This window comes from Rattus norvegicus, chromosome 4 (assembly GCF_036323735.1).
Source record: "Rattus norvegicus strain BN/NHsdMcwi chromosome 4, GRCr8, whole genome shotgun sequence".
NCBI classification, from domain to species: Eukaryota; Metazoa; Chordata; class Mammalia; order Rodentia; family Muridae; genus Rattus; species Rattus norvegicus.
The window spans coordinates 83,565,075-83,709,253 of NC_086022.1; the positions used below are offsets into that span (position 1 = coordinate 83,565,075).

Below are 144,179 nucleotides of genomic sequence, written 5' to 3' on the forward strand. Positions count from 1 at the left end.
GTCATGTGATATGACACAGTGGGCACTGCTGGAAATACATTAGATTCATCACATGTTTAATCGTAATGAGTTTTTGGTCATTGTATGGTCATTTGTGCTGCTGTCATCAAATTCCTCAACTCCCACACTCTGTTATGTGATCATGTGTGGCACTGTAACATATAGTTTATGCTGGGCTCTCGGGGAGCTTGAGAAAGGCTCAGCAGTCAAATGCACTCGCTGCCGAGGGCCTGGGTTTGGTTCCGAGAACCCATTTGGAGTCTATAACTCCAGTTCCATAGGATCCAGCATTCTCTTCTGGCCTCTGCAGACACGTATGAGTCATGCATGAAGAACACTTACATATGTATAAACAAAACACTTGTATACATAAAAATGAATCTTCAGCTAGGCCCCAGATAAATTTCGAGACAGGGTTGTTATGAGCAGTTTGACAAACATGGCTGGGAAAAGTGTGTCTTGACTTCCATTTCAGACTGAAATTATCAATCTCCATTGATAAAGTAAAGGGAAAGCAGCCCCGCTTTCAGAAGTGGAAAGGGTTGGACAGCAAGATGCCGACCTGATGGGCCGAGCAGAAGCAGGGCTCACTTTGGAGTGCTATCTTGGCAGGGTTGTTCTACAAATCATTTGCTCCCCAGGGAGTTGGCAAACACTTACCCCAGGAGAGGGAGCACAGGGAGTCCAGTGTCCGTGGGCTGGTACAGGTAGCACAGGGTGGGGCTGGAGGCTTAAGATTCTGTATCTATAGTTCTCTTGGCATTGTTTCAGATCAAATGGCCCAAGTGTGGATAGACATTGATGTCTGACTGGATTCTGATGGACTGTGTTGTTGGTGGTAGAAGCTGGGTTTTCCTGAAGGTCAAGGCTTTTTAAATGCCAGCCACCTGGCAGAAGAAACTTTTGGAGGGCAAAGTCTTTAGCATAGCATTGCCTGAGGCTGGAGCTCCGAGACAGTGTCATGAGCATACTGTTAAAAGCATAGAAAAAAACTCATTTGTGTTTCCACAAAGTCAAAATGTATTGAGTAAGAATGAACTCATAAAACATGGCAGCTTCATTGGTAGCATTTTGCCAAATATTCCCACTTGCTATGATAGCCTGGGGTAGGGCAAGTGTAGATTCTTATATTCCTATCTCAATTATTAAGGTAACTTTCAGAGTACATATTTTACAACAGTCACTAAATATACGTGTGTGTATGTATATGTGCATATATGTGTATGTGCATGTACATGTATATGCTTATGCATACATACATGCATACATATATGTATATGAATATATGTAGGTTACAGAATGGTTTAAAAGGATTAGAAAGCCACAATGGAGCTAAAAGTTTTCAGAAGTATTGAGAAGCAGGAAATGGATCAAAATTAAAATACAGTCTCTCCCTGTGTGTATGTGTATACACACACATTTGTTTGCATGTGTGTACATGTGTGTGCATATGTGTGCACACATGTGAAATAACTAATCATGCCAAGTTGTCAAGGAAGCTATTATAAATACTAAAGAGTCAAGCTGCAGGGTCAGAGATCATAGCTGAGCTGCAGAATTAAGTGCAGCTGCAGGGGAGATGGGTCAGGACTGAGTCCAAACGAACAAATGAGCAGGCAGGTTGGCAGTAGGCTAAAACAGCAGAGAAGAGGCTTAGCAGGCAGCAGGTAAGCTGTGTCAACTGCAGGGACTGATAGAAACAATAGGGGATTCTCGGCCTGTTAGTATTACTGATGCCTATACTGGGTGGTCAGAGGGCAGACCAACATGAATAGTTGCCATTCTAATGCTAGGACTTCACCTCCTTATTGAGTCCAGGTAAAAGAGTTGCACACTTTCCTTAGCCTGACCTAATAAATTCTTGGGCTTGGCTTTCCTGATATGATTTTAATATAGAGCTCTTATGGTACCAGCTTATCACAATGCATGTATAGTATGGTAGCCTTCCTGCTTTTTGGAGTTAAGTCATTTATTGGTGTGTGCTGCATGGGTGGGGCTGGACCAGTGGTGATGCTCACATCTCCATCCAGGTGCAGACGCTCAATCTGCATCTTCCATGCTCAAGACTGAGTCAAAAGCTGTTAGTAAATGAAGCGTCTCAGGATGAGGCTCAGTCTGAAAGCCCACTATTTACACAAGATAGAGAAACTTAAGGCAAGTCACATCCTGAGCTCTGTAGTCAGGAAGTGGGACCTGAGCTGCTCTTGTTGGCTGATTCAAATTGGATCAAAATGGCATTAGCTAGCAAGCCACACTCCTCTGGATGAGTTCATCATCACTCTGGGAGGTCTATCAGGAGTCACATCCAGCTTGTATAAAGGTCTTTGCCATTGTTTGGTCCTTCGGTTGTCTCTTTCTGCTCCTTGCGATGCTTTAGTGAAGACCAGCCATGTTGGACAGAGCTTTGATTTCCCACGGGTAAACACCTGTCTCCTTGTAGGACACACCATGAGTTTAAAAGAGAAGCATCTTGGCTCTGTGGGGTTCCTAACTGCAAAATCTGAGTTCTATGTCATTTGTTCTCACTCTGTACAGTTCTCTAATGCCCCAGAGAAGTTACGTGTACAGTATGAACTCTGAAATATCACACAAGGCTGTTGGAGAGATGGCCCGGAGGTAAAAGTGCTTGCTGCTTTTGCAGAGGACCCACACCAGATGGTTTCCATCAAGCAACTCAAGACTGACTAACTCCAGTTGCAGGGGATATAATAGCCTCTTCTGGACTCTGAGCATCTGGATGCACGTACATATGTCCACACACAGATAGACACGTATACACACAAATGCGCACACACATATATCCACACACAGAAACCTACACACACAAAGGCATATAGTCACACACAGATAGACACATATACACAAAAACTCAAAAATAAAATTTTAAATTACTATAAAAGAAATGTAATTCCTTTTAAAATTATTTACTTTTCTTTCGTGTGCATTGGTGTTTTGTCTGAATGTGGGAGGGTGTTGGATCCTTGGACCTGAAGTTACAAACAGCTGCGAGCTGTCATTTGGGTGCTGGGAATTGAACCCCAGCTCCTCTGGAAGAGCAGCCAGGACTCTTAACTGCTGAGCCACCTCTCCAGTCCCTCAGTGTAACTCCTCGCAACTAAAATTCACTGGTTACTAGTGCAAAGATGAGCCAAAACCGCCTGGTCAGTTTTGGTGAGAGTGAGAGGGGTTTGTAATTAGCAGTTACCTTCTGGGAGCCACGTAGCAGCTCATGTCGCTCGCCCTTACTTTAGCAAAAATGTTTTCCTATTACAGATATAATAGAAATCCCTTTAACAGTTTTAGAAAATAAGAGCAAAGAAAGGGGGGGATGTTTTACTGATACTCTTGCTTACAAATATTTTGTACTGTATATAGTAATCTATCTATGTATATGTATGTATATATATGTATATATATACATATATATATATATATATATATATATATATATGGTGAATTTATATTTACATGGTGACTCAGAACTGTTTTACCTCCAGTTTGAGGGGATCTAACACTCTCCCTGGCCTCCTTGGGCACTGCCCACATGTGGTACACATAAATACATGCAAACAAAACACACACACACATGAAATAAAAATTAAACAAAAATTGTTTAATTTTTTGTTCAGTACATTTTTGCATTGTTGCAGTTTCATGGTAAATATAAATTGTCACGTTCTGGTTTCTTAAAATAAGTTAAAAATATCTCCCGCTCAAATGACAAAGGGAGAAACTATCACTTAAAAACCAACCCCCTGGAAAAATGGTTTATTCTTTTTACTTGGGTGCTTTTCTTTATAATCACTTGCCTCCTCCCTCTCCTACTCCTCCCTCTTTTCCTTCTCTCCCTCCTCTGCCCTCCCTCCCTTCTCCCCCTTCTTCTACTCCCCTCTCTTCTCCCCCTTCCTTCTTCTCCTCCTCTCCTTCTTCCCCCTCCTCCTCCACAGGAATTTGTGCAGAAGCTGAGGGACAGATCACAGGCATTGTGTAGCAGATTAGCTAGGTCAGTCATAGCTCCTAATTAAACTCTGGTGACTCAGGACTCTCATTATGAATTAAAGGTGCCATGTGTCATCATCGTGTTCCAGGGCAGAAAAAAAAAGGGTCGTTATGTCGCATTATATCATTCTTTTGTGCAGGGAAAATACCTTTAAAATCAATTTGGGTTTTGTTTCTTAACAGCATGACTGGTGTAGCTTTAAATAGCAATGGCTGGAAGGGAACACTATTCATTACCGCGTTAAAGTGAACATTAAACTTGCAGATGATTTCCTCCGAGCCAAGTTGCAGGATATGGCTCCACAAGCCCACTTCCTGGAGCTGGAAAGTAGAGGTAGGCGCCTCGAGGCAGCAAAGGTGAAGGGGGTATGGCTGGATGCTGCTTTGTCTCAGCCTGGAGATCCTCCGTGAGGGTCCTGCAGGTCCTCATCTTCGCAGCTTCAATGTCTGCTTTTGGACTTCTTAACTTTCATATATATCTTGGTCAGGCGAACAAAATTCCTCAAGCAGAATTCAGGGATGATTCGCTTTCGGAGACCTCGTGTACTTTAGAGGGATGTGCTAATTGCCTACAGATACACCTCGAACAGCTCAGTCCAGACCTGGACCCGGATCTGAGAGTTCTTGAGCGCTGATGTGGTGCAGAGAGCGAGACATTCTGCCTTAGGTCAGGCAGGGTGGATGCTTGCTGCAGAGAACAAGGAAGTAGAAGAAAGAAAGAGGGAGCACGGGAATGGGGTGCGAGTGGGGGCAGGTGGTTAAGGAACGCCCCCTGCAGAGGGGACAGGAGGAGGGAGGATGTAAATGCAGATTTGTGTGGGGAAAGTCTGTCCAGGCCTGTGAGTGAACAGCAGCCTCCCTAGTGGCCCTGTGCCCTGGGAACTCTCCTTTCCATCAGACCTGCTTCTTAGTGCCAACAACTACTTTGAAAAAACGCCTTCCTCTTTCAGCGTTCTGGAATCTTCTTTGATACCAACAGCCCCATTCCTGGCCAATAGAACTCATGGTCCAACCTTAATAAGTAGGTGAGTTGACTGTAAGAAAAGAAAAAAAGTTGGATTTCAGGGATTTACAAACATATCATCTATGCTCTACATATGCTAGAAAATCATAACATTAAAAAAATTCGACAAGAAAGATACTCATATTGAAAGGTTATAAATTGGTCTTATCTCAGACTTAGCCTCTACATTAGTAAATTCTAGAAGATAATGAAAATATGATGTAATCATAGACCTTATGGCAACTATTGTAAAGCCAGATTTAAACACACCCACACACACATAAATATGTATTTTTTATATATGTGTACACATGTATATGTACATATATATGTATACATATATACAAATACATATATGTGGTACATGCATATATATACACACATATGTGTGTACATGTATGTGTATGTTTATGTGTATATACATGTGTATCCCACAAGCCTTTTCTACTTGTAATTATTGACAAAGCCCACCTCATCAAATTTCTCACTCTGAGTAGATGTAGCAAGGAGAAGCTGCGACTGCCCCAACATTTCCCGGCAGGAGTGATGCTAGGAGTGTACTAGGTATGGTCTCCTTTTCTTACTCCCTGAGGTGAACTTATTTTCTCAGAGTGACTCTATGTGGGTGTGCGACTGGCACATCCTTCTCGAAAGTATTCCCCGTAAGCTACTGGGGTCTGAACAGACTCAGAAGGCATCAGGTCACTGTCCCTATGTTTCCACATGGCTTGTGGCTCAAGTTATATGTAAACTTGATTCTGTGGTGCAACAGGACAGGAAAAGGTTACATTTTTTGTCTCCCTGTCTGGATGGACAATGTCTTTCTCTCAGGCAAACGGGGGGACCTATACAGAGCTATGCTGTCTGGATTGATGCCCCTTTTGTAGCTTGAATCAGAACTATCCCTAGCTGGGGACTTGGCAAGTGGAGGTAAGCCACTGGGGCCAGGTCTGTGAAAGGTAAGGTACCCAGTCCCTGCTTCCTGTGTTTGCTCCGCCATGATGGGCTGACACCTTCTGAAAATAAGACTTCAGATAACACTTTCCTCCTTTAAACTGACTCTGCTGGTAGCCGGGAGTCACAAGCCCACTACAGTCATGGCTGTACTGTGAATTCCTGCCCAGTGCTGCCCGGAGTATTTGAGTGGGATGCTGGGTGGCACTGCTGAGGCTTCCGTCCCTGTGTGCTGTTGCAATCTAGCATCTGCTTTGTCCTTGACAGAGCAAAAGGAATTAAGATGGTGGATTATAGTTCATCTCCTAAAGGCATCATAGGAGAGCTACTGCATCGAAATACACACAAGCACCTTTTAGAAATTTATGCTATTATTACGTTAAAGTGTATCATTATTTATTACTATCAGTGTGTTAGTGTGTGTGTGTGTGTGTGTGTGTGTGTGTGTGTGTGTGTATGTGTGTGTGACTGCCAAACAATGCATGCAGAAGTCAAAGGACAACTCCAGGAGTAGGTTCTCTCTTTTCACTGTGGGGTCTGGAGTCAGACTCATTGTCAGGTTGTGTGGCAAGCACATTTACCCACTGGGCTAGCTCATTAGCCTTGGGTTGGCTGTTATTATTTGTCATTCGAATATGGATTGCTCATGAACGTCACGTGGCTATAAACGAAAGGAACTTGGGCTTAAAGGGAAAGCAATATCGAAACTCGTGTTGGCGTGAGTAAGAGCATCTTCCACAGGCTCCTATATTTGAATACTTCGTCACCAGAGAGTGGAATTCTTGGAAAGAATCTGAAACTTGTTGGAGGAAGTGAAGGTGGTATTCCAGGTGTCAGAAGTCCCTGCCAGGCGCAGTCCATCTGTCTTCTGATCTGTCTGTCTGTCTGTCTCTCTTACCCACTCTCTCTCAGGGAGTTCCTCTCAGTTACTGCTCCAGCACCATGCATGCTTCCATGCTCCCTGCTGTGGTGAAAATGGATTACACCTCTGGAACTGTAAGCCAGCCCATATTGCTTTTAGTGAGCATTGTCTTGGTCATGACGTCTCTTCACAGCAGTAGGACAGTGCCTAAGACAAAACCCACAGCAACCAATAAAACATATCTAAATGATTAAGTAATGGCATCTTATTGCTGTTGGGACATTTTCTTCCCTTGCGAAATTTCCCTTTCGTCTTTCCCAAAGTGTGTGTATCGGAATGAATTATCGACTATGTGACTCATTCAGGTACTCTGTGGTATTGCGACAATGGGCCCCGAGGCTTTGTGTTTCAGACCACATAGTCACCATTTGTTGATAATGCATTTCAATGGAGCCTGACTAATTCTAGGTCTAAAGCCAGGTTCACATTTTTGCTTTGAAGAAGAAAGACATTCTAAATAAATACAGATGGCCAGGCCATAAACTTAATTAAAATTTCTGCTTTACGGGATGTTGTACTAAAGATGGTCATACTGCCAAGAGAAATACAGGGAAATTCATTTGCATCCATATCCTGCTGCTTCCACACAGGATAAACTAACATAGAGTGATGGATGTGTGAACATGTATGTGTGTGCACGTGCGTTTTTGCATCCCTCTGTGTGTGTGTGTGTGTGTGTGTGTGTGTGCATCCCTGCATGTCTGTGTGGTGTGTGCCTGTACGTGGGTGTGTATGAATACCTGCCCTTTTGGGGTGTGTGTGTGTGTGTGTGTGTGTGTGTGTGTGTGTGTGTGCATGTTCATATGAGTTCAGTTCTCTCTTTGGCTTGGCTGCTATATATATTCTTGCCAATAAGAAATAAGTTTTAATTTAACTCTGGGATTGATCAAATTTATGTACGTTAACAGTTTTGGCATTTGTTTTTGTTTTTATGTTTATTTGGTCTTGTTTGGTTTTGTTTTTCATTTACCACAGGAGCACTGATTTAGATACTTTCTAAACTTCTGTGTAATTTTCCTCTCTTCTTTGTGTACAAATTTTAGACATTCTTTTCATACCCACTCCTCCAGAGTATTGTTTACTTAAAATTCATGGAGATGATTGTTCAGTTCCAGGAGGATTACAAAGGTCATGGCAGCAAGGAAAACCTGCTCTAACCTGAAGGAAAGGAAGGACTCGTGCTGAATGCTTGCAGGTGGGAACCAAGTAAGAGATAAGGGAAAATGGGGAGTGTGGATCGTACTTGCCGATCGTACTGGGGTCACATTTGCTGAGTCTGGCTAGCCCTGCAGTAGGACCCACCATGGTTCCTCAATATGAAGGGTCTTTGTGTCAAAGTCCCAGGAAGAAAGGACCGAGCCCAAGGCTCGTATGTAAAGGTAGTGAGCACAGTGCTATAATACAGCCCAAGGCATGTTAAGCCAGGGCAGGAGGATAAAGCTGGCCACCTATGAGGAGTCTATTAGTCAGACTTTGCAGTGTGGCGATAAAATGCCTGTTGAAGCATAGCCTAAGGTGGGTGAAGCTTTGCTTTAGCTCACGGTTTGAGAGATCTCAGTGCATAGTCCGTGTTCTAGTTGGCAGAATGTCATGGAGGTAGGTGTGGAGGAGAGCCTACCTCATGATGAACCTGGCACCAAGTCTGTCAAAGGTATCCTCAGTGGCCTACTTCCTTCAGTTAGGTCTGATCTCTCAAAGTTTCCAGAACCTTCTAAAACAATGCCACCAGCTGGGGATTGAGTATCTAGCACACGAGACAGTGGCTATTTTTCTATTTTCTATTCAGAGCATGACAAAGAACCTCATGAAATGTCCCCTGGGGATCCTCCATCATGGGAGATACTGGATTTCCTAAGACCCATCCGTATACAGGGAGCTGGAGAGGCATCTCAGCAGTTAAGAGTACTCGTTCCCCTTGCAGGGTTCCTCTTGCCTGGGTTCAATTCCTACCTCAGATAGTAGCTTACAACCATCTGTAACTCCGGTGTCAAGGATCCAGTGCCCTCTTGTGATCTCCATGGACACCAGGAATGCATTTGGTGCACATACATATCTGTAAGCAAATCACTGGCTTGGCAAACTTTCTGACTACGGGGCCCCTCGTTTTCAGACTGCAGAGGCTTAAGCTCGTCTAAGCAATGGTCAGAGGCAGGTGGATCCATCTCGGTCTGAAGCACTCATTCAGCTGCGTGTGTTTAGCCCAGGGAATCACGACATCCCCAATGGGCTGGTCTCTGGATGGTTCCCCATGGACAATCGGCTGGCTGGATGTAGTCCCTTTCCACGGCAGATAGGGAAAGCTTCTTCAGCTGTAGAATAGGCTGGGGTAGGGGTGAACCAGACAGCCCTGTTTGGTTTGACATTCTGTAGCTTCAGATTCATGTTTTGGTATACTTGATCATTCCAGTTTGGACTGCTATGTCCATTAAGAGCAAGCAAGACCTTACCTGGCCTGAGGCTTTACAACTAATGCCACACTCTCACATATGAGTCTGTCACAAATACGTACAGAAATCATCAAGGAGTCTTGCAGGAGAGATAGGTGATTGGTCCAAAGTCAGACAATTTATAGGAGACACAGTCAAGTTTACAAGTGTGCCAGCCATTGGTCCAGTATTGAAGTTTCTAACCCAATATGCAGACACAACGCCATTATAAGGACTCTTGCTTCCTTCAATAAATGGTCAGCATCGATCTATAAAACTTAGGACTATCCAGGCTTTGGGATAGCCTCCTCCTGAAACTGAGGCTGTTAGCAATTCCCTAAACCACGTAGCTGAGCATGGGAGATGAGATAATAAGGGGTAGTCATGGGCTATAGGGGAAGAGCGTAAATCATATACTTGCCAGAGCATACCTGTGGAAGTCAAAAGACACCTTCCCAGAGTTGGTTCTCACTCAGCCTGTTGATGAAAGTCTCTCATAGCTTCTGCCTATGGGCTAGCTGGTCTGTGAGCTTCTGGCTTACCTCCGCTCTGTCTCCCATGTTGAAGCAGGAGTGGGGTGATGACAAATGCACACTGTATCTGGATTGTTAAAACGTAGGTTCTGAGGATTGAATTCACGTCACCAGGCTCACAGGGCAGGCATTTTAACCTGTGGAACCATGATGTTGTCTATAATTATTGTTGTTGTTGTCACTGTTTGTAGGATCTTACTATTCAGCCTAAGCTGGCCTGGAATCCAAGAACATTTTGTCTTAGTCTCTTGAGTGCAGTCGTGCTTCCCCACACAGGTGAACAGTAAGTTGTTTTGAATGTTTTATTTTCAATGTTATCTTAATTGAATTATTTATTTATTTACAAATAGATGTTATATCAATTCCTAGTTGTAGAGTGTTTGAGGAAGCAATAACTTTACAAGCATGGAGGGTTGTGGAAACTGGTGTCCATCTAGTGCCTTTGGGTTTCTGCTCAAAGGGAGAAGCTCATTTGTGTGTGTGTGGGGTGGGGTAGGTATGAAATAGCAATGTGAAGTTCCCCTAAGAAAGTCAATCCCCAAACATACCTTGTGTCGGTGCCTTATGTGCAGAGTTGAGAGTGGTAAGGAGAGGTGGTCGAGTAGACCATGTGGCCTGATTCTGTAGTTAGGTTATATTGTCTAGCTATCTGGTATTTTATACAATTATGATGATTTTTAATTTTTGAAATTATAACAGAATTTCATAATTTCCCCCTTCCCTTTCCTCCCAGCAACCCCTCCTATGTGCCCTCTCGTTCTCTCTCAAACCCATGGCCTCTTTTCTTTAGCTGTTGTTACATATGTACATGTATTTCTAAAAATATAAATACGATCTTGTCAGTCTCTGTAACGTTCGTTATCTGTGACTATATGATTTTGACCTGTGATTCCTAAGACTTACAATTGTGACACACACATTTTCCTTTCAGGGAATGTATTGTTCCGATATTCTTTGGCTTACGAAGCCAGTTAAAGGGCTGGGTTTTGTTTTTAAAAAGTTTTTGGATTATAGTCTGTTGACCACAACTTTCTCCTCGGTTGCCATGACAACTTTCACATTGCAAGAACTTGATGTTAGCCTAGAAGTTTGACAAGCAGATGACTTCCAGGCAGAAGGGCTGATTTAAAATGTTTGGAGCAGGACACAAGGTTTTTACTGTACTCTAAAGTAGATTACATAACTCCCACCAAGGAGTGTTGTGTTAAATCCCAGCTCCTACAAGGAAGCACTCGACTTTCTCATTTACATTCTGCACCAGGAGCTGAGACTGCAGTGGGTGACATTTGTCTCAGAACAGGTTTCAGGTATGCTCTCACTCCACAGGATTCTTAGACCAGCCTCCAGTTGAGCTGTTTCCAAGCACCAGTCAACTCTACAGCTGACCTTCTGACTCAGGTCCGACTGCCACAAGCTGCTGAAGCTACAGTCAGGGAAGTCCACTTAGCCCGAGCATGCGAGCATGCGAGCCTGTTCATGCGCTCAGTGGAAGATGTTTCAGGCAAATTTGGGGTTGTAGTTTATTTCTCCTCATCCAGAGACGTTATTCTTCATGCTGGCCTTTTGAGGAACGTCTGCTTTTTTAGCAAGGGAATCTTCATTTTTATTGTCCTTGTTGTGTTTTCAATGAGAAGTCACCGGTCGGTCTAGTCTTGAAACTAAAGCCTTTGTTTCTCAAAGTCGTCATAAAAAGGAATAATATATTGTTAATAAATAAATAAAACAGAGGTTTAATTCACATACTGCCAAATCTACCCCTGGCATGCATATAACTCAATTCTTTCTGAACAAATAATAGAGTTGAACAGTGTAGCCACAAAATATGAGAACATTTATAATATCCCCCAAGGAGACTTGTTTATGGTCACTTTCTAACTCCACTCACAGCCCCGAATGGTGAGGAAATAGCTGTGTCTTTAGTCGGCGTGGGTTCACTACTAAATCCTGCAATGTCTCTTGGGAGTTTTGAATGTCCATCCACTTGAATGGAAGGAAGAAAAAGGAAAGAAGGAAGGCAGGAAGGAAAGGGGGAGGGAGGGAGGGAGGGAGGAAAGGAAGAAGAGAAAAACATGCCCCCACCCACAAGGCTGTGAAAAACAGATAGACTCCTCATATATAACAAATTCAAAATTTAACGAAAAGTATTTTTCAGACATGCATAGAAGAAAAACCTCACTATATTTTGGTATAAAATAGGATAAATTATTTGTTTTAATTGTCTCTGTGTATACATGTGTGTACATGTGTGTGTGCATGTGTGTGTGTATACACACAGGCATGAGCAAGTGTTGGTGTAGAAGTAACAAGTACCCTTTTCCAGACACTGGTCATTGTGTTTTTGAGATAGGGTCTCTGCTCTGGAAGTGATCAAGTGGATTAGACTGGCTGCTGTACAGCTCCAGCCATGTACCTGACTCTGCTTCCCCAAGGCTGGTCTGCAAACTGCTGGGGCTATGCACACACACACACACAGACACACACACACACACACACACGCACACACGCACACTCAAACACACACACACACACACACACGTCCTCTTTTTTTTTTGTTTTTCAAAGTATGGGTACTAGGGATCAAATTCTACTGACTGTGCCACCTCTCCAGCTTTACTGCCTTATAAATAATGTATATTTATTTTAGAAAAATTGGAAAATACCAAGGAAAATCACTCATAGTCTTACTATAGGGAAATGATCTGTGTTTCATTTCATTCTTGAATATTAAAAGAATGGTCTCAAAACCCTCAGCTGCCTCCCACAGCAAGGAGCGGCTTCTGGCTGCTCCTGGGGCAGATTTTTGCCTTAGGCGGCTGACTTCTTCCCTGGTGTCAGTTTGAGTCTTAGGCTCAGTGACTAAGAGGCATGCTCCTGCTCCAAGCATTGTTGGAAACAAGTCATACTTCTCATGGCTGGAGGGCATGCCTGACACACTTCATTAGCCCACCATACAAGCTGCTCAGGGCCAGCCAGGGTTGACAGCAGGGAAGATGAGGCCCTGAAAAGTGTTTCAACACAGCATATTTTGATGATTATATTTCCTCCCCTGCCCCGCCTCGACATTATAAGGAGTTATCTATTTAAGTTTCTGTTACCAAAACAAACAAACAAACAAACAAACAAAAGGTTTGTGTCTAAATAAGCACGAGAAGGGGCTTGATATAATTTGACACTGAGAAAAAATGCAAATTAGGACAAAACTGAAGCTCCACTTCATGTGCATTAGAATGGCTGTTACTTTAAAAGGCCGGCCGGCTGGAAGGTGACAGTGGCTGGCCAGGGCGGAGAGAGGTGGGCATAGACGAATGGTCAAGCTGCTGTTGAAGCAGTGTGGTGGCTCTTCAAACAATACGGAGCAAAATGATCACATGACCGCATCCAAAGAATTAAAAGCAAGGTCGGGAAAAGATACTTGTAAATCCTTGTTCACAGCAGCATTGCCGTCAGTGGCTAAACCGTAGAAACAACCCAGATAAAGAAATGGACAAATGAAATGTGGTATATCCACACAGCGGGCTAGCGCTCAGGTCTAGAAGAGGCACTTGGGCATTTTTCAATATCCTTGAAGCATGATGCTAAGTGAAAAGGCCAGCCACAAGGTGTAATTTACAATATATAAATACTCTTTAGATTGGTCAACAGGAAGAAGAGGGGTGGGAACTGTGGGCACAAGCAGGGAGGGTTGATGATGGCGAGCAGTTCATCACTGTCATGCTTTCAGATGCCGATGAAGGCTAACGCAGCTTTTATTTGTTTGTAATTTTAAAGTTAGCGATAACAAGAAAATCTTATTGTTGACCTCTCAAGAGGAATACAATTCTGACTTTCACAACCTTCCTGTATAAGCGCATCATTAATGTTCATTGCTCAGCAAAGCAATTTCTAGATGACTAGTTCAAGTTTGGAGTTGACAATCCAAATGTTACACTTCGTAACTGTAGAGTTTTCTTCAGCTCACCTGCCAATAAAACATAAGTTTGTAAAAACCTAAAATGAGTAAGAACTTACTAAATAACTTACAATAACCTTAACAAAAATCTATTTGTGCTTGATGGCCTAAAGCATAAATTATTTTACAAAAATGTTAGCACGTAAAGTGGCAGGCCTCTCCAGGACATTTCCCAACATACATGACACTATACTTTGTTTTAACTCTTCCCTGCCCTGGTTTGCTTTTTATCCCCATCTTAAGCACTGTTGCCAAAGTCATTTGGGGCAGAAAGGGTTTACCTGGCTAACAAGGCCTGACCAGAGTCTGTCACTGAGGAAAGTCAGGGCAGGAACTCAGGCAGGAACCTGGAGGCAGGAACTGAAGCAGATAACACAGGAGTGTGGCTCACTGGTTTGCTCTCAGACTCACATTCAGCTGCGGTCTCACACCTCCCAGGACGCCCTGCTCAGAGATGACACTGCCCACAGTGGACTGGGCCCTCCCCCATCAACCATTAGTCAAGAAAATTCCCCCACAGATAATATCTATGAGCCATTCTGATGTGTATTTATTGCCACATGTATCCATCCTTAGTCTTTCCTCCTCTCTCATGGTCACGTTTTACTTTTGTGACATACATGTGTATTCATAAGTTAAAAGGAGGTTTTGCATATGGAAGAAAATAGGTAGTGTTTAATTTTTGTTTGCTTGCCTTTGTTTATTTTTTAAAAAAAGATTGAGTCTTTTTATTTTTATTTGTGGTGTGTGTGTGTGTGTGTGTGTGTGTGTGTGTGTGTGTGTGTGTGTGTCTGAGGAGGCCAGAAGAGAATGTTGAATTTTGTGAAACTGGAATTGCAGGGAGCTGGGAACAGAACTTAGGTCCTTTGGAAGAGCAGTAATTAAGGGCTTTCAGTTGTTTAACCCTCTCTCCAGCTCCTCTTTTTGTTTTCTTCCTTATTTATTTATCTCTCATATATTACATCTCGGCTTTTGTTTCCCCTTCTTCCTCTCCTTTCAGTCCCCCTTCCTGCCCCCCACACCCTTCCCATTCACTCCTCCTTCATTTTCCTTTAGAAAAGATCAGGCCTCCCAGGGACATCAACCAAACATGCATAGCAAGTTGCAATAAGACTAGGCCCCTCCCTTCCTATTAAGGCTAGACCAGTGGGAGGAAAAGGATCCCAGAAGTAGGCAAAAGCATCAGAGAGAACACCTGCACTGATGGGAGTCCCATAAGAAGACGAAGCTACACAACTGTAACATACATGCAGAGGTCAGACCCGTGCAGGCTTCCATATTGTTGGTTTGGTGTCTGTGAACTCCTATGGGCCTAGGTTAGTGATCCTGTGTTTTTTCTGTGGTGTCCTTGTCCCCTCTGGCTTCTATAATTCTTTTTCTCCCTCTTCTACTGGATTCCTTGAGCTCTGCCTAATGCTTTGCTTGGCTCTGGGTCTCTGCATCGGTTTCCATCAGATGCAGGATGAAGCCTCTCTGAGGATGGTTATGCTAGGCTTCTGTCTACGAGTATAGCAGAGTATCATTGGGAATCATTCCATTGACTTTTGTTTTCATTTTTATTTTTGTTTGTTTTGATTTTGTTTTTTATGCTGGTCACATTTCATTCCAGCCTAGGTGTCTGGGCTACCCAGCTTCTTGTTTATGACCCTCCAGGCATTGTCAGAAGTTTGATCCCTCCCAATGGCAAGGATGTGAATGTTCATTGGTTGGCCATTCCCTTAATTTATACACCACCTTTACCCCAGCATGTCTTGTAGGCAGGACAAATTATAGGCCATAGGTTTGTGACTGGGTTGATGTCCTAGTCCCTTCACTGGAAGCCTTGCCTGGTGATAGGAGATGACTGGTTCAGTTCTGGAGCCCCCATTGCTAGGAGTCACCCTTATCGAGGGTCACCCTTGTAGATGAGTTTCCATTGAACTAGGTTTCTACCTCACCTCCAAGATCCCTCCTCTGGACTCTCTCCCTCCATCTGATTCCTGTTGGGATTCTTGAAATGGGGTCTCACATTGTAGCTCAGTCGAACCTTGAATTTGAAACAACCCTACTGCCTCTCCCTGGCACCAGGATAATGGGAGTAAGCGTCCAGGTGTAACAGTAAGTGTGGCTACTACAAACAACAAACAGACCCTCTTTCCGGTACCCAGCATAGATCACTCCCATTACTCTGATCTTAGTATGCCTGTGACTCTTTATATCCAATTACAATGTTTCAGCCTGGCATTCATATTAAATTTTACTTTCTCAATAGTAAGCTTTTCTGGTTAAATGTTTTATCCACATAGCTAAGTTTAGAAAACGAACAAGAAGGATCGGGAATGAGGGGAGTGTATAAAGGTGATCAGGGAAAATCCCGCTTCGTTCTCCCCACCCCCAGCCCCAGCTGCTCATTCATTGCCTCCCAAGTCATCTGTTATAATTAACTTCCTAATGTATCCAACTGAAAAAGAGCTCATATGCATGAAGTATGTGCTCTCCATTCATAGCTATGTAATGACTCTTCAAAAACTCATTACATCTAGCAAAACACGAATCTCATACCCGTGAAACAGTTCCGAAGCTTTCCCCTCAGCTCCTAGGAACCAGCAGGCTACTGTCTCTAGGACATTGACTACTCTAGGGACCCCAGATGAACATCGTTATGCCATATTTATAATTTTGTAGCTAGCTTGTTTCACTTAGTATAATGCCATAAATTTTCTCTGCACAGTAGCAGAGATCATGGTTTCTTTCCTTTGTTAAGACTGAATAACATTCCATTGTGTGGCTATACCACCGTTTGCTTAACTGGCCATTCACGGGCACTGTGGCACTTCTGTGTTTGGACTACTGATAATAATGATTCTATGAACACGGAATTCAGGTATTTCATTGGAACCCTGCCTATAATTCTTTTGGGTACATATCTAGAAGTAGAATTGTGAGATCTTATGGTAATCCTAGTTTCATTTTTTTATAGTGGCTGTGCCATTTTGCATTCTTACCAGAGGTATACGAAGGTTCCAGTTTCTCCACCTCCCTTGCCATTCTTAGTTTTGGGGGCTTTGATGGGGCGTTCCTAAGGCCATGTGCAGTGGTACTCTCACTCTAGATCTGATTTGCGTTTCTCTACTGAGCAACGTGGTTGAGCTGCCATCCCTTGACCTGTCATTGGCCATTCACAGATCTTTAGAAGATGCTGACTCGAGTCTTGAATTCGCTTTAAATCAGGGGTGGCCGTTCTTGTGCTTCTTTATCCTGGCATCACCTCCCGCTGTTAGATACATAAATGGTGGGTGCACTCTTCTTACCTCTGCATCCTTTGGTTGTGTCCTTTCATGCTTGACTCCTAAACTTCCCTGTGCTTTGGTCTTATATCCAAGACGCCATTGAAAGGCTGTGGGCAGACCTTCCCTGTCGTCTTTTGAGCAGGTTTTAGTTTTACCCAGTATGTTCAAGTGTTCGGTGTGTTGTGAATTAATAGCTAAGTGGTGCAAATCAAGTCATCAGCTCTGTCTTTAGCTACTTACAAGTTTTACAACTCACCCAGAGAGCCTTTACATTTCAACAATTATATTTTTTCTTGCATAAATGTAGCTAGATTCCTTCATGAATCTGCCTGGATATTTGTTAGCATTTCTCATTTATAAATAGTCTATTCTTTGAATTTAAGAAACATGTCTATATAGACATGTTTTATTTGTGATAACTGACATCTAAGGTCCATTGGGAGAGGGATTTCTAAATTTTTGGGTGTGGTTTCTGTGGACTCTTGGGGTGGCCTGTCCTTGTGTATTCTATAGTTTTTTAAATTATGAATTCGGGGTTGGGGATTTAGCTCAGTGGTAGAGCGCTTGCCTAGCAAGCACAAGGCCCTGGGTTCAGTCCCCAGCTCCGGAAAAAAAAAAGAAAAAAAGAAAAAAAAAGAATTATGAATTCATATTTTACTTAGACAGTTCTTTATCAGTTTAACAACTATAAATCGAGTATTTACTATCTCTAGGATATATGCAAATGTTGGTTATAAAAATCCCTCCTGAATAGAGTTTATGAGAGAGGGAGGGTGTTAGGTTAGGGTTTCTTGAGGTATTGGTTATGATAGCAGAACCAAGCACTTTACAAACTGAACTATCTCCCCATCCCCCAAAGATCTATTAATGGTTAAGCAAAATACAATATGCACCTACAATGAACTATGATTCAACCTTAAGAAAAAATGTTGACATATGTAAAACATAGATGAAAGTTGACCTCATAAAACAAAGCCAGCTTAAAAAGAATCATACAAACTAGGTATGATTTAAATCCTGTGAGGAACCTAAAATAATCAGTTTAGAGAATGTTGGTTGCCAGCGGTTAGGGGGAGGATACCGAGGAGATGCTGTTTATTGAGTACAGGAAGCAGTCAGCTATGGGGAGAGTTCAGCATGCAGGCTGCCTTACAGTAAGAGTGGACTAGCATTGCTGTTTCGAACACAAAATGATTGTCGGGGAGAAGTTGATGTGTCTGTGTCATAACTAACATTTGAAAGGCTAAACAACAAGAATGAGGAAGAGACACTAGAGATAGGAAGTTTGGAACTGTTCCAGGAGGTTCTTTTGTAAGCGGGAAGGACAATGACAGAAGAGAGGTCGGGAGTGTTTGTTCCTGGCCTGTCTGTTCAGATGTACAAAGAATTGTGTCTATGGACACAAGATTCCCAATAAGAAAGAAGCATTAGCAAGGTCCAGGCAGAAATTGTTAGGCAGGTGAGTTTTGTGCTTATACGATCGGATCATAATTTTAATCTACACCTGGGCTACTGGTGCCTAAAGTAAAATGGATTAGCATACTTTCTTTGATATTTAATGTTGAATACAGATCAGATACAGTTGTTATTATTAGCTACTTGGAAAAATGCAAGTTTAAGTTTTATAATATCTTCAACTTTGGGAACCACATATGAAATCTTAGGAGGGCTGACATGCTAGAGGGCTGTGAGGGTGGACCCTCCATACCCCATCCTTCTGCTCCTATCAGTTCCCAGGTCTTATGGAGGGATTAAAAAAATGGGAAATTTTACCTTCAAGTTTCATTTAGTTGCATTTTGCTGTATATGAAAAAATTTAAAAATGACTATTTTTGAAAACAGCTGCTAGCGGGATAGAAAAATATATTTTGGGGAAGGAAAAAAATTGTGTAAATTTTCTAGAACTTTTACCTTGGACCATGTAGAAAAAAAATTTTTTTTGGGGCTTGGATAATTTGAAAGGGCCTAGCTATCTATCTTCCAAGAAAAGGGCATGATGGATTTTATGAATTGCCATTTTGTGTGAACAAAATGAGGTCTTTATAAAATCTTAATTAGGCCCCTGAAAGAGATTAATATAACTGGACAGTTAACAGAAAGGTCTGCTCTAATTGGGCTTGAAACTCCTCTTCTTTGGGTTGCATGCTCTCTGCCCCCTGGTGGCCTTCCAAGGGGCTACTTTGGTTGCTCTGGGTTTTTCTTCAATGCAGGCTTTTGTACCGGAGTCTGGTTTGATTATTATGTGGTTGCCTGGCTGCAGGCCGTTAGAACAATTATGCTGCCTGCTGTCTTTTCCTTGTGTGGGGAGGTTGGGTCCAGGCCTGGAAATGAAATGTTTAGAAGTCATTTAGTCCACTTGGACAACCAAAGAATCTGATAGCCAGGCGTCCCCAGTGTGCATGGTTTTTCTGTCTGTCTCTTATATTATTATAGAGACACTGGGGAAATGACAATGAAGGACATCAAGATCACCTACAGCCTGCTGTCACCACAGGGTCCTCCCAGTGTTTGCTAATGCTCCCTGTGGTGGGAGTTATTCTCGCACGTTGGCATCACATACTTTAAACTGTAAGCCTGAGGAGGGTACGGAGCAAGATGAAGACAGAGGGTCAAACCCAAGCCTCAGCTTGCAGGCTAAGAATGGGCTCACATTTCACAAGTCCCAGAGACTAGAATTCTGCGTTAATTATGCCACGTTCAAATTTCAGCATCCAGAAAGGAAGGTTTATTGAAACCACATGTCTATTTATGCATCAGTATGAACAGAAAAAATGGTAGGAAAACCAGAAGTGCTCACTATCCCCCTTCATTAAAAAGGTTGTCAGCTTTGATGCGGGAGAAGCATTTTCAAAACCCTCAAATGTTTAAAAAAAGGCATCAAAATTATAATTTAAATAGTTATTTAAACATCCTTAGGGTTGAAGCTATAGCTTATTAGTGGGGTGCTTGATTAGTAGTACGTTGAATCCCTAGAAACAAACACACACACACACACACACACACGCACACGCACACACACATATGTGCATGCACGTGCACACCCAGAAATGTAAATGAATACTAGTTATCAACATTTTCCAATTTATTTCATTTTCCCCATTTTAGTTTTGCAAAATAAGACATTTATAGAGATTGTGTAATTTCACTTCAGCAGTTAAAATAGAAGTAGTTCATGCTCAAGATGAATTTGCACATATACTGCCACGCCAAAACTGCGCTTAACTATTTTTAGATGTATAAACAATGTTTATTGGGTGCATGACAAGAGTCTGTGGGCATAAAGGAACTATGTGAACTTTAGTTTTCTTTTCTACATTCTCTTCTACCTGTTCCCAACCTAATGAGCTGCTGCTGCCTTGGGCAGGGGCTACTGGCCTTCTCCATTCTCCTCCTTCATTGTGGCTGTCCCTGGCCTCTTCCAGTTGATCTCATGGGGCAGACACCCCGAGAGGGCAACTCACTGGTAGTTTTAGCAGCACAGTTTTGAGAGCGGTTTTTCTTGCCACAGGGAGGGACTCTTGAGAGGTCTGGCGTGGTGTGGCCTTCCTGGTAGGGTAGAGGAGGAAGAGTGCTCACTGCCTTGCAGAGGAAGGTGGGGCACTTCAACTTGTTTCTGCAGAAATGACCAGAAATGTAGATGCCCTCGCATGTGGCCCAACAGTACCCGTCTGACCACAGTGACACAGGCGGTGGACCTTCTCCTCACTCCCCTGCCCTTTCAGCCATCTTCCCAGCTGCCTTGACTGCTTTCCCACACTGGTGTCAATTTGTAGTCGCACTCCCAGTATCTGAGCGGATAAGCTTTTCAAGCATCACCAACATTTGTCCAAGTGCTTTTAAAAAATGTGAAGTGTAGCCCTCCAAATTCTGTGCTGCTTTGCTGTGCGCAGGATTAGCATTTCTGGAAATTTCTGTGATGACTGTGGGTTGAGAATCTTCTTGGGTACCGATTTTTTCCACCCCGCGCATTGCCTTGAGGTCATGCTTTGAAGTGTGAACACTTTTAATTGTCATGAAGTCCATTTGACTTATTTTTCTTTTCTTATGGTGCTTCTGGAGTTTTATCTAAAGATGTAGCCCTTAGTCCAGGGCTGTGGAAATGTATGCACATGTTTTCCTCCAGAGGTTTGGAGATTTACTTTTTCTACTCGTTTCTGTACTATTCTGAGCCAGTTTTTATGTTTGCAGGAGACAGAGGCATACGCATTTAAGAATAAAATCTTAAGCCATGTTACATGACAAACACTAACCTGTACTCAGTTTTAAAAATACCATTTAGAAATAAATTTATAGTCACAGTGAACCAATAGCCTTAAATTCCTAAAATATCCTTCTTTGAAGTTTGCTTTCTATTAGATTAGACATTTCAATGCATTATCACTAGACTGAAATTCAGAAAGATATTTAAAAGGATGTTTTCTCCTTGTACAACTAGGCAAGGAAATTGTCCGTGGCTGTTGTCTGAGAAGGTCTATGTGACAGAGCACTGCATTCTTATATTCGTTAAGAATGATGTCATAGGAAAGAAGTGGAGTTTCCCTAAACGTGTTTTCCTAGCACTATGGTAAGTTCTCAAATACAGTTTTGTATCTTAACCGTCTCTGCTATTTGCCCCATGTCCAGGAGTTACTGGTGCTAGCCTATATGAACTGTGACTTGCTCAGTTCTAAAGGGTGCATGGAGCTGAGCAGTAAACATCTTCTAAACTGTGCTCAGCTGTGTATGATCCCGGGCAGACCATTATGCCTCTATCTTTACCTGAAGAACTGAAAGCTATTATCCTATTTGATGAGCAAAATACATTTAAGGCAGGGAACAAATACTGGTCTAGTTTAATATTGGCAATGAGTACCAAATGATGTTTTTCCCCCAGCATTTCATAGGATGGACTGTAGTTTGCTTTAATAAACTATATGGCTGAGTTAGCCCAGGCGAGCACATGCAGGGTAGAAGAACATGCTCTGAGGGTGGACTCTCTCTACCACAAAGTCTGCCAAGAAGCAGTCTCTCCCTGGCGGCTGTGGTTCTGATCACTAAGCAGTGCACAGAAAGTATGTACCTGACTCTCATTCTTTCCTTTTCTCCATACCAACTTGAATTTGATTTTGAAATAAACAGGCATTTTTTGGGGAGTAACGTAGCAGCTGGTATACATTGGAGAGGTTTATTTCCACCACAGTTCTTACTTCTTATTTCTCTATCATCTTTTCCTCTGTTCTCTGTCCACACCCCTTCCAGTTTACCACACCCGGATTACCATTCCCAAACTCTCTTTGTCTTCTTCCCCAAAGAGGCACTTCCTTCACTTAACTGCTTATAGAAATAAACCAAGGCTTCTCTTTCCCCCAACCACCTGCTCAATATGCACGCAGGAGACCAATTATAACCGAGAGGAAAATCCCCTTTGAACAGCTGATTTGGAGCACAGATTTGGAGGCTTATCTTCTGTCTGCATCACAGGGTCATGCCAGGGTCATCCCTTGAGCAAATGTCTGTTTGGCTCCCACTGAGCTTATCCTGCAGTGTGCATACAGGGCCCTCCCTCTTCCTTTGGGCTATGAAACTGTTGGGCAGAAGCACCCGCTTGACATACTAATCAGAGTCTTGCTGTCACACATTCCGCAGCATTGCAAAGTTTGATATTGTGCTGAGAGCCTCCCTGAGTACTTTATTGATTTCCAAAAAAATAAAAAATAAAAATAAAAATAAATTTAAAGAATAGGGTAGCCCTTCTCAGACTTGTATGTGTATAGGTCCTATAGCAATGTCACAGAAATGAGAATTCTGTTTCGGCTGCTCTGTTTTTCTACCAAGGTCTCTACTGACCTGATGCTGTGGTCTAGAGAAGTTCCAGGTCTGCAGCCTGGAAACAAATCAAGGTTCTTCCTGGCCTTCCAAGGATCTCCTTTGCACAGCTCTCTGACTTGTTTGAGTATGCATTCATGTTTTGTCCACTGTACACAGTTTGACTCTATCCTGGCCATCAGCATGCTGAATGATGCTTGTCTAAATGTCTGCCTCCTAGATTGTGAATGTACAGAGGTAGAGATTAATTGTCTTTTAATGTGAGGAGCTAGAATATCACCTGGAAAAAACAGTAGGCATTTGACAAATGTTTACTGAAAAAATAAAAGTCATCCCCACCCACATAAATATACACTGTAATGGTTTGAATGAGAATGGTCCATATAGCTTGGTCACCAGTTAGTGGAACTGCTTGGAAAGGATTAGGAGGTGTGGCCTTGTTGAAAGAGGTGAGTCACTAGGGGTTTGCTTTGATGTTTCTAAGGACTCCTGAGATTCCCAGTGTTCTCTCTCTCTCTCTCTCTCTCTCTCTCTCTCTCTGCCTTGTGGTTATAGATAAAGATGTGAGTTCCCAGCTGTTCCTTTGCTCTGCCATCATGGATCCCAAGGCTCTCGAATTATAAGACATATTAAATACTTCTTGTAAGCTTTCTTGGCCGTGATGATTTGTTATGGTAATAGGAAAGTAGCTAGTATACTCATAGATAAAAATTCATAAAGTTAAAACCATCTTTCCTGAACACCATATGTAGACTGAAAGACCAACAGCAGATGCTTAGACCTAGCTGTAACATATGGAGATATGAGCTGTTGCTGGTTGAATTGCACACTCCCCAAATATAGTAAATCCCTTATCCCCAATACCCACAAATGTGACTTTACTTGGCAACAGGGACATTGGAAATCTAATCAGTTAAGATGGTCATATGGGGGGTTGGGGATTTAGCTCAGTGGTAGAGCGCTTGCCTAGGAAGCACAAGGCCCTGGGTTCGGTCCCCAGCTCCGAAAAAAAGAACCAAAAAAAAAAAAAAAAAAAAAAGATGGTCATATGGAGTAAGACGGAACCTTCACTCAAGATGATTTCTGTCTTTGATTAATTGGTTGATTGTTTCTTTGTTTTATTTTGTTTGAAACAGGATCTCATTTAACTTAGACTGGGCTCAGACTCATTTCGTAGCTGAGAAAGACATTGAACTCCTGATCTTCCTGTCTCTACACCCTGAGCACTAAGATTACAGGAGTGTGTCACCATGCTTGCTTGTGTAGTAGTTAGGGATCCTACTGCTGTGTCAAAACATCAAAAGCAAAATCACCTTGGGGAGGGAAGCATTTATTTCACCTCACAACTCTCAGGTTCCAGTCTATCAGCGAGGAGAGTCAAGGCAGGAGCACAATAACCTGAAGGTAGAAACTGATACAGAGCCCATAGAGGAATGCTGCTTATTGGCTTGCTCCTTATGGCTTGCTCAGCCTGCATTGTAACAGAAATCCAAGGTCATCAACCTAGGGGTGTCCTCACAGAAATTATGCTGAGATATCTGTAAACTCTTGCTGCCAGAGGCTGGAAGAGGTTAAGATAGTTCCTATCCTGGAGAGATAGAGAGAGCATGAGTCTGCCAAGCTTGATTTTGAACTCTAGTTTCAGATGTATGAGAGAAGAATTCTGTGACTTTTAAAGCCACCTGTTGGGTGTATTGTGTTACAGTAGCACTAGGTGGTACAGCCTCAAACAAGAAGAAAAAGAATTAGTTGTTGGTCCCACTATCAAAGAACACACAAGGCAGAGTGGAAAAGAAGCTGCTGCTTACAAGCCAGGCATGTGCAGAGCCTGTCATTCAGAGAGGGAGGCCATATTTACTAGCATTTTATTTATTATTTGAAGTAGAGAAAGTATTGAATGAGAGTTTGGGAAGAGGGCCTTCTAGTACACTTGAGCAGTACCAGCTGTCGACGTGGTCCCCAAATGCATTCTAAATGCTTCTGATTCCCTGCATGTCCTCTGACATCACCTTCTTCCATTGAGTTTGGGACAACTGGATGGTCTATACTATCTTGTTCCTTCCAGCCTTAGAATAGCTGAGAATATATGACTCAGATCGCATATGACACCTTCACTAAAGCCTGTAGTTTCACACCTATTATCCTGGGACTCCAGAGGCCCAAGTAGGAAGATTGGTACAAATTTAAGGTCAGCCTGGGCTACATAGTAAGAGTAAAGCCAGCTATGACTCAGAAAAAAGAAACAAAACAACGTTCCCGAAAACTCCATCAGAATAAAACAAAACAAACAAACAAACCAACAACAGCAGCAGCAGCAGCAGCAGCAGCAGCAGTAGCAGCAGCAGCAACAACAACAACAAACACAGCGAAGTCAGAACTCCCTAGACCAAAAAGAGCTCTGCAGGGACCAGCAATTTGCATGCTCCATGTGACCTTCCTTAGTTTTGTCAGTGGTCTACAGAGTTTCAGCCCATGGTTTCTGTACTCTCTCTGTGCAGAGCTTGCCCTGGGGCCTGCACCCCTTGACAGTTCCCCACTTTCCTCTCTCTGGTCTCAGCTTCAGTGTCACAAAAGCATTGTCTTTGGCATGCCTCTTCTGGCCTTGCTGAGTTAGGTCCCTGCAATGCATTTTCTTTTCTTTTCTTTTTTTTTTTCTTTTCTTTTTTTCGGAGCTGGGGACCGAACCCAGGGCCTTGCACTCCCTAGGCCAGCGCTCTACCACTGAGCTAAATCCCCAACCCCTGCAATGCATGGGACTCTGGTGTTTTCTTCATGATTTTCCCATTACTGGTAGGTATTTCTTTGTCTATCTCTGATTTGTCCATTATAGGAGGATATTTATTTTTTTTACTGTCATATCTCTGTAAATGCTAAGAAGGCAAAAGCATCCTATATCTATTTTACTTTCCACTGTAACCTGACTTGAACAGGGATTCAAACTTACAGTGTCTTATCAATGTGTACTTGTTGACTGGATAAATGGAAACTTGTTTGGCAAAATAAGTCAAAGACCTTAGAGATGTATCAATTCTTTAAATCAGTTGTGCCATTTCCAAGAAAATATTGAAGAAGTAACTGCAAATATATGTCAAGATATTTAGTTAACAGAAAAAATACAATATATTGGGATTAAAAATAAGTGTCTAAAAAGGACCTTCAAAGTGAGAATATTTAGGCATTCAAATGACATTGGAGAGAAGTATTCAGACACAAATTTTTAGTGACTATATATTTATTGTATGTTAAAATATGTCATATATTTTATGTTTTCTGTAATATACAGAACTATATGAAATGTTAATGAATTTACTTTCTCTACATATTTTATTTAATATTTATGACACAGGGATCAATACCAGGATCTTGCCTGCACTGGGCAGGTGCTATACCACTGAGCTATCCTGCCTCTTCTTAAAAATATTTAGACACATTTTATATAGATGATTTTTTTGTACATTAGAAGAATAAAAGTAATCCAAATGTTTCTTGACAAAAATGAGTGGAAATTAGCCAGGATTTGGTTTGAATTTCAGACTTTCATTCTTGTGGAAGAAATATTGACCAGCATAATAAGGTAGTGTTCAGAGATAACACACACTCCCCAGACGATGCTTTGCCCTGTCATACAGGGAATCCCATCTGTGGTTAAATTTCAGGCCACCCTGTCATCTTGTTGAGAAAATTATTTTTTTATAAGAGAAACTTTCTTTTCTCATTTTCACCATTGCTTTTGAGTAAGAATAGAAAGTAGAGAGCCACAGAAACTCTCCTCTAAGAATTTCAATACTGTACTTGATAGGGATCCTAGTAACACATGGACAAAATACTGAGTAGGAGGGGGATTTTTAGATCAAATATATGCAAATATGCAAATGAGTTTTATTACTCGAAAAATCTCAGAGGCAAAATTTTACCACCTTTTTGTGCTTCTTCTTGTCCTTGTTCTTCTTGTTCTTGTTCTACTTTTCTTCTTCTTCTTCTTCTTCTTCTTCTTCTTCTTCTTCTTCTTCTTCTTCTTCTTCTTCTTCTTCTTCTTCTTCTCCTTCTCCTTCTCCTTCTCCTTCTCCTTCTCCTTCTCCTTCTCCTTCTCCTTCTCCTTCTCCTCCTCCTCCTCCTCCTCCTTCTCCTTCCCTCCCCCCCCTCCTCCTCCTCCTCCTTCTCTTTCCTCTTCCTCTTCCTCTTCTTCTTCCTCTTCTTTTGAGACAGGGCTTCTCTGTGTAGCCCTGGCTATTCTGGAACTCATTCTTTAAACTAAGCTGTCCTCAAACCCACAGGCCTCTGCCATTTTTTCATGACCTTGTGGCCCCTGCTTTTTTCTGGAGACTTGTTTTAGCTTGATGGAGACGAGTCATAACTCTTCTTAGTTTTGCGCATTTGCTTGGCTACTGAGTTAGCCCCAGATAGACCCTTGGTACCATCATGCATGAGCCCAAGATTGGTTCATTTCCAATGTCTAGGTTTAATAGGTGAAGCTATATATTTTTTTTTAACCAAAAAGAACAAACCAAGGAATGCATCTGCATTTATTATTAATGCTTCTATTATGTTTGTGTATTTATTTCTGACTACACATAAGCATGCATATATTAAGCATATATGAACTTATAAAACTTACACATTTGTAAAAGAATCAATGACACGGAACAATCCTTAAGCAAAGTCATGAAGATAAAAAAATTCTTATGAAAACAAACATGGGGTAGGTGTCATTCCTGACACTGGACGGCACCAACCAGTGCATTTAAAGACCAGGCTAGCCATTCCCTTTGGCTCTTCCCAAGAGTCTAATTTGAGCTGGGAGTAGTACTTTGGTTCCCATCTTCTGGACTATTATGTATTTTCCCTCTGGGGTTGAATAGAGGCTTCCATCCAGGAGAGAGGAGCTATTACCAAACTAGTTCAATAGAATTAAATTTTTTTGTAAAAGGCAAATCTTTGTAGACTTAAATTATTCTAAGCTACTCATAGAAATCCAGTTACAATTCAAAGGAGAAAAAAGTCTTCAATGAAAATGAATCCCGAATATGTAAGGGAAAGGGATCTAAAAAGTTAAATAAATCTTAAAAAGTGGTTTTGGTGACCACTGTTCTCTGTGCAGCTAAATACATTCTGAACACGGAGCGACATGAAATTGCAGCCTCCTTGCTCTGGGTCTGATGAGTTTCAAGACCGTGGTGATGGAAGGCCCATCCACGGGCAAATCTAAACCAGTGCTTCCCTCCCAACCTTCCAGTGTTGCGAGACTTTACTACAGTTCCTCATGCTGTGGTGACCCCAGCCATAGCAGCACTTCACTGCTACTTCACACCTGCAATTCTGCTAGTGTGAAATATCAGTGTCTCCTCAGTCTTTCACCCTCCTGAGGGGTCAGGACCCACAGGTGGAGAACTGCTGTCTAAACCAAGGGCTTTGTGAACTGCCCTGGCCACATGTCCTTGACGTGGGTCCTGTTCCCAGCAAGGACGTTGTCTCTGTGCAGTGTGGTGGTGAAGATGCAGAGTCTAGAGCCAAGACCTGAGGATAAGTATTTGGCTTGCTGCCCATGCACTGCTAGACCAGGCACAGACAGGTTTCTGATTTGTTTCTGGGCATCAGTTATTTACTTGTGTTGTGGGGGAAATAATGCTATCAAATTCATAGAACACAGTGAGCGTCAAGTGAAAAGTGCCTTGAACAGTACCCAAGATATTATGTACCTGTTAATAGTTGTGTGTCTGTGGTAGAGCGCTTACCTAGGAAGCGCAAGGCCCTGGGTTCGGTCCCCAGCTCCGAAAAAAAGAACCAAAAAAAAAAAAATAGTTGTGTGTCTGTGTGTGGTGTGTGATGGTGGTGGTGCTGGTGAGTGTATGTGTGGTGTGTGGTGTGTGACAGGGGTGGTGGTATGTGTGTATGTGTGTGTGTGTGTGGTGAGTGTGTGTGTGTGTGTGTGATGTGTGATGGTGGTGGTGGTGGTGGTGTGTGTGTGTGTGGTGAGTGTGTGTGTGTGTGTGTGTGTGTGATGTGTGATGGTGGTGGTGGTGGTGTGTGTGTGTGTTGTGTGTGGTGTGTGACTGGGGTGGTGGTATGTGTGTATGTGTGTGTGTATGTGTGTGTGGTGTGTGTGTGGTATGTGGTATATGGTATGTGTGTGTATGTGGTGTGTGATGGTAGTGGTGTGTGTGTGTGTGTTTGTGTGGTATGTGTGGTATGTAGTATGTGATGGTAGTGGTGGTGGTGGTGATGGTCATGATGGTGGTGTGTGAGATGTGTGATGATGGAGGTATGTGTTTGTATATGTGTATGTGTGGTGTATGTGGTGTATGGTGTGTGTGTGTGTGTTTGTGTGTTGTGTGTGTGTGTGTGTGTGTTGTGTACACTGCTCTACATTGCTCAATTGCCTGTAGAAGCAGCACTCTAATCTTTGAGGTTCAACGATGCTACCATTTATTTAAATTATCTAAGAGACTGTATAGATCCCAGTTTTACTTAGTTGCTCCTTCTAAATCCCACTCATTTGATTGTAGATGATAACTAAGATCTTTACAGTTTGTGCCCCTGTAGTTAGACTACTCCTGACTGGGGTGGCCAAGCTCAAGACAACAGACATCTTGGTCTGTTTTCTATTTTTTGGTCCATTACCTGGTCTGTGTGACCTTAGGCAAATGATAGATCTGTGCTTTCTTTCCCCTGCACAACCTGTGCTATTAACACAGAGAAAACCCCAAAGCAAGCATTCACATACCCTGCTCTACTCTGATACGATATTTATTTAGTTTCAGATGCCATAGAAACAAACAGATCAAAGTGGTAACACGTCTCCAGACACCAGGCTAGTGGCAAAGAGGGTTCCAGCCAAGTAGCAGAGGGAGCTGGCTCTGAAAAGGGACGATACTGCTGTGCATGAGGCCCTGGAGGACGACCTGGAACAGCTGCTGCCATTCGGAGAGGTGGGGGCAGGGAGAAGATCTGCTGCGGTGCCACCAACTAGCGAACAAGTTCCTTCCCTGGCCCCTTTCTTGTCACCCAATTGATAAAAAACAGTTTATAAACAAAAACACATTTAAATTAGATCCATGTCAGACTTGATTGGGGTCAGAGCAGCTCTTCTGTTTTTCTTGGACCATGACAATATTGGATTATGAAAGAACTGTGATTGTGAAATTGAAGTTTCCTAGCAGTTTGTTCTACAGACAGTCAAGTTCAGTCTTTATGACCATGACCCTGAAGGAGACAGAGTTCTGCTCATGCTGAACTTCTCTTGAGGAATAGACTTCTACAGCAGGAAGCTGACTTGAAAAGGTCATGCCCCATCCAGTGACCAGGCAGGAGGATGGGGAGGCCTCCCGCCTGGGTGCCAGAAAAACAAACAAAAGTGACAATGTATCTTCAAACACATGCCTCTGGCTCAGAGATGGTCTGGCCAACTAGCAGATGGAACCCATTTGGAATGAGACAATTCTGAATGGCTCCAGAGCTCACCAGGGATCTGTGGATACCTTTTGTGTGACTGAAAGTCTGTTCCGCCTTTCTCTGTGCCCAGTCTGTTTCTTGCATTCCATGTAGCACCCATTTTGTTCCACCTATAAACCCACCGCTCCAAAAACACTCTTCTTCACGGCCTCCTTTTGAGATCTACGGACTTCTGAGGATGATAGTCTGAACTGCGGTGCTTTTTCTTCAAAGAGATTTTGAGTAATGCCCAGGGAAGTTTGTTGTTGTTGTGATGTTAGTGTGACAGTGGAGCAAAAATGGTACTGGCTTCAAACTGCTGGAAGCCCAGGGTACTGCTCAATATCTATGGTGCACGGTCAGTCTCCACTGAGGAGGATCATCTGCCCCTGATGTAACAGCACTGACCTCGAGAAACGCTCGATCAGGCATGTTTCCAGCAAGAGTTTCTGAGTCAGAAAGCGACGTCACTCAGGTCAGCAAATAATGTTTAAGGTGAGCAGAATGGGCCATGACCATGAGCCCCATCGTCCCTCCCCAACCTCATTACTTCTTCCTGTATTGCAACTGCCTCTTCATACCAGTACAAACCCCATTATCAGTTATAGCTGACACCCCAGAAAACATAGAGAGCCACCTCCTGTTGAACGTTTCCTCAATAAGGCTTTTCTCCACTGAAGCCGTCTGTGTCTATAAAATCCCATCAGCTTGGGGGAAGCTTTCTGAAGTGAGCAGCTTCTTTGCTCCTGTTCTCAGGTGGGGAGCGGTTATGCTCTCCTGGTCTGGAGCTATTTTTTTCCCTCTCCTCAGCCCAGGTTGAGCTTGTGTTATAAAGGTGTCTCAGTCAGCAAATAGTTGAGGTTGTAGGATATGAAGTTCCTTTGAAACTCAGTGTTGACTCTTTGAAGAATCAGTCCTGTTGCCCATTGGGGATTGGGGGGATTGGGTCCCTGATGACTTCTGCACTCGCACATTCACCCTTTCCCAGGTCTTCAGGAATGGGATACATTTGAGGGCGTTTCCATCCCAGGCTGTGGCGGTAAAATCAGTAGTGAAAGACACTGAGGGTGAGCTCTTGCTTCACACATCAGCTCTGAGTTATCTATTATCTGTTCATTCTCTAGCAGACTAGAGAAGAGGAGAGGTCGCAGACAGGAAGTGTGGCTGCGAGTGAGCAGTGAGATGCATAACGTTGAAGGAAAACCAGCAGTGGGCTGGGTCCAGCAAACAGAGAAGGCACGCTGAGGAGAGGAAACTGGTCAGCCATGGGGAGAGGACACACACACACACACACACACACACACACACACACACACACAGAGAGAGAGAGAGAGAGAGAGAGAGAGAGAGAGAGAGAGAGAGAGAGAGGAGAGGTCTTACAGAAAAGTAAAGGAAAAGACTGATACTGGATCGGATGTTAAAAACTCAGAAAAATTAAATGAGAGCTGAGCCTGGTGGTGCAGGATTATAGGATGCCAGCTACTCAGGAGGCTGGTGCAACAGGTTTGCAAGTTCAAGGGTCTGACTCAAAAAGCAAAAGCAAGGCTGGGGGCTATAGCACAGTGGTAGAACACCATGAAGTCCTAGGTTCAATCCCCAGTGCAGAAGAATGAGAGGAGGAGGGGGAGGAAGAAGGGAAGGAGGAGGAGGGAAAGTGGAGGAGGGGGAGGATAGCCAGCTAGAGGACCATGCTCAGCACTGGCAGGACTTTGTTCCTTGGCTGCAGAACATGGATTGATAGCAGTCTGTTCAAATAGTCACCAAAGGAACACCCATCTTCCTTTACTCCTGTCCCCATCTCACCTGAAGACTTGAGATTTCATTATAAGAGTCTGTAGAGGATTTCCACAGGTAAAAAGAAAGCTGATGGGAATGGCTTTCCTGTCTGCACTCATGGTCTCTGGAGCACATGTGCAATGGATATGGTCCTGCCTCTAGAGTACTACCTCTGGGCAAGCCTCAGTTTACATTAAGTCCCAGTATTGTCTGGACCGAAGTGGCTCCATTCCATTTGCCAGCAGTGCGAAGCAGCAAGCCAAGCCATTCTGCAGGGAGAGCAGTCAAAGCAACACATCGCCTTCTTGACTGTGTCCGTGCTATTCACAGCGTGGAGAAGTTCGCCTGGGGTCCTTAGGATTGCAGGCTACACTTATTTTTTGCTAATGATCCCTGAAGCTGATTGTGGCTTTGGTCATGTGAGCCTAGGAAAGCAGACACTCAGGTTTGTCATACAGACCGTGAAATCGATATGGAAAAACCTTGGGTTCTATGAGCCTGCTACTGCTCGGTGAATCACACCATACAATATTTCCGAAAAGATAATGGGTTTCAGACCCAGCATAAATCTTCAGTGACAGGTTGGCTATTTGTCATGTTTTCTGGTGGCGGAATTACAGCAGCTTCAATAAAATCCACTTGGACGCTGGGTCAGAGATTAATATCTGATAAAAGTCATGGTCTCAGAACCACATGAAGTAAAGTGCAGGGGAGGGAAGCGAGTTTGCAATCACTCCAGGGTCCTCCCATCCCTCATACCGAATGTTGGCTTTGAAGTTGCTCAAAAACTTAACAAAGATCATGATGTGGGGCTTGTGTATTAAGCACTGTGAAGTGAAACTATGTTCTTGACATAGTAAACATGACGTCCACATGCGGCCCAAGATTAAGCTAAGTGTGCATAGCCCAACCAACCCTGATGCAAAGCAAACTGAGATCGGCATCTGTTGCTTATACCGTTTTTAACTCCTAGCTTCGTGTTGGAGTCCTTGACACAAAATGATTTCCTCCATGTTTTTCTTGACTTACTAGAAAATATTTTTCCCATGACAAGTAAGATGAAATTGATTCTCTGATTAAATGACCCAGTCCTTGGGAGTTAATTCTGCTTCTCTGTGACAGATGAGTCAGCGAGGTTTATTGAGCCTCCACTGGGCAAGAGGTTATTTACAAGGTGTTACCTGAGTCTGCAAGAACAATAACTTGGTGGCCTTCCTAGCACATCCACATTTGGAATCCAGCCACTGCTTCTGTCCCCATGCCAGGCTGACACCTAATTCAATGTTATGGGGAAAGGGAAAGTTGTCTTGACAACTGTTTGGAAGAAAAGTCAACCAGAGGGATTTATTTAACTTAAAACTACAGTTTTAGCAATTAACTGTGGGTGCAACCTCTCTTAATTTTGAAAACTGTCTGGTAGAACTCCCCGTTTTCAAGCAACGAATTAAAAAATCGTAAGTAGTAAATACAGACATCATATGTTGCACTAACAAGAAGAGTACAAGAAAAGCACAGAAAGCCATCTCCCTCACACTGTAACCTCCACATAGAACCACGGTCCCTGTTTCCTGTGTGCACTTCCAGGGATTTTAAATACATCGGAAGAAAATATAGGTGTACAATGCCCTGCTCCCTCTCTGTCAATATAAATAGTGGCATGCCACGTATACTGTCATGAAAAACTTGTGAATAATATCTCTTGAAGATTCTTGCATGCATACCAGGACGAAAGAGGAGCCTCCAGATTTTCATTGGCTCCCATCTTTAATTAGCCATGCAGATAGATCATAATTAATATAACCAGCTTCTTGTTGACTGATTGATTTGCACCCTTTGGGTATTATGCACCGTGCACAAAGAATACCCTGGACTAAGTGCCACCTTTCCTATGTGGTGGTATGGTGATAGGAATAACTGCTGGAGTGCAGAATCACTGAGATGAGACGCCTTAAGTGTTGACGAGTACTGACATGGCGCCCTCCACAGCGTGTGTAAGTTCCCATCCACAGGGATGAGCAGGCCTGCAGGTCCAGTCAGTGACTTCTGGGAAATGGAAGTGTAGGTAAATTGAGAACTTGATGGAGCTGGAATCCAATTTTTCCTTTCAGTTCAAAACCTTTCCCTCAGAGGGAAGCAAGCAGCACACAGAGGCACGTTTGCAGTATAAACGGAGATATGGTGCATGAATGGGGTGATATGGTGTAGACAGGGTGGTTACTGTTTTCTTTTCCCCAGTACTGGGGAACCAACTCAGGCCTTGTGCACCTTAGACCAGCTCTCCAGCACTGAGCTACGCCCACATCAAACAGGGCCGTGTGCACGCTAGACCAGCTCTCTGGCCCTGAGCTGTGCCCACAGGAGTGTGGCTTTCATTTAAACTTTTGGGTCTTTTTTTTTTTTTTAATAAAAAGTGTGTTCAAACACTGTTTTGAGTTTGGGGATTTCTTTCCTTCTCTATCCTGGATTGATGTATGTTTCTAACTCATGGAAGTTTGTATATTAAAGCTCTGGAAAGCTATACTGGGCTTGCTCCTTCTCCTGTCATTTGGGAGACTTCTTTGTTGAGTCCCTTGGATTGCTCTGTCCCAGAAACCATTCCCTCTCCCCTTCTCTCAGGTCTTGTCCAAGTGTTTGGATAATGGTGGAGGAAGCCATGCCGTCTTCACGGGCCTAGCGATACTAAGAATCATTTTTCTTTCTCCATTAGCATGTTTCTGAGTTGAGAGCACATTGTGTCATTTTGGAAAAATAATTTGTTTAATCTAATTCCTTTTAATTAAGGGTGTTTATAAAAAGTAAAAAGAGTAATAGTGATTCTTATTAAACTCAGATCAAAGACATTAATGTAAGACCCCAAACTCTGAAACTGCCAGAGGGAAACATTGGTAAAATCATTTCAAAATGTAGGAACAAACAAAGGCTTTGTGGAAGGTCCCGATAGCTCAGGATATACTTGCAAGAACTTAAAAAAGTCAGATTGCATAAAACTGAAACTGTGCTTTTCCTGTACACACACACACACACACACACACACACACACACACACACACACACACACACACACACACAAAAGACATCCCACAGAACAGGAGGAAGTTTTTGCCAATTATACTTCAGGCAGAAGAGTCATATCTTAAATCTGTAAAGAACACAAAAAAGTAAACACCAACCCCCAAATCATCTAATAATAACTTGGAAAATAAACTAAATGAAAGAAGAAATACAAATAAGCAACAAATATATGAAAGATGCTCAACCTTCTTAGCCTCCAAGGAAATGCAAATTAGAAATATATTGAAAGTCTATCTTACTCCGGTGTGAATGACCAGCATTGAGAGAGCAGCTGATGAGAGACTTGGGCAAGGGTGTGTGTGAGTGTGTGTGTGTGTGTGTGTGAGAGAGAGAGAGAGTGTGTGTATGTGTGTGTGAGAGAGAGTGTGTGTATGTGTGTGTGAGAGTGTGTGTATGTGTGTGTGAGTGTGTGTGTATGTGTGTGTGTGAGAGTGTGTGTGTGTGTGTGTGTGTGTATGTGTGTGTGCGTGTGCCCCAGAGGCAGAAAGGAGGCTACTTTGGAGGAAGGGAAGGACCAACATGATGGTGAAGAGGAGGCAGGGGAGGGTAGCTGGTGCCGATGAGCGGGGGAGAACAATGAATTTGTACAAAGGTCTCACCATGAAAGCAACTACTGAATGGCAATTAAAAAGCTAATTTAAAACAAGATGGACATGGAGTCTTGGTAAATTAAACAGAGTTATGACCTTCGTGATTCCATTGTTGAGCGGGTACTGAGAAGAATTAAAAGCATGAGCCTGAGCAGATATTTGTAGCACATTTTCCCAATAAAGGAGAAAAGTATCCCTGCTGCCCACGAGTGGATGAACAGATAAACAAAATGTGACACACATAGGAGGGGCCTTCATTCACCAGACAGGAAGGCTGCTCTGATGTAGGCTGCATGTGGATGGACCTGGAGACATCGCTCTAAGTGGAATGGATGCTAACTGTACACTTCCATTTATGTAAGGATTCTGGATGCGTCCAATTAACAGAGACAAAAGGTAACACGCTGGCTGCCGAGGAGCAGGAATTGCAGGAGATGGGGAGTCACTGGCTGTAGAGGTTCACTTGGATGAAAATTCCGAGGTACGCGGGTGCTGATGTGTACCCAACAAGATGAATGTATTTGATGCTATCCACCTGCTTTGAAAACAAAGTGGTAAATTTGATGTTCTGTGTATCTGACCACCACAAGGAAGAAAGGATAATGAGCTCTGTCAAATCTACACACCCTTTCCCCAGACACAGAGGATTAAGTTGATCGATGGTCTATATTGAGTCCTTCCAGTGGAAGGACTTCAACTTCACCCCAACTAGAGCTGACCCAGTTCTTTTTCAGCATTGTTGTTGGCCCGTGCCTGTGATGTCAGCACCCTGCAGGCGAAGGCAGGACTGCAAAGTCCACCCTGGAGTCCAGAGTGGACTCTACTCAAAAGACCCCGTCCCCAGAAAAGGCTCAGAGCAACTGCACTGCTGAGTGTTACTGTCACACACAGGATTAAAAACTTCAAGCTCACAAGCGAGGTTTGGCTTTCTGCCTCCCGCCTCCTTCCCTCCCTCTCTTCTTCCCTTCATTCCCCTTATGCTAGATCTTGCATGCTCTTCTCAGCAATTCCCTTAATAGTTTTCCTTTTCTCTGGTTTAACTGTATCAGCATCTCCAGAATCTTCCAATTACATCTCTGCTCATTCACAGAGTTCCGAAGGTTTGTCCTGTTGGTAAGTCAGTCCCAGGCTTACCAGGACTCAGTGGGAGCAGATGCTCCTAATCCTGTAGAGACTTGATGCCCCAGGCAAGGGAGATGCCCAGGGTGGGGGAGACAGCACCCTCTCAGAGGCAAAGGGGAGTGGGAGGGGTGAAGAATTCTGGGAGGGAGGACTGGGAGGGGGCAGCATTTGGAATGTAAGTAAATAAAATAATTTAAAAATACATAATAAGAACAAGCTAAGACAAACTAAAGGATCTAGTCTCAAGAAGAGGCGCTAGTGGAAAAATCAGCTGATGATCAGTGAGAGGCAATGGCACTTGCTGGGGAGCCTGACGACTTGAGTTCAAGCAAAGGGAGAAGAGGATGGGGTGCTCGACTACACAAAGATGTCCTCTGACCTCCATTAAATGCACCATGGTGTACTTGCATGCACATAGAAATCACACACACACACACACACACACACACACACACACACATACACACACACACACACAGGAGGAGGGGGCAAGGGGAGAGGGAAGAGAGGGGGAGGGGAGGGGGAGAGGGAGAGCGAGAGAGAAGAGCAAGTCTTCTTATAGCAACACATTCAGAAGGCTTTTCTGTGAGCCAGGGCATGTCTTATGTATAGAGGAAAAAGCCATGGCTAAGTCTGAGTTGGTGGAGATGGAGAAGTCAGTGGCCAACCAGTAGGCAATCAGATGAGTACTATGACAGAAACCTGATCGAGGAGCTCTTAGGGACATTGAGAAGCCTTCTATGCAGAAACCTTCTCTTCACTTTTCTTTTTGTAGAAGTCAGTTGTCTCCTGGGATCTACAGAGGATTTGTTCCAGGGCACCCACCCCCTCAAGGAATGGCAAAGCCCTCACATGCTCAGGTCCATTTCATGAAATGCTGTAGTATTTGCATAATCTGCACATGTGTTGTGTACTTTTAAATCACCTCCAGACAAAGTATAATACCACACGATGCAAACTATATGTAAAGTTTTGTGCTACTATATTGTTTCAGGAATCATCATAAGAGCATCAGCACGTGCATATTTAGAACCTGTAAGATAGTCTTTCAAATATACCGCCATGCCACCCTTAACGTGCCCGATCTCGTCTGGTCTAGGAAGATACTCTTTCAAATGCTTTTGGACTGGAATTCACCGAGCTCACAAATGTGGACTCCAGAACTGAGGGATTCATGGGTAGGTAGGTCCTCACCTAAGCTCAGAATTAGTGTATGGATCACAGTGGACCAAAGTCTCCCTCCTTACATCTTCCTAGTGTACTTTCTGTCAGATCCTCCCATTTGACCCCCACAGAGTCTAAATTATCTGCCATGACTGTAAGGCAGCAGTGGTGATGTCCACAAAGGACGGAGTCCAGTGTTTGTCCAGTTTGCTATGGGGACACCCTCTGGGCATGATGCTAGGGAGCCTGGGATAAGGGGGTCTTCTTCTCAATCGCAGGGAGTGACCAACAGCCTTGTGTTGCTTATTCAGTGTAGGTCTCAATAAAAGTGCTGCTCCCTAGTCTCCATTAAAACTTCCTGTTTCTTCAGGCTTTGTCTTTCTGCCGGAAGTGCCAGCAGAAATGTCAACTCATGCCAGTCAGGCTGCTTGAAAGTCATACATTTCCTCAGCTCTCTACATATAATCCAGGGAAGAACTGCAGCTTCTGCCACTTCAATATGTCACCCGGAGTTACTCTGTGTGAAATCTTGAACGTCCAGAAGATTCTCCGCCAAATCCAGTGTGGGCTGTGGCTCTCTCTCATGTCACAGCAGCCAGAGGCGTGCTGTCTGCTCCTTGAAATGACAGTGGATTGTGAATGGCACAGTCATACTCGGTTACTTTTGCTCTTTTCCTTGCTCCCTAGGATCTGCATATAAAAGGAACCGCCTGTATTTTAGACTGAGCATTCCCTCAACCCCAACCCCGTGAGTGAAAACCCAGACACTGGAAAATGAAATCAATTCTACAATCAAGTCTATAGTAGTATATTCTAAGTAAAATGCAATACGGCTGGCCCTTCATAGCCTGGGTTCCATACCCATGGATCAATCAACGGCAGATTGAATTTTTATGGGGGAAAAGAAATGCTTCTGTCCTGAACATGTGTAGGCTCTTGTTCTTGTGCTTATTCTCCAAATAATGCTGCCTAAGAACAGTTCCCACCACACTCCCAGTGTATTCTATATTATAAATAATCCAGACATGATTTAAAGGAGACTGCAGGATTTTTCTAGGTTGTATCCAAATACTCCTCCATTTTATCTGAGGGATTTGAGCGTTGGTCAGTCACTGACGGATATTGAGGATGTATTGTGTGGAACACATTCAAATTCTTTTCCCGAGGATTAGCTACAAGAGCCAGACACTAATGTGGGTTTTGGAATACATTGGCTTAGTGTAATTATAAATGTACATACTCTGGTGATTCATGAGCTTTCAAATTATACATCTGCATTTAATTTTATGTTGAAGTGTTTTTAAATCCTCAGAAAATGATGTTACCAAATGTTTCTGGCTCACTAAAACTTCTACTTTTTAAAAAAAAAGTCTTAATCAAAGGCAAAGACTCATCCAACACCTTCACATAAAATTTGATGAGTGGAAGATACGTTCTGGTAATATAAATATATTGGGCTGAAGGCATTCAGGGAGAAAGTTCTTGAATTTTAAACACAATAACCCGCCAAATGGATTGTTGCTGTTTTAGGTTTCTACTTAAACGGGTTGTAAGAGAAAAGCAGGAAGTGATTGTGAAAGGACAGGTCAGTCCATCCTGTTATCAATCTCTACCCCCACCACACTCCTGACTGTCACACTTTGCCTCCTGCCAGGATAGGATACTTTTTGGCTTGTGCTTGGCTAAAATGATCCTGTAGCAGTCAGAAATTCAAGCAAGCATGCTGCCACTGGGTGGCACAATTGAAGTCTGTAGAGATGGACCTCTAAAGAAGCCCCTTTCAGACCGGGATCTATAAACACTGCCGCGGCTGCCCATCCTGATCTCTTTCTCTTCAGGACTGTTTATAAAACGGAGGAAGTCTGTGGCTTTTCAAAGAGTGTGGATTTCACTCTGGAAGTCTTTCTGTTGTGATTATACAAAATTAACTCGAGCCCCCTCCCTCCACTTTCCTTTTAAAGCTTATCGTCTTTTTGATCTGAGAATTGCAAGGAGTGAAGCCTGAGGTAGGTTTTTAGGTATGGCGGTGAACTTGTGGACAGAAAAATCAGTAAATGTGCTCGGCCGCTGTTCTCCGTTCCTGGAGGTGTAGACTGGTAGGTGGTGTCTGCGTTTTAAGATAACATTCAGTGCATTCAAAATTCAGACTCCTCAGTTACTGTAATCCTATTTCCAGCAGGAAAAGGCCGATATGGTAACACTCACACAGACAGAACAGGTCCACCCCACAGAAGGTTCAGTGAGAAAGAAAGGGTGGTATGTGTTTATGCTACCTAAGGACATTGGGAAGCCATGCCTTAGAAGTCCAGGTATGCAGTGCCAGCTGCTCAGGAGTCTGAGACCGGAAGAGCATACTTTCAAGGCTTTCCTGGCCTGCTAGGACCAAGAGGGTAAGGTTAGCACCAACAGGATAACAGAGCAAGCTGAGCATGCGCATCCTTTATCTGCTTCCTGACTGCTGTGAGCGGCAGTGCCTCCTGAGAGTGAGAGCAGTGTCTCAGGCCCTTGGGCATTTCCCATCATGATGGGCAGTTCCCTTGAACTGTGAGCCACAGTAAACTCTTCCTTTCTTAAGTTACTTCTGTCTCAGCAATGGGAGAGGTAAGAGGGCTACAGAAAGGGCTGGGAATGTAGCTTGGAGGAAGGACATTTACCTAGCAATGATAGGTTCTAGGTTCAATTTTCATCCAAGGGAAACAAAAAGACCCTAGTATGCATCTGCTTACCACTTTCTCTCTGTTAAGTAGACACATTTTCATTCTTGTCACATCGTATTCCGGAAGTGTCAGAGCCAAAGTGGGCTTTGATAATATGTTTGAGTGACAAAATTACCTTCAAGTCAATTGTACATATTACACAATAATCAGTCCAGAATTGGTATCGCCAGGATTTGGGAAGTTGAAATACAATTATTCAGTCATTTCTGGTCCCTCTAAGTCCATGTTTATGCCATATATTTTTGATCCCTGTTATATCCGCTATCCATTTTGTTTTGTATGCTCCCTTTTCTGTTTTGTTTTTATGTGTTTCCTTTCAGTCCAGCAGGGAGGGCAGTTCACCTTCCTCAGCCCTTAGCTCTCTGGGTTTGCTTGGAATGTGCTTCTCCATGCTCCCACTGAGAATATCATACTTATCAGAGGAATGACTAGACTTTAAGGAGATAATTTTCCTGTCTAATAGTTGTGGATATTCTCAGAAATTTCATTACATTTACGTGTTGTTAAGGGATGACAGCTTGGTGAGAAATGAAGATTTCAGGTAACTTTGTGATTTCCTAACTGAGTAATTTTCCATTTTCAGGAGGCTGGTATTGGAAGAATTATAGGCCACTGGACATGTTTGTATGTTTACCCTGGCAGTTAGTATCTAGGGATTCAAAAAATATATATAACCAAAAATGGCTACAGTGTAGAGGTCACATACTGGTCAAAAGGAATGCATATTTGAACAAAAACCCCACTCAATATTTGGTTAGCCAAGGAATGGAACTGTGAATGGTCTGTAAGAAATTAGGTGAGTATAATTTACTATGATGACACAGATTTTACAAGAGAGATAGGACCAAATCTGACTATTTTAAACACTCCTCTTCTCTTTCTTTAGAATAACAGCTATAAAATAAGACTACACATTCAGTTCTTTTTAAGGGTTTCTGGAAAATTCTACCATCTAAGATTAGCTCCTTGAAGAGTGTTTCTCAAAATGTGGTCCATGGATAACCACCAGTGAGCATCACCTGTGTGTGTGTGTGCGTGTGTGTGTGTGTGTGTGTGTGTGTGTGTGTGTGTGTGTGTGTGTATGTGTGGTGTGGTATGTATGTATCTGTGGTGTGATATGTGTGTGTGTGTGTGTGTGTGTGTGTGTGTGTGCAGGTTCTCAGGCTCTGCACTGACCCTACTGAGAGACTGGGTTCAAGGCTCAGTCTGCTGTGTGTTAGCCAACCCTTCAGGGATTCAGACACATGCAGAGTTTGAGGACCACTGCTCCACTGAAGCTTCTGCTTCCACAAGTCTCAGGGTGGCCACAGTTTTGCTCATTCAAATGCTCTCTAGATGATTCTAATGTGTAGACAGATTTGAGAACCTCTGCTCTGGGAGAAAAGTTGCTCCTAGTTCTGTTTTGATGGGGAACTGTTAAGCTTGGTATGAGAGCAGAGAAGCATTCGTTTTAACTAAGCACGCTGGCTGGAAGGAGCGCCCACATACAGGGACAACAGCCACAGGCTTTAACTGAAGGGATAGCACAAAACCCATTAGGAAGTAGTCACTGCACAGAACACACATGCTCTAGTACATCCTCTGCCGATGTTGTCAGACACCGTTTCTAAGTCCATGGGACCAGCACTGAGATTCTGCAGTTCCATTCCACTGAGATCACTTAGTTCAAGTTCTAGGTGCTGCTGGTGCTGTTGGCCCTGGGACTTTATGTGGTGAGTTTTAAGTTAGAATTCTGCTGTTTCTCCTACTCAACAATTATTGAAAAAAGAGGTTGTGGACTTGAAAGAGAGTAAGGGAAGTTATAGGGGTGTTTGGAGGGAGGAAGTGAAAGAGGGAATTGATGCAGATAGATTATAATCTCAAAACAAACAAACAGACAACAACAAAACCTCAGGTCTAGCCTTGGACTTGTCCAGTGGTGCTTTGTGCTCCTGATAGAGTAAAGAAAGTATCTAAATTTTTAGCTTTATGTGAATTTTTGTTGTCCATGGGTTAGTTTTATACAGCCCAGCAGAGGAGGATACAGAAGGCATACTAGGAAATGATTTGTTTGCTGGACAAGCATGAGGGCCTGAGTTTGAACCCCCAGTACCCACGTAAAAGCCTAGTGTGTTGGCACTATTTAATCCTAGCATGGATGGTAGGCAGGAAACGGGGGGCCCCCCGGGGCTCACTGGCAACCTAGCTCACCTAGTCTATCAGTGATCTCTGGATTCAATTAGAGACGCTGCCTCAAAAACTAAGGTGGGGCATGATAGACAAAGATACCAATGTCAGACTCCGGTTTAACACACACACACACACACACACACACACACACACACACACACACACACACACACACTCACACAGGGAGAGACACAGAGACACACAGATACAGAGAGATAGTCAGGTAGAGGATGTGTTTGGATTTAGCACCTGTTAAAACCTATTACCTTAGGACAAAAATGTTCAGTGGTTTGTTTACCCATCCTGATTGCTTTCTCTTCAGGACTGTTTTTAAAATGGAGGAAGTCCATTTGTTTGTTTGTTTGAAATAGGCAAAGTGAGTGAAGACAGAGCTTCAGGTATTTGCTGCTTCAGAAAATGCTAAGTGATTGAGCTGGAGAACCTTTTAATTGATCCATTCAGAATACACTTACATCCTGATGCATCACTGGAAAATTGACTTGATAATAAATGCGGCGTATTGTTTAAACTAGACACAATGAAGTGTGGCGTTTCAGCATTCCAGTATACTACACTGAAATATTAATTCTCAAGTTTTAAAGCAGCAAATTATAGAAGCTGCTTAGTCTCACCACAGGACATATTTCATTATCAGCTTGGGGATTTGGAGTGTGTGTGTGTGTGTGTGTGTGTGTGTGTGTGTGTGTAGAGTTTTACTTTCTACTCAGAAGAAATGCTAAATCCAACACTGATATAATTCTCTTTATGAATAACACAGGAAAAAACTCTCTTAGTTTGAATGACTCATACATTAGATCAAAGCATTTGATAAACTTTAATAGTCTCTTGATTGCATTTATTTTTAAAATATCAATCTATATAGAAAACAATGATCTCAACAGTGTAATTTTAATATAATGAATTCATAGAATTTATAGTTAGAAAAGATAGCAGATTTTGGATGCAGTCATTTTGCTTCATAGATGAGGAAACAGCCAGAAAAAAACGCAAGCCTCCTCCTAGGTCTCAGCGAGCAGACATTAGCTCCTGATGGGCTGAGGCCAAGAGGGGCAGACAGACTCTTGGAGTCTGTGGTGCCCCAGGGATGAAGCTTCTCACCTTCCATGAGAGGAGGCAGAGGCAGCCCCTCTCTGCAGTACAGAGAAAAGCCTTCGAAGCTCTGCCTTTAAAGGCCAATGTGGAAAATCACTTTAGGAGAACTGAAACCCACATCTGTTTGGCTTTGGACCCACAAGAATTATTGAAATCACCTCTTCTTTGCCCACCAATTATGGTGATTAAATTACTATAAAAATCAAACTTGAAAGAGTGTGGTTCTACCGGATGACGGCAGGGTACAGGACTGCTCACCAGACCCCCCCCCCCAGTTCTGAATGGCTAGTTCCCATCTTAGAATGAATCCCAGCCCATCTTATCCAAATGCATACATAATATATATTTAGTAAGCAGACCTATGGGTCCTCATTGCTTTCAGTAAGTGCCATCAGACTAGTTCATAAGCACGACTTTTGAGGCCACATGAAATTTGGGTCCTCGGATTTGGGCAGAGTCAGCTAAAGCACAACAGGAAAACAGAGTAGTACCCTGCCATCGTAATTTCATTTTGCTACAAGAAAGAAGCCATTAAACATTCTTCTAGAGCAGCATAACAATAACTGAAGAGGGAAGAATCATCTGGCCTTGTTCTAGTTTAATGCTCAAGTGCCTTTACGTTCAGAACTGGTGCTCTCAGGGTTTCTAACTTGGCCTACCACATTAGGGAGTACCCTAAACGCCCCATAAATGGTCTTCCGATTGGGTCGTTTGATGCAAATATTTGTGTGCTTGTGGGAGATAAATAGGAATTGTATACTGCGTTGGGACTTCTACAAATCTGTAACTGAATAGGTTTGATGTAAATATCCAGTTTTCCCCCAGTGGCCGATTTTTCACCGTCTAAAAGCTTATGGACACAATCCAACACACACACAAATGCATACGTATTTAACTTGGGATTATTGTGGATAAGAACTCGAGAAATGTGGGCCCGGTTAATGTTAAATACATTTTATAATATTTTTGCACAAGGGTTCAAAATAAAATGTAAACCCCTGCAAAGAAGTTACCCATTTAATTTTCAGTGACAGTGAAAAGAAATAAATGTAGTTTGGAAAATTCATAAATGTCAGACAATATTGCTAAGAAAAACCACGTTTTCTTCTTATAATGTGGAGTCTTTACTAGGACAGGGAATGTGGGGCAGGTTTAGGGCAAGTAGAATGGGACACTGCAGAAGCCTTTGGGATCTTGATTCATCTGCTGGGGATGGGGAGTTAGTGTTTGCTGTGGGTAAGAGATAGCCTGTCCTCTCTCCAGATACCATTCACAGTCAATCAAAGAGTTTACTCCATCGGTGACCAGTTGTTCCAACTCCACCTCTAACTTGCCAAACCAATCCAAATCAGAGATGTTAAAGACGCTGCCTATGGCAGCCGTGTCCACACCTCCAGTTCCACAGTTTGGGGATCTTAAGTTCTCCAGGGTCTCCGGGAAGAGGCTATCTCTGCTGAGCAGTGGCAATTCAAGATGCACTCCTGCCTGAAGTCCAGTCCCCAGGTTAGATGGACGGGTAGAGATGTATCCCAAATGCTTATTCTACGTGAGCTCCCAGCCTCAATTTTGGATCAGCTTCTCCACCTTTCTCAAACACTCCCTTCACATCACCTTTCTCCAAAGAGATGGCCCATGTGCGGTCCTCCTCATTCACCCAGATCAAGAAAGTCTTCTTGCTGGAAAACAATTTTCCAAGCAAATGGTCAGAAGAAGCAAGCTGGAGTAGCCATTCTAATATCAAATAAAATCAATTTTCAACTAAAAGTCATCAAAAAAGATAAGGAAGGACACTTCATATTCATCAAAGGAAAAATCCACCAAGATGAACTCTCAATCCTAAATATCTATGCCCCAAATAAAAGGGCACCTACATATGTAAAAGAAACCTTACTAAAGCTCAAAACACACATTGCACCTCACACAATAATAGTGGGAGATTTCAACACCCCACTCTCATCAATGGACAGATCATGGAAACAGAAATTAAACAGAGATGTAGACAGACTAAGAGAAGTCATGAGCCAAATGGACTTAACGGATATTTATAGAACATTCTATCCTAAAGCAAAAGGATATACCTTCTTCTCAGCTCCTCATGGTACTTTCTCCAAAATTGACCATATAATTGGTCAAAAAACGGGCCTCAACAGGTACAGAAAGATAGAAATAATCCCATGCGTGTTATCGGACCACCACGGCCTAAAACTGGTCTTCAATAACAATAAGGGAAGAATGCCCACATATACGTGGAAATTGAACAATGCTCTACTCAATGATAACCTGGTCAAGGAAGAAATAAAGAAAGAAATTAAAAACTTTTTAGAATTTAATGAAAATGAAGGTACAACATACCCAAACTTATGGGACACAATGAAAGCTGTGCTAAGAGGAAAACTCATAGCGCTGAGTGCCTGCAGAAAGAAACAGGAAAGAGCATATGTCAGCAGCTTGACAGCACACCTAAAAGCTCTAGAACAAAAAGAAGCAAATACACCCAGGAGGAGTAGAAGGCAAGAAATAATCAAACTCAGAGCTGAAATCAACCAAGTAGAAACAAAAAGGACCATAGAAAGAATCAACAGAACCAAAAGTTGGTTCTTTGAGAAAATCAACAAGATAGATAAACCCTTAGCCAGACTAACGAGAGGACACAGAGAGTGCGTCCAAATTAACAAAATCAGAAATGAAAAGGGAGACATAACTACAGATTCAGAGGAAATTCAAAAAATCATCAGATCTTACTATAAAAACCTATATTCAACAAAACTTGAAAATCTTCAGGAAATGGACAATTTCCTAGACAGATACCAGGTATCGAAGTTAAATCAGGAACAGATAAACCAGTTAAACAACCCCATAACTCCTAAGGAAATAGAAGCAGTCATTAAAGGTCTCCCAACCAAAAAGAGCCCAGGTCCAGACGGGTTTAGTGCAGAATTCTATCAAACCTTCATAGAAGACCTTATACCAATATTATCCAAACTATTCCACAAAATTGAAACAGATGGAGCCCTACCGAATTCCTTCTATGAAGCCACAATTACTCTTATACCTAAACCACACAAAGACCCAACAAAGAAAGAGAACTTCAGACCAATTTCCCTTATGAATATCGACACAAAAATACTCAATAAAATTCTGGCAAACCGAATTCAAGAGCACATCAAAACAATCATCCACCATGATCAAGTAGGCTTCATCCCAGGCATGCAGGGATGGTTTAATATAAGGAAAACCATCAACGTGATCCATCATATAAACAAACTGAAAGAACAGAACCACATGATCATTTCATTAGATGCTGAGAAAGCATTTGACAAAATTCAACACCCCTTCATGATAAAAGTCCTGGAAAGAATAGGTATTCAAGGCCCATACCTAAACATAGTAAAAGCCATATACAGCAAACCAGTTGCTAACATTAAACTAAATGGAGAGAAACTTGAAGCAATCCCACTAAAATCAGGGACTAGACAAGGCTGCCCACTCTCTCCCTACGTATTCAATATAGTTCTTGAAGTTCTAGCCAGAGCAATCAGACAACAAAAGGAGATCAAGGGGATACAGATCGGAAAAGAAGAGGTCAAAATATCACTATTTGCAGACGACATGATAGTATATTTAAGTGATCCCAAAAGTTCCACCAGAGAACTACTAAAGCTGATAAACAACTTCAGCAAAGTGGCTGGGTATAAAATTAACTCAAATAAATCAGTTGCCTTCCTCTATACAAAAGAGAAACAAGCTGAGAAAGAAATTAGGGAAACGACACCCTTCATAATAGACCCAAATAATATAAAGTACCTCGGCGTGACTTTAACCAAGCAAGTAAAAGATCTGTACAATAAGAACTTCAAGACACTGAGGAAAGAAATTGAAGAAGACCTCAGAAGATGGAAAGATCTCCCATGCTCATGGATTGGCAGGATTAATATAGTAAAAATGGCCATTTTACCAAAAGCAATCTACAGATTCAATGCAATCCCCATCAAAATACCAATCCAATTCTTCAAAGAGTTAGACAGAACAATTTGCAAATTCATCTGGAATAACAAAAAACCCAGGATAGCTAAAGCTATCCTCAACAATAAGAGGACTTCAGGGGGAATCACTATCCCTGAACTCAAGCAGTATTACAGAGCAATAGTGATAAAAACTGCATGGTATTGGTACAGAGACAGACAGATAGACCAATGGAATAGAATTGAAGACCCAGAAATGAACCCACACACCTATGGTCACTTGATTTTTGACAAAGGAGCCAAAACCATCCAATGGAAAAAAGATAGCATTTTCAGCAAATGGTGCTGGTTCAACTGGAGGGCAACATGTAGAAGAATGCAGATCGATCCATGCTTATCACCCTGTACAAAGCTTAAGTCCAAGTGGATCAAGGACCTCCACATCAAACCAGACACACTCAAACTAATAGAAGAAAAACTAGGGAAGCATCTGGAACACATGGGCACTGGAAAAAATTTCCTGAACAAAACACCAATGGCTTATGATCTAAGATCAAGAATCGACAAATGGGATCTCATAAAACTGCAAAGCTTCTGTAAGGCAAAGGACACTGTGGTTAGGACAAAACGACAACCAAAAGATTGGGAAAAGATCTTTACCAATCCTATAACAGATAGAGGCCTTATATCCAAAATATACAAAGAACTCAAGAAGTTAGACCGCAGGGAAACAAATAACCCTATTAAAAAATGGGGTTCAGAGCTGAACAAAGAATTCACAGCTGAGGAATGCCGAATGGCTGAGAAACACCTAAAGAAATGTTCAACATCTTTAGTCATAAGGGAAATGCAAATCAAAACAACCCTGAGATTTCACCTCACACCAGTGAGAATGGCTAAGATCAAAAACTCAGGTGACAGCAGATGCTGGCGAGGATGTGGAGAAAGAGGAACACTCCTCCATTGTTGGTGGGATTGCAGACTGGTAAAACCATTCTGGAAATCAGTCTGGAGGTTCCTCAGAAAATTGGACATTGAACTGCCTGAGGATCCAGCCATACCTCTCTTGGGCATATACCCAAAAGATGCCTCAACATATAAAAGAGACACGTGCTCCACTATGTTCATCGCAGCCTTATTTATAATAGCCAGAAACTGGAAAGAACCCAGATGCCCTTCAACAGAGGAATGGATACAGAAAATGTGGTACATCTACACAATGGAATATTACTCAGCTATCAAAAACAACGAGTTTATGAAATTCGTAGGCAAATGGTTGGAACTGGAAAATATCATCCTGAGTGAGCTAACCCACTCACAGAAAGACATACATGGTATGCACTCATTGATAAGTGGCTATTAGCCCAAATGCTTGAATTACCCTAGATCCCTAGAACAAAGGAAACTCAAGACGGATGATCAAAATGTGAATGCTTCACTCCTTCTTTAAATGAGGAAAAAGAATACCCTTGGCAGGGAAGGGAGAGGCAAAGATTAAAACAGAGACTGAAGGAACACCCATTCAGAGCCTGCCCCCACAGGTGGCCCATACATATACAGCCACCCAATTAGACAAGATGGATGAAGCAAAGAAGTGCAGACCGACAGGAGCCGGATGTAGATCGCTCCTGAGAGACACAGCCAGAATACAGCAAATACAGAGGCGAATGCCAGCAGCAAACCACTGAACTGAGAATAGGTCCCCCGTTGAAGGAATCAGAGAAAGAACTGGAAGAGCTTGAAGGTGCTCGAGACCCCAAAAGTACAACAATGTCAAGCAACCAGAGCTTCCAGGGACTAAGCCACTACCTAAAGACTATACATGGACTGACCCTGGACTCTGTCCCCATAGGTAGCAATGAATATCCTAGTAAGAGCACCAGTGGAAGGGGAAGCCCTGTGTCCTGCTAAGACTGAACCCCCAGTGAACTAGACTATGCGGGGAGGGTGGCAATGGGGGGAGGTTTGGGAGGGGAACACCCACAAGGAAGGGGAGGGGGGAGGGTGATGTCTGTCCGGAAACCGGGAAAGGGAATAACACTTGAAATGTATATAAGAAATACTCAAGATAATAAAAAAAATAAATAAATAAAAAAAAAATAAAAAAAATAAAAAAAATAAAAAAAAAAAAGAAAGTCTTCTTATTGTAGAACACCTGGCCAGTCTCGAGCTATTCCTACTACAGTCAGCAATGGGATCCAACAGAAAACAGTCATCAACAAGCTGTTGCTGTCCAGCCTCCGTCATCTCACGGAGCCTATGATATCACCCAGCTAGGTCACCCTTCCAGCTACTCGGTACGTCTACCACAACATGTTCTACCTGTTCTCATTCTGCCTCAGTGCAGGGTGGAAGGAGATTGAATTCCCTGATACTTCGGCCAGTTCTGACTCTTGAAGGCAATAACACACCTTTCACCAAGGTGGACAGATGGATTTTAACTGCATCAAGGTCAGTGGGAAGCTTCGTTGTTCAAGGGTCATATCCATTATGTCCAACTTGGATCACGGACTGAAATGGTTCATCAAATATCTAACACATAGGTTTCCTCATCTCTAGCCACCATGCCTACAGTCTTGATGAAGAGGTGGCCAGGGCTGTCCACACCAACCTGGATGCACTGATCTGGTGTCCAGCCAGTGGGTGTGGTCTTATCCTATAGCCATGCATAGACTGCTAGGTTCAGCTGACCGGCCACATAGTTGTGCTTTTCGAGCTCTGGGTATTCAGTGCCTGGGGGAGGGGCAGCTCATCAGTTCACAAGCAGCTCATGGCAGATTCCCAGAGGTGAGAGACCCAGCTCCAGACAAAGCCAGAAACCTGATTCTGGCCAGGCAGATGGGAGAAAGGACCAGCAATGGCTTGAAGATAATGGCTACTGCATTCAGAATGGGATCTGACTCAAGCAAGAACTGTTGGTTGCTCTGGGTGTGGGGCTGGGGTTGGGAAGGAAATGGTGTGTTTCTTCTTCCTTCTTTCCCTTCCCTGCAACTCAACAATCACTTTTTGACCAACCCGTATGTTAATAATCAAACAGTTCAGTTCAACGTTTAAACAGTATATGTATAGTTAAGGAAAGCTGGGCCAGACATGGGCAGCAGACTATTCTCTGTGCTTCGATTTAATCTAGAAGTCTTCTATTAAAGATGTGAGCACACTCCTTGCTCAGTCATCACCAGAGAAGCTTCCTCCTGTGGAAGGTGGGGAAACACAGAGATCCACAGCCAGATGTTGTATAGAGAATGGGAGATCTTGGAACGTTCAGCTCTAAATGGGATGTCTATATCAAATGCTTCCCTCAGGGCTCGGAACCCCATGAAAGGGGGCAGAAAGAGTGTTAAAGCTAGAGAGGGTAAAGGATATCTAGACACAAGGCTCTACAAATCAACACGGTCAAAGCTCATATGAACTCACAGAGCCTGAGGCAGCATGTACTGGGTCTGCACCAGGCAGGTCCTCTGTGTATATACTATGGCTTCCAGTATAGTGTTTTTATGGAATTCCTGAGTGTGTGAATGAATGGGTCTCTGATTCCTGTGCCTTCTCTTGAGCTCTTTTCCTTCTGTTGGTTTGTTCTATGCAATTTCAGTGTGTTAGTTTTTGTTTTATCTTATGACAGTTTATTTTGTTTTATTATTAAAAAATATATGAGCACAGTCTTAAGTAAAAAATAAATAAATAAGAATCCTGATTATTTTTTAACTATAGCGTAGAGATTATTAATGGTTTAAATAAACATGCATAAAATAACACAGATTTACAAGAAAAGAAAAATGGCTCAAATCATGTATTTATAGCACAACACTATGTATCTAAATGACAGCAGGTGAAAATGTTCACATTCATCATGAGTAATCAAAAGAAAGTTTACGTTAAAAAGATGCTTTCCCTAGGGAAAAGTATACTGTTCTGCTGAAGAAGCGTAGCAAAAGTCCTTAACGCCACTCTGCTATACTCACAATGCAGTACCCGCCACAGATGGGAACAAGTACAGAGACCCATGTCTGACAATATGAAGACAGTGAGAGACTTGGAACACCCAGTCCTTAACAGGATGTCTCCATCAGATACCTTCCCTCGGGGACAGGGGACTCAACAGAAGAGGAGGTAGAAAGACTGTAAGAGCCAGAGTGGATGGAAGATACCAAGGAAGAAAGGTGTTCTAGACAGCACAGGAACGACCCACATATGAACTCACAGATAATAGGCAGCATGTACTGGGCCTGCATGGATCTGTACCAGATCTGTCCCAGCACTGAGAGAGGACGTAGACACAAGCCCCCATTTCTAATGCAAAAGCTATCTCCAATTGATAACTGCTTGCCAAAGAAACATTGGTTTTTATAACTTTGGAAAATCTACATCTATTTTCGGTCTGTTCTCTGCTATGAATTATAAGATATTAAATTCCAATTTTGTCCTAAACGTGGCCTAGGCATATTGACCAATCTCTCTTTCAGCTAAGCTCTTTAAACCTGGGAAATGTGAACCAATAACTACAAATCTCAGATAGGGAAGGTAAAGTGATGTGTTTATTGGGGTTACTTATAGAAATGTGGGTGAGGGGTAACAGGAGCAGAACTGACTCAAAGTCCACCCCAATGTGATGACATATTTCAACAGTAGGGTGAAAGTTCACAAAAGCTAAAATTCTGCAGATCACTCACAACTCACATGCAGTTCAGCTGGTTGGAGAGTATCTCCTCCAGGTAGCTCACTTGGACTGAACCAGTGAAACTATAAGCCAGCCACAATGAAACATTTTCCTTTACAAGAGTTGCCTTGGTCGTGCTGTCTCTTCAGAGCAATAAAACCACAACTAAGACAGAAGTTGGTACAAGGGACTAGGGTATTGCTGTGTTAGGCCCGGCCATGCTTTTATTTGGAGGAATATGGATTTTGAGACTCTGGGGTATTGCTGTGATAGGCCTGACCATGGTTTTGTTTAGAGGAATGTGAGTTTGGAGACTTTGGGTTTGAAAAGCAGTGGAATTCTTTAAGTAAGGTTTAATGGGCCATCATAGTAGGAATATGGATGGCATAGTTCTGAGGGTGGTTTGTACTCTGGAGACCTGGCTCAAGAGGAGTCAGAGAAGAATGTTAGTTGATTGTCTAGAGATCATTCTTGTGATATTTGGTGAAGAATGTGGCTGTTTTTTGCCCTTGTCTAAAGAATTTACCTGAGGCCAAGGTAAAGAGATTCAGATTAATTGCAGTGACAAGGGACATCTCAAAAAAAAAAAAAAAAAAAAAGCCAGCATTGACTTTGTTGTCTGGTTTACTATCATGATGAGCATTTTAATCAAGTGTAGCAAGTTTAGAAAGGAAAATACAAGTCTTAAAGGGGCACAATGGAGCTACATCCTGTGTTCAAGGATATTAAATGGAATTAAGTTAAGGATATTAAATGACCTCAGAGCAAGATCCCACCCAACTTAGCTTACTGTTTATGGATTTATAGTTCAATAAGGGATAGTTATATAATGTTAGGCAATAATATTACCTAGCTATTGTTTTTATTTGGATTTTTAATTTGAAATGAACTAAAATCCAGAAATGGAGGGCAGATCTGTGATCCAGATCTTGAGGCTGGAAAACACACACTTTTTATCTGGATCTTGAGGCATAGTGGCCATGAAAAACTTAGGTCCAGGCTTGGTATAAGCCATTAATCTCAGGAGACAAAGTCAGGCAGATCTCTGAGTTCAGGGCCAACATGATACAGAGCAAGTTCCAGATAAAGAAAAGAATAGGTACAGGTGTGGTGGACCACACCTTCAATCCCAGCATGCAAGAAACAGAGGCATGCAGATGTTTGAGCTAAAAGTCCGTTTACAGAGCAGCTTTGATCATGTGACTTGGGCTTTAGAGTCAAGAATAGAAGGAACTACTGGGGATAATTGATGCTGGTTAGCTGGAACTAAGAAATTATGGGTGATTCAGAAGAGACCAGCATCACTGAGGTGAAATTCTCTGGGAGTTGTTTTCTGAGAGCACAAAGAAGCCATGTTCTAGAAATAGCCAAGGTTGTACTGTACTGCAGCTTTTCTTGGTAATGTATAAGCATCCCCCAGGTAGTACGGTTTTGAAGGCATGAAGGGGTCATGGAGAGTAGCTGAAGCTTGGCACTGTGAAAGGCCAGGGATGGTGATGGTGGAGCCTTAGTTGCCCAGAACTAAAGGGGTCATGCAAAGAAGTTGAGGGTTGGTACTATGAAGAGAACCTATGAGTGGCTATTGGTGAAGCCTAGTTACGGTGGAAGACCTCAGTGTGTTGGATATGCCAGTACCAGAGAATGACCATCACAAACAGCAGTAGCAGTGGAATGGAGTCAACCAAAACTTCAAGTGCTACAGAAGCCAGAGCTGGAGAAGACACCCAAGCCCTTTGAAGAAGTCCAGATCATGTGTAGATCCCAGACATTGGAACAAGAAACTGTAAAGTTGAAGTTGCCTTGGAGACCCCGATGTGTTAGAGATGTCAGAGCTGTGGGAAAGCTGCTAACAGGGAGTAGAACCAGCCCAACAGAAAGAACTGTGTTGCAGTCAACAAAACTGAAAGGAGTTGAACATCAGACATAGAGATGCAGAGTTTGGAATTTGCCTGGCTATTTTTTGATCTTGCTTTGGTCCAGTATTTCCTCACTGTGATGTTTGGAATAATATATATCCTATAATGTGGAAGTATGTGATCTGCTTTTTGATTTTGATTTTATAGGGGACTACTGTTGAGAAGAGACTTTGAACTTTGGACTTTTAACATTGTTGAGACTACTATGGATTATGGAGAATTTTGAAGTTGGACTAATGTATTTTGCATTATGCTATGGCTAAGTATGAACTCCGTATATGTGTTTAAACAAGCCTATGGGGATCAGAGAGTGGAATGTGATGGTTTGTATATGCTTAGCTTATGAGAAGTGGTACTATTAGGAGGCGTGGCCTTGTTGTAATAGGTGTGGCTTTGATGGAGGAACTGGGTACTCTGGAGGTCGGCATTGAAGTTCTTTGTTTAAGCTCTGCCCAGTGCAGAAGAAACCCTCCTCCTGGCTGCCTGCAGAAGACAGTCTTCTCCTGGCTACCTTTGGACTGAGATGTAGACCTCTCAGCTCCTCCAGCATCCTATCTGCCTGCAGGCCGCCGTGCTTCCTGCCTTGATGATAATGGACTGAACCTTGAAACTGTAAGCCAGTCACAATGAAATATTTTCCTTTATAAGTGTTGCATAGGTCATGGTGTCTCTTTAGAGAAATAAAACCCTAACTAAGACAGAGATGTATTTACTGGATGCTAAACTTGCTTTTTACAGTCATGTAATGTAAGGTAAATGTGTCAGGGACAGCTTCAGGCTGTTCGGGTAAAAACAAACTTTTTTTTCTTTCATTTAACTTTATTGTTTGATCTTAAACCTGATGCAGTGTTGTATGAAAGGTTAACTTTTTTAAAAAACAAAGATTTATTTATTTTATGTATATGAGAACACTGTCTTCAGACACACCAGAAGAGGGCATCAGATGCCCATTACAGATGGTTGTGAGCCACCATGTGGTTACTGGGAATTGAACTCAGGACCTCTGGAAGAGCAGTCAGTTGCCCTTAACCGCTGAGCCATCTCTCCATCCCCAGAAAGGTTAATTTTTATCATGCAAAGAGATGGATGCCAAGTGCCCTTGTTACTCCCAGACATCCTGCAGTGTAGGCAAGCATTGTTCCTTACGTGATGCTGACACTCACTCAGTGCTGGGCTTTAGTGGGTAATCAGGTTTTATCTTGTGAACCAATCACTGTGTTATTAAAGGGGATGACTGGCCCCTTCTGGGCCTCTCACTATTCGAGGACACAGTACCTCTCCTTTCTGGGGAGTGTAGCAACAGGTTGGCATTTGGGAAAGAGAAACCACCCTGTGCTAGATAGTGAACTTGGTGGTACTTTGATCTTATATTTTTTCAGTCTCTGAAACTGTGAGGAAACAACTTTCTACTCATTCATAAAGTTATGCAAGAGGGGTCACCCTACCACTGCATGGCAGTTTCAGAATCCTAACACAACATTTCAGGCAGTGGGGACTGGCTGGGGCTGACTCTGTCATCTCTAGAGCTAAGTTGTGTCCATACACACTGCTTGAGCTCTGTGTGGCTGGGACTTTGTGGGATTGCAAAGCCAACGTTGGTTCCTGATCTTAGAGGCTCTCTGAGGAAGAAGATAGACAGTGGTGGGACATTTGATTATAGTTCTGCAGACACATATCCAGATGGGATCATGGGCTACGTATGGGGTCATGGGTTAGGAAGATTTCCTTTCTAGTGATGGAAATGGGAATCACAGTGCTACCCACGCATTTTACCACTGAATGTAACCAGCCAAGGACAGCTGCTCTAGGCACAGGCTTTAGCCCTGCAGGGTCTGAAATCAATTGGAAGAATGTAGGGAAGCTGGCAAGCTCTATGTCTGGGGAACTTCTAGAGATAAGTATGAGGTGAGTGTATGCTGAGACATGTACAAAATAAATTAGGATAGATAGTGCCAGGATTTAAATATACCACCTGGCTGTCCTCTGAGAGGCCCAATCCATCAACTACTCAGACAGAGCATTTGCCCACAGCCAAACAGTAGATGGAACTTGAGGACTCTTAAGAAAGAATAAGAAGAATAAGAGAAAATACTGAAGCCCCTAAGGGGATAGGAACTCCACAGGAAGATTAACAGAATCAACTAGCCTGGATCCTCGGGGCTCTTAGAGTCTGAACCACCAATCAAACAACATACATGGGCTGGACCTAGGCCTCCATGTACATATGTAGCAGATATGCAGCTTGGTCTTCATGTGGGTCCCAAACAACTGGAGTCGGGGAGCTATCCCAAAACTGCTGCCTGTATGTGGGAAATATTCTAACTGGGCAGCCTTGTCTGGCCTCAGTGGGAGAAGTGCCTATCCTCACAGAAACTTGATGTGCCAAGGTGAGGGGATACCCAGGGAGGTCCCACTCACTGAGAAGGGGAAAGGAGATGACAGAGAGGATTTTGGGTGACTAGGAAGGGGGCAGTGACCAAGATGTAAAGTCGATAAGTAAAATAATAAATACATTTTTAAAAAATGGGAAAAAAGATACATGCTATACCTCGCAGGACCTATTTTCAAAGAAATATGCAGAGTTTAAGCTGTAAATGTTTCCTTAAAGGCAGTAGAAATGGGGTGGTCAAAACTCAGTGCAGGGCCTTGAATGCACAACCCTTTCAACGACTGGTGACTGACTAGAGACCTTCAGAAACAGGCCTTTGGAGTCTTCCTTCTTTCATAAATTTTAAGAGTCTTTTCTTTCCTTCTTTCTTTCTTTCTTTCTTTCTTTCTTTCTTTCTTTCTTTCCTTCCTTCTTTCTTTCTTTCTTTTCTTTTTTTTCCTTTTTCTTTTTCTTTTTTTTTTTGTAGTAGAATAGCCAGTTGGTTCCTTCTCACCAGTTTCCTGCTGAGTTTGATTTAATTTTGATTCAATATGCATTGCTTTAGAAACAGGAATCTGGGAGCCATTGGAGCTGGCCATGGCTCTACCAACACCTGACCAACGTATATCACCTCTTTGGGCTTCTGTAGAAAGAAGCTGAAGACTTACACTAAGCCATCCAGAGCACGGAGCCGCTGATCAGAATCCTCAATGTAAGACCTTGACTCTGACAGAAGAGAACATAGGAAATAGGATTGGACTCTAGCACAGGAAAAGACTCTGAGAAGGACACCAATGGCAGAGGCACTAAGATCAACAATTTATAAACGAGCCCTCATAAATCTGAGAAGCCTCTGTGCCGCAAAGAACACTATTCAAGTGGCAACCACACAATGTTAAAAAATCATTATCAATTATATATAATCCCTGATAGAGGGTTAGTATCTAGAATATAAAAGAACTAAAAAAACCTGAACATCAAGAAAGCAAAAACCCAATTAAAAAATGGTAAATAGAATTAAGCAGAGAATTCAGAATTCTGAAATACAAATGGCTGAAAGACACTTAGTCATGAGGAAATTAATACTACATTTAGATTTCATCTTACCTCAGTCAAGAAAGGACCAAGATCAATAAATCTCATGACAGCCTATGCTGGCCAGGATGTGGGGAAACACCCATTGTGGGTGGGGGTACAAACTTGTACACCTACTATGGAAATCAGTGTGTCAATTCCTCAAAAACCTGGAGATAGATCTGCCTCAAACTCCAGCTATATCACTTTTGGACATATACTCAAAGGACTCTGTATCATACTAAAGAGACATTTACTTATCCATGCTCACCAATGCCCTATTCACAGCCAGAAATTGGAAACAGCCTAGCTGTCCATCAACTATGAATGGATAAGGAAGATGTGGTAAATTTACACAATAGAATTCAATGAATTTGCAAGTAACGGGATGGAACTAGAAACAATCATCCCTAGTGAGGTGACCTGGACCCCAAAAGACACTGCATGCTTTCACTTCTATGTGTGCCAATGATTGGCTTGGCATCCATGGGGTAGATAAACTGAGGCAGGCAACTGTTGGGGGTCAGTGCTTAGAACCACTGATGGAGGTAGACTCAGATACCTATGGGGCTGCTGCCAAAGGTGATTAGAGAAGTTGCTCAGCAAACTTTTTCCTGAGGAAACAAAAGCTTAATTTACTGGTGAAGGCACTGCCTGTGGCCAGTGGAAAAATTATACTCATTTAACAGCTTGGGGCCATCAAGAGAGAGAGGGAAAGAGAAAATTCACACACACACACACACACACACACACACACACACACACACACACACACACTGAGTGGATAAACCAAAAGACAGAGTCCAGTAATTTCATACACATAAACACACATGCATATGTGCATACACATGTGTACATACCTACAGATAGACATATACACACTCACACATAGAATGGTTATAGCAAAACTCCAGGAAGCAGGCTCCAAACATCACACACACACACACACACACACACACACACACACACACACACACATGCATACATACACATAGTTGATGGCTGTAAGGGACAACGTATCAACCCCCACTCACACAAACCTTACACATATACATGCACATAGCTGATAGATATAAGAATGTTCCAGCACAAAGAACCCAGATGCCCTTCAACAGAGGAATGGATACAGAAAATGTGGTACATCTACACAATGGAATATTACTCAGCTATCAAAAACAATGCCTTTATGAAATTCATAGGCAAATGGTTGGAACTGGAAAATATCATCCTGAGTGAGGTAACCCAATCACAGAAAAACACACATGGTATGCACTCATTGATAAGTGGCTATTAGCCCAAATGCTTGAATTACCCTAGATGCATAGAACATATGAAACTCAAGACGGATGATCAAAATGTGAATGCTTCACTCCTTCTTTAAAAGGGGAACAAGAATACCCTTGGCAGGGAATAGAGAAACAAAGATTAAAACAGAGACGAAGGAACACCCATTCAGAGCCTGCCCCACATGTGGCCCATACATATACAGCCACCCAATTAGACAAGATGGATGAAGCAAAGAAGTGCAGGCAGACAGGAGCCGGATGTAGATCTCTCCTGAGAGACACAGCCAGGATACAGCAAATACTGAGGCGAATGCCAGCAGCAAACCACTGAACTGAGAATAGGACCCCCGTTGAAGGAATCAGAGAAAGAACTGGAAGAGCTTGAAGGGGCTCGAGACCCCATATGTACAACAATGCCAAGCAACCAGAGCTTCCAGGGACTAAGCCACTACCTAAGGACTATACATGGACTGACCCTGGACTCTGACCTCATAGGTAGCAATGAATATCCTAGTAAGAACACCAGTGGAAGGGGAAGCCCTTGGTCTTGCTAAGACTGAACCCCCAGTGAATGTGATTATTGGGGGGAGGGCGGCAATGGGGGGAGGGTGGCAATGGGGGGAGGGTGGGGAGGGGAACACCCATAAAGAAGGGGAGGTGGAGGGATTAGGGGGATGTTTGCCCGGAAAACGGGAAAGGGAATAACACTCGAAATGTAAATAAGAAATACTCAAGTTAATAAAAAAAAAAGTTAAAAAAAAAAAGAATGTTCCAGCACACTCTCACACAAACCTTGTACATATACATAAGGTTGATGGATGGGAGAAACAATGTCCTAGCCACCATTCACACAAACCTTATACATATACATACACACACAGTTGTATGTATGTGCTCTTCATTCTTTCTTCCATAGCTTATATATCCCAGCAAGTGGTATAGAGTTACAATGTGATCGTATTTTAGTTTTCTTCTAGTAAATGACTCTGAAAAACCAATGTGTTCTCTAATATCTTTATAAGAAATAACATTAGATAGTACAGGTAAAGAAAACAAATTATTCCCCCAAACCCACATACATTCATAATTAAGTAACTTGTTACAGATTAACAAAATGTAAGCAAATGAGGTAGTTTTCTCAGCCAGTTTCTCTTACTGGCAGGCAGCAATTTGCAGTTACAAAGAAATGAGTAATTATTTTATTATTTATCTTTAAAAGTAATCTTGTAGGAACCTTAAGAGAATCACAAATCTAAACTTTTATATAAAAATTAGTCATATCTATCTTAAATTCCCAGAATGCATATCTACTCATCAGCAATTCTTAACAAATCATACCAGGAAGCTGAGGACAAAATTGGGTATAAGAAATCAATCCTCACCAGTGCAGCCTCAGTGAGAATCACATCAGCCAGCCATGCCATTGTTCTTGTTCCCTGACCACAAAGGTCCCTAGCTTAACTATTGAGAGTGTGCCTTTCTGAACTTCAAACTGTCCCCTAAGATTTTTCTACATCAAAGTCAGTAGTAAAATCATCACAACCTAGCTTCCCTAACAGTTTTATTTTTCCAAATATTTTTCTAAGGGTGGTGGTCATTGTTGAAAAATCCATGTCTCTAAGTCCTTTCCTAGGGTGGTGATTAAATCATTAATCTGCTCCAGCAGCAATGCCTGAGAGATCAAGCATTAGGACTGCAGATGCCAGAGACGCTGCCCAGTAAGGGACTAGAAATCCCTTAGAGTTTTCATATAATTAGACTAAGAGGGATGTGAGGGCAGCAAGCAGAGCAGAGCCCCACAGCAACATAAAGTCCTCTGGGGCCATGCCACACCGAGGCTCACCCATGTTGCTGTGGCAACCTGTGGGCAGCATTCCATGAGTTCTAAAGCCATTTGTCCTTCCTCCTGCATGGCCCTTGGCCTATGTGGATATTAGCTCTTAATCTCTACATATATATATATATATATATATATATATATACATATATATATATGTTTTGTTTAGACTATCCAAAGGTTAGGCAGTGTGGTTATTTGAGTAAGAATGGCCTCCTTAGGCTCATTTATTTGAATGCTTGGTCACTAGGAGGTGGCACCATTTGAAATGGATTAGGAAGTGTGGCCTTGTTGGAAGGGAGGGTGTCACTGGAAGTGGGATTTGAAGTTCCATGCCAAGGCCAGAGTCTCTCTTTCTCTGCCTGTGGATAAGGATAAGTTCTCAGACACTGCTCCAGCACCTGCCTGGATGCTGCCACGCTACCTGCCGTGATGATAATGGACTGAACCTCTGAAACTGTAAGCCAGCCCTGATTAAATGCTTTCTTTTATAAGAGTTGCCTTGATCATGGTGTCTCTCCACAGCAACAGAACAGTGGCCAAGACAGTTAAAGCACCATGCAAGAAGAGGAGATCTTCCAGGGAGGGAGAAATAGAATATGGTGTTATAAAGAGATAAGGGGGGAAGAAGAATGAAAGATTAAATGGAAGGGCATGGGAGGGCAGGGTAAAGGAGGTAATACAGGAAGGGAAAATTAACGCTAAACATCTTTTAAAAATCCATGTGCTCTCTACCCCCAGCAATGGGCAAAGAGACACCTTGTTGGTGGTGCTCTTATATCAGTCAGAGGCAGAGCAGATGGCCGTCCTTTGTTCATCCTCGCTGGATACCTGGCTTGGTAGCCAAAGCTATCTTATACCTAGGACTCATAAAAATCAAATCAAACCCAGGCAGCGCAAGGCGGGAGAAGAAAAGCTGTAGACCACTGTGTCACCCACAGACTTGTCCTCCAGTGCACAGCACAGATGGGCCATAGATACTATCTTGTGGCCACACCATGCAGCACTGATGGAGAATGTCACCCAAAGCTCTACCAGCCTCTAGTCACATTGCCAGCCTGCAGTGGGAGCCACCACTTTGTGTGAGTATTTTGTGGTCAGATGGGAGAGAGAGAAGTGGGCAGCCTGAGCCTTGTGAAGAGAGACAGAACTAGAGAGGGTAGAGAGGAGCAGCTTGTTGTGAGTGACCAGCCCTACCATCTGGAGCCATGGTGAGGTCTAGCCTGAGCTGCTATTAACTGCCATGTCTGATATCCATGGCTCATATTACTACGAGAGAATGTGGTGATGTTCCTGGTTGGGGTAGCAGCTGGGGCCCATCTGAATGTCCACAGGTGCCATTTGTGTTTGCTTCTCCCCCTCAGGGTAGCCATGCCTGTCATACACCAGGCTGGACTGGAGGGAGTGAAGTTAGCCAGGTGGGCTGGTGGGTATAGGTAGGATTTTGGTCAGTGCTAAGTGTGTAGGTAAAAAGCATACTCTTGGGAACAGCTTTGGAGAACTGGTTAATTTATTAGGGAGGGAAGGGGATATTTATGCTCCTGGGGGGATGGTTAGGCTGTCTGGAGCAACGTTTGTATGGTTGTGAACAATTAGTCAGGGCAGGGATGATGGAAGATACTTCACCCACATACTCAGGGGCTGGGAGGGGTCCAGAGGAAAAACCTTATAAGGAGTGGACTGTAGGCTTACATTTTTCAAAACCTACTTTAATAAGGGTTCTTAAACCACTGAATCACCCTTCTAGCCCACTGAGTAAAGGTAGGGAGAAAGGTTATTTATAGACACGGGGGATGTAGAAGTGGTTCTTTGGAGTTCCCTACACCCAAATCCCATGAGGGAAGAGAGCTGGACACCCAAGAGTGCATACATCCTGAGACTGCCACCTCTGCACACCTCTGCCCACATCCCCGGTCCAAGGGGAAACTGCACAGTGCCTCTGGACACAGGGATATAGGAACAGACAGCCACTGGTACCCGTGCTTCTGGTCTGTGCCCAGGACAGAAATGAACTGGCCAATCAGCTCCCTGCACCCAAATCATGTGAGGGAGAGAGCTGGACCCTCAGAAGTGTGAACACTTCTGAGAAGTCAGAGGAGACTACCCTCTGCCCACAGTCCAGACCCAAGAGGGAATCGCCTAGCACCAACTGTGCTCCCTGGGTGCAAGGACCTAGGAGTAATCAGGGGCAGGACCCTTTGATTCCCGCCCATGTCTAGAGCTGAAAGACAGTCTCCAGGAGTACCGACACACCTGAAATCAGAGCACCTGTTCTCAGGAAAGGCTGAAAGAAAACAGGAAAACAGTTCTACAGGAGTGCTGACACAGAGGCCTACAGCAGGGTCAAGTCACTCTCGAAACAGCAAGACAAGCAAACACCAGAGACAACCCAATGGCTAGAGGCAAGCACAGGAACCTAAGCAACAGAAACCAAGGCTACTTGGCACCATCAGAGCCTAGTTCTCCCACCAAAGAAAATACTGGATATCCAAACACACCAGAAAAGCAAGATTTAGATTTAAAATCACATTTTTTGATAATGATGGAGGACTTTAAGAAAGACATAAAGAACTCCCTTAGAGAAATGCAGGAAAACACAAGTAAACAAGTAGAAGCCCTTAGAGAGGAAACACAAAAATCCCTGAAAGAATTACAGGAAAACACAACTAAACAGGTGAAGGAATTGAAAATGGAAATAGAAATAATAAAGAAAACAAAAAGGGAGACAACCCTGGATATAGAAAACCAAAGGAAGGGACAAGGAGTCGTAGATACAAGCATCACCAACAGAATACAAAAGATAGAAGAGAGAATCTCAGGGCCAGAATATACCATAGAAAACATCAACACAACTGTCAAAGATAATGTAAAATGGAAAAAGCTCCTAGCCGAAAACATACAGGAAATTCAGGACACAATGAGAAGATCAAACCTAAGGATAATAGGTATAGAAGAAAGTGAAGACTCCCAACTTAAAGGGTCAGTAAATATATTCAACAAAATTATAGAAGAAAACTTCCCTAACCTAAAGAAAGAGATGCCCATAAACATACAAGAAGCCTACAGAACTCCAAATAGATTGGACCAGAAGAGAAATTCCTCCAGTCACATAATAGTTAAAACACCAAAATGCACAAAACAAAGAAAGAATATTAAAAGCAGTAAGAGAAAAAGGTCAAGTGACATACAAAGGCAGACCTATAAGAATTACACCAGACTTCTCAACAGAGACTATGAAAGCCAGAAGATCCTGGACAGATGTCATACAGACCCTAAGAGAACACAAATGCCAGCCCAAGTTACTGTATCCAGCAAAACTTCAATTAACATAGATGGAGAAACAAAGATATTCCATGACAAAACCAAATTTACACAATATCTTTCTACAAATCCAGCGCTACAAAGGATAAAAGATGGAAAACTCCAACCCAAGGAGAAAAACTACACCAGACAGAAAGCAAGAATATAATTTCCTTGCAATGAAACCAAAGGAGAGACAAACATAATTCCACCTCTAACAACAAAAATAACAGGAAGTGACAATCATTATTCCTTAATATCTCTCAACATCAACAGACTCAATTCCCCAATAAAAAGATATAGACTAACAGAATGGATACATAAAGAGGACCCAGCATTTTGCTGCATGCAGGAAACACACCTCAGAGACAAAGTCAGACACTACCTCGGTGTAAATGGCTGGAAAATAACTTTCCAAGCAAATAGCCTGAAGAAACAAGTTGGAGTTGCATTCTAATATCAAATAAAATTAACTTTCAACCAAAAGTTATTAAAAAAGATAAGGAAGGACACTTCATATTCATCAAAGGAAAAATACACCAAGGTGAACTCTCAATCCTAAATATCTATGCTCCAAATGCAAGAGCACCTACATTCATAAAAGAAATGTTACTAAAGCTCAAAGCACACACTGCACCTCACACAATAATAGTAGGAGATTTCAACACCCCACTCTCATCAATGGACAGAACATGGAAACAGAAATTAAACAGAGACATAGACAGACTAAGAGAAGTCATGAGCCAAATGGACTTAACAGATATTTATAGAACATTCCATCCTAAATCAAAAGGATATACCTTCTTCTCACCACCTCATGGAACCTTCTCCAAAACTGACCATATAATCGGTCACAAAACAGGCCTCAACAGATACAGGAAGATAGAAATAATCCCATGCATCCTATCAGATCACCACGCACTGAAAATGGTCGTCAATAACAACAATAATGACAGAAAGCCCACATATACATGGAAGTTGAACAATGCTCTACTCAATGATAACCTGGTCAAGGAAGAAATAAAGAAAGAAATTAAAGACTTCTTAGACTTTAATGAAGATGAAGATACAACATTCCCAAACTTATGGGACACAATGAGAGCAGTACTAAGGGGGAAAACTCATAGCTCTGAGTGCCTGCAAAAAGAAACTAGAGAGAGCATATGTCAGCAGCTTGACAGCACACCTAAAAGCTCTAGAACAAAAATAAATAAACCCAAGAGGAGTAGAAGGCAGGAAATAATCACCCAAGATGCAATCCACAGACCATAGGAACCTAAAAAAAAAAAAAAAAAAAAAAAAAGGATGACCAAAATGCAGATGCTCCCACTCCTTCTTAAAAGGGGAAAGATACCCATAGGAGGGGATATGGAAGCAAAGTTTAGAGCAGTGCCTCAAGGAATGGCCAATCAGAGCCTGCCCCACATGTGGCCCATATGTATACAGTCACCAAAAATACATAAGATTGATGAAGCTAAAAGATGCATGCTGAAAGGGACTGGATATAGATCTCTCCTGAGAGACATATCCAGAGCATGTCCAATAGAGAGGTCAGTGCCAGCAGCAAATCATTGAACCAAAAACTGTTTAGGGGAATTAGAGGAAGGATTGAAAGAGCTGAAGGGGCTTGCAACCCCCTAAGAACAACAGTGCCAGCCAACCAGAGCTTCCAGGGACTAAGCCACTACTGAAAGACTGACTACACATGGACTGACCCAGGGCTCCAACTGCATAAGTAGCAGAGAATAGCCTTGTTGTGGCCCCAGTGGAAGCCCTTGGTCCTGCCGAGGTTGGACCCCCAGTGCAGGGGAGTATGGGGGGCAGTAAGAGTGATGTATGGGGGATAGGGAGGGGAGAGGGGATGGGGGCTTATGGACAGGAAACCGGGAAGGGGAATAACGTTTGAAAAGAATTGTTATGGTGCAATTTGTTGCCATTGCTGTCAGGATTTCAACAGTCCAGTCCAAAACATGAAACACAAGTTAGTAGCAGCAGCTTGATAAAGAAGAAACTACAAGTCTCCGCTACACTGGCGTGAGTGTGTGGAAGTGCCAAGGGGCAGCTGGAACGCCATGAGAAGCTCTTTGATGCATTTTTCTCTAGGACGTCCCGGGAAGTGAAGATCAGTGATGACCAGCAAGGTGTGGCAAGGCAAACCAATGCAAGAGCATTGCTCCCTGTCTGTTGGGTTCTACTTAGACCCTTTCCAAACATGATGTGTCCTCTCGAATGTCTGCCTCAGCAAAATAAATCTTCTCATAATGCAGTTTCCAGAGCAAAATAAATCTTCTCATAATGCAGTTTCCAGAGAAACATCGCATGATGGAACTGAACCTCCAAAGAAACCAGGAATCTCCACCACAGTGAAGCCCGATATCTGCCAGGGTAGTAAATTTTAACTAGAGTTAATGTGGGGTGGGCAGCTTTCTGGTGTTAACCTGGGAAGAGGGGGGATAGCTATTTCCTACCATTCTGTGTTTGAGGTTTCCAGGGTTGAAGCTGTTTTGATCCTTCCTCCATGACCCTGGGGCATTATGGTCCCACACAGGGGCTGTGCATAACTGCCTCACACCTCACTGGATGTAATGCTGTGGAGAGCTGGCCCCATCTATCACTGCTAGCAGGGAGGTTGCGTCCTGTATGTCACTCAGGCAGCACAATGGACCAAGCCCTGGTGACCATTTGTTTGCCATGAAGTGGCACGGGCACAGAGATGATGCCTCTGCCTCTGTCCTTTGACACCTTCAGCAGTTAGGAAGACTACCCACAGGGTCACGAGCTTGAGAGAGCTGTCCCTGTCCCTCACCAACTACAGCATTCAGGAGAGCTGGCCCTGCACCTCGCCTGGGAAGCACAGTAGGGCTGGCTCTGGTCAAGGGGGTGCAGATGAGCCAGCCTGTGGGGGACAGAGCACAGCAGAACTGGCCCTGCCACTTGTCTGCTATGAGGTGGTGTGAGTATGTGACCTCCCCTTCTACCCCTTACAGCACGGGTGAGCAAGCTCTAAGTGTGTAGGAGCTGGAGAGCTGACCCAGCCCCTCACAGGCTTTTGAGTGGCTCCCTCACCTTGACTGCACAGCACAGTGGAGCTGGCTCTTGAAGGTATAGCTGTAGGTGAACCACCCTGAGGGCAGGAGAGCAGGAGAGCAGGAGAGCAGGAGAGCAGGAGAGCAGGAGAGCAGGAGAGCAGGAGAGCAGGAGAGCAGGAGAGCAGGAGAGCAGGAGAGCAGGAGAGCAGGAGAGCAGGAGAGCAGGAGAGCAGGAGAGCAGGAGAGCAGGAGAGCAGGAGAGGAGCAGGAGAGCAGCAGGAGAGCAGGAGAGCAGGAGAGCAGGAGAGCAGGAGAGGAGCAGGAGAGGAGCAGGAGAGCAGGAGAGCAGAGAGACAGCTGAGCCTGCCTCCTGCAGATGCTGGCATCAGGTGGCCTAGCCAGAGCAGTGCTGGAGAGCTAGGCCTGGTTGTGCCAATAAGGGAGAGCTGGTTGGCTGTCCAGCTCAGCTACCACCCAGGCTCAGAGCCAGGGCTCTGAGTTGGCCCACCCCATAATCTGTATCTGCAAAAGTTTTGAATATGTGAAACGGCCAAGCCTGCTGCTCCTAAGCTGCAGGATCTCCATGACACAGGGCAACAACAGGGTAACCTTGAGGAGTCCCAGTGAGGAGCCAATATTAATGGTGTTAGAGAAGCCAGAGACCTCATGGCCAGACCAATGGCTCATTGCAATAAATATTTGCAAGGGAAGATGTGTGGACAGAGGGATATGCTGTGGGGCATGCTGTGACATACTACAGCTCCCATGATGAGATGTTGTGATGGTTTGTAGATGCTCTGTCCAGGGACTGGCACTTATTAGAAGGTGTAGCCTTGTTGGAGTAGGTGTGTCACTGTGGGTGTGGGCTTTAAGACCGTCATCCTAGCTGCCTGGAAGCCAGTATTCTGCTAGCTACCTTCAGAGGAAGATGTAGAACTCAGCTCCTCCTGCCCCATGCCTGCCTGGATGCTGCCATGTTCCCACCTTGATGATAATGGACTGAACCTCTGAACCTGTAAGTCAGCCCCAGTTAAATGTTGTCCTTTATAGGAGTTGCCTTGGTTATGGTGTCTGTTCATAGCAGTAAAACCCTAACTCAGACAGATGTTTTCTATGCTCTGTGTGTGTGTGTGTGTCTGTGTGTGTGTGTGTGTGTGTGTGTGTGTGTGTGTGTGTGTGTGTGTGTATGTGTGTGTTGGGTGGAGGTTGCAAGGGTAAAGGGTGGATATGAGGGGATGGAGAGAGGAGTGAGATTGGGCTCCATGATATGAAACTAACAAAGAATCAATTAAAAGTTACCAAAAAAATTCATATGGAAACCTACTACCATAGAAGCTTCCTAAAATACATACACATATGAAAGAAATTTAAATAGAGAATTTAAATATAATTGGGGTGGGGATACCCCAACTATACATCTTAGGTCACCAAATAAAACCTCCAGTGCCAGAGATGAGTTACATCTTATTGAGTTATTGCCAAGGGGGTTTTATAACCTCCCTCCCCCCATATCTGCAAACGTCATAGTCTATTGCTAAAGCTATAAGCCACCCTTCGCAACCTGTTGGTATGTCATTGAACGTGGAGAGATGGAGCTGGTTCCCAGCTAGACGCTTCACCCTTACTGACTTGCATTCACGTGCTAGAAGCTGTGAGCTGCAACAGAGTCTTCTCTGAAACAGTGGCACAAATGCTATGAAAATAACAAACCACTTATAAAAACTTGGATTTAAGCCCCATTCCATGACATGGAAACTTCCCGACATTGCTAAAGCAGCTGAGAAGCCAAGATTAGATAGGTTGTTGGCTCTAGGGGAAGTCCTACAACCATCATTCCGCTAAGGAACATAACAGTAAAAGTGACTTTTAACGATGCATTGCTAAACTCAGTGCATCATTCAAGCCTCACCAGAGAAGTCTTTACTCGAAGTCAGTGATAATTAACAAAGAGGTCACCACTGGGCAATGTGCAGAGGGCAAGAAACTTTTGGAATGTCAAAAGGTACATCTTTATCAAAATTCTTCCCTAAAGGTGTGTGTGTGTGTGTGTGTGTGTGTGTGTATGTGTGTGTGCAGAAGTGGTGGAAAGATTGTAAGAACCAGAGGTGGTTGATGATTCCAAGAGTGACATCTAGACCTCACAAATTCAAACCTGACAAAATCCTAGCATTGAGAAGGGGAAGTAGGCACAAAGTTTTACTGCTAACCAAAAAGTTATTTGCCATTAACACCTACTGGGGAAGGGAAACTTGTGTTTCTTCAATGGTAGAGATGCCAGGGCCGACCCCCATGACCAGGAGAAGTTGTCTAACAAAAAGTGGACTCCATAGATTTATGTGCACTTTTCTTTTGTTTTGATAATTTTTTTATATTATTAGATTTCCTTATGTCTTTCTTTTTTGTTTTTTTGTGAGATATATATATATATATATATATATATATATATATATATATATAGAGAGAGAGAGAGAGAGAGAGAGAGTGAGAGAGAGAATGAAATTGGATGGGTAGGGAGGTAGGGATCTGGCAGAAGTTGGAGAAGGAAAAGAATATGATTAAAATATATCAAAAGTTATTTCTAGAAAAATGGTGTGGTGATCATGTATATACCAGAAAAATATTATGACAACTACATGAGATAATTACTATGAAAATGCCTGATAAAAGGCAGCTGCAAATCCCGCTTTCAGAAATCTTGGTGAATTCTGGCTTTTCATTTTTAAGCTCCTTAGGGAATGCCCAATTTTTAACAGTTGTGAGAGCATATTTTAGTTCTCTCTATGAAATCCTTAGTGTTACCTGGGTCAGGACTGAGTGTTGATAAAGCACTTTCAAAAAGAGAAAAGGGGTAGGACAAGACCCCCAATCTAGTTCACGGACTTTCAGCGGTGAATGGCCTTTTAATCTAACTCATTTACTGGTTGATCTTCTTTGCAATACTCTTGGCAAGATGTAGTTTAGAACACTGTCTCTCAAGCTTTAGTAGACATCAGAAACACCTGAAGACTTGCTTAAGCCCGGGCTACTAAGCCCCAGCCACAGACTTCCCAGCTCAGAGGTCTGCATGGTTTCCTTAGAATTCTCATTTGTAACATATGTCCATATGTTGTTGCTGTGTGTCTGGGAACCATGCTTAGAGAACATTTGAACCAGACAGGACCTCATCCATCCAAAGGGAGAGAACTCTGCCTCCTGAGTCTTCTTAGCCTAGTTTCCAAGAGCTTGACACATTCATAGATGAGATTGGAGGGAAAGATTCTGTTTGTTTGTTTTTTCATATTGGTTTGAACTCTGCCTCTCTACCCCTTGGGCCCAGGGGCTCTTTGTCATGCCCCCTTGAAGACAGAGTTAAAAATCATTTGTCACAGCTTTGCACAGAAAACACTTTTTATTAGACTTGGTTTGTGAGTCACTATTGTCAGAGCAAAAAGGAGGCACTATAACTGGCACTGAGAAAATAAGGCAAAAACCTTAAGCCATTCTAAGGAAAAAATAAGATCTATTCCTGGGGTAACATCACTCATAATTCATTTAAGATACTCAAGGTGTTTGGGGTAGGAGATACACAAGCAGCTGTCTCCTATAGGAATTCCTGGGAAAATTACAACAGAATCTCTCAGCTTGGAGAGCACACATTTCAAACGATGAGTAGGCCTGTGATTTTCTATGAGTTTTACCAAAGCCTTGTAGACATAGGACTAGTCCCAGCACTGAAATGCATATTTTGGCACACAAACCACTTGCTGGAGAAATAAGAATTTAATGGACATATATCTGAAAGTTCCTAACACTTTGGGGAGATTTTGAGATTTATTCTAGCATGCCATACAATGGGTTTTATTGGGAACTGCTAAAATATATAATTTTAGTAGGAATAGGTAAGCACAAAACATGGACACCGCTGAAAAAATATTGGCCCTGCCAAAGTAACTGCCATAAAAGTTCACAGAACGTTTCAGAAGGGAACCAGAGACTTTATAGGAGCTGGTGCTCTCGTGGAGCGCCAGCCAGGGTCTCATTTGAAGGGAACACATCGTGGTTTCCAAGGAAAAGCATGCAGTTACTGTCTTTGAAGGGGCCAATCCTGCTAATTACTGTAGCCACACAAGGGAGGATCATGAATGTCTCGCCATAAATATTTGATGAAACCGCCTAATTAACAATTAGAGTTACAACAGCCACATCAAACCAGGTGTGGTTTAGGGAAAATACTTTGAGGGGAAATGAAGTTCTCCTTCTGCACTCAAAGGCTAAAGATACAAGGGGAGCCATGCCAAGCTCACGCAGGCTGTGTTCTAGAAGATGCTCCATACGTGGTTTTGTCACCATGGAAACAGATCTAAGACAGCTGAATCACTAGGCGATACTGGGGACTTCCAGCCTATATGCAGTCCGTCACTCACTGAGAGCACAGTCTGGTATGTTCTAACATACCAAGGAGTTGTCGTCTTCAACTGTGCATTTCCTCCTTGGGGATGGTACTCTCTCTGCTACCCATCATTACCATTCTTTCTAAGCTGAGATACTTGATTTTTTTTTGTGATTGATTGTAGGAGGCAAACCCTGGCGCTTTAAAACACTACTACTCTGTGATCTTAATATTTTGAGCTTCACTTTCATTGTCTGATCTAAAATGGGGATGCAGTACTCTCTCCATAGACTATTGTGAAATACAACAGGATATTAGATACACCACACTCAGCCCCTGTTAGGGAGCACAGGAACGGGGGAAATGGCTCAGTGGGCAAGGAGCTTTTTGTGAAAGTATGAAGACCCCAGTTTAGACACAGTAGCTATTGCCTGTAAGACGAGAGGTGGAGAGGGGAGAAACCTAGGAGTTCATGGGCCAGCTAGCTTGGTGTACAAGGTGGCAAACAAGAGACTCTGTCCCAAAACAAACAAACAAACAAACAAACAATGAAAAACGTAGAAGACAGGGACTGACACTTGCAGTTGTCCTCTGACCTTCACATGCATGTTCCTATGTGCCTAGTGCACCACACTCACACACACGTAGACATATCATAAACACAGGAAAGAGTGCATGCATTTTGGGCATTGGGGTGATGGTCAGTGAACAGCATTCCTCATTTCGGCATAGAATCTTCACCCCAAAAGAAAAGGAAAGCTAGGTACCTTTTGAAAATGCATGGTTTGAGAGCCACGTTGGCCTTTCACTAAGAACCTATAGTAAGCTGTGTGCTCTGAAGCACGGATGTCCCTCAGGCCTTGGAGGCTTTCTCTGTAAACAGAGTCTACCAAGAACAAATTTAGCAGGTGCTACTGACAGGGGCACATTAAAAGCTGTGAACTGCCCAACTTTCAGGAAACCTGGTTAACTTCATTTAACACAACATTTTCTAATTTTAGTCCAGCGAAAGGAGCCTCCCCCCACCCCCCCGACAAGATCTAAGGGCACAGTTGTGGAGCTGTTGAACTGCGTGCCCTTTAATCCTTCAGAAACTTTGATCTTGGTACCTGGTGTGGACCCAGCCTTCAGCTTCTGGATGCTTCCTGCCCAAACAATGACTTCCTGTGGGAGCAGTTTAATTCTTGTTGGTACTGCAAACAAGAACTACAGCACAAGATTTTCGCCTGTAAACTTCTGTTCCTAAGTGTGTCTGACCGGCCAAATCTGAGCGGTTTTTCTGGAGAAGGAATAACATCTGCTTGCATCTCTCAGAGGCGGAGGCTACCTTCTGCTCATTTCTCCCATTGGCCAAACCTGAGCACTGGAAAGGTACTAAGGACCCTTGGGAAGGTGCATCCAGCTAAACACCGCTAAGAACTCATGCTCCAGGGGCGCGCAGAAGAACCCGAATGAGGGGCTCCCTTCCTCACGGCAGATTTCATCATTGCCTGGGTTCACCTTGTGCTTTCACCCCCATCCCCTGCACTTTTGACCCTCTTTCCTTTCAGAAAAGGGTATTTTGCGATTGACCCTTTCCCAGTGCTTTGATAAACTTCCTGCCACACCAGCTCGGGCTCACCTTCCTGCGCTGACTTGCCTGGGCAGTGAAGCCACATTCACTTGTAAGCTTTGCTTTGCAGCTCTGCATATGGCGAGCTATGCATCTCCAAATGTGTTTCCTTTTGTAGGAAAACTAGCTCTTTCGCCAGAGCCCGCTCAGGACACAGAGGACTGGCTCCTTGGCGGTCTGCCCCAGTGATAATCTGGAAGCAATCAGTGGAAGAAAAAGATAACACAGCTGTGATTTTCAAGGAGACAGGTCCTGGTTTTTCTACCTGCCAACCACGTTTCCTCTGAGGAGTTTTTCAGCAAATGCTGTAAAAGAGACCTTTTAATCTTGTTTCAAAAGCTTGGAATCCCAAGTCGTTCCAGATCTTGGGTAGAAAATAGGCCAGAAAGACATGCGGTGCTGAGGAGCTCAGGGTTTGTAAGGGGGATATGTAAGGGGGATGGGTGGGCAGGATGCCACCTCGAGTCGGGTCGGCATCTTGGCTCTGCATGTGTTTGAGAGGACTTGATGAATTTGGCCTCCAGTGCTCTCGCCCACAAGTAGGATATCGTTTGGGATGGGGGTGAAGGGCGGTGCAGAGGTTGACAAGCATAAATCTGTCAGGGGATGATTTTCAGACATCTGCCTGGAGCCCTTGGAACCAGGAAGATACCTGCCCGTGCATGGGAAGAACTAAGCAGAATGGTTGCCCCGAGATTGCTAGGCCAGGGAAAGCATGTGCAAGTAATGATTCAATAATTAGCTTATTGTTTAAATGTGGAGCTGAGAGCAAAGGAGGAGGAAGAGAAGATGGGAAGGGAGAGGAAAGGAGGGGAAAGAGAACAGGCAAGGCCTGGGAAGTCGCCAGTGCCTGGCTTCAGAGATGTGCTCAATCAATACGGGACCTTTCACCTTTCTTCCTATGTAACCGGCAGTCACTTCCTGATGATGATTTTGCAGCCGATGCCACAGCTGATATCATGGCTATACTTAATATTTGCAAAAGCTGCTTGCCGGCTCAGTGGAGAAAGGCCTGAAATAGAAGGCAACTGGATGCCAAGGGTCTCTCCAAGCCTCAGTAGCTTGGATTTTATGATGCCATAGCCAGGAGCTGGAAGTTGGAGTAGCATGACAAATGAACCAGAGTTCAGATCCCAGCAGCCAAGTAAAAACCTGGGCATTAACTGTACACCAGCCTGTAATCCTAGCACAGGGTGAGCAGAGACAAGCAGCTTCCAGAGGCTTTGTGGCTACTAATGCAGAACATGATAGAGCAGGACACCTGCTTAAGTACACATTTGCACACACACACACACACACACACACACACACACACACACACGCACACACAAAACCTTTGAACTGGGCCAGCCTACTCCTCATTTTGCAAGGTTGTTGAAGAATGGGTGTCCAACCTGGTAAACACTAAGCATGACTGTACCTCTCATGAAATGACAGCTCCTCTGACTGAAATCTCATTCAACACCTGTGTCTCTGGGCAGCATCCTGAGGGGCTTGACCCCCACAGTGATGCTTAGCAGGAATACACAAGGGGCCTGGCATTTGGAACAGTCCATACTATTTCCTTCCAAGAACATTTCTCTGGTGACGATTTACTTTCTGCCACCTGGGTCTGTGTTGCAGTTTCTCTCTGTGACGGTGTGAACTGGCATCTTATGCAGAAAAGATTGAGAGATGCCTTCACAGCAGTCAAATGACCCATAGTCATGTGATTGGAGAAATCCATGCTTCATCAACCCAAGCTGGCATAAACTGTGGTCGAGTTTGATTGTTGCTTCCCAGGTAGCAAAGAACAAACAGCCAATCTTTGTATGATTCCACCTAGGGCATCCCATAAGCCTCCAATTTCAAAACACAGTATTTCGAGCAACAAAGCATAGTCAAATGGGAAGGAAGGGACCCTGTCCTACTGTCTAGATTTCTTAGCACCACTAAGGCATCAAGCAGGGCTGATGTGTTGTCTGCATGAGTGAAAGAGCCCAGGAACAGAAAGTGGAGGCAGAAAAGGTGTGCTTTACGGCAAGCTGGTTTACATCCCACTCCCTTTGGTGTTGGGGAATCAAACTCACAGCTTAGCTCATGTGCCAATTGCTTTCTTTGATTCCTAGGTTATCTCCCCCCTTTTGGTGGTGTCAGAAGATCAAATAGTATGCATGAATTACTTAGCATAGTGCGTGGCACATCAGTACCAGTCGATGTTTGTGTCAGTGCTAACACACGGGGTGTTCTGTATAGTCTTGTGCTGTAGGCACCACGCTGGACTTCACTTCAGCTCCAGCACCAGGAGAGGGCCTGAGTCTCTATTTCTTAAGCTTCACGTAGGATTCCTGCATCTAACTAGACACACACAGTTGATGGCCACTCGGTATTGCAAACATTAGTCTCACGTGACGAGGCACAGTCAGCCATTAGCAGAGGAAGAATGGATATAGAATCTACTTAAGGTTCTTCAGGTCATTTTTTAAAAAAGTTTCAAATACATTTCTAGAACTTTCCAGTAATATCATAAGAGAATTTCAAAGATTCCAATAAATCTATATATTTCCAGTGAATTGTTTTCCAAATATATGAAATTATCTAGTTTAAAAACCTACTGGGCATTCTTAGTATTTATCCCTCGGATTTAGTTTTAATTTGGAATGGTTCTAAAATTCCAACCTACCACAGCCTGCGGAGCTTTGCTGTAAGTTCTCTGAGATGAAGCCCATTCCCTCAGGTTAAGTTACCACAGAGAGACTTTCAATTTGATACATGAACATTGTACTTTCGATGCAACCAGCGTGCATTGGTTCAAGAACAAGCGGCAACAATGATGGCTCAGCAAACCAGATACAGATGTTTTAGAAGTATCCATGCCAGAGAAAAGCATATTCTAAAACTGAATAGGTGCTATTTGTAAGAGCATATGAAGCTCTAAGTCTTAGAATATGATCATTGTAACCCTTAAGGAGTCTGTAGGTTAAGCTGAAAGTGTATTGTGTTTATTTTAAAGAAATGTATGATTAGACACTCATGTTATCAACCTCTCTGACTCTGACACTGTGCCCTTGTTCCAAGAACTCTAAGAACTGAACTCAGGCCACACTGAGGACCATGTTCTAGAAGAGACTGACGAGCAGTCAGGCCTTGGTTCAGGACCATGCTGTCAATCTCTTCAGACTTTAGTATTGGGCTTTTTGGAGAGACACAAGACACTCTCCTAAATTCGAAGCAGCTCTATTGAGAGAGACATTTCAAGGTTCACCAAAATCCATTCGCTCGTGCTTTTGCAGACTGATGATAACACCTTGAAACCATTATGTGGGGAGGAAAAATGAAAAGTACCAGACGTGTTCCTCAAACATCTTCCACTCAACAGATTGCAATTCTTTCCTTGCATTCTTATCTGTGACATTTCATCAACATAACTGAAGGAAGCCAGTGCATCTGCATGTTTAATATGCTAATTCCGTCGGTGAAGAGTATGTGAGGGCATTCCAATCCTCTCTTCTAGTATCTTTTCAGTAAGGGCCTAGAACATACTTCAAGCTTCAAGCCCTGGTCTCTAGCTTGGGGAAGGCAGAGACTATGGAAGAAAGTGGCACTCCCTTTAGGTTTGTCATATGATGTGGTGAAAGACAAAGACAAGGGGTCAAAGGGCAACTGAACTGAAGGACTAAGTACCAGGGGCAGATGGGATTGCTTTATTTGCTAATCCCCATATGCCATAGTTAAACAAACAAACAATGCAATCATATAGACTCATGTCATTCCATGCTCAATTTTCCATGCTGGTGATGTTGCAAAGCAACTTAAGGTGAAAGGTAGCAGAGGAATGTGATCCCCAGACTCATGCAAGGCTCCTTTGCTTGTTCTCTGGCTCTAAGAAAAGAATGGACCTTCAAGTATTCACATAGATGCCCTTTCTCATTCTGACTCTATACATGACTCCTCCTGAGGCTTGGAACTGATAAGAGAAGGCATGCTCGAGTCCTTTCTTCCACCCATCCTCACAGCTCACCCCAGTCTCCTCAGGAAATCCCCAAATGCCCCTGTAATCTCAAAGTCAGCACTAGGAAGGTTGGAGCATCCACTCTCAGTGTTTGCTTTCAGTAGACAACCCTTTCAGGTTTAACCCCTGTGTTTGGAGTAGTGTTAATTTATGAAAGTCTCTGGATATAAGAGCCAGGAAGGAAGCTAGATTGGGTAAAGCTTTATTCTCATGGGGAAAATTCTTTTATAGATTTTGTCTTTTTACTGAAAATTACATATTCTTTTTTTAAAAGTAAATTTGTGGGGGCAAATGTATGTGTGTCTATGGTGAGTCTGCTGGTGTATGTGTTTGCATGCGTGTTGGCACGTGTGTATGGATATGTATGGAGGCCAAAGGCTGACTTTGGGAATCTTCCCTAATCATTCATGAACCCCGAGCTCACCAGTTCAGTTAACCCAGCTAGCTAGCTAGCCTTTTCCAGGGATTCCCTGTTTCTACCTCCCCAGGGCAGTGTTGCCTGGGTGTCGGAGATTTGAACTCCGGTCCTAACACTTGCACGCTTGGCAACACTTCACCCATTGATCCATTTCCTCAGCCTTCTTTTAATTGAGACACAAAATGAAGATCATGTACCCAGCCCAGTCTACAGAGGGTATAAATGGATGAGGGAGGAATATTGTCCTTGTCAAAGATGAAGACATTCTATAGCTGGGATGCTAAGGACCCTTCTCAGGGGTTCACAGCCAGTGAAACTGGTGGCTGCAGAGATGGGAGCCAACAGTATGGAGGGAAAATTATAAAGCAACAGGGTATGTAGGAATATAACCCCGTCTTTTTCCTTACCAGGCTTCCTTCCCCCTGAGTTTCAGTCCTGTCTGCATTCTGATGGCCTGTCTACAATGCAGACCTTTTCTAGATTCTAGGAATATGAAGATTGTCCTCTGTGCAGGTTTCAAGCCCATGTCCTCAGCCAAGCTACCCAACCATAGGTGGTGAATAGATTATTCTTGCCTGTACTTGGTGTGTACTAAAGTAGAGACATTCTAGATATCAGAATGCTCACTTCTTGGCAGTCAGATTTGTTCAGCACTTCTATTAGCTAGGGGTCACTGAAGCAGACACAGTCCTTAAATTAAAAAAGTTCTATGTGTAAAAAAGGCAAATATAAGCAACAGAAATTCATATTCTGAAAGATCTCCATGAAAGCCAAGGCCCAAGGACCAGTCTAAGTAGTTGATATATGATACTGAGCCAGAAAGCTGTGATGACCATGGAACTCCAGAGGAGTAGGCTTTCGCATTGTCATACATCAGCTAGGCAAGTTGCTTACCCAGTGACCCTTGCTCTGCCCTTCTTATGATGGCAGGCTCAGTGATCTGAAAAGATGCTGGAGAGGGTTAAGCAGTCTGAAGCCTGGAAAGCAAGGGGAATGCAGCCATGCAGTGTGGAGGATCCCACGTGTTTCCTAAGCACCCAGCACCGCTGGAGCCCTTCTTCCTCTTCTTGTTTGCCGTTCTGCTCTTCAGCATTGGCACAGGCAGGGATGGCCACGTGTTAATTTCCCTCTCTCTTCCCCCCTCTCTACCTTTCTGTCTTCTTTTTCTCTCTATCCTGCCACCTTCTCTTCCTTCCCTCCATCTTCTCCTCCCTCCCTCAGCCATCATGAATTCTTTCTTATTTACTGGTACCTCCTCTCATATGGAGTGGTCCATAGGAACTGTAGACCTTTATAAGAATGTGGCCCTCTCCAGCAAGGCAGTGCACTGTGTGTGTGTTCACATTGAACTCTTGCTGTGTTTATGTGTACCCTTTTGTCAGGGGAAGGGGGTGGCAGAGATCAATGGGTAGGGACTGGGGAACCCAACCTCGTAAGGAAGCTACTGTACATGTGCTGAGGCCCTGGGGCCCAGGCTGAGCTTCATCGTTCTGTTGGGCTTAAGTTACAACAACATTTGAATAACATTGTTAACAGCTTTTGAGACTGGAATCCCAGAGCACTACAGCTCCCAGCATGAGTCCTCTTTGGAGAGTGGAATCCTGAGTCACATGTCTGTGAAACAGGCACAGAGCCGAGCTCAGCATATGTGGAATTAGTTATTAGGAGCTTCTCACCCCATTTTGGTTGTCAAACAATTCTTTAGTTGAAGGTGTGGAGGTTAGATTCAGTTCTGTTTGACATAACACATACACACTGGGCAAATCTACTTACTAGCTGATTTGTGAAAATGGGAAAGGACTGTATGCAATATCGAGTGGGGAGCCCCAAGGTGTATTTGGGAGAGATGTTACAGACACTCAGTGATCCTCAGACTAGAAGTATTAGATTAGCATGTTCCTTGAGAAAAGGTGTCTACGAGGGAATATTGGAATTCTGAGAATAACAATGTAATGTTAAATTCAATATTAACCTTCATGGAACTAATTTTCCACATAGAATTACCTTTTTTATGATCAGTTACTATGTATATTGTTATTTTCTAATTAGTTTTCTTAACCTTTGGAATGAGTAGAAAGCTAAGAAGAAGAGATATTATAAAATTGAGATATCATTTTGTAATTAAGGTCATTTGCACCAATGATTTAGTAGTCTCTTACCTACTGTGGCTATCCACTCCCCAGACCACATTCCTGATCTCTCTTGCCTCTTAGCTCATCTATTCTAGCCCTCGGTCATGAGTCATCTACGTTGTCATGAACAACCCACTCCCTACCACCTCTAGTTGTTGCCCTTTGTACCTTCATTTCACCCTGTATCTACCTTAAGTGCTGGGCCCCATCATGGACTCCTGGATGCCAACAGCCTTAATTCGTTATATACCTTCCTTCTCCAGTGACCTTGGCTGGCAGAGCCTCAATCCCAGTTAAACTCACATTTTCCTAGTCATCTTTAAAAGGCTGGAAGAAAGCCCTACCACAGAGCTCACTGACAGCTCTTTAGACTCTTGGATATGAAGTAGAGATTGATCGTTTCAGTGATGCGCCCTGGCCACTCTTCTGAATGACTATTTCCCCTCTTCCTCTTCACATCGTCTCATGAGCCTGTTTTATTCCTCACTAGGGAAACAGATGGGATTGTAATTCTCATATGTTTTTCCACCAAGTAATCCACTCAGTAGGCTTTTTTTCTATATCATAAAATGTGTATGCATATGTGTGTATACGTGTGTGTGTGTATATGTGTGTGTGTGTATGTGTATGTATGTGTGTGTGTATGTGTATACACACAGGAGATAGAAGAAATATGTCAGAATCTAGAGTGAATGGAGTCAAGCACAATATATATATATGTATAAATATATATATATATATATATATATATATATATATATATATATATATATATATACTTCCCTCACACTCTGTGCTGAACTCATCACACTTGGGTTTCTGCCCCACCACTCCTGAGACTTTTCAAGTCAAATTTACCATCCCCTCCTTGCTATCAAATTCAGTGTGCTACCTTCTTTATGATACATTCTCATTTTTACCTGCCTTCAAAATGAAAACCCAAACTGGCCTTCCCTGGTGTCTATAGCAGTTTGGATGAATAATGTCCCCTTTTTTCTCAGGTATCTTAAGACTTGGTCCCCAGTTGGTTTAGTTAGTACAGGCCTTGTTAGAAGAAGTATGTCACTGAGGGTTTGCTTTGACATTCAAAACCTTGTGTCATTTCCAGGTCATGCTCTGTTTCCTGTTTGTCATTGAAGGTGTGAGCTCTCAGCTTCCTGCTCCTACCACCATGTCTGCCAGGTATTATTCGACTTCCCCACTTTGATGGACTCTGTGCCTCGGGAACCATACACCAAAGTAAATTCTTCCTTCTGTAAGTTGCTTTGGCTGTGATGTTTTATGATGGCCACAGAAAAGTAGTTACCACCTTAAATACAGTCGCCTACTCTTGACTTCCTTTCACCCCTGGGCTGTTTCCCTCCGCCTCTCTGCCGGTTCCTGCCCTCTAAAAGGTGAGTAAGTATTGGAGATTTCTGGAGAACATTCCTGGTTCATCTTAATCTCAAATAATGTTTTTACATGGGCCGTCTCATAAATGTTAAGGTCTTCAGTATGACCCACGTATCCAAGCCTTCCAAATCCGGGTCTCCAGCTCTGTGTCCTCTGTTGGTAATTCAGATTCTTTGTATCTGGTTGTCTAGCCTCGTCTCCACACAGATGTTTAACAGGAAACTCAAGTTTTCCAGTGACAAACAGAAAGGCTGCTCCATGATCCATTACATATTTTTTTTTCCCTCACAATCATTCCCTCATGATAATCAGCTCTGCCATTCACTAATGTCTGGAGTAGAAGAATAGCTAGAACTAGTCTGCTTTCCCCTTTTGTTTACTCTTTCCTGACAAATCAGCAAAATTTGTCAACATTGCCATCTGAGCAAATCCCTTCACTGCCCATGCCTCCCACCTCTAACCACCTCTTCCACACATATCATCATCTTCTCTAGGCTTAACCGCAGTGACTTCCTGACAAACATATTTGCTTCTGTTGTTCCCTTATAGCTCTTTCCCTACACAGTAGCCAGAGAGCTATTAAAAATGTTAGTCAAACCATTCCCCAGGCTTCTGATGATAGGAGACATCAAAGCCATTTTTCTTCAGGTCATAAAATCTCATTGTACAAACTGTAAACTCCTCTATCCACCCCCACCTCACATGCTTCATCCTGTGTGCACTATAAGCATGTTTTTAGCCACAATGGACTTCCCTTTATTCCTCACCAGGACAATGCCACTTTAGCCCCCTTTATTTCTCCACTCCATGAAGGAAAGCCCCAGGTAAATAGAAGCAGCAGATAAATACACAGGCACCCTATCCAGCCAGTTTAATCTGGCTTTGATTCTGAAACGCGTAACCAAGCAAGCCAAGCTCATTTCTTTCAAGTATGCTATGCATTCGTCTTTCCCAAAAGTTATAAATTTTGGCTCCAAGAAATATTTCAAACCCGAGAATCTGCATTTTGTCACGTACCTCAGAACAACCTGATGACCTGATTTATACGCCGCAGTAAAACACAGTGGGTTGCTTTGAAGGGAAGGGGCCTAAACTGTTTAGATCCAGCAAACCTGCAAGGCGATGGTGCTGTCTGCACACAGTAGGTGTTTGCTGACACATGATTGCTTGGATTGAAAGTTTGCTAGCATGTGACTCGAGCATCACTGCAGCCTGTGTTGAGATGTCACCTATTTACCAGCGTCTTATTTGTCTCCAACTCTCCCACCATCTGACAATTTCGTTGCCTTGCAATCCGATCCCCTGCGAGCATTTCCTTCCTTTGTTCATTTGTCTATTCACTGCGACCACACATCCTGCTGAACAGTCTTGGCACAGGTATTCATCCAACTTTTAGCATCTGAATACACGGGCTCTCAAAATCTCAGTCAAGTAGTTTTACACCTCCCCCCAGGAGGGAAAACACACGCGGAGATATGAAAATTGCTTGTGAGTCCTACTCGGGGCAGATAAGAGGGTTCTTTGAGAACCAATTTGGACATAAATGGGTTTATATTGCATTTCCCTTTAAAGAGAAAGTCTGGTTTTGTTTAGACTCTGTATTAAATTTAGCATCTGTGCTCATAATCCATCAAACTTATTAGTTAAGAGATCGAAATATCAAAATAAGTGCTTCTGTTTGGAGGCATGCTGTTTACACAACCGTGGCACCCTTCACACATGCGGGCCTGCCCCCTATTTGTCTTAGGACTTCCTGAAACCAATCAGCTATCTGCTACATCCATAGAGCCCCAAGGAATATAGGGGAGCAAGACAATTAAAGGGGTGGTGGCCTTCCTTAACTACTATGTCTCAGCCTAAAGGCTCTCTGCTCTAGCCTTTCTTTTTAGTAAAATCCAATTGATAATTTTTTTTTCATTGTACATCCTGCCTGTGGTTGACCACAGGAAAGGACTGAGAGCCACAGAGCCATTGAGGCATCCCCAAACACAAAAGGGGTCTGATTACATTTCATTTGTCAATTTTGGTGAGGGGTCGACCTCACTCTCAAGGAATTTCAGATGCCCTTTGTAAGAAAACAGCTTCCAAAATGACACAGATGAGTCCATGAATAAACACTGTGTTTTGAAGGTGTGGTCAAGTTTCCATCTGTTTTCCCTCTTTTCCATTAGGATTTCTTGACTGTCAAGAGCCTATTGCGGGCTCATTCCAATCAGCAGGAACAGTAGAGTAGTAATCATTGAGTACTTATTACCCACACGGCCCCTCCCACCCACACGGCCCCTCCCACCCACACGGCCCCTCCCACCCACACGGCCCCTCCCACCCACACGGCCCCTCCCACGATGAGGCAGAGTCCACTAGCGATCTCACTGTAAGAGGCACTTTGGGGAAGTTGCTCTCAAATGTTATCAGGATTCAGCTTCTAGGGGGAGTTTCCAGAATGCACACTGCTTCGGGAGTCAGGCATTTGCTTAGGAAGGGGTGTAGGTATTTGAAAATTCACCAGCTTCTGGTATGATATGCCATTCTTTAAAAAACACCTATTAGAATATTGGGGACTCTCAGATTTCAATATGTATCTTTTGTGGCATAGTTAATAATATTCCAGGGCAGCTGTATGCAAATTCATCTATAGCAAAGCCAGACAACAGTTAGAGAAGACTTGTACTCCTTCTCCTGAGAGATGTGTCCCCCTTGTTCTTCAGCTCTGGTGAGTGGCAGCCATTGGTGAGCAGTAGTGACCCAACTGTGACAGTCACCACCCAGGGAAAGAGCAGTGATCCCAGCAGTTCTCTGATAGATTAATTCCAATCAGCATATTGGACAGTTCCTCTCTAAAAGGAGTGGCCATTCTCAACTCACAGAACAGTGACACTTTTCAAGTCTGTTAGCTGAAGCCACCTGTCCCTGCATCGTTGGCTTTTCCTCAGTGTAGATCAGGTTATAATTGTGTTGGTGCTGGATCACATGCTAGGGTGATCTGCTGGTGATTGTATTTCTACAAGTTTCCAGAGCTTGCCCTCACGCTGGTCTTCCAGCTGGATGGCACTGGTGAGCAAAGTCTTTGAATTAAGGCTGTTCCTCTGGGTCTGGCTCTCTGCCCAAGGCTCCTGCACTGAGAAAACAGAGCCAGATTCAAAGTTAAACATTCATAAAAATCAGAACCACAGCAATTTTGACTCATTGCCAATGTGTACTCTTATTTAACTCCCCCCTCTCTCTCTTCCCCTCTCTCTTCCCCCTCTTACTTCCCTCCCTCCCTCCATCCATTTCTCTTTCTTCCCTCCTTCCCTTCCCCCATCTCCCTCTGAAAAAGGCTTCCTAGAATAAAATGTTTCAAATACAGTCTGAGCCTTGAAAGCAGCCTCTTTGCCAATGATAGAACTTAACTCTCCCCCTACTCCTGTAACGTGGCCATTTCTACCCTTGGCCCTGATTGGTGTTATCAGGAGAGGAGGTCATCAATGCTCCTGGTGCCCCTTCAGAAGTAGGGCTTACAATTTGTTGGGTCAATGCTTCCCATGTGGCTCTAGTCAAATAAAACTCATTCTGTGTGAGCGGATGCTTGAGAGCTCTAGAAATGATGGCTTTGCAGAGCTGTTGCATCTATGGGGCACACTACCGTGAGACATGTTTCCTGTCACTTCCCTTGATTTGGTAGTGGCTGAGCGATGCCATGGGACCTCCCTATCTTACCTGTGGAGTTAGGGCCACTTAAGAGTGAGTGTAGCCCACAATTCCCTGGTTTGCTCATGGGTTTCTGAGGACATCTGTAAGTCATTGTGTTAAATGCAAAAGCACACTTATCACAGCCAGTCTCTTACTTGGGTCTGATATTTCCTGTTCTGAAGGTTTCCTTGGCATCCCACACTGTTGATGGAACACCAGCTTTTAGTGGCTCAGATTTTATAGGCTCTTTGATCAATTATCTTGCCATTTTGCCCAATTTCTATGTAATTGAAGGGAAGGTTAAACTATCTCCTATGTAAACATAATGCTTAATTTTTGCCCCTGTTTTACATGCTTAACTTGTTTTTCCAGTAGGACCGTTGATCTCTAATGCGATTAAACCCCATCAAGCTTTGTAAACTGGACCAAACTAGAAATATTGTTCATGACAGACTGAAAGTGAAGTATGACTTAACTAAGACTTACAGTCTTTGAAAATTCACTTAATTTTCAATACTATTTGGCCTCTTTTAAAACAAGAGAGTGGAGCTAAAACATCAAAAACAAACAACAAACAAACAAAACAGGCGTTAGGCATGACAAGACAATCTGCAGCTAAAAGATGGCCTGGCAGGAAGTCCAAGTGGATCAAGGACCTCCACATCAAACCAGATACACTCAAACTAATAGAAGAAAAAGTGGGGAAGAGTCTCAAACACATGGGCACTGGGGAAAATTTCCTGAACAAAACACCAATGGCTTATGCTCTAAGATCAAGAATTGACAAATGGGACTGCATAAAACTGCAAAGGTTTTGTAAACCAAATGACACTGTCATTAGGACAAAATGGCAACCAACAGATTGGGAAAAGATCTTTACCAATCCTACATCTGATAGAGGGCTTATATCCAAAATATACAAAGAACTCAAGAAGTTAGACTCTAGAGAGCCAAATCACCCTATTAAAAAAATGGGGTACAGAGCTAAACAAAACATTCTCAGGTAAGGATTATCGAATGGCCAAAAAGCACCAAAAGAAATGTTCAACATCTTTAGTCATAAGGGAAATGCAAATCAAAACAACCCTGAGATTTCACCTCACACCAGTGAGAATGGCTAAGATCAAAAACTCAGGTGACAGCAGATGCTGGCGAGGATGTGGAGAAAGAGGAACACCCCTCCATTGTTGGTGGGATTGCAGACTGGTACAACCACTCTGGAAATTAGCCTGGAGGTTCCTCAGAAAATTGGACATTACACTACCTGAGGACCCAGCTATACCTCTCTTGGACATATACCCAAAAGATGCCCCAACATACAACAAAGACACATGCTCCACTATGTTCATAGCAGCCTTATTTATAATAGCCAGAAGCTGGAAAGAACCTAGATGCCCTTCAACAGAGGAATGGATACAGAAAATGTGGTACATCTACACAATGGAGTACTACTGAGCTATCAAAAACAATGACTTCATGGAGTTCATAGGAAAATGGATGGAACTAGAAAATATCATCCTGAGTGGGGTAACTCAATCACAGAAAAGCACACTTGGTACGCACTCACTGATAAGTGGATATTAGCCAAAAAGCTCAAATTACCCAAAATGCAATCTACAGACCACAGGAAGCTCAAGAAGAAGGATGACCAAAATGCAGATGCTCCCACTCCTTCTTAAAAGGGGGGGAATATTCATAGGAGGAGATATGGAAGCAAAGTTTAGAGCAGCGACTCAAGTAATGGCCATTCAGAGCCTGCCCCACATGTGGCCCATATATATATACAGCCACCAAAACTAGATAAGATTGATGAAGCTAAAATATGCATGCTGAAAGGGATCAGATATAGATCTCTCCTGAGAGACACATCCAGAGCATGTCCAATACAGAGGTCAATGCTAGCAGCAAACCACTGAACTGAGAACTGGAACCCCTTGGGGGGAATTAGAGGAAGTATTGAAAGAGCTGAAGGGGCTTGCAACCCCATAAAAACAACAATGCCAACCAACCAGAGCTTCCAGGGACTAAACCACTACTGAAAGACTATACATGGACTGACCCAGGGCTCCAACTACATATGTAGCAGAGAATAGCCTTGTTGGGGCACCAGTGGAAGGGGAAGCCCTTGGTCCTGCCAAGGTTGGACTCCCAGTGCAGGGGAATATGGGGGAGGGCAATAAGGGGGATGTAAAGGGGGGGGGGAACACCAGTATGGGGGAGGGGGAGGGGAGCGAATGGAGACTTATGGACAGGAAGGGGAATAACCTTTGAAATGTCGGTAAAGAAATGTAATAAAAAATTTTTTTAAAAAAGAATTTTGGGGTTGGGGATTTAGCTCAGTGGTAGAGCGCTTGCCTAGGAAGCACAAGGCCCTGGGTTCGGTCCCCAGTTCCGAAAAAAAGAACCAAAAAAAAAAAAAAAAGAATTTTGCTTGTTTGTCTTTTAGTGTGGATAGTAGAAATTTAAAATGAACAAACATTACTTATATTTTATTTTTACTAGACAGTAGTGCTATAAAATAATGCTTACATATAGTCTAGGTAAATATATATTGCATGCTTTAAAAAAAAAGGATGGGCTGGCAGGAACAGGGGCTTCTTGATAGAAGTCTCTCTCTCTCTCCCTCTCTCTTACATATGTGTGTGTGTGTGTGTGTGTGTGTGTGTGTGTGTGTGTGTGTTTGTAGTAAGCATGCACACACACACATACACATTCATGGGGAGGCCATAGGTCAATCTCAGGAATTGTTCTTAGGTGCTGCCCCTTTAGGTAAGGTCTCCCACTTGGCTTGGAACTTGCTGACTAAAGGCTGACCAGCCATAGAGCTTTGGGGCTCCAACTGTTTTTTACCTACCTAGCACAGGGATTGTAAGCATGTGCCATAAATCTGTATTAATTAATTAAATAGTTAATTAATTAACTGATATATTTATTAAACAAGAGAGCTGGCCTGGTAAACGCTTTACTGATCAAGCTATTCCCAAGCCATGGGAGTAGAAACTCCACAGTGATGGCTGTGGCTCACACGTGATCATCAAGAGACACTTAGACTTACAAATGGTTGTACTGCTTTGTTTAAAACCAAAGCAGCTAGACCAGTTTCCAAGAGTGTCCATGGTGTAGTGACACTTGTATATCATGCATTGACAGAATGGAACAAGTATTTCTGCTCAAGTGCTGACGCACTCCTGGGGAACTTCTCCTTGTTGCTTCTGCGTGGATGGTTGAAGACGGGCTGCTCACTACCTTGTGGGCTGGCTGAGTGCTCACTTGGCAGAGGGCCCAGTCTGTCTCCTTGAAATTTCACCCATTTCCTTAATTACTGAATCAGCACTTGCTGAGCACTTTGCCCACCCTCTGCTGACTAGACATGGTTCTTGCTGTTGTGGTGATCCAGGCTGATTCATGGTTCCTTAACCTTTTTTATTATTGTTCCTTTTATGAGCCTTATTGTCTTCTCCCCCTAATCATGTTTCTATTGCATGGACGTATATCACAAATAGACTGTATAATCCATCTGTGCAGTGCGCTTACCTGTACTTGGTCTGTGTGTGTTGTGTGTGTTTGTGGTGTGTGTGTGTGTGTGTGTGTGTGTGTGTGTGTGTGTGTGTATGTGTACCTTTTATATTAAAAAATCTCATTTAAAATCCGGCCAACTGTTCATATTTGTAATCCCTAGACTCAGGAAGCTAAGGCGGATTACGAGTTGAAAGTCAACCCTTGTTACACTGTGAGTTCCAGGCCAGCTGGGGCTATATATATTCTGCTGCACTTGTAGACCAGAGTGTAGCGTAATTGTCACCAGAGAGGCTTCATTGCTGGACTAATGGGAGCAGAGGTAGAGACCCACAGCCAAACATTAGGTAGAGGTAGGGGGAATCCTGTGGAAGAGGGAGAGGAAGGATTGTGAGAGCGACAGGGGTCAAGGATACCACAAGGAAATCCACAGAACCAACTAATCTGGTCTCACAGGGCCTCCCAGAGACTTGACTGACCATCAGGGAGCCTGCATGGGTGTAACTCAGGTCCTCTGCATACAGGTTATGGTTGTATAGCTTGGTCTTCTTGTGGGATTCCTAACAGTGGGAGCGGGGACTGTCTTTGACTCCTTTGCCTGCTTTTTTGAGACCCCTTCTCCTCTGAGTGGGTTGCCGTCTAGCTTTGATACAAGGGTATGTATCTAGCCTTGTAACTTGCTATGCTGTGTTTGGTTGATAGTCCTGGGAGGATGTGGGTTCCAGGTATGGAATTCAGGTCATCAGGCACCTTACTGACTGGCCCATCTCTAAAACCAGCATTTGAGGATCATTAAAACACACAGATCTGTGACTTTGTATTAACTGGATAGGATTAGACAGACCACTCAGGACCCTACTTGCTTTCCTCATTAAGCTAACTCATCATAGACATCCCTCCATGTCAATAAATGTAGCTACCCATCATCATTTTAATAGCTGCCTGGTTTCCATTGTGTGGATTACTGTAATTTATTTAACCAATCTCCTATTGATGGATGCTAATGTCCCTCTTAAAATGGAATAGCCATTTTGACATGTGGAGCCGTAAATCTGACCTTGCTGATATAGTGAGCTTGTTACAGATTTTGACTTGAACGTTGCCCTTACTTTAACGTGGTAATCTTGTTAGCCCTGCAGGTAAGTTGTTAGTCTTTTTTTTTTTTAAATAGCAGACTATTAGTTTTAATTTTGATTCCGCCATAAATTAAAAGTTTGATCTTAACTTGCGTTCTAACTTGTTACTAATTAGATGCATCCTTTAAAGAATTCACTTGACATTTTTATACATGTGACTGCCAACAGAAGTGAGCACGACGTTGTTCTGCTTTGACGCTGGACTTTCTCATAGTTCTCCCATGCTCTGGCTTTTTCTTTAAATTTTTGAAATTTAATGTTTCACATTTATCCCCGTTATTGTCAGGAAAATTGTATTTCCTCCTATTATTTTAATTTAGTGAGTGGTTCCAGGACTAAACCCTATACTGTAGTGTGGTAGCCATCCATGCCCAGTGTTTTGATTTCTGTGTCGGATTGCTACGCTAACCGTTCAAGGAGAGGGCTGCATTGGGGTTACTCCTGACTTCTGCGTCCTGGCAGAATACAGTATCTGCCTGGGGATAGTTTGTCTTCATCTCCCACACAAAATATGGGGCTTTTGTGGGCCATACTGGAAAGGATTGGTACCTTCTTAGGTTTTCTCCTGGTCATAATTAGCACAGTGCCTGGTGTGCATACAAATGGTACCCTACAACTATTTGTTATTTCACATTGAATAGTCCCCAAGTATTATGCACAGGAGATCTACACATCACTGTGGCAATGAGCCCCTGCCACTGATTGTCTGCTCCATGTTCTTCTCTGGAAGCTGTGATGGACTGAAGTCACAGTCACCCTCACCAGACTCTGTCCACTTGCCCTTTTTTCTGAGAATGGAGAGTCGGGATGGGAAAGTTGTGTGCAGTGAGTGGACTTTGAGTTGGCATTGATGAAGAGACGACACGAAACAAACAGGGATGTATGGATAAGGCCATTTAGAAACAAGTGACTCTTTTTTTTAGTAAACGTGGTTGGGGGCTGTTATTCAGACACAAGCTTGGGCATCGCTTACTGTTAGGGCTGAGGAGGGCCAGGCAGGTGAGGAGTGGCAAAGGAATTGGCCCTGCTCACTGAAGAGTTTCAATCCAGTAAAAGAATGGGGCACTCTATTCAAGAACAAGAGGCAGCAGTGGCATAAAGAGTGGCATAGGAGCACAGCAGGAGCACAAGACTGCCTGATGCTTGGTGAAGAGAGGCTAGAGCAGGTCTCCACCCGGTCCTCAGCCAGCAGGAAGAACCTTATGCATAGGTGACATGGCATAATACTGAGCAGGCATTGTGACTGGGGCTCGTCTTCAGTGACGACGTGGGGAGTGAGTGGAGAGAGGGGAGCGAGTGGAGAGATGTGGGAGATCATCCTAGCAAGCTGGGCCAAGCAGAAGCCCCGCCCTATAAACAGCAGCACTCAGTCTCTGTTTAAGTTCCAACCAGATCCAGAGCGGAACTGGCATAACCAGAAGGGGGCACTAGAGAGCCAGGCGAGTGGTCCAGGCAAGGTTCCAGGAAGAAGATTCAGAGATGGAAGCTATCCACCGGAAGTTCTCAACAGGAATTAGGACTTCATCATGGCAGTGTGTGTGTGTGTGTGTGTGTGTGTGTGTGTGTGTGTGCGCGCGTGTGTGTGTCTGGGAGGGGGGATGCGGCAGAAGCATAGTGCTGTCCCCATAAAGGCCTTATCTGATCCCATGAGAAAGCATGGGAGAGTCCCTCAGACCTTTGCTGAGTTTGGGTGTAAGCGGGATGGTGAGCACTTCCGGCCTTTAGCCTGTATGAATTAGGCTTGGATGCCAGCCACTGACAGATGTGCGGACGACTTTCCGTGGTGCGCCTTTTTCTAACAGAGGCAGTTCTTGAAGCAACTGAGGGCCATTTTCTAGCAACTGGAGAAGAGGGGATCTAGGGCGTGTGTGTGTCCCACTACAGGGAACTTACTCTAAGCCCCAGCCTGTGGGTGTCAGTGCCCAATGACCATGAGCTCAGAGATTAGAACCTTGGTCCATAGAAAAGGGGGGAAGTGATCATATTATGTCCCCAGGATAAGTCTTGAAGGACAGATAAAACGGCAGGGACAGGCAAAGAACATTCACACATTTCTCATTTTAGAAAACGGTGGCGCCTGGATTTTGTGGTGGGGGAAGGTAGCTGGATCTTCTCAAGCAAGGGGCTCAGTGAGCACAGCTGTGAGAGCCAAGGGAGACAGGCAGAGGAAAGCTGAGGGCCTCTGTGGATATCTGTGGTTTATTTCTCTCAGTTCTTTCTAGCAAAGGTTTCCCATCATGGCTTTTGAGCCTTATGATACCATAAAAATAGCCAAACAGCCAAATCAACTCAAAATGTGCAAACACGCAGTTTTAATTTGAAAAAAAAAAAACAAACCGAAAAGTTCTTAAGCCATAGGGTATGGTTTTGGTCCTTCAACAAATGTTCCTCTATTGGGACATTGGTCTTTTTGTTCCATCCATTTTGCACTTGAGACCACAGAAGGTGACTTTGCTAACTGATTTGCAAAGTGACTCGGTCCCCTTCTGCACCATTCTGAGGCCTTTGGTTAACTTCCAGTTAAAAGCAAGATGGGGAGGGGTTGGGGATTTAGCTCAGTGGTAGAGCGCTTGCCTAGCAAGTGGAAGGCCCTGGGTTCGGTCCCCAGCTCCGAAAAAAAGAAAAAAGAAAAAAGAAAAAGCAAGATGGGGGGAGGTGCTTACATTGAATCTGAGACTAGAACATTCTTACACCAGGAAACTTTTCCCTTAAAAAAAAATGGAGTGAGTCGGTAGTGGGAATGTCTATCAAGAGCTTGTCTCAATGTCTGCACTATGTCATAACTTTTGGTCCACCTTGGCAATTGTAAGATTTTTCTAATTCTTATCCAATCACTAAACAGCTGTTGTTTCTCTTCTGAGTAAAGCCAATATGCCCCATCCGCACCCCAGGGCTAGTCCAAGTCTCAAGCTTGACATTTCCGTGCAATAGCTTCCCCTGCACTTCAGAATCCTTTCCCTGATTATGGATGTCCGCTTTGCATGTGGGGTGTGACTCCGCATGAAATGGCCAGGCGTCTGTTGTTCATGAAAAGACTCAGCTGTAATGGCATATGGACAACACACTTTAAAAAATAGGGTTATTTCATAATTGCATCAACTCTGTCCAAGACAAGGGAACACATTCAAATTCCCTGTAATTCAAACCATTTGTTAGCGGGGCCCTCCATCCTGAGTGAGGAGGGACTGGGGTCCGTGAGGGAATGTTCTGTTCTGAACTGCCCACCTGGCTTGAAAGCTTATTCTGCACACAGGGCTCAGACCAGAGAGGGCTCTCGCCAAGGAGGTTGTGGGAAAATAGTGTCCAGTGCAGACAGAAATACTGCCCTAGTTTGGAGTCTCACAAGTTGACATTTATGAGTATTGGTCAGGCCCAAGGCTTTGCGTGGGTAGGGTTGCTGGCTCTCCATGCCACAGGGCAGGAACAAGGCATGGCTAAAGATAGTGTGACTTAGGCAGAGGTCATGGGCTCAGAAGAGGATTGAGCTTCTAGTTCAGTGATTCCAAACCTGTGGGTCTCTGCCCCTTTGGGTTAACATCAGATATTCCGCATATTAGATATTTACCATATGATTCATAATAGTAGCAAAATTATAGTTATGGAGTAGAAATAAAAATAATTTTATGGTTGGCGTTCCTCATGTATTAAAGGGTCACAGCATTAGGAAGGTTGAGAACCACTTCTCTAGTGCCAGTGGAGTAGTAGTAGGCTCAAAGAAGTCAGGTGCTTTCTCTGAGTGTCAGCTTCCTTATTTATTAAAAAAGGATCCACCCCTCTCTGTCTGTCTGTCTGTCTGTGTCTCTGTCTCTGTCTCTCTCTGTCTCTGTCTCTCTCTGTCTCTGTCTCTCTCTCTTTCTCTGTGTGTGTGTGCGCGCGCACGTCTCACATACACACACAATTTGCACATCCTCTTGCATGGTGGTAGTGAAAATTAGTGAAATGAAAATCACTCTTTTCCTTTCTGTTAATTTTGAATCTGCAAAATCAACATTAGGAAGGTTATAAATATCTTTTAAAACTTGCATCTGGATTGAACATGGGTAGACTCTTGGTGATTTCTTAAACAACTTAGTGCAGTATTTAAAAGTTTTTGCCTTGTACTGGGTATCAGCGGTCTAGAGAAAACTCAAAGCACACAGGAGGATGTCATATGTTATATGCAAATATTATGTCATTTTATGGGAGGGACATGTGCACGTTAGGGTTTATTATCCTAGAGGGTTCTGGAACTAATCCCCTTGGATGCTGAGGGACCGCTGTATCTGTGGGCTGTAAATGCAAGCCAGCATCCTTCTTGGCCCGTTACAGGCATACAATACTGGAAGCTATCGTTATTGTTAGCTATTACTAAATGAGGTCCGTGAAAAAAGGTCTTTCTGTATAATCTAAATTCCCATTATGCTAGTCTTATGGCCAATCTGGCAGCCAACCCGCTTGCCGACAGCATCCATCTTTCCATTCACAAGTCATATGAAATATATGGCTTTTCTCTTAAAGGACTCCCAATGGTCCGCTAGGTTTCCTGGCAAGGAGACAGTGATTCAAGCTGGTCCAGGTAAAAAGCAAACTTGTGCCAAGAGCCACATTCTTTGTGCAGAACACTCCCCACTGGGCCATGCCGCGGTGGCGTGTGTGTGCCAGCCTCTTGGCTGGCTCACTAGGCTGCTGCATAAATTGCCTTCAACGTGAAGTTATTTATGGCAGACCCAACCTGACTTTGGCTCAGCTCTTGTTCTTATTTCTTAAATGATAGTAATGGTGCTGGGGAAAGACACGTGATAGGGGAAGCTGAATTCCACAGACAAACGTTGCCAGCTGCCAGCTCACCAATGGCACGGTGCTGCTGGGCCTCCGTTCATCCTGAGCTCTGGGATTCCGCGTCTGCTGTTATCACCACTTCACTACCGCAGGTGAATACCGCCTTCTACGCAGCAGCCACGGTGGGCGGAACAGATAGGAATGGTTTGGTATTTCTGCGATTTGGTTGTTTTGAGAGTTCTCTGTGGGGTCATTGGACAGTGTGTGATCTGAGAACATTGAAGTAGAAACGCATACGTACCTTTGCCTATTTTTCCCAGTTTCTGCTTCTTAATTTACATGTCCTCTGAAGACACTGGGCAGACCAAGCACCTTTTCGTTCTTAGCTTTCCTCATTTGCAAGTTAAATTAGCAATGCATTCTAAGCCACAATTGAGACACAATGGGTTTGACTAGCCTCCTGCCCCACATACCCCTACCCCTTCAAACTGACTTCAGAAAAGAGGAAAAGGGGGAAAAAAGCTGGATGTTGATATTTGGAGTCAGAGCTAATAGAAAAAAATGTAATTTTTTTTTTGTCTTCTCAGAATACTTATACCCTGTGAACCAAGTGAGGAAATAGGCCATCATGCAGCCAGGTGCCCATTATTTCCTTAAGCCACTGTGGATGGCCTTCTGCATAGCCAGGTACCTGAGTTCTGATGATGAAGGGACACTGGGAGGTGGTGTATGACTAGAGCATGGGACCACCATCACTTCTCCTTTTTTCTTTTATCACTGTATTGATCTCTTCTGCATCCATCTGATCAGATTAATGCAGTTTGCATGATGTTTTTCTTACTGAATGTATATTAGACACTCAAGAGAGCAGTGTGAATTTCTTATTTACAAGTATATAGTTTGGCTTATTGGCTGTTGGTTCTAATCAAAACCATCTAAGGCATAGACTGGGTTCTGAAGGTCAATAGACAGGCTAGTAAATGCATTTTATTTTCTACAGATAGAAGCTTTAATCTGTTGCTTGTCCTATGCAGTCTGAGTACTAGTCTTTGACTCCGAGCCCAAAGGGAGGAAGCCTCCCACAAGGACTGGACTGAGCTCCCTGTCTGTGAGTGCATATCCTTATGTGCATCTGTGTCTGGGCACAAAGGACTCCTTATTCACTCATCCCCTACCCTCCAAAGTGCCACATGCCATTGAGCATCTGAGAGGTGAGAGGTCACCCATTGGGAACAAACAACCTAAGTTAAGGAAGCATTTCTGTTTTCCCTCTTGGTTTGCAGTCCTTCATCTTCCCTTTGGGAAGTCTTTATTTACTTCCCCATTTTTATCAGATGGAGGAGGGAGAATTTTTACCTCTTTTTAACTTAGAGAGAGACTGAGATATACAGAGAGAAACAGATCGATCTATCTATCTGTCTGTCTGTCTGTCTATCTATCTATCTAAAGAGAGAGAGAGAGAGAGAGAGAGAGAGAGAGCATGTACTGTCTGTGGTACCACAGACCTGTAATCTGGCACTTTGGATCAATTCAGTAACACACAAGACTGAAAATCTTTGGCTAGTGACTGGACATAGATTCCTCTCTCTAGCCATGGAAGCTAGACTGTCCAGTGTGAGAGTGTAGGAACAGGAGCCAGGTATTTGTTTTGTGATCCCAAGAGCTCTGAGCTGCAGGGCTGAGGCAAGAAGAAGAGGGAACTGAGGGGAAGCCTAAGGATGAAAGCAGGCTACAAAAGGAAGGCAGAGAAATGGAGGGAGGCCAGATTCCTGTCACCGCTGGGGCCGCTCATTCACACACTACCTGAAGCGAGTCTCAATTTAGGATTCCCCAGTTAGGTGAGATAATACTTTTCTCTCTCTTTATCTTTTAATTCATTTTTTAGTTTATGTTTTTAGGTAGCATACAAAGCAATAGCTTTCACCGTGACATTTTCATAAGTGTGTGTTACACTTGTTTTATTACTCCCAATGCCTCTGTCCCTTCTTCCTCTCCAGCAGACCCACGTTCTCATATGTCATAAATATTCTATTTCCCTCCATTGCCCATCTTCCCTTAAGCCTCCCCCCAGTCCCCTTTCTACTTTTAAAACATATACATTTTATTTACATTGAAGTCTGGATAACATATCTAAGACTGTCTTATTTCATGTAACTAAATGGTGCTGGGTAGAATCTTGATTCTCCTGCCTCAGCCTCTGAAATGCTGTGGTTATGGTTTTGTGTGGCACTATGCCTGGCACAGCCCCTGTGTTAGCACCAACTCATGGCCACCGCTCCTGCTAAGTGAGTGCTCTACCACTGAGCTGCACCCCAACTCCCTTAAATCACATTAAAGTGATAGAAGAAGGGAAATATATTCTAAGGTGGATTATATACATCTTAAGTATAGTTTTTGACCACACAAATGAAGAACTATGATCGTGGCTGGGATTGGTCAATGTCAGGGGACAAGAACTGAATGAATGAGTGAGTGAAGAAGGCATTTTGGAGTTTGGCTGTGTAGCACGAGATTTAGGGAGTCTCTCCCATGCTCTTCTGCATAACTCCATGAAACAATTCAACACAAACAATCCCGTGCCAGTCATGCGCACTGGGGTTTTCAGAGTTTTCCTTGTTGTTTTCTACCCACAGGAGACAGTTCTTTCTTATCTCCAGACGCTGCCTGTCACCTGCCAGGCTACACAAAGATACCCTAAAAGAAGGATGGCCAAGGAGCCAGAGGACAGCAGGTTGGCATGCCAAGAGCAGTGTCTTTTATGCTCTTTGATAACTGTGCGAGTTCCCGCTCCTATCCCTTCCATCTATTAATGAACATGAACTACATCCTGGCCTTTAATCATCGATATCATTTCATAGAGACTTTTGCATGAGCCTCCCCTTTGCATCTGAGCACATCTGTTTCCCAGACCTTCTCTGGAGAACGAGTGTATACATGACAGCTTTTCCCTTCTCTGGACCACGGAGCTGCATTTCCTATGCACCTTCAAGCATTAAATAGAAAATCAAGCTAAATGTACCATATTTTGTTATAATTACAGTTTAGGAGGGGAAAAAAGCCTTGTTAATTAGGTATCCAAGAAAGTTCTGTGGCCCATATGTAAGGTGAAATGTATAGTTCACGGTCATAATGTTTGGGAATAAAGGGATAGTGATGAGTGAAATGAACAAATGTAAATTAACATCCTCCAAATAAATCAAACGGTTTAGATGACGGGGCCACTCATGGCGACCATGTGCAAATGGTTCTGGTTGCCACTTCTAAGGTGTTTGATTTTAGTTCACCTAAAATTAATCCTTTTAATAATCAAGTGTAATTTGAGGGGTAATATTCTGGTGCCATCTGATAGATACAGAATTACTGTGTTTGCGATGTGATAATAACAACATGATTCTGATCATTCGTCATGGAGTCTTTGGCATTGGTTTGGATGATGGTAGAAAAAGGAATTTTCACTCAGACAAAATGTATCCTCCATAGCTATGTGCACTGTCCTGAGTCACATGCAGGACAACCTCATCATGGACCTGGAAGAGTCCCCTGGGTAATAATGATGATCGTGTGTCCAGGGCTTCCTGTGAGCCAGGGTCACTTCACGGTCTTAGTTCCTCCCTATCTTACAGCCCCCAGGAGTGGATTACTTAAGATAGTGCTTATACCTACAACTAGGTCATCAGGTAGGGATGATTGACATGCCTTGTCTCTGATAGTATGAGAACCTATAACTTGAACAGGAACAAGATTGTATATTTATCATCTGACACTGTTTAAGACCTGGCTGACTTGTGTCCTTTTGTTCAGATCTCTGTATGAGTTTAATCTCTGAGTTGATTTCCTTCACAGTGGCATGATAGCTTATATGATCTCAGTAGTGACATTCTTCATGACAGCCCCCAGAGAAAGTAGAGGGGATCAAGATTTTCTTAACAAATTCCTTTCATTATGGTAGGCTGAATTTTTCAGGGGCATCTCACTGTAGGTAGGAAACAGATGTTTCAATGTTTAGTGGAACTAACTTCATCCAGTATGGACAGTTAACAAAAGATCTTGCCGTGTAGCTAAGGAAACTGAAAATTAGACGAGTAATCATAGTTCAGAGTCTCTCAGCTAGGAAGCAGCAAAGCTAGGCCTTCCATGAGGTACTTGAACCCCTTGCTAAATGGCTGGTTGTGGCAAGCAACTTGTTACCCCCAAACAAAGCCTCAGAGTCAGAGGAAAATCACAGAAACAGGCCAAAGTTATCTTCTGTTTCTCTCATCTTCATTTTTGTTCCCATAAAAATTGCACAATTTCTTCCCAAAGTAAATACTGTACTAGATTTCATCTAGGAAGGGTAAGTACAAGATCCTAAGAGGTGCTAAGTGTAGGGACACTGGACTCCACCTTGGAGCAGACTTCTGTGATGGTGATTACAAACTCAACAGATCTAGAATTACCTTGGGATCCTCTGGGGATGTCTGCAAGCCGTGATCTAAATTAGGTTAAATGATGCGGGGAGATCACCCACTGTGATCAGCACCTTTCCTGAGCCAGGATCCTGTGTATGCTTAAGAGTTTTGAAAACTTATTTAGGGTTTATAAATGCTTCAACCTCCTTTCTAGCCCACCAACCAAAGGAAGGGGAAAGATTTTTAATAGGACAAGGGGGCTGTGGACTTATTTAGAAGTAGTTCTTTGGGGTGATTCCAATCTTTGTTAGCAGGATGTCAGTAGTTCAGTCCAATAGCAAACACGAATCTGAAACAGCAGTTCGATCTGGTAGAAACCATAGTGCTCCTCGGAATAGGAGTGAGTCATCGGAATCAGCCAGAATCTGCTGGAATACCATAAGACGTTCTTTGTCGTCTTTCTCTCTATGAAGTGACGAGTAGCAAAGACCAATAAAGCATTGCAAAGCAAAGCGATGCAAGAGCCTCCTCCTCGTCTGACTTATATTTCTATTCTTCCTAAACAACACATACCTTCTCTCAGCATCTGCTCCAGCAAACATACATATGCCCTCTCACACGGCTGCTCCAGCAAACATCCTCTCACAAGACAGCTTGCAGAAAAGCATCACAGGATACAACTGAGTTTCCAGAGAAACCAGAAATGTCCACTTCAATCCTGTACAGGAGAAGGGGGAACAAGCACTGACACTGTTCTGAGCTTTTCTGACTACAGATGCAATATGGCAGCTACTTTAAGCTCCTGAGGCCATGCCCTCTCTTCCACAAGGCTGAATCATCAAACCGTGAGCCAATGAAACCCTTCTTTCCTTAGGTTGATTTTGTCTAGGTACTTACCACAACAACAGGAAAGCAGATAATAGAGCTCCCCAGAGAAAGTGAGAATCCGAAGTCAATAATGTGTTGAACACACGTGAGCTAACGTTCTGGTGAGGGTCCACTGAGCAAACATGGAGAAATGGAGTATATTTGAAAAACTGAATGTAGCTAAATGTCAGTCATAAAGGGGAGCATAGATAAGAAAACTCTAGAAATAAATAAATAAATAAATAAATAAATAAATAAATAAATTGTTTGTTCTGAATAAATGCAAGGAGTTGGGATTGTATTCTGAGACTAGTGTGAGGTCATTTGGGATTTTGAATAGATGAAAGATTTGGTCAGAATAAAATCATAGAGATCTCTGACTGTAGGACCAAAGAGTGGGTTCCTATGGTGTGAAAGCTATGCCACAATGTCCACAGTAAGGAGGAGGGAGACTTCTCTCTAGTTAATGCAGGGGATTACTAGTGAACGTACTTAATCACTACAGGGGAGGTCCTGTAGTAATTCTGTTGCTTAGCTCATTGGCCATTCCAATTCATTTTTCCTCTGTCCATGTCCCACTTTGGATGTTGATAAGTTGAAATGCTTGTTTCCCACCTATTTGTTTTGGATGAGCTTGTGACAGGTTGGCTGTGGAGTTTGGGGGAGGAATTTATCCTGTAAACAGGGGAGATGCATTAGTATACCAAGTCAGAACCTGATAGCTGGAACCATTTTCGAAGCTGAAGGGAAGTGCCAAACGCCGCATGCCTGTAGGAGCAAAGGGTGGAAGGAGTCTGGGTCTTAGATAACAGCATGAGTTCCACAGACTGTCAGAACAGTAGGACCTTGCTAACACTGAATAACTTAGTAAGCAAGTGTTTGCTTTTCTGTTTTATTTCATCTCACGCTTTTAAGTCACTGTCCACCACTGAGGGAATTCAAGGCAGGAACCATGGAGGAATGTCTACCTCTGATTTGCTTTCATGGCTTGCTTATATTGCTTTCTATAAAATTGAGGGCTGCTTACTTGGGTATGGCACAACTCACTTGGTCTGGCCCTCCCACATTATTCAAAAAGCAAAAAAAATGTTCCACAGATATGCCTACAGGAAAATCTGGGAAGACAATTCTTCAACTGAAGTTTCTTCTTCCCAGGGAACTCTACTACGAATCAATAAGGAAAACCAACAATAAAAGTCCTGGTGGTTTAAACTTGTTATGGTTTATATATGCTTGGCCCAAAGCACTATTAGGAAGTGTGGTCCTGTTGGAGTAGGTGTGTCACTGTGGGTGTTGGCTGTAAGACTCTCATGTCAGCTGCCTGGAAGTCAATCTTCCACTAGCAGCCTTAAGGTGAAGATGTAGAACTCTCGGACCCTCCTTTACCACACCTGCCTGCATGCTGCCTTGTTCCTGCCTTGATGATAATAGACTGAATCTCCAAACCTGTAAGTCAGCCCCAATTAAATATTGCCCTTTATAAGACTTGCCTTGGTCATGGTGTCTGTTCACAGCAGTAAAACCCTAAAACAAAACCTGACTTAGTGATATCTTCTGTTATATAAGAGGCATGTTTAGGACAACAGGAATTCATCCTAGAAGCCCCCATCTGCTATTCTATCTTGAGTGGTTACAGAGTACTATGAGCTTCAGCAAGAGAAAGAAATGTTTATAGTATACATATCACATTGATGGTAGCTGGACAGAGCTGTCACGATTCTGTCCCCTTGAGAAAGAGTCTAGCCAGTTCCTTCACCCTAGCTCATTTGCTTGCTTCTGACACTTAAGAGTAAGGAACAAAGTATACTTGGCTTCAGACTACATCTGAAACACCCAAAGCAATAGAAAGGAACAGGACAGTTATTTTTAAAAAGTGTCTGGAAGTTTTAATAACACTCATGTTTGAAGAAAAGTTTTACCTCGACCATGCTTTTCTTTATGTAACCCATGGTAATAAAATAGTGTCCTAGAGAAAAACTAAACATCAGTGAGTGAAAGATCTTGTTTTTCCAACATAGACATAATCGTTTTATTAGAGTTTTAATGAAATATCTACTCATAAAATGCTCCCGATTCCTCAGCTCCCACAGCTTGAAAGTGATCACTGGCATTCACATGTATGGGACACCCACTCCAACAGCCACCGATTAATGTGTCATCTGAGGCCTGACACTTCCTGACAGGATCAAGTTAATCCAAAATTTGCCTCATTTCTATGCCACAGTACTATTGAAAAGAAAGACATAATTAATGGAGGCATGATAGGGGGGTTCTCTTGGTCTGTGGGGGCTGTCACACAGTGGGACTCCTGGAATGGCTTCCCCGAGAGCCTGGCTACTGCAATAACACTTTTTATATTACTTTCTGAAGAGATGGATGACTAAAAGTGGTCCATCGGTGCAATTCCTTCTGGAGGAAGGATGACAGCTGCAGCGGGTATGAAACAGAGTCTCCTTGTTCCTCTGAGTGACACTAATTACAGGGAAGAGCTTTGTAAACACACCTCTCTGTTCAGGGGAAATGAACAACATATAGTAAGGAGCGGGCACAGCCCAAATGACATCTATAAATAAATAGCAAACAAGAGCACTTTTCTAATTGAATGCGGGTAAGTAAATAAATCAGGAGACACTTAAGCCCATGCTGGAGACGACGAGTCATTTTCTACTCCGTTGACAAAATGAAAGAGGGATCAGCTCTTGGAGTTTACCCATATGTGGCATGCTGGGATAACTGCTTTCTACCTATCCAGTTGCTACCTCAAGGCAAAGTGATTATATATCGTGTGTGTGTGTGTGTGTGTGTGTGTGTGTGTGTGTACAGGACCCTCTCAATTTAAAAATAGGGCTTACTTTACAGCTTCATTTTCAGCAATGGTTGGCCACTCTAGAAGTAATGTACACATTAGCTCTTCATTTAAAGCAAAACGTATAAAGAAGAGCTGAACAAAAGCCAATAGAAACCCCTGGGAAATCAATAGGCTTTGGGGAATTAATCCCTCGATATCTTACCTACATTCATCTGTTGTTAGGACTGCATCTGGCTGTCAAGAAACTCAAAGGAAACAATTTGGACAAGATGGAAGTTCACTTACATATCCTGAAAAGGACAGAGCTGCTGATTGCCAAGGGTTAGGAGGCCAGGCTACCTCTTCTGTGTTCTTCAATGTTAGGACTGCCCCCCATCCCAGGTACCATCACGTCAAATGCACTTCACTTTAATGGGTGAGCAATGGGCGCTTCATTTGGAAATAGCGGTAGAGAGGAACCATTAAAAGGCACGTGCACATTTTTTGCAAAGTGGTGACATAAACACTTGTTGGTCTGGATGCGTATGACTGCATCTAGCTGGAGAGCACACTTGTTAGTCATTCTCCACTGTCAACTGGACTGGAGTTGGGATCCCTTATGAGATAAGCCTTTGAGTTTGTCTTAGGGTTTTACTGCTGTGAACAGACACCATGACCAAGACAACTCTTATAAGGACAACATTTAATTGGGGCTGGCTTACAGGTTCAGAGGTTCAGTCCATTGTCATCAAGGCAGGAACATGGCAGCATCCAGGCAGGCATGGTGCAGGAGATGCTAAGAGTTCTCTGATAGATGCTAGCAGAATACTGGCTTTCAGGCAGCTAGGTCTTAAAGCCCTCACCCACAGTGACATACAACAGGGTCACACCGTCAAATAGTGCCACTCGCTGGGCCAAGCATATACAAACCATCACAGAGAGTATCTTTCAGAGACCAAGGGAGACTGAAAGTGTTGAGTGAAGACCCACCTTGAATGTGGGTGAAGCCATCTTTGGGCTTGGGTCTCAGACTCAACAGAAAGGGATATATGTAGGCTTAGATTTTTCAAAACCTGGTTTTAATAAGGGTTCTTAAATGCTTTAGCCTCCCTTCTAGCCCACTGCCCAGAGGGAAAGAAAGGTTAATAGAACAAAGGAGGATGTGGACCTGTTTACAAATAGTTCTTTGGAGCAAATCCAATCTGCGTTATCAGAATATCAGCAGTTCAGTTCACACGACTGAGCAGTGGCAGTTTGATCTGCTCACAAACACCATTCAAGGATCAGTGGGTTGATCCAGAAGAAACTGCAAGGCTCTGCCAGTCAGAAGTGGCAGGACGCAGCCAGTGCCCAAAGCTGCCGGAGCTCTGCAAGAAGTCCAGGCAAAAGATAAGCAACAAAGAATGGTGAAGCGTGCCAATGCCATCCAGAATCCATTGGGTTATATCTATACCCTTTCCAAACATCACGTGCTCTCTCCAGCATCTGCTCCAGCAAAACATCCCATGCCCTTTTTTTAGGCTGCCTTCAGAAAAACACCATGTGTCTCTTCTTAGCAAAACATAGTTCCACCTGACTGCTTCAGCAAAATAATCCTCTCAGGACACAGTTTCCAGGAAAATATCTCCAAAGAAACCAGAAATTTCCACTTTAAAGGGAAAAGGGAGAGCTCCAAATGCACATTGGCCCTCCCCTTTCTCTGAAGCCCAGTCTGATGGTGTGAACTCTGCCACGCCTTCCTCATCACCATGGGCAGTAGTCTCACAGACCTAAAGCCCCAACAAACCTTTCCCATGAAGTTGCTTTTCTGTCAAATATTCGGCCACCATGATCAGAGGAGTAACTATCACTGTTGGCAGTGAAGAATGTTATCGCCATTAGAAAGGTAACACAGTACCAGGACATCTAGCCACTTGTCCGGAGAGAGAAAAGCAAGCTGTTTGTAACACATGAGAGTTCCCACTTAATCTCTCATCAAAGCCATAGAAAGGCATTTGATACCAATCGAGAGCAAATCCTAAGTTGAAGGCTATCCTCCCTCTGCAGAGCTGTGTATCAGGAGGGCTGTCCTTCTGGTGACTTCCTCTCTAAGATTCACCTAGCTCAGCTTTCTTCAACATGCTTATAGAACCAGGCTTTCCCAGCCCCTTGATACATCGTCATCACCTACACAGCTCACATTCCAGAACTGCCCAGTTGAGTTACAAAAAGAACAATCCTTCCCCTTATAATTTCTAATTTTCTTTTAAAAGAAGTTTACAGTTTTGTGTTGGCTCTCATTCAATGCTATCTTGGCCTCATGTGGCCTGTGGGCCATGGGTCAGACAAGCTTGCTTGCTGCCTTCTTCTGGGAAAAGCAGTTTCCTCTAGAAATGACTTTAAGTGCCCAGAAGCTTTTTATATTTCAAGTTGAAATGTTTGAGCTTCCTATCCTTTAATTATTTTTCAACCTGGGTGTGGGACAGCATGTGAGGGCATGTGCTACTGTACACACGCTAAGGTCAGAGAAGACCTTATGGAGGTCTCCTTCCACTTCATGTGGCTTCCAGGGCTTTGACTCAGGTGATTAGGCTGTATCACAAGTCTTTACCTTCTGAGTCATCTTGTGGACCCAAATTTCTTATCTTTTTGAACCTCAACTTCCTATCTTTTCTTCAGAAATGTTCCTATGGGTAGAAAATAAAGGTGAGCCTACCTTTGTAACTGTTTGGAGTGAAGGGAGGCATAATAAAATAGGCATTCAGGTATGTGTACGATTTAGGGAATTTTTTTATTACATGCAGTTATTGGTTTAGAATTTTATTAATCTGGAGTTTTTAAGGGGGAGGTCTTTTTTATGGGCTTCCCTTTTTTTTTTATCAAGAAGCTAAGAGAGGAAATCTTTTCCAGTTAGGCTTTTATCTCTCTAAAGATGTATGATTTCATATGCATGAATGAATATCAGTAAGCACGTGCTCCCATAGAGCAAGGGGTGTGTGCTTAGAATTACTCTGTGCAACTAGAGCTAAGTAAATACAGCGCTGTGCCAGGAGTCTGCTGGGGAACAATTGCTTGGAAGAGCATTTAGTACCACTCTATCCAGTGCTTTTATTAAAGCCTTCTCGGAAGTGAACGTGGTTCATGAAAGGAAGGAGGGATTCCTTAAAGTTAAAAGAAATGGTATTACAGAGGATTATGAGCTGAGTAATGGGGAGGGAGATTAAATTCACATCACTACATTTGATATATGCTTATTGATAGCAAAGAAGGCAGCCGTGGTGGAGAAAAGAGGCTAAGGGACGATTTTTTTCTTGGTAGTTTTTGTTTTTCATTCTGCAGCGAAGGGCTTTATAGCAGTGGTTCTCAACGTTCCTAATGCTGAGACCTTGTTACAATTCCTCATGTTTTAATGACCCCAACCATAAAATTATTTTTGTTGTACATATTTTGCTACTGTTATGAATCACAATGGAAATATCTGATATGCAGGTTATCTGACATGCAATCTCCATGAAAGGGTTGTTTGATCCCCAAGGAGCCATGACCCACACAGGTTGAGAAGCTCTGCTTTATAGCCTTCTGTGTACGTCAGCAATCACCCTAGTGCTGTCTGTATACACAGTTGTCAAGCCTTCCCAATAACCCTGGGGAAAAGATATGATTATCCCCATTTTAGAGATGAAACTTGAGCAAAAAAGAAATGAAGGGCTAAGGCCAAGGTTGTACCCACTGAAAGAGTTGAGGGTTGACTACAAAAGTCTGCTTCCTTTACAAGCTCTGTGTACCTCACAACAGGTTATACAAGACAGGAGGCAGAAGATCTGGTAACCTAGTTTAAACACCACCCTCAGATCTACTCGCATGTGCCTGTCCCTCAAAAGTTGTGCATTCACCAGAGCTGGGGCAGCTACTGAATTGCCAGGTTATGACATGGCCTCTGGTGGCTGGACGGGCCAGTGATGATGGTGGACTGTCAACATTAGACGCATTAGTGATTCTTGACCATCATTACTGGTCTCCACTTACAGATGGGACAAGATTGGGAGGTCTAGTGACTAGCTAAAGCATGTTGTTGTCTATTTAGGCATCTCCTTGGTTCCTGATTAGCCAGGAATTTTGTTTGTCTTGTAAGTCACGAAGGTCCCAGCTGTCAAAGTCTTTCTCTCTAGAGCATCTGCAGCCATTCTGCTGTGGACCATGAGCTCATCTGATCCCCCATTCCAAGCTGCTTTGGATTTGACCTCGTCTTGGCCACGAGACCTTCAGTGAAAAGCTAAATGGTAAGTGGTATTTGTGACTCAATTTTCCCAATGAGTCAGAAATAAAACTACATTTCAGCATGTTAGAAGCCATGCTAGGATGAAACCCAAAGGATGCTTCCTCTTTAGTCCTTTTGGCATGCAAATGGACTTAGTATGTGTAGGGGGTTCATTAGTGAGAGTGGGGAGACAGGCTCAGAGCACCCTATGTCTTTGTTTCCTTCTCTCCTGTCTCTTCCTCCCTCCTTCTTTTTCTTTGATTTGTTTTAAAAATTTATTTTAAAATAGTATGACCTAAACATTCAGGGGTAATTTATTTCTTATTAACATTCTGATCAAGGAATTTATTCCCAAATTTAATTCTACCACTTAGTAAAACTGGAAAAACACCAGAAACCAACTAAAACAAAAATAAATGAAAACCAAAACCGAATCAAAACAAAACCAAACAAAAGTTTTTGAATGCATTCTTAAAAACCTGAGACTGAAGAGATGTTGGGCAAGTCCAATACTCAGTGAAACCCCATTTCCTCCAAGAAATATGAAGTTTGCCAAACTTATAATACGTCCCCCACAGAAGTGTTTTCAGACACAGTGACCTAATCTGTACTGTGCACACCCACACTTGAATGGTGAATTGACTTGTAACCACTGTGTCAAGACTCACCATGGAAAGAAAAACAGCTTATTTACTGAAGGATGCTGGGAAAACTGGGTGGCCACATGCAGAAGAAGGAGATTGGACCCATGTAATGTGAGGACCATCTCAGAACAGAAGTCTGCAATGTAAGACCTGAGACTCTAAAAGTACTAGAAGAAAATAGGAAAATCAAGCAGTACAACTGTTAGCATTCTGTCTAAGCTCCACCCCCACAGTTACCTGGCAATAGCCAGGTATGCCTGGCACTATAAAAGGGACTGCTTACCCCCTCCTCACTCTTTCTTGCTCTCTTGCTCTCTTGCTCTTACCCTCTTCCCACTTTGTCCCTTCTCTCCCCATTCCCCTCCCCACTTCTCTCCACATGCTCATGGTCAGATGGCCTCCACTCCTCTTCTTTCCTCCTCCTCCTCCTCCTCTTCCTCCTCCTCCTCCTCTTCTTCCTCCTCCTCCTCTTCCTCCTCCTCCTCTTCCTCCTCCTCCTCCTCTTCCTCCTCCTCCTCCTCTTCCTCCTCCTCCTCCTCTTCCTCCTCCTCCTCTTCCTCCTCCTCTTCCTCCTCCTCCTCTTCCTCCTCCTCCTCTTCCTCCTCCTCCTCCTCCTCCTCCTCTTCCTCCTTCTCCTCCTCTTCCTCCTTCTCCTCCATCTGTCTCTCTGTTTCTCTGTGTCTGTCTCTCTCTGTCCCTACTTACTACCCTCTTAACTCTCCTCCCCATGCCCTGAATAAACTCTATTCTAACTATATTGTTGTGTAATTTGTCCCTCAGGGGGAAGGGATGTCTCAGCATGGACCCACAGAGGCACACTTTTCCCATACCTCACCACACCTCCATAGAACATATGCCCCCCTCTCTTTATCATTTATAAACATATCGACAACAAAGGCTCCAGGCAATGACTTTGTAGATTTGACTAAAGAGCTCCGATAACAACAGCTGACACATTTGATTGAATCTAGCTTTTTAAAAAGGTTTTGCACAATAAAGGAAACAGGAAGGTAACGCCAATCCACAGACAGGGAAAACGTTTGCAACCCAAGTGTCTGATTATTAGTCCCCAAAATATAGAAGGAGCTCAATAGCAAGAAGCAATCTTACTTTTAAAAAGAGCAAAGAACGTGAAGAATCATTTCTCTAAAGACAGCCTACAAACGACTACAAACACATGAAAAGCACACACCTTCACAGTTATCAGAAAATTGCAAATTAAGGCCGTGCTGACTTAACACCTCATATCTGTCTATTGCCAACCAGATGAAATGTAGCAAGTGTAAACAAAGGGTAAGGGAGGTCTTGAACATTGTTGGGGGGAATTTGAATTAGTTACAGCCATTATATAAAATGATATGGAAGTTTCCTGAAAAAGAAAACCTGGTAGTGGAATTAACATATGATCCAGCACTCCACTGTTGGGTAGGTAGCTAAAGAACCTGAAACAGCACATCCGAGAGGTTTACTCACAAGAGCTAAGCTGTACCTTATGTCCACCATTATATGAATAAAGAAACTAGGGTTCCATGTACTCACTGTGGAATGTTATTCAGTCCTTAAAATGAGAGTTCTGTTACATGTGGCTACATGGATGGACCTGGAGAACATGTTAAGTGAAATAAGCCAGGCACAGAAAGACATTGAACCCAGAAGGCTTGGGCAGAATGATGACTAGCAAGAGCTTGGGGGGAGGGGGAGGAGGAGTTGGCTAAAAGGTACAATATTTCAGAGGTAGGAAGATTAAGCAGGTGTTTGAGAGGACAGATAACTCCATTAGTTGATTCAACTATCTTCTCTCTATTGTGTAATATCACATCACTTTGTATATAATAAAAACATAAATTGTAATTTGTCAATATGTAGTAAAAGAAAAAACAATGCTGTATGAGGTTTGTCTTAAACATGGTTAGCTGTGTCGGCTCTGGGTGTAGAGCAGAGTTTGCTAGTGTGACTTAGGAAAACGATTTGATCTCAGTAGCTCTCAATTGGGGAGAGTTCCATTCTGCCCCAAGGATATTTGGCAATGTCTGAAAACAGTTTTGGTCTTTTCTGTGATGAATCAGGGTACTGTCAACAGCACAGCATAGAGGCAAGAGATTTGGGGGAGGAGCCTCCTCCAGTGCACAAGACAGCCCACAGCCAAGAGTTTGTGGCCCCAAATGCCAACAGTGCCAAACTTCAAAATCATGCTTAATATTTGCAATCCTCTGGATTTGGTTTTTCAATGGTCTTTAAGACAGAAATACTAATAACAAGGCTTATTGTCTAAGTTTTCTGGACTGTCAGAAAGAGTTTCGAGTAAACCAGGGCCCTGTGCCTGGCTGTGTAGTGTCATGTTCTAAGTCTGTTTTGTGCTCAGGGTTCTTGTAATGGGCCTCTCCAGAATGCTACCAACTTGTTCACAATCACTGACCACCAATCCTTCCTATGTTTGCGTAAGAAACGTGTATTGCCTTGGCGGCCGGGCATCCCTTCCCTATGTCAGCAGCCTCTGAAAAATCTTCCCCCAATTAGATAAGGTCTTGGTGACAATCTAAATCTAGACACATACCTAGGGAACACAAAGTTACATCCTTTCTTTCCTTACCCCAACCCAGCCAGGGAGTAGCCTGTGTTCTGATTTTGGCCAATAGCAAAATCTCATGTAATATGTTGACTCTTGTGCAAGAGAGGATGTGACAAAAATGAAGCAATATGTTACCTGGGGTCAGCCTGCTGAGTCTGAGGCTTGAGGCCTCCTCCCAATGCTACATAGTTTATGATGGGTCCCTGTCTCCTCAGGTGTGTGTTTCAAACCCAAGCCCTTTGAACTCAGTAGATCACGTACAACAATCCCATGCATGTTTAGAACTGGTTGCTCTGACTACAGTCAAGACTTAGCAAAGGACTTAACCACTGACCCAGCGAGCATAGCCATTGCCTTGTACATGGTGTCTCATTAGAGCTGAGGGTCAGGGCATCTAGCCTAGAGTGCAGCAGAACAGGGAAGGGCTTCCGGCTGTGTTTTTCCCACTAGCACTGCAGCGGCATTAAATCCCAGACTCTAAGCCCAGATTCTTTATTGAAGCAAAAGCTGAATGTGCCTGCTCCAGCCAAGTCCTTATCAATAAATGTAAATTAGCAGAGTGCTTTCGCTCTATCCTGCAGTGAACTCTGCATTTGCCTAATAGCACTGGGCAACAATCAGACTTAAAATATTGATTTAAGCAAATTCTCAGAAGTACATGGCATATTTATTGTAAAATATGAAGCTATCTTTTTCTACTCCCATTTTATCTTCCCTATTTGCCAGAGCCCATTTTAATATCTCTGTGGAATGGAAACACATTTTGTCTCCATTTGGGAGTAGTCTAGCCAAACAATGACACCACCTTCGGATAAACACGCAGAAACAGTCTCCAAGTTCATTAACAGTTACCTTTAATTTAGTAGATTTCTCTGTGCCACAGGAGTGATGGTTTGTGCAGAAACATGACAAGCTTTAGTTTTGTTTTGAAGTCCCAGCTTATTAACAAGTTAAATTTGTTTAGTGGCTTAAGGGCAGTCGATTCTTTTTAAAGTTGCAGAGGATATGACAACTATGACTTTTTCCCCTTACAGATACAACCTATAAAATTCAAGTGTGAGTGAGAGAGGTTCAAGTAGCTTTTATTTTTAATGGTGAAAGAGACAATGGTTAAAATAGGAATACAGAACTGTAATTCTTGATTTTGTAAATTACTCTTAGCCGATAACACTTGTAGTCACTCCAAGTTTGAATATGATAGCCTGGGCCATCATAAATATGCATTTGTAAAGTCAGATTATGCATTTAAGGGTTCTAGGGTAGCAGTCATTGTCCATGTAGACTCTGAGAAGCACTAAAAAATAGAGAAATAAGTTTGACAAATAGTTTAGGAATGAAACTGTTAACTCCTAGGAAGCTGGGTGACAAAGCTCAATGTCTCCAAGACTCAGTGGAGATCATAACGGTCACTTCAACTGGTTTTCTTTTTTTCTAGAATTTGGGGTTGAACCCCAGGCCCTGTAAACTCTAGGCAAGTTCTCCCCTACTGAACGACTCACTTTAGCCCCTGGCTTGCTGTGTCAATGACTAAATGCATCTATGAGTTTTAAACTTACTTGAAGAAGGGAAGGGACGATGACCTGGTGTTAAGAGCATTTGCTGCTTTGCAGAAGACACGGGTTTGGTTCCTAGCATCCAGATGGTGGCTCACAATTCTCCAACTTTAATTCCAGGGTATCCAATGCCCTCTTCTGGTCTTCACAAGCACCAGTCACATATGGTACACATACATACACTCATACAAATAAAACAGATGGATGTAAATGAAGGGTTCTTTTACACACTTGGGTTTTAAAATTTCTAATGTCTAGGGTAAAAAAAATTGTTACTATTCTTCCCCAAGGAAAATCTCAGGTAAGCCCTAGTAGCATCCACTGTGTATCTCTGTGTCAGGTTAAGAAGGAAAGGCATCCTAGCCCATGCCATTAGAAAGCCTGTACTTTAGGGAACAAGCTGGGGCAGAGGAGACTACGATCTTTCCCATCTTTTGTGATATCATGGTTAACAAATGACCCTCTCCAGTTTCCTTTCTTATGTACAGTAAAACTAAACAGATGTCCTCGATCCTGGTATGTAAAGAAAGCAAACATAATCTTCCCTCGATGAGGTAAATGCAATGAAATGAGATTAAACAGAGTGACTACTGTGTCTGAACTACTGATCCCAAAAAAGGGGAACTACCACTGAGAACTAAGTTGTGACTGAGGATGTCTTCCTGCAGAATTCCTGTTCATCCCTCAAAGCTCCTGCGAAAGATTCACTCTCCCTGTCTTCTCAGATGCTCCAGGAGGATTTGATCTCACTCACTGAGGAGTGGTCTGAACTTTTCTCATATGATTATGGTGAGTTCCGAACTAGGCCGCAAACACCTTAAGGATGAGGACACATCACCACTGTAGTTTCTAGTCTTCGCCATTATCTGTGATGTCCTGTACAGGGTAACAGTGGGTACCATCAGAGTTGAGTGGAATCTTGGCATCCCATTAATTTCCTTCAACCCTCTTTTTTTTCCTGTAAAATAATGAAATAATCCTGATGTAACAACTGATGACAAAAATTCCCACCATTGTCAAATGTTAGTTTCTTCTTAATATTTTTTTTCGGTATGCATTGCTTCTGAGTTAACTGGATTCCTGTTGGTGAAGGATTTAACCTCCATTTTCAGAATCGATATTTGTGGTAATGTTATTGAATTAAAGCCTGTGAATCTGATTGGTGTAGGCAGACAGTTTAGATAACTCGAGTGGATAAACAAGAATCTAATAGCCGTTTCCTACAAAGTTGGATCTTAAGTCCTATCCATGATGGCTCACTAATAAATTCATGCTCCTTCAACTGTCTGTTGGTGGGCTGGAAAGATAGCACTATTGGTAGTTAAATGTACTTGTTGCTCTTGGATGACCATAGTTTGGTTCCCAGCACCCATGTCAGGCATCTCACATTCATCTGTAACTTCAGCTCCAGGAGACTCAATGTCCACTTCTGACCCCTGTAGGCACCCACACGTACATTCAAACACATATACATAAATTAGAAATTGTCTATTAGAAATACATAGAAGCAATGACAAAGATCTCTGCAGTAAAAGAAAAATGCCAGGTCATGATTAATTTAGAAAAATTAGGTCATGATCGTGACACCATTGCTTACTGGTGTTACCACACCCAAACTGAAGGAACATTAACCAAAAACAACAAAACAAACAAAACCCTAACAAACAAAAAACAACCAACAAAATAACCCAAACCAACAAAAACACAATCCCACAGTCCTTTGAAGATGGGTTAGGAAGACAAAATTCAAAAGCATAATTTCTCTTCATAGACTCCCCTACATCTATTGTCTTTTTCTTTCTAGTAGAGAATCTCAGTGACCTGGAACTCCTGTACTTAAGCAAGCCTCCTGCCTCAGCATTCTGGACAGATGGAAATACAGATACATACAATAGTTCCTTAGTTTTATTGATTTTTCTATCAGTAAAAAATGAAGGAGCTAAGAATCACGAGAATTTGCTCACATATTTTTATAGACTCTATGGTGGTGTACTGAGCCTAACAGAGAAAATCCATTCATCACTGAGCTCACCACCAGAAGCACAAGTCTCTGGGACCATCTAAACAATCCTCCCTTTCTCTCAAGCACAGTCATTTTCACCTTCTTATGGGTCTTGCCTTGAGCAATCGATGTGCTCTCTATTTGTTGACCTCTGATGCTCTGCGACCTACTTTTATGTGCTTCCTCATAGTGAAATGCATCAAGGCATCTTTAGTTAACCCTTTTTTTCTTAACTATCATTTCTTCAAGTAACTCTTAGAAGAATGTAGCCTTTTTGAAAACTCAAAGCCCAGCCCCAGCGATGTACTTCCTCCAAACAAAGTCAAATTTACTCTACCAAGGCCACACCTACTCCAACAAGGCCACACTTTCTAGTGGTGCCACTTTCTATGAGCCTATGCATAGGAGCTATTTTCATTCAAACTACCACAGTTTAAGTTCATGTTTGTAAATGAAGAATATTGTTGATGATAAAACATGTTGGAGGGTCAAGGGATTGGTGGTCATGTGGGCTGGCCTTTTGCCAATCCCATTGTATTCTCACCTCTCAGCAGGCTTTATCATGGCCCATTATACATTCTTCTAAACCAGCTTGGTCTTGACTTACAATTTTTTAGACATGTTTGCTCATACAGCCCTTAAAAGAATTTATAAGTTTTTGTAGACTTTTACACACTTTTACAGTTAACATCTAAGGTTTTCATTATAAATTTAAGTAGTTGTTAGGGATAGAATTTCCAACATTTTTATAAATATCATTTAATAAATATATTAAAAGAAAGCTGTTACAATAATCTTTCTAATGTGCCCAGGGGAGTTTAAGCACCACTGAAATGTGATACTTACTATAATTCATTTAGAAAATACAAACTTCTTTAACAGAATATTTACATCTTTTCCTTTGTTCTTGAAATTGCATTTCCATTCTGCGTTGCACACAGACATTTTTTTCACTATATTTTATTGGTCTACCAACTTCTCTGCAGCTAAATTATGTTTCTAAATCATAATTAAAATTTTAAGAATTTATATAAGGTTTTATAAGTTAAAACAATGACCAAAACAACACATTGTAAACAAAAAGTTTCCATTTCTACATACAACACATTCAAGATTACAGTGAAATAAGAAGGTGGGCTGGAGGATAACCCAAGTAGCTTAAGACAAGAACAGAAAGTTTTACAGAAAATGGGTCCTGAAGGATTTAGGAGGAAAGAAAGATTAAAAGGAGGAAGCTTTCCTCCTCCTAGGAGATTAAAAACTTTGAAAATCATCTTTTAAAAAAAGATTGGCATCTACACAATGGAATATTACTCAGCTATCAAAAACAATGACTTTATGAAATTCATAGGCAAATGGTTGGAACTGGAAAATATCATCCTGAGTGATATCACAGAAAAACACACATGGTATGCACTCATTGATAAGTGGCTATTAACCCAAATGCTTGAATTGCCCTAGATGCACAGAACACATGGAAACTCAAGACGGATGATCAAAATGTGAATGCTTCACTCCTTTTTTAAAAGGGGAACAAGAATACCCTTGGCAGGGAATAGGGAGGCAAAGATTAAAACAGAGGCAGAAGGAACACCCATTCAGAGCCTGCCCCACATGTGGCCCATACATATACAGCCACCCAATTAGACAAGATGGGTGAAGCAAAAAAGTGCAGGCAGACAGGAGCTGGATGTAGATCTCTCCTGAGAGACACACGCAGAATACAGCAAATACAGAGGTGAATGCCAGCAGCAAACCACTGAACTGAGAACGGGACCCCCGTTGAAGGAATCAGAGAAAGGACTGGAAGAGCTTGAAGGGGCTCGAGACCCTATATGAACAACAATGCCAACCAACCAGAGCTTCCAGGGACTAAGCCACTACCCAACGACTATACATGGACTGACCCTGGGCTCCAACCTCATAGGTAGCAATAAATAGCCTAGTAAGAGCACCAGTGGAAGGAGAAGCCCTTGGTCCTGCTAAGACTGAACCCCCAGTGAATGTGATTATTGGGGGGAGGGCGGTAATGGGGGGAGGATGGGGAGGGGAACACCCATATAGAAGGGGAGGGAGCGGGGTTAGGGGGATGTTGGCCCGGAAACCGGGAAAGGGAATAACAATCGAAATGTAAATAAGAAATACTCAAGTTAGTAAAGAAAAAAAAAGAAATATAAAAAAAAATGTTCACACTGACAATGAGAACCCACATAGCCTATACATCGGTGAGGGTGCAGACGACTGGAATACTATTTTTTTGAGGGGGGCTATAAATAAAGTTGCAGTACTTTGAAATCCTGTTTTAAAAAAAAAGATTGGCAACATTCTGTAGTATCTGGAGGTCTATGAGTCTCATTGGTCAACAACTTCTAAAAGAATAACCCACTCTTGGAACAGGGATTATAATCCTGTTGTGTATAGTAGGGCCATTGTTGCTCCACTATAGGTTAATTCATGTATACTGTTTGTGTATGTATGCATTTTAGGAAGTTTCCACAGTAGTTTCTATATGAGTTTTCAAAATATATTGACTACTAATTATCCTTCTCTATATTCTCTCTCTACCCTGCTTTCTCATCCTTTCCCTCATTTAACAATTCCTATTCTGTGGTGTCTGAATATGCTTGGTCCAAGGAGTGGCACTATTATGAGGTGTGGCCTTGTTGGAGTAAGTGGTCATGACCTTGTTGGAGGAAGTACGTCACGATCGGGGGTGGGGTGGGCTTTGAGACCCTCCTCCTAGCTTCCTGGAAGTCAGTCTTCTCTTCTCTGCCTTTGGATCAAAATGTAGAACTTTTGGCTTCACCAGCCCCATACCATGCTGGATGTTGCCATGCTCCCGCCTTGAGGATAATGAACTGAACCTCTGAACTTGTAAGGCAGTCCCAACTAAATGTTGTCCTTTGTAAGAGTTGTCTTGCTCATATTGTATCTTCACAGCAATGGAAACTCTAAATAAGAATACGTTGGTACCAGGGACTAGGGTGTAGCTGTGATTGGCCTGATCATGTTTCTGTTTAGAAGAATGTGGATTTGGGAACGTGGTACGATAGAGCGAGTCTAACTCCCTGGCACCTGAACATCCACCTGAAACAGGAGGCGGCTCCCTGCTCCCTGCCAGGTTCCTGACCTGGAACATGTGCCACACTCCCCACATTGACCACATAGCCCAGAATAGAGTTCTCCATGCTACTGAGGTACATAAAGACCCCGAGGGTTTGGCCAATAAGCTCCTCTTCCTGGAAATTCCTCCCTACAAATGGCATTTAATCTCTAATCCACCCTGAGAAGTGGGTGTGTATCTATTTTCCATGATGAATAGTCAATGAATGGTATGAAATTTTGTACAATGTCTTTTTGATCATATCCCTCTCCCCCACTCCTCCTGCATTCATTGGCCCTTTCCAAACCACCCAACAGGTTGAATTTATGTTACATATAGGGTTTGTTTTAGCTGTGCGGCCTTCACTGGAGAGTAGTCAACCCATCAGGAGCTGCATTCTTAAAGAAAAATGACTCTCTCCCAGCAGGTAGCAATTGCTGACAGCTCCTTAGCTAGGACTAAGAATCTATGTCCACCTCTGCTTTCTGTGCTAAAGCTTTGTCTGACTTGAGCCTGAGCTATGAATTCATATGTGCAACTGCTCTGTTGTATCCAGAAGAGCACTGCTTGTTTATAGTCATTTTATGATCATATAGTCACTTCTGGCTCTTAATAACTTTCTGTCCCCTCCTTGCAATGGGCCCTGAGCTTTGGGAGAAGAAGCTGTGATACAGATGTCTCTTTTAAGTATGAACAGCCCCTACTCTCTGTACCACGAGCAGTGTGGGTCTCTATATTAAACACCATCTTCTGCAAAAGGAAGCTCCTCTGATGAGGGTGGAGATGCATTAGTCTGCGGTATTACAATGAGTCATCATGACCTTATTTAATATTATGTCTACTTAGCAAAGCAGTGTAGTAGTAAGTTAGCCCCTAAGGTCTATGGTTCTTGGCCTCAGCAACAGTGTCAGGTATGGGCTTATGGGGGAGGTCTTAAATCCTGATTAGAAAGTAGTTGTTTGGTTCCTTGATAGTCACGCCACAGTTGCACCAGTGGGCTTGTCTTGGTAGGTTATTCGTTGTTGTAGCTCTAAGGGTTTAAATTGAAGTAAGATTAATGCTTCCTTTTCTCTTCTAGTAGCATAAATACCGCCATTCAGCACTCTAAACGCTGTCTAGTAGGGAAGAAGCTTCTAGCTGTTTGTCATCTTGATGTCTCCATGTCCTATCACTCAAGTGTGTGCTATATTCAAGAGTAGACTCTTGCAAGGCCCTGGGTTCGGTCCCCAGCTCCAAAAAAAAAAAAGAGTAGACTCTTGCTGTCATCTCTAACATGCTGGGATTTCTCACTGCAACTAGGATTTAACCAATAGCCTCTCATAGGCTTCCTTTATGGTGCCAATTCTCAACTTCTTTGCATGACCCCTTCAGTCCTGGGCCATCAACTGTAACTCAGGCTGCATCTTCACCAATGATCTTCCATGGTCTCTCACAGTGCCAAGTCTCAGCTGCTCTCCATGACTTCTTCATGCCTTCAAAACCAGTACCACCTGGGTGACTACCAAGTCAAGATACAGCTCAAGGTTCAACTTTGGCTATCTCTGGACACAGCTTTATGTTCTCAGAAAACACTTCCCTGAAAATTTCACCTCAGTGATGCTGGCCTCTTCTTAATCACCACTAATTTCTTCGCTCCAGCTAACCAGAATAATCACTTGTCCCAGTCATCTCCTTCTCTTGATTCTAAAGCCAGAGCCACATGGCTGAGGCTACCAAGTTCTGCTACTTACTGGAGCTAGAATATGGCCCTCTTGTTCTATTACATTATCATTAGCTTTCTGTTTTTCAAGTCCTTCACTGCCTAAGCTTGGCTATCCTGGAACATGCTCTGTAGATTGACCTTGAACTCAGAGATCTGCATGGCTGGGTCTCCTGAATGCTGTGTTTAAATGTACATATCACTACGCCTGGACTTATGCTTTTCCCTACATGGAACTCGTTATGTATGCCCTGAACTCAGAGATTTGCCTATTTCCATCTCCTGAGATTGTAGGTGTGTACCACTAGGCCTGGGTCTAAGCTTTTCACTGCCACTATTCCTCAAGATTCAGATCAAAGGCTTGTGTCTACCAGACTCAAGATCTGGATCACATTTGTGCTCTCCATTTCTGGATTCTAGTTCATGGTTCATGTCAGACTAAAAGTCCAAATGAGACTTATAACCAAATCCCTTGTTCAAGTGCAAATGCATAAACAATAAGCTTAGCAAGGTGGGATCTTGCTTTGAGGTCATCTCCCTTTAATCTCCCTGAACATAGGATTCAGTTCCATTCTACCTCCTAATGCTCCTCCTTTATTCTCTGAACCATACATTTTGTATTTTTCCTTTCTCAGCTTGCTTCTTTTCATTAAAATACTCTTTGTAAGAGTATACTTTACTAACCACACAACTATTTATACCATGCTGTTTTGAGACTTCCTTTGTCAAAGCAATTAATCTAAATCTTTTCACCTAAGCCTCGGGCAGACTGTTCAATGGCAAAAAGCAGGCATATTCTTCACCAAAATACCACAAAACCTGTCTCTAAGCCACATACTAACATTCTTCTCTACTGAAACCTTAGGCCACATCTAGACAGTTCAAATCATCCTTAGCACCAATGTCTTCCATATTCCTTCTAGAATACTCCATTTAGCCCTACTTAAAACATTCCCCTGCTTACCAAATACCTTGCCAGGTATTACAGTTAAGTGATTGGATGAATCTCAGAAGAGATATGAATGTTGGACTTTTAAACATTATTGAGATTGTGATACACTATGGGAACTTCTGAAGTTGGACTAAATGTAGTTTGCATTATTCTAGGTCAAGGTATAGCTCCCATAGACTCGTGTGTTTGAACAAGCCTATGGGGGCCAGGGAGTGGAATGTGGTGGTTAAAATCTGCTTGGCCCAGGGAGTGGCACTATTAGGAGGTGTGGCCTTGCTGGAATAGGTGTGTTAGTGTAGGGGTGGGCTTTGAGACCCTCCTCCTAGCTGCCTAGAAGTCAGTATTCTCCTGTCTGCCTTCGATCAAGATGTAGAACTTTTGGCTTCTCCAGCCCTATGTCTGACTGGATGCTGTCATGTTCCTACCTTGATAATAATGGACTGAGTCTCTGAACCTGCAAGCCAGGCCCAATTAAATGTTGCCCTTTATAAGAGTTCCCTTGGTCATGGTGTCTGTTCACAGCAATGGAGTAAGTATATTGCATTATTCCTTTTTAAGACTTTATACTTTTGCTTCTCTCCTTCCTCTCTTGATCCCCACTCCGATGGCCCCTTAAAAATTTGGAGGATGCTATGGTATTCCAAATGGAGCACACACATATGGATATTCAAAGTTAATATCCACAAAGACACCCAAACATTACAGGCTATACACAATGCTCTTGATTATCCTTCAGAATTAAACAGTAAGAGTCTACTCTTGAAGATAGCACACACTTGGGTGATAGGACATGAAGACATCAAGATGGCAAACAGCTAGAAGCTTCTTCCCTACTAGACAGCGTTTAGAGTGCTGAATGGCGGTATTTATGCTACTAGAAGAGAAAAGGAAGCATTAATCTTACTTCAATTTAAACCCTTAGAGCTACAACAACGAATAACCTACCAAGACAAGCCCACTGGTGCAACTGTGGCGTGACTATCAAGGAACCAAACAACTACTTTCTAATCAGGATTTAAGACCTCCCCCATAAGCCCATACCTGACACTGTTGCTGAGGCCAAGAACCATAGACCTTAGGGGCTAACTTACTACTACACTGCTTTGCTAAGTAGACATAATATTAAATAAGGTCATGATGACTCATTGTAATACCGCAGACTAATGCATCTCCACCCTCATCAGAGGAGCTTCCTTTTGCAGAAGATGGTGTTTAATATAGAGACCCACACTGCTCGTGGTACAGAGAGTAGGGGCTGTTCATACTTAAAAGAGACATCTGTATCACAGCTTCTTCTCCCAAAGCTCAGGGCCCATTGCAAGGAGGGGACAGAAAGTTATTAAGAGCCAGAAGTGACTATATGATCATAAAATGACTATAAACAAGCAGTGCTCTTCTGGATACAACAGAGCAGTTGCACATATGAATTCATAGCTCAGGCTCAAGTCAGACAAAGCTTTAGCACAGAAAGCAGAGGTGGACATAGATTCTTAGTCCTAGCTAAGGAGCTGTCAGCAATTGCTACCTGCTGGGAGAGAGTCATTTTTCTTTAAGAATGCAGCTCCTGATGGGTTGACTACTCTCCAGTGAAGGCCGCACAGCTAAAACAAACCCTATATGTAACATAAATTCAACCTGTTGGGTGGTTTGGAAAGGGCCAATGAATGCAGGAGGAGTGGGGGAGAGGGATATGATCAAAAAGACATTGTACAAAATTTCATACCATTCATTGACTATTCATCATGGAAAATAGATACACACCCACTTCTCAGGGTGGATTAGAGATTAAATACCTTTTGCAGGGAGGAATTTCCAGGAAGAGGAATTTATTGGCCAAACCCTCGGGGTCTTTATGTACCTCAGTAGCATGGAGAACTCTATTCTGGGCTATGTGGTCAATGTGGGGAGTGTGGCACATGTTCCAGGTCAGGAACCTGGCAGGGAGCAGGGAGCCGCCTCCTGTTTCAGTGGATGTTCAGGTGCCAGGAAATTAGACTCTCAAGTTGCCCGGCAAGATCCACTGTTCCACAGACCACATTTCAGGGTAGGTCTCTGAAGTAGTTGGCCAACTAAACTTGAACTTGATTGGAGAGAAAGACCGGCAAACAGACAGACAGAAATCTCTCTCTCTCTCTCTCTCTCTCTCTCTCTCTCTCTCTCTCTCTCTCTCTCTCTCTCTCTCACACACACACACACACACACACACACACACACACACACACACACACACACACACACGGAGAGGGAAGGATGAGGAAAGAAAGAGGAGAGAGTGGAAGATGTAAGGAAGCATTAGGTTGGATAGGGGAAATTTTGAAGGAGTTGGGGAAAGGGGAAGGAAGAATAAAAACTCCCTGACTCTTGAGGGGTCTAAGGGACTTGACCACGCCCCATCTGACCCCAGTGAGGAAGCTTATCTCTGCTGCAGCTGCCAAGGGCACAGTTGCAGGTGTGGTGTGTGTGTGTGTGTGTGTGTGTGTGTGTGTGTGTGTGTGTGTGTGTTTGTAAAGACTTTAGGCCCTGGATCCAGGTATGTCGCTGCACACCTGTGACCCCAGCACTTGGGAGATATCTGGGAGGATTGAAAGCTGCAGACATGCTGGGCTGTACAGTAAGATGCTGTCTCCAAAGGAGAATAATTTTCCTCCAAAGGGAGGAAAAGGAGGAAAAAAGGAGGGAGAAAGGTGTTATAATAACTTAAATCTGTTTTTCCTTTCCAGTCATGCTCCTGGAATGACAACTCTGAGATGAATTAGTTATTAAATGCCTAACTAGGCCAAAGCTTTGGCTCATTCCCTGACTAGGTCTTAACTTACTTAACCATTTAGACTATTTGATGTCTACCACTTCTCTTAGCAGCTTCCCGAGTTCACCTACCTGCTGGTTTACATCTGTCTCCTCAGTCTGACCCTCATCTTGTCTCTCGAGCATCCCCCAATATCTTCTCTCTTTTATCTCTTACTATTTCCCAGAATCCTCTCTCTTCCTGACAGTGTCCTACCTCCTATCTCCCGCCTCAGCTCATTGGCCATTGACTTTTTTATTGACAGGTTTATAAGAAATTCTCTCTACAAGAAGGAAGGAAAGAAAAGCAACTTCCCCAGGCCCCCATTTATGTAAAGGAGAAGAGAGAGCCATGGAATTATAAAGTACTGTCCATTCTTTGAACTGCTTCTAAATGATGTGTCCCAAACCACACACTAGTTGATCACATACACACAAGTCTTCCAAAACTCTAGCTCAACCATGAACTTGCATCTCAGTTCAGGTCTCCTCACAGGTTGTAGAAAGCAAAATCCTGGGCATCTTCAGGTGCTGCCTAGTTATTACCCTGTCCGTTTTATCAAATGGACCTCTGTGTCTAATAGTTTTTTCTTCTTCTGTGCCTGGTGCATTTTTTCCATTGTGGGGCATGACCCTGAGACTTTCACTGTCCAGTGGCTTCAGCCTCGGTTCTATGCTAATACCTGGCAACGAACCTCCCTCCTCATCTCACTGTTGATCCTCAGCATAGAACTCAGGCTAAAGCCATGGAACAGGGAAAGCCTTAGACTTTGGAGTCAGTTATAAGGATGTAACCCTATGCTGCCCATGTGCAGCTCTCGGGGTACAGGAGAGCAAGCTAGCATTCTTCTCTTGCACTCTTTTCTCATTGCATTAGTTTACTTTCTTGTTACTGTTAAAAAGTACTCTGGCGAAAGCAACTTATAAAATAAAGCGTTGTCTTGGCACACAGTGTCAGGATGGTGCCCATCATATCCGGCAGTCAAGGCCACAGGAGCCAGTCACATCACTCACAATCAGGAAGTGGATGGGGAAAGGAATGCAGGCTTAGTTCCCTTTATCCATTTTATACAGTCCAGGATTTCCTGCCAAGGGAGGGCACTACCACAATGAGAGGGTCCTCCCTCTCTGTTAATGCAATTAGGATAATTCCCCACGTGTGTGCCCTGAGGTCTCTCCTCCTAGTTGATTCTACAGTCTATTAAGTTGAAAATCAACACTAATTATCATACTCATAAAATGAAGGTATTTGTAGGTGGACTAGCTATTTCCCTCCAAACTGAAACCTTCCCTCCTGAAATGAGTGGGGAGCTCTTAAGACTTAAGAGGCTAAAGACACGAGGCTTAGGGAGCTCAGAAAGTTACAGGATTCACGAGACTCCTCTCCGAGGGTTTGAAACAATTGAAAAGGAGAAGGAATGACAACCAGCGCAGTTGCCCCAAAGTTGTACAAGAAGCTCTTGATGATGTCACTGTCATGAGTTGTCATGTGGCTGGGGTGGGCTTTCTGGTGCTGATGTCATATATTCATTGGTTCACCGGGAAGGGCCACTGGTTTATTTGGGGGGATTGTTTTGTTTGTTTGTTTGTCTGTCTCTTTTGGTGCCTTTGGGTACCAAATGTGAATAGATGCTTGTTCGTGTCTGTCCAGAAAGTAATGACCCAGTAAGATTGTTTTAAGAATTGGAAATAAAGGCTGGATGTTTATTGCACCTTTCATCCCAGCACGTAGAGGACAGAGAGACAGAGACACACAAAGAGAGAGACAGAGGGAGACAGTGAGAGAAACAGACAGAGAAAGGGAAAGAAGAAAGTTGGAATATTATCAGTGAGTGGCTGGCACATAGCATTCTACTGGTGGCAGTTGACGCAGACTCCGTGAGTGTTCCACCTGTTTACTGACCATTCGATTTACTGGTGTGTCCCATGACCAGTGGGCTATAAAACCTTTCCTTTGACTCAAGATTAACTTCAGGGAATCCTGCCACAGTGGAACAGGGGTCTATCTGCACAGTCAGGCTAAAGCTAATCTCCACCTACACTACCCCTCCTCTCGTCTCAGCACCTTTCTTCATGGGGTTTCCTTGGAGTGATGAATGGTAGGGGACAGAGTCTCTCTCTATAACCCCGGATGTGTGGTGCTCCTTCTGCCTCTGCTTTTGGAATGCTAGGATAATAGGTGTGTTCACCATGGCACCTGGCTTTACCTTCTACTCACAAGGCTTATGACCCTGGGAATTGAGCTTATTTTCCCCTTCTGGTCCTGTTAATACCATTAGTTAGTCAGTGCTCATAGTAAGAAACATAGGAAGGAATGAGAATTTTTTTTGTTCACATGTGTGAATACACACACACACACACACACACACTCCTAAAACCCAACAATTCCAATGCCCCTCCCCCTATAAAAAGCAACGGAAGAAGTGGCTACACCTATGGTTAGAGTAGAATAGGACAGGCTCTATAAGGTGTTCTAAGGGGCCTTTTTGTCCTCTGCTGGCACGTATGGTGGCAGCAGGGTGCACGCCCTGCTCAGGTGGCTACTGTCACTCCAAGCTGGGCAGAAACACTCAGTGTCTCCCTGTCTCATTTTTTGTCATTTTGTAAAATGAGAAAAATTACACGGAGCTGTTGAGTAAAGTCAATGAAATCTTATCCGTGGAAGAACGCGGTAACCATAAAACAGCTCATAAAGGTGAGGTGTTCGGAGAATAAATGTGACATTCTGGTTAGCTCAGGAGTGAAAGTAAAGGCATTAGGGTCATGTACAAAATTATAAGGCACTTTAAATGTGTTGACATAGGGAAAACCGCGTTAAGATTTTCATGTACTATGTTTATTTAAATTTAAATTCAACTTTAATGGGTAAAAAAACTGTACATATTTATGAGGCACCATGTGATACTGTGACACATGTGTGACACCGTGTAATGCTCAAATCTGGGTAACTACATCCATTTCTTCAGACACGCATCATTTATTTAGGGAGAGATGTTTAAATTATTTTCTTCTAGGTCTTTAGAAAACACGGCACGTTATTGTTGTCTGTAGTCATCCCACGTGCAACAGTATGCTCTTTGTGGAAACTGTGTCAGGCTTAAGTCACAACAGAGCAATCTTGAAGTACTGTGTAAGCGTTAAACACACACACACACACACACACACACACACACACACACACACACACACACACACTACAGCTCCAGTGACTTCTGAGAATACAGGAGAGTTGAAGGAATGGTGTCTTATTGGCTTTTTACAGGTAGAAGGCCCCAGGGCTACCCATACAAGGCTTTAGTTATTCAAAGAATGCACTTTGGCTCCCCAAAGAGGACCAGATTCAGAAACAAGGAAAGCAGATACAGCAGTTAAAACATTATGTGCAGGAAACAGCAATGAGAGGAGCCTCCCAGACACTGTGGAACACCATTCCATTGTGACATAAGCACCCGGAGACCTACTCCTTCACTTGAGGTGGCAGTATTATCAAAGGATAGGGACAAAGTTAAGAAGCGTAAGAGGAAGAAAGTAAGGGGGGGGGAGAGAGAGAGAGAGAGAGAGAGAGAGAGAGAGAGAGAGAGAGAGAGAGATTGAGGAGGGAGAAGGGAGGAATGTGTGGGGGAGAGGAGAGACAGAAAGGGCTAAAGAGTCCAGCAGAGGCAGGGATGGGTGTAGAGACCCTGCCTGGAGGGAGCGGAGTATTTAACACAGCCCTGAAGCTCACTGCCATCTAGCCAAGACTCACACTCATCAATGACTCCTACACGCATCAAAGCATGGGACTAGTGGCCTTTTATGTTTTCCTTTCCTATTGACCTGTGTTTAACAACTGGGACCAAGGCTGTTACTTGAAAATGCCTTTTCAGGTTGGTGGGGTATTTGCAAGCTCCTCTACCCTGCTTACTTGGCCTTTCTTCTCCTGTGTTCGCTGGTCCTATGAGTTCCTCCAAGTCATGAATAAGAGGGTCTGAGAGTTAGGCTGGCTACCCAGCTTTAGCACTCAGACTTGGTCTAGCATATACTATCCTTCCAAAAATAGTTAAATGGAATCCTCTGAAGAAGGCAGAAAAATGTTTCATCAAGAACTGCTCCATTTAAAGGATTCAATACTCAGGTGTGTGTGTAAAATACAAGAGCTGAAAAGGTTCCCCATTTGCATCTGCTGGGTGCCTTTTCCTGGGAAATCCATTTCTATTCCTCTCTAATAGGAAGGGAACGGGCAATGCAAAGAAATGAGTCCACCCGTGTCTAGCATGTGAACCAGTGAGTTCAACTGCAATCACTTACAGGATCGTGTGTGATTTGTAGACAGCTACACTGCAGAGGAGGCTCCCCTGCCCCTAGCAACTGTCAAACACTTGCATATCCTCAAAGAGACAAGGGGGTCTTGTAAGCCTTGCTCCTGTCCCACCAGGGAGTGTTAGTTGGCTCAGCCTTGTGATGACCTGGGGGTGGGGAGTAATCACAACTGCTCTGATTTAAAGCTGGCCCTGTCTATGCTGCACATGGGGGACGAGTCACACCACAGCATCTGTGTTTGAGTGTTCAGTGAGAGTCTGCTCTGGGCCGTTGCAAGCCCAGACCAAAGACAGTAATAAAGCAGATGAGGACAGCTGGGAAACTCAGGGTCACCCTTGCTCCGTACCTTACACACACCATCATGGAGTCTTTGTGGGAATGTGGTCCCAAGTCAGGCAGGTCCATTCATTTCTAACAAACACAGCGATGCCACAACTTAGCCAATGGTGAGAGGACATGGAACCAGGGGCTGGAAGTGTATACATTTTCTTTGCTGTATTTGGGGGTGCCCTTTGAAGTTATTTATCGAGGAGAAAGCATTCCAAGGTAGAGCAGAAAAAAATTATTGAATGACAGCCCTGCAGATTAGAAAATAAAACATAATCATCTATTTGTCTGTCCCATCGAAGAAACCCAAATCTCACGTTGGCCTTGCTCTTTGGGAAGGGTATGTGGATTGTTAGAGTAAGGGGCATTATTTATGTTGCTTCTGTTTGAGTTGGGCCGTGACATTTTTGCTCTGAATTTTCCCATTTATTGTGGTCTGGTAGCAAGGCACAACTATAAAGCTCTTCGGATAAATCATTTTAATTGCCTGGTAAGATGAGTGTTCACGTTAATTAAGTCGACACCTTGCGCATGGCAGGGAGAATTCTTTCAAGGTTTTTCTTTGAAATGGCAACTTCGTAAGGTGCCCTTTGTGGAGGACATGGCCCTCCTATTATCAAACTGAGAACCTTACAGCTACTGAAGGAATTACATGGAAGCACTTAATTTAAAATGTGTTTGCCCGGCCAAAAGTGGGCTCCGAATGAACCAGGAGCATGGCTCTTTCTCAGACTGCAGTAGGCCAAGTGCCACATGAGCAGGGCACTCACATGGGGAACGATCCTGTCCTCCTCTCCTGTGGTTTAACTTGGTTCTGCACAGGGGTCATAGAAAGCCACTGTGGCTCTCTCTCGGTGCCTCAGTTTCCTCTCTTGTTAAGGGAAGCGTTGGAATCTGCTCCAATGATCTTCTCTATTTTATTACATCCTTGCTGAAGACCCGGGTGCTAGACCCCACATGGAATGACAGACTTATACCCTTCCTGATGGGACACCAGGATAGGTAGGTCATGGAACTCCTGCCATCGCTGTGCCAGCAGGAAAGGCACAACTTCAGACATTTCAATGACATAGTTTCTCTTCACCCAGGAACCTAGAAAAGTTTTAGAAATTATGTTTTTTTTTTTAAATCGAGGAACATTATACTCAAAATGCCCTGAAGTGACAAAGTGTATACACACACACACACACACACACACACACACATATATATATATATATATACACACACACACACACACACACACACACACACACACATATATATATATATATTTTAAGTACTGAGTGATAGGGCATTTCAGTCTTTGATGTTTTATATACTGCCTATGTTTTCTCCAGTGAACTCATGCTGGAAACAGATTCATATTTGTCTGTAGTATATCCATTTAGGTCAAAGGGCACTTAGAAGGGAGCATCTTGGGATGTCTGTGCCGAGCCCTGAGAAACCTAGACTTCACAGTGCTTGTCTCTTCCTCGCTTTGTGACTCTGTGCCTTCATCAGTGTTATGGAACATAAAAGTCATGAACAGGTCGGTCCCTCAGGAACTGCGCAGATCAGTGGTTTCTAAGTTTGCTAGATCACTTCTGGTCAGGATGCTGTGGCCTGACCTAGGATAGGCAAGTGCTTTCTGCTGAGGTATATCTCAGATCCTTTAAAAAATTACAGTCTTATAAGTTGCTAGGACTGGCCTTGAACCCACTCTGTAGCTGAGGCAGGCCTTGAACTTTCTATATTCATGTGTCAGCTTCCCAAATAGCTGTGATTGCAGCCTGGGCCCCTCATGTCTGCCTCCGGCTCAGGCTTTGATTTTAAAGTTCTTTAACACAGCACACCTGAATGGATGCTTTTTAAAGAGGTTACATGGTGGCAGATACGTGCCTAGGAGGGTGTTCAATGCCATGAATCCTTAAATAAATGCAAATTAAAACCACAATGAGATGCTGGCAGCATTCAGACACCCCCCACTGGCCACTGGCAGTGCCATGTTCTGGGAAAGATGCACAGAAATAGGTACTCCATAATGCTAGTGGGAACACAAAATGTGCTGCGGTTTTGGGAAAACGTGGCTCACTCTTATAAAGTCAAAGCATACTTATAGCCTGACCCAAACATCTCTTCATAAACAACTCTGGGTAAAGGTTCTTAGAAGAATAATTAACAACAGCTCCAAGTTGGAAGGTAAGCAGTTGTTTGCCAACAAGTGATAAAAATAACGAATGCGTCGTTCAAATCCACACAAAGCGCCAAGCTATCGGCGTGTACAACCCAGAAGAACTTCACAGAAACCTGTGCTCAGAAAGAAAATCCTCACAGCTGAAAAGACTGTCTTTGCATGGAGTTCGAAAGGGCCTATCTCCACAGTTAGTGCTTGGTTGTCTAGGTGTGAGTGAACCTTGACTGTTTAAACAATCTCAGCTTTCATCATAGCATGATAACCCCAGAGAGAAGACATTTGCGCAATTGCCCTTCCTAGCCGTGAGAAACAGGAGAAATAAAGGTGAGCTGCTGAGGAGGGCAGCTGTGTGTGCTGCACACATGCTCAGAATGAGCCTGGCTCGGTGCTGTGGGAATAGTTTCTTCAAGCTGCCTTTCAGAGCTGGATCCAGGCTCACTGCAGACTGCCTTCACAGATAACAGAGACATGACGGGAAATTTGGCTCCCATGCTGAGGCTTGCCCTGTACTTTTACAATGAAAGTCGTAGGGAAAGCTGGTTTGGCCCTTGTCCCCAAATGTAAAGTTGGTTATCTGGTTAGGTTTCATTGTCAACCTGAGAAGATGGGATATCAACTGAATTATTGCCAAGACGAGAACGGTCTATGGTCATGTCTGTGGGGAACCGTCTTGTTTGTCGATTGACATGGAAAGGTCCTGTCCGCAGTGGATGGCGCTACCCCTAGTCAGGTGGCACCTTTAGTCTAGGAAAGCTGGCTGAGCATGAGCCAGAGGGAGCAGCCAGGAAACAGCTCTCGCCCGTGGTTTCTGACCCAGGTTTCTGCCTTGATTCCTCACCCAGTTTGCTTTTGGTGTCAGTGTTTATCGCAGTGATAGAAAAGCAAACCAAGGTAGTTGGTTATTCAAAGCATGCCAGTTCCTACTGATCATAGAATGATAGCCTGAAAATAAGATGAATAAATAAGGTTCTTTACTTCAGCCTACACTTAGGCGGAAACTCAGATCAGCCTCTGACACATTTGCCTAGCCTCAGTGACAACATATTCAGTGACAGAGAACATCACTCTGCAAGAAAACCTCCCTGCTTTGAAGTCCTTCTCTCACAATTACTGGTCCTGCCTCTTCTACCTGCACATTTAGAGAGCTAAACTATCCAGCAGAGTAGCCACTAACCAGGACACTTGGAACAAGGGCAGTTTCCATGCTTGGTAGCTTGGGTTAATTACAATGTGTTAAGGTTAATTTCACATATACATGTATGAAGATACATGCACAGTTAGTATGTATTAATCTTTTCCCCTTTATTTGTGACAATTAGAAAATATTAAATGATATATAGTCACTTGGTAATGTTGCTATGGAGGACATCCCTGCCCTGTCTCAAGAGGCAGGCTTTAGACCTTAGAGGACATTAAGTTTCTCATCCGCTTTTAAAAGGCAAGTGGCTTAGTTTCCTTTAAAAATTCTTTATTTAAATTAATCTTCATCACTGCGAAGTGCTGCGGTTTTCAGTCTCTAGTTAAGCTGAACACGGTAGACTTCGGATCATAATTAAGTTGTACCCTTTGAGGCGATTCTCTCCTGTCTCACCATTACATTGTGTTAAAATTGCTAATTTCCTGTAGTTTGCATGTCGGCAATTATGCTGTTCAAAGATCCTTACTGAGATATGTGTGAGCCCTGAGTGAGATGGCTCCCAGGGGTCCACGACCCACTCGAAATTATAAACAAACTCACTATGGGCAGGACTGAAATGGCTGTAAAGAGACCTACTGTGTGGGCTCCTTCCTTTGTACTGAATCTAATCACGGAAAGTTCCTGGGCTTGCTTGCCTGCCTGCCTGTCTGCCTGCCTTCCTTCCTTTCTTCCTCCCTCCCTCCCTCCCTCCCTCCCTCCCTCCCTCCCTCCCCCTCCCCCCTCCCTCCCTCCCTCCCTTCCCCCTCCCTCCCTCCCTTCCTTCCATCTTTCTTCCCTTCTTAAAACTTCTTTTTTTTTTTTTAAAACAAAACTGTTTTGAACCTCAATCTTCCATCCTTTTATTTGTATTTAATTTTGGAGAGATGATTTCACTGATTCCCACTAAGTTTACTCATTTTCACAGCAGTCTGTTAGATACTCTTTGCCTCTTAATTTGTCTGACAGCTCAGGAATTAGGATTCTGTCCCAGCTTTGTACATCACACCTGAAATTCGGATAGAAACATCTTGTATGTCTTCATCCATCATTAGTTGATGTTTTGGACTGAGTAAGCAGCTGATAACACCGGGGAGCCTGCCACAGTCCCTGCTCCTCTGAGGACAGTGATTCATCAAGCCATCAGCATTCCTAGGGCAGAGCTGTCCAGCCAGCCACCCATCCACTCGTCTCCACTGCCATTCATGTCTGCAGCCTGTCCACGGGATGTCAGATTCTTTGCTGAATTAAGATATATTTCAGCCTGTCCTGTTTCCATGATTCCTGACCTGTGAGCCTGTCAAGGGAGGAAATCCAACTTGTTTTGCAGAAGACTGATTTGGGAATCAGTGCTGGCTCCCAGCAATCTGCTCACTGCTATCTAGATAATTGGGTGGAAGATGTTTCTGGGGGTTTGACATCAAATTTGCTATGTGGCAGTTTCTGGAATTTATACCATATTTTTATGTTTCTTGGTAAAGGCTTAGTTGAAAATTTAAGTGAACACTTACTTGATAATGAGAAATGATGATAGGCTTTTAAGTGAGTTCAGTTTGAGTAATAAAATGATGATGATGTTGATGATGATGATGAAGATGATGAAGATGATGGTGATGGTGGTGGTGGTTGATACATTAGTCAAAGATAGAATTATATGTATCAGGACTCTAGACACAACATATATATACATACATATATATATATACAGATATATACATACATATACATATATGTATGTATATACTGACCTTATTTGTCAGTTCACCAATATTAAGCCCCTTGCCCTCTCAACCAATAAACTCACCATAATTTGTTCTGTCTTATCACTTCAACAATAAAAGGAAATTAGCATCACCTTCAAAAAACCAAGCACTGGTACCATGAGCCATGGGAGACACTACATATCTAAACCATGATACTTTTAATTTTTCTAAGATTCTGAGATTCATCTTTTAAAAACTCTAATATATATTATAATATATTATCTATGAGGATACACTATATTATATTCATATATATTCATATATAACATAATACATATTAACTGAGAGTCAAGCATGGTATTGATATGTAAAAAGTAGATATTAGGAAGCTTGTTCTACTCAATTCGGTGAATTATAGAGAAATCCTAGGCTCCATTCCAAAGCATCCACAGCCAGTGGTTCCTAAGCAGCCAGTGATTCCTAGGCAGCCAGTGGTTCCTAAGCAGCCAGTGGTTCCTTATCTTGGGTGCATAGTAACATCACTTGGAACCTTTAAGCTTCTGAAACTCGGGTTACACCTGGAGGTTCAGAATGAATTGTTCTGGCTGGCCTCAGAAAATTTAACCCTTCTGGGTATCCTAATGTGCAGCCCTCATTACTCTAATCAAGGTCAGTGGCTCTCAAAGTAGACCCTTCCACCAGCACCAGCATCCCAGGAAGCATGATAGAAATGTGAGCTCCCTTGGATTCCCTGTGCAGGGAGCTCCAGAAGTCAGTAACCTTGCAAACTAAGGTCTGAAAGCCATGCTGCAGGCTTTCTCCTTGGACATGGCTGCCCTACTGACTGAGAAGATGTCTGATTGATTTGAGAGTCTTTGAAACTCCATAATCATGAAGGAAGCTTCTAGTGCACATTTTCCTCCCAGCTAGGAAGCTGGTCCCAGAGAGTGTGCTGCAATGATTGTCACCTGGTCTTTGTGTGCCACTCTCTGTGTCTAGGAGAGGAGATCCATCAACTGGTTTCTTCCTCATGGTGCCCGGCAGGTGTTCCCCTTTCTGACAGCTGGTTTTGACCTACGATGACTGATAGAAAGTCTTCTGTGGCTGTGCCAGATTACCGCAAACATAATCACAGGAGTTAAAATACAAGTTCTGCAACTATTTGAGACACTTTGAGAAGCAAAGAGAGCATCAGCAAGAAATTAGAAACAAGTGTCATTGGCTTCATGCCTGGGGTGAGGACTTGACATAGTTGGAGGAAACACTGGCCCAGACCTGTATCTATCTGGGGCTGTGGGGGCTGGAGAGATGGCTCAGCCGTTAAAGGCTAGGCTCACAACCAAAAATATCTGGGGCTGTGGGACCACAGCCATGCTGCAGGCCTGGCATTTGGCTGGCACTGGAGGAACACAGAGGCATGTTTGACTCTCCCATGATACCATGCCTTTGAGAGGTTTCAAACAGGTTCTTTCCTTGTTAGCTCACGTGTCAAATCTGAGGCGAACAATGCCTAATTCATCCGGTGGCTGTGAGCACTGGGACACTACAGTTATATTTAGTAGATAGCAAAATTTGAACTTTGAATCTTGTCCTAGACTCTTCTGTACCCATGGGTCACAACCAGAAGCAGCTGGTACATTAGACTTTATGCTATCTTTGCTGCTAAGCTAAGTCGTTTGGGTCAGAAGCATTCCATGCATTTCAGAGCTAATACTCCATTTACAATGGGTTACCAAGTTGAAGCACCATCTTCATCCCAGGCCTGTGAGTGTATGTGAAGGCGTCCAGCACAGTGGGAACAGCAGCTATTCAGTATGCCACCAGTGGGGTTGGGGATTTAGTTCAGTGGTAGAGCACTTGCCTAGCAAGCGCAAGGCCCTGGGTTCGGTCCTCAGCTCCGGAAAAAGAAAAAAAAAAAAAGAAAAAAAACTATTCAGTATGCCACCAGTGCTGTGAACTGTTACCAGCTCGGTTCTCAGAAGGAGGATTCAGTAATACTCAGCCTTGTTGGATTCTGGTTCCAGAACCTTTCCCTTTTCCTCATGGCATCTTTCTTTCTGCCTCAGTCTGGGGCCTTTACCTTTCTACTCTTCTGAAGCAACTTTCTATGAGCAGTCAGCCAGAACAGCTAAGGGGCCAGAGAAGGTCAGAATATATGGTGGCTCCATGTACTATCATTCAGTTAGAGGCCATTTGGTAGAACGTAAGTCTTTGTGTGTGTGTGTGTGTGTGTGTGTGTGTGTGTGTGTGTGTGTGTGTGTATGTATGCTTGTATGTATATACCTGAGTATGTGGAGGCCAGAGGACAGACTTGGAGGTCATCCTTAGAAACGTCATTTACCTCCTTTGAGACAGGGTGGTTTGTTGCTCAGGAGTCCACTCATTAGGCTATGACTAACCAGAAGCATAGTCTATGCAACGACTATGCATAAATTATGCTTCATCACTTGGGTCTCTCTCTCTTAATCTTGTTAAATTAACAAAGAAAATCAACTGTATGATAGTCCTAAGATTACATTTCATTGTAGAATGTTCTAGAAAAATATTAACTTTTCACAGTGGCAACTTGGCCTCCCATCAGCTCCCACTATATTCCAAATCTTTTCTCCCCTGGCTTTGCCTGGAGAGCCAGGCCCCTGCCAAGGAATGCTGATTAGCTTGCTTGCCTCTACCCAACCTCACCCTCTCACCGCACTTGTCAAGGAAGGGAATTGTTCGGCCATTGAGCTTTATCTCGTTCTAAATTATCAGAAGAAAACAACAAATGTAAGTTAATGAAGATTGACTACCTGGCTGAAAGAGGGAAGAGATATTGAAGAGGGTTGAGGAAAGGACTTCCAAGATAGGAGGAAGCCCTAAAACCCAGCAGGATACATGCTTGAGACTGAAGCACCAGGAACCATTGTGATCACTAAGTGAGTCGAAGACAGGGAAGATAGATGCACCCTGATTGAAGCCTTCAGAGGTGGAGCCAGCATGCAGGGTACATGCGGGCAGATAGTGGCCTGGGCAGTCAGTGTGGTGCCTCTTAGTGCTAAGAAAGAAGGCCTTGGAGGAACTGGGAACACAGGGCAAGAGCCTCTTCTGAGGCCTAAATCAGCAGAAGGCAGATCAGAGGGAGAACAGGCTTCAGTACCTTTGAGACTGGAAAGTTAGAAGAATGGAAAAGTTAGCTATCAAAGAGCCGCCAGTGGGGCTGGAGAGAGGGCTCAGGGGTTGAGCCTTTGCAGCTCTTGTAGAAGATCTATATTCTGTTTCAGCACCTACCCAGTGGCTCACGACCATCCGTAAGTCCAGTTTCAGAGGATATGAGGCACTCTTCTGACCACTGGCGGGTACCAGGCATGTGTGTCATGCACATATATAATACAGACTAACACACACACACACACACACACACACACACACACACACACACACACACACACACAAATAAAAATACCTGTTTTAAAAAGAGCTGCCAATTTGGTGGGTGCAGAAGCAGGTGAGGGGAGTTGCAATATATTTTTATTTCTATCTTTAAACTACCACATAGGCATCTAGGTCTCAAGTATTTAAATCTAGCATAAGGGGCGGGGGTGGTGGTGAAATAACCTGGTCACTCTACATTTTAAAGAGCTCATATTTTACATGCTATCAATATGGGCTTTGCATTCTCCTTGGAAAATGAATACTCTCCCGGGTCCCATGGGAGCCGTTCCTTGTAGCATTTGCACAAGCATCTGAGCTGAGTGCTTATTAGATGGGATGAAGTATCGCCTAAGGTTAGCATCCGGACAGCACAGGCCACCCACTGGTCACGCTGGGAAGGAGGAAGAGGCCAAGGGCCAAGTGTCTTGAACTGGAAAAGTACGGTGTAAAATTAACAATGGTAACCCCAGTGGGCACCGCCGCAGGAGGGAAACAGCCTATGATGTCATAAGGGAGGGAGAGAGGCAGCATTTTCTCTCAGTGCTCCTAGTGTGACAGCTTTACAGTCATCATCCCGGTGGATCTGCGGTCGTTCCCTGGTGGCAGCGCTGCAACGGACTATCAGAAGCCCAGGGCCCACACATCCTTTTAGGCGAGCTAACTGAGGCTCTGTCAATGCTGGCAGAAGCCTGCGCTGAAACCTCACATTTGAAATCAGATCACTTCGGTTTTAAGAGAATCTTGGCTGCCAACACAGCCGTCAAAGAAATTGAAAACAAAACAAAACAAAAATATGTTACTGGCTTCTTAGTTTCTTGGGAATGGAAGGGTGAATACGTGTGTTGTCCCTAGCTGCAGTCCACGGAACGCCATGTTCAACGCACTGTGGAAGGAATCAGAGAACTGAAAACATCCGTGGAAAATCGAAGCATTTAAAAAAAAAGTCTAGAGAGGAAGAACTTCACAGTTTTTATTTTTCCCAATGAAATAAAACAAGCGTTCTTGGGAAACGTTTTGTTGTTTATTGAAAGGTATAACACATTTAATCCACCTTTCCAAATATGTCCTGGTTGCGAAAACTCTGAGAATCTATCCAAAAGAGTTAATTGGCACTTTTCTTTATATTAATCCTGAGATCTTTAGTATTCCAACATTCTTGAAAATGTCTGTCAGTGTTTATGGAACTGAGTTCTCTTAAAGCCAGTGAGGTGGTGTGTACATGTAACTGGGGTGAGGGTGGAGAGATCCAAGATGTCCTGGGCTAGTAAGTCCTTGGCAACTATGTAGCCAAGACCCTATCTTACAACAAACCAAATAAACAAAAAAGTTTTTTTTTAAAAAAAGAGCTCGGAGAGTATTAATATTAGTTATATTTATATGTCTATGTACTGTTTAATGTATAAGTAATCATCTGTAACAGAGTTTAGAAAAAATAGGGTATGGCCTGGGTAGATTGTGGCATACAGCTCTGAGTTTAACCCACGAGTTAAAACAAAAACAAAAACAAAAAACAATAAACAGGCAAAAAGAATCCTCTACAACATACAAGCCCTGTGCTTAGTTGTGTACATATTAAATCATCTGTATCAAAAATCCAAAAGCTAAAAAGCACCCGAAAGGAAGCCCTACATGGCTACAGAATTTTTTTAAGTCCGGTTTTTAAGTCACTGATCATGGTGGTGGTGGTGGGGGGTGTAGAGAAAATGTCCCAGTGAGTAAGTGCCAGCTGGGCAAACATGAGAACCTGAGTTTGAACGTTTGATTCCCACAATCCAAGTTTATTTGTCTGTCTGTCTGTTTTATCCAAGTGCTTGTTCTCTCAGGTCTGGGGAGGCAGAGGTAGGGAGGCCCCTGGAGCTACCAGATTAACTCCATTTTGCCTGATTTGCACATGCGCATGAAGACATTTACACATTTGCGCAGGAGCATCCTCTGAGCTCTCCTTCATCCTGTGCGAGGGACTCCCCTTCTTTCCCAGCTTTTCTTACAGCATCTATGACATTGCTGCATACCTACCTACTCTTGGCTGTCTTTCCATAATGTCTGTCCCTTCTGGAGCACATCCTTTGACCCCTTTCATGGAAGCTTCTTTAAAGGATTGTGCAGGGTGTTTTTACTTCACTCCTGCTCTTTTGCTGTACACAGAATGCTAGGCCAACGCTCTCTGCAGACTGTAGGTGCTGCTGTAGGTTTCCTCACTAGTCAGGCTTTTGCACCCACTGCTGAGATGTCTGCTCCTAGAATTTACTATGTCTTTCATCGAGAAACTGTCCCCCTCCCCTTGCATTTCGAACTTCATTTTTATTTTCTATTTTTGTCCTGGGTTTGAACCCAGGGCCAGCATGTGCTAGGCAGGTGCTTTGTTATTGAATCCCAGAGTAGTCGGTTTGGTTTTTGTTTTGAAGCAGTCTCTTACTAACTCACTGAGACTGGCCTTAGACTTACTGTGATCCAGGCCGACCTTGTACCTGAAGTTCTCCCGCAGCCTTCACAGCTTCAGGGCTTGAGTCTGCTAATACAGCTCAGTGACGGTGCACATGCCAAGCATGAGGGAGGCCCTAGGTGGGACACTAAGAACCCAGACCTCCACAACTTCCGTTGATACGTTGCAGCTCAGTGTGCTTGGCCTGGGTCTCCATTTCTCATGATCTATTTTCCTCGGAGCTCGTGATTTTTGACTTTGAAAACTCATATCTTCCATCTGCTCTCAAAATATATATCCTTACCCCCGGGCCTTTATTAATTTATTACCTACCCTCTCTTTTTATTAAGCACTTCTTGATAGTGTTTCTAAAGTGTTATTTTTACTAAGTGTTCCTACTCAGTGTTTACATGGCTCTGTTTCGTCCCCACTAGTTTGGCTTATTCCTTCAATGTCATCTCTCAAATTTCATCAGTTCTTTCTTTAGTTTTATTTATTTATTTTATTTTATTTAGTTTTACTGAGGTAGCCTGTTTTTAAAACATTTGCTTTTAGTTTTTTGTTTTTGTTTTTTTTTTTAATATCTGATGGTTTTGGAAGTATCTTACTACTTGTTTTTAAAGTATCGGGTAACATTCCCATTTTGGAAAAAAAACTCATTATAATTCCATTAACATTTTACACCTGGTGACTGTATCTGTATCTCCCATCTCAATATTTAAAATTCCCGATGGCCATATGCAGCTGTCCTTGCTTCTGCTGACTTGATCACGTGACCTGATCATCATGTATTTTGTGCTTTGGGGTTTCAAGCTTCCACTTCCTCCATTTCTTGGGGAGAAGTCCTCCAAGACCTGAATTGAAGGGGAATCCTTACAACAGAGTTTGTTTATGTCAAGGCCCTGCCTGTAGCTCCTTTCCCACGGAGGCGCTCTGGATTGATATCTTGCTTGAGTTTTAAGACAGTATCCGTTTTGGGGTACGCTCTTTCAAATCAATCGGAGCGGTAGACTTTCCTAACTGGGATTTTGGGAAACGTTGAATTACTCTGACACAGAGCCCAGGCACAGTATGCCCGCATTATTTCTCTGTGTTTTCCGAGGAAGATGTGCCCCTTCATTATTCTGGATTTCTGTGAGGTCCCAGTTCCAATTCCCTATATTGCTTAGGCCCCAATGTGGCCATTAAAACCCAAGCCTCTCAGTTATCAAGATTGGCAAATGCCCACAGGGAAGGCACAGATCGGTGCATCTCAACACCTGATTCCCAGCTCTTAACAGCTTAGCCATTTGTTTACCTTAACTATTAAAAAAGATGTTTATTATACTTCGTCCAGTCCTACAGGCACCTAGCCTAAACTCTTTTTTTCAAACAGAAGTTTATCGTTACCTGTGCTAATGTAGAAACTAAGACTCAGAAAACCTGATTGTAAAAGGTAGGTAGGGCAAAGGGAGACTCAAGCCCAGCTCAGACCGCCTTTGCACCCTTCATCCATCACCCAGGATGATAATGCCAGGCCTCTGGGAGCTGACATGTGTTGTGTCGCTCCTAATAACTCTTGAGGTGTTTCTGAAATTGGAAGTAAATTTCCTCCAAATCCTGATAACTGGCTAAAATAAGGTGAGAGTAAATCCCTGCCACAAGGTCATTTGGTGTGGTACAGCCATGAGACAAGAAGCCTGCATCTTTGATTTTCAAGGCTGTGGTGACATGGGTCAAACACTTAGCAGGGACCTTTTCTACAAGTGCCCTGTGGCTTCTGCTTCTGAATTTGCAAGCCCTGAGCACGCAGAACAACTATCTGTTGTAGTCAGACAGGAGGCTTCAGAACTGGGACGGGTACAACATGAAAAGTTCCAGGCCGTTCTCATCAGCCTGAGCCTTACTTACAGCACACCAGGAAAACAGCTAAAAACATACACACGCGCATTAGCTACGAATCCTCAAAAGAGCGAACCTGTTTGCATTTTAAAGGGAATCTGAGATGAGATGTAACTGGATAATGTTGCAACTAGAAAAATCTTAGAGCAGGTGAAGCAACTTGATATTTTAGGTAATATACTTAAACACAATTTCGGAAGTTCAATATCCTCTTCTCAAACAGCCCATTATTAACAGACCAAATACTGCGCCCCCACCCCCAGCCAAAAAAAAGCATGCGCACAAAACATTCAATAACCCAGGGCTACAGAGCGTGCTTTCTTTTGAATAGCTGAAGAAGAATCCTAAATTCCTTGTGAAACTGAGACATCATGAGCATTCCAGATATTTCTTCAATTTAACCTCGTTTTCAGATGGAGCACACTAGTTTTAACCCTGCCCGACCGCCCCCCCCCACCCCCGTCCTCTCACCTCACCACCCCCACTTAATTTAAGGACGGCCTAGGCTTCCAGCTTCCTGAAGAGGGCGCTATTGACATGATCAACCATTCTAAACGTTGGGAAGCATTCATAAATATGGCTTCTGCTTAGAAGTAATTAGGTGGATATTCGGGAGCTGAATTTAAACTCCAAGCAGGTTGATATCTATAAAGATATTTAATACTTTTAAAACCAGCATCTCTCTGCTGGCTTACTTAACAGAGAAGTCGGCTGGCTCTCCTTCCCTCCCCCTTTTATTATTTAATGAACAATTCCTCTTCTGGTCTGTATTAACAATGGTGCTTGGAACGTGGCATCGATAACACACTGTATGCCCCGTTGTGCTGCATGTTGAATGATTTGTGTGTCTTTGAGAAAGTCCAGCAACTCCTCTTAATCTGCTATCCTGGAGGCTCGGTAATTTACTCCCACAGTTCCTTGACATAACATATTTCATGTCAAGGAGGGTTCTTTTTTTTTTGTTAACTCTTAATAGAGATATTTTCAAACAAAGACAAAGGGCAAAAAGGCCTTCCTAGGGTATTAAGTGAGAAATACCCGTAGCTTATTTTTCTTTTGTATTATTATGAGGCGATTGATGATTGCCTGGGGCTTTGCTGATGAATCAGGCTTTTAATAAGTTTCAGTGAGAACAGAGTTCATGGAGATAGCTTAATTAATTGCTCTGTTGTGCGAAAGCTTGGGGAGATGGCTCTTTATTCTACTGCGAAGCGTGATCGTAAAACAGCACATGATTCTATACCACTCTAATGCTTACCGGCAAGTCCTCACAGAAACATTTCGGCCTTCTTAAAACAGACACTGTTAATAACCCTCCCAAGCTAGAAATGAAATAAGCTGCTGATTGCTTCTCCAAAGCAGCAGAGAAAAGCGATGTGTCCTTTGGGCAGCTCTACTGTCCTGCATCTATTGTCTAAAAATTCTTTCAGATAACTGGCAGACACTTCTCCCGTGATTACCTTTAATCTCGGGTTTGGCAAAGGGCTCTTTCTTCTCTCTGTCACTTGGCTGATTTCAAGCCAGAGTTCTCTATCCCGCCGGACTCTGCCCATGTGGGAAAATAAAAGCGTCACTTCATAGTACAGTGGAGTTTTCTCCTGATGGCTACAATTTACATGCCAGGAGCCCTCTAAGCCCTCCAGCACTTTCTTGATGCTAGGAAAGGGAAAAAAAAAATCAAACAGTTTCTTAGAATCTGGAGTGCTTTCCCTGCAATTGACAACAGAGTTCAGGTCAAGTTTGCGATTTGGACTCAGGCTTAGCCCACCCCCCCACCCCCCCACCCCCCCACCCCCCCACCCTCACCCCCACCCCCACCCCCACCCCCCACCCCCACCCCCGCCACCCCGTGCATGTTTAACTCTTTGAAGGATGGGTTGGAGACAATTTGCCAAGTCCTTCCTGTGTTTTTGTTTTGCTTTATGCCGACTGAATTTTTAAAAGTCTTCCCTGATAACATTCATTTGAAGATTAAAAAACAAACAAACAAACAAAAAGGGCAAGGAAACTCCCTCAGGGTCTTATTGCTTTTGTACAGACATTTATTGCAAGTTTTTCTTTACATGTAAGCATTATTTAGAGTATACTATAACTCTACCTTTGTATGATCAACCTGCTTCCCGATCTATTTCAAACTTAGTGCTGTGTTTTCATACGTGTTAGAGCGTGGACCTCACACCTCTTGCACTTTTGTGTTAAGTGCAGTGCACGAGATCTCCCAGAAACCAGGCGTTTCCCCCATTTATAAAAAGAACGAAGCCATTCTTTAGAGGTGATTTCCATTTAAGGAGCCCAGCCCAGTGCCTGGCATGGATATTTTAAATGATTTCTCTCCGGTCATTTCATTGGATTTGACTTGTAGCAACGAGTTCACCCATCTTGTGCCACAGGATGGATCTACTGGAAAGTATTCACGTGAACAAATAAATTTAGCATTCAGAAGATGTGTGAGCTTTTCCATGTCGTGGCAGCTTGAGACTAGGTCAAGCTGCCCCAGAAGAATTACTCAGTGAGGCCTTTGTTTCCAGGAATTTGCAGTGGAGCCAGGTCTACTGGGTTCTGATGGGCAGCCGTCTGCCCCCAGGCCAGCCCCTTTTGTGACAGTCATCTTCAGAGTGAACCTTCTCTCTCCACCTCTCACCACCATGTTCCTCACTGTTTGCCTTCCATGTACTATGGACCGTGGACTTGCTTCAGAGCTGCAGTTTGCATGGCTGGACAGAGCCTGCGTGGAGGCCGTCCTCCATGGTCAGGAAGTTCTTCAAGGGCTGTCCTGAGCCCCTCTCTTGCTCTTCTTCTGGGACTCGGTACTAGGCTTATTTAGTTCTTCAGTCTTCTTAGATGGAAGTCCCTTTGGCAGTCAATGGCTGCTCCTCACAGCCCAGAGCCCTGAGGCATTGCATCTCCTAGGTTCTCTTTGGAGTTTTACTATCAGCTTTCCAATTCACTTTTGGCCCTGACTGGCAGATCAATATTTCCATGATGATCTAAGACTTGCGAAAGGTAGGTTACGGCAAAGATATTTTATGGAATTTTAGAATTGCAGTATAGAATGATCTTGTACTTCATCCAGTCAAATCTTCATTGCTTTTTCTTCTCTCTAGGAAGTGGGTGGTGTTCTAGGTGACAAAATCTGCTGCACACACGTGACACCTCAGCCCATAACCTAGACCTTGTCTATTGCATGTTGCAAATCAACCCTAGTAAGGTCAGGTTTAAATGAAGGCCACTCCAGGACTTCCTTGTGGAGGAAATTCATCTCAGTCCACAGAGCAGAAGTGTCGTTAGCCAGAAAACTTACAACATTCCTGTTGTGTCTGACAGTCCCCTCAGAATCAGCATTTTCTTTTTTTTTTTTTTTTCCGGAGCTGGGGACCGAACCCAGGGCCTTGCGCTTCCTAGGCAAGCGCTCTACCACTGAGCTAAATCCCCAGCCCCTAATCAGCATTTTCTTAAGTCCTGCACTTCATAAAGCAGCATGCTAAAGCTTCTGATTGTCAATCACCTTTTCTCTCCTCTCCTCCCCTCTGCAACATTCCCACACAGTTCTCTATTCCTTCCAAGCCTTTGCATCACTGATGATCCAGTAATTGATCATGGGTTCTTACAGATTTTATTGAACTGTTCTGAAACAACCCTTAGTCTCACTGTGGTAGGAATGACGGCTGGAATTTGCTTTCAGTCTGATATGGCCTCACCCTCATTGCAACTGAAACGTAAGAGCTATCTAATAGACAGGTGTTTGCTCAAAATCATGGTGGCAGCAGTGCCTCAGGTGCTCAGAGCTTTCAGATAACTGAAGGGAAGACAGCAGCATCAGAAGAGGCAAGAGGAAGGAGCTGACACTCTGTTATAAGGTTCGGAGCTCCCTTTGAAATGGTCTAGTGTTAAGGTAGAGTCCTCGTATGTCTATAATACAGGCTCTAAGGCAACCACTGAAGAGTTTTTCAAAGAAGTATGATGTATAAAGTTAAAAGAAAATAATCCACCATATTAAATGCTGCATTAGAAGTAAGGAAGTCAGAAGATAAGGGGCTCAAAGAAAGTAAAAAAGAACAAGAAGGAGGACAGCTATAGAGGTGATGCTAATACAACTAAAATATCCACCACTTAGATATGTTATCTGAGTATACTGGTTAAATGACAAGGGGCTGAGGACTGGCTAAAAGAAGCAAAATCCATTTCAACCTAAAGACCTGTGTAGATGAAACCTTAAGGATCAGAGCGGGTGGATCTAAGTAACTACGCCAGGTCCAGGCTTCAGACAAGGTCATCCTGTGGAGGGTCACAGGTCCTGAAGGAGTTCTTGTCTTTTTACACATTTCATTAAGAGAGATCCTCCCACCTTCCGGCCTTTGTCTCAGTCATCGGCCGCTCACACTTCACACCGCACTTATTTCAATTCAGCAATGTGTGTGTCTCTTGACTCTCCAGGTCTGGTTTATTTCATCTGAAGTGATGTCACTCAAGAGCCCATTTGGAAAGTCATTTCCTAGTTCCCCATGTTTTACTGATCTATTTTTGTGAGGAGTCATAAAGTTACCATAGTTTTTCTGTTTTACTTTACCACAGTGCTGGCTGTAAGCCTTCTTTGTACAGGAGTGACCTCGATGGAGTTGTAAGCATTTGTAATCTTCCCTCTGGTTTGAAGGGAGGGGATTTCCCTATCCCTCTTGAAGCGGGAAGGAACCTCTGGCACCCACTTAAAGAGGGAAGGAAAATATCTGGAAGTTCGAAGATGAAACAATGAAGAATAACACCTATGTT

At 43.2% G+C, this 144,179-nt stretch overlaps 2 long non-coding RNA genes, 1 other non-coding gene and 1 pseudogene across 4 annotated transcripts; 3 read left to right on the forward strand and 1 right to left on the reverse strand.

The window, feature by feature from the left end:
• Positions 1-21,463: 21,463 nt before the first annotated feature.
• On the forward strand, positions 21,464-30,442 carry LOC120102280 (uncharacterized). Its single transcript, XR_005503588.2, has 2 exons — positions 21,464-21,619; positions 29,613-30,442. It is a non-coding gene; the product is annotated as an uncharacterized LOC120102280 (long non-coding RNA).
• Positions 30,443-50,114: 19,672 nt separating this feature from the next.
• Ckmt1-ps1 (creatine kinase, mitochondrial 1, pseudogene 1) lies at positions 50,115-85,135 on the reverse strand (annotated as a pseudogene).
• On the forward strand, positions 61,841-61,981 carry LOC120102651 (small nucleolar RNA SNORA48). Its single transcript, XR_005504274.1, has one exon. It is a non-coding gene; the product is annotated as a small nucleolar RNA SNORA48 (small nucleolar RNA).
• Positions 85,136-90,959: 5,824 nt separating the features above from the next.
• Positions 90,960-112,287, forward strand: LOC120102281 (uncharacterized). 2 transcript variants are annotated; one of them, XR_005503590.2, is made up of 7 exons: positions 90,960-91,209; positions 94,429-94,585; positions 95,021-95,120; positions 97,067-97,164; positions 102,720-102,878; positions 106,625-106,735; positions 112,148-112,287. It is a non-coding gene; the product is annotated as an uncharacterized LOC120102281 (long non-coding RNA). The 2 variants fall into 2 exon arrangements; XR_005503589.2 differs by lacking the exons at positions 102,720-102,878; positions 106,625-106,735; positions 112,148-112,287 and having other exon boundaries at positions 97,067-97,447.
• Positions 112,288-144,179: the final 31,892 nt, after the last annotated feature.